This window comes from Notolepis coatsorum (assembly GCF_963971535.1).
Source record: "Notolepis coatsorum genome assembly, chromosome: 11".
NCBI lineage: Eukaryota > Metazoa > Chordata > Actinopteri > Aulopiformes > Paralepididae > Notolepis > Notolepis coatsorum.
In genome coordinates, this window is record NC_140175.1 from 42,773,967 (window position 1) to 42,918,145 (window position 144,179).

A 144,179-nucleotide genomic window follows, 5' to 3' on the forward strand; every position below is an offset into this window, starting at 1 on the left:
GATATTGATCTACCTACGAATACTCATTTGCCATAAAAGTGCATACTATTTCAAATCATAAATGTAATTAAGTGATCGTTGTACATACCTTTTGCTATGTATTAAAACTCAAACTTTCGATTTGGTACATTTGTGTTGGATCCGTTTATCAGGTGGGAGTGTTCAACATATTCATACCTAGTACTGGGTGGCCAGAGTCTAAAGTACAAGAGGTAGTGGTAGTAAGTATCATATCTAACCATACAGTCAGGGAATTGTACCCCTCAGTTACAATTGGTCCTTCGAGCCGGAGGGTAATCAGTGTAATATTAATATAGTGTTATTAATATTAAAATGGCCTATGATGAACACTCCACGAAACGATCCTCCTAACCAACAACGCCCGCGGCGCAAACGACAGCTCCCTCAGTACCTAGAGGCTTACGCTGTCAGTCAACAACCTAGTCTTCTACCAACAGTAAACGCGGTAAAACTAGAAAGTAAAATTATGTCTAACCCTAACGACCAGGCTACCCCGACCATAGAGGCCCCTATGGGTTCTAATGTAACTGACCAAGCTCACGGTGGGGACCAGGGGGAACCAGACATGACTTTACACCCCGCCAATACCGAAGAAGTAGTCCCCGACGAGTCCCGGGAGGAAGACAACACTACCGAGAGAGAACTCGGCACGGAAGAAGATGAGGAGAGCACCGTGGAGATAGAGCTCCAAGACTCCGCACGGAGTACCCCAAGGGACGGCTCCCCTATACAACCGTCTTCTCCCAGCGAGGCAGAGAGGACACTACAGCAGGCATTCCTCGTCAGCCTGAAAGCCTCTACTGAACGCGATAGACTCCAGGGTGAACGCGATCGATTGCAGATACAGCAACGGAGCGAAGAAGAGCACATACGCCTGGAAATAAGACGCATTCAGATGGAAGAGAATATGGCAAGAGACCGGGCCGACGCCCAGCGCGCCGCCACCGGTGCCCAGAGAGAATCGGATCTCACCAAGCGCGAAGCCGAGCGCGACAGAGCACAAGCGCAACTAATAGAACAGCTGATCAGAAGGACAACACCCCCTCCCTCCACCAGAGGCTCCAGGAACTCGTCTAGACATCACTCCAGGGCGGCATCCCCTAGCCGAGTAAGCAACCCTGAACTTGACCAACAGACGAGGTCTATACCCCCCGCAGACCCCCTTCCCCAACCGGTCCAAGCGAGACCCAGCCACCGGGAAGGAGCAGCATACACTGCGGAGAGGCTAAATCAGAGACTACAAGCCCTGGATGACCTAACGGAAGACAAAGAGGAAGAGGAGGAGAACCACGCCCGACGACAGCACAGTACTCTACCGGACCAGGAGGTCCAGTACAGCCCAGGCTATACCCCCGCGGAGCTGCGCTACAGACCCCCGACGCTATTCACGGGTGAGCACGACGCACAACCCGCACCGAGGAACAGCACCTGGACCAGCGGGCCATGGTACACAGCCGGTACCAGCCCACGCCAAGGAGCAGGAGGAGACTCGCCTAGGAGGCCTCTCCCCCAACGCTCGCCGATGTATCAACAATCCGCGTCATACATTGGCACACCTATGGTACCAGACTTCACCCAGGAGAACCGGGCCCAGTATACGGAGCTCCGCATGTGTCTGGAGACAATGTTGGTGGATGTCATTGATGAACGCCATAAATACGCGATACTACTGAAGCATTTAAAGGTACCCCGCGCGCACAACATAGCGCTCGCCTACGCCACTTCCACGACCCCATACACCGCAGCGCTGGTAGCGTTGGACCAGAGATATGGACGTATATGGGATTACGTGATCCAGGAGATCAGGCACATCGACCGCCTACCCCCAGCAACAGACAATCGAGCACTGGACGACCTGTCCATCAGAGTGCAGTCCCTGGTAGGGATGCTGGGAGCGCAGAGGGAAAAGGGTAGGCATGAACTATACGCCAACTCAAATGTAGAGAGGATCTTGGAGAAGCTACCGCCCGCCCGACAGGAGCGCTTTAGGCGGCAGAGAGACCACCGAGACCCTAATGGCCCCGAACCAAACCTCCTCGATCTAGCCGACTTCCTGGCGAGAGAAGTCAGCAGCTTACGGCTAGATACATTCGGACGGAGCACCCCTGGCTCCAGAGAAGGAACCAGGAGACTAAATGATGGAAGAAGATCGGTGACTGTCATGCACCAATCGGAGTCAGTGCCAAGCAGTAGGAGCCACAGTACCCCCTCAAGAAAGGAGAAGTGGAAGATAGTGTGCCCCTACTGTGAGAAAGAACACTGGCTGTCACAATGTGACTCATTCCCCAAGATGAATGCGGAGGAAGCGAGTCAATGGATAAAGTCCAACAGACGCTGTTTTCGCTGTGCGCGATCACACATGGCAGCCGAATGCCGCTTAAAGAAAAAGTGCAGTCGGTGCGATGGAGCCCATCTGGACATACTCCACGACAGTAACAGACGGCGGCCTCCACCCGCACCATCAAGCAGCAAAGCAAGCGTCATGTACATCGACCCCGCCAGCAGCAGCGGAGCCAGAGTGCTCTTAAAGGTAGTCCGTGTGACATTGAGCTACCAGAATAAAGTCATGGACACTTAGGCCGTCCTTGATGACGGGTCAGAGAAGACCCTTCTGCTCGCGTCCGCTGCGGCCCAGCTAGGGCTGCGGGGGAGCGAAAACCAAATGACAATTCGGACAATAAGAAGAGATTTGAAAACGATAAAGGGCGAGAATGTCTCATTCTCTATCGCAGCAAGCGGCCAGCCCGAGCGACGGTACAGGATTACAGACGCTTTCACCAGCCAAGAAATAGGACTGTCGCGGTACACATACCCCGTAGCCAAGCTGATGGAGAAATATGTACATCTACGCAAGCTACCGATCCCACTCATAGACGGTGCTACCCCGACACTGTTGATAGGCTCCGACCATGCAGACCTCATTGTCCCGATAGACCGGGTTCATACCGGACCCAGAGGCTGTCCTGCAGCAGTCGAGACCCGCCTAGGATGGACTCTCCAAGGCCCACTCGCCAAATCTCTCAACCGAACCACAGCCACTAGCTGTCTCCACTCCCGAGTCACAGAGGGAGACACCGCACTCCTGCAGCATGTAGAGAGGCTATGGACCTTAGAACAAATGCCCTTTAAGAACGAAAAGAAAGACATTCGCTCTAAAGACGACATCTACGCCATTAACCTCCTCGAGACGGGAACAAAGAGAGTCCCAGTCAGCGGCGTGTTGAGATACGCCACGCCACTCCTGCGGCGGGAAGGGATGCCTACCTTTCACGCAAAGAAAGACGCCACAGAGCGGTACCTACTAAACACAGAGCGGCGCTTAGCCAAGGACCCCGCCCAAGAAAGTGTATACCGCGCTGAGATTGAGAAGCTCATCACAGCGGGACACGTCACAAAGATTGACATTAAAGAGGCCGACCAGACGACTGAATCGTGGTACGTGCCCCACCACAAGGTTCATCACAACGGCAAAGACCGCATCGTGTTTAACTGCAGCTACCAGATCGGATCCCAAAATCTGAATAAAGAACTATTGCCCGGTCCTACACTCGGCCCCTCCCTACTAGGCGTACTACTCCGCTTCCGCCAGGACAAGGTGGCTATCAGCGGGGATATCAAAGGGATGTTCCTGCAGGTGAGATTAGTAGAGGAGGACAAGCCCCTGTTGCGGTCCCTATGGAGAGAGAGGCCAGGAGATGAGCACCCAGCCATCTACCAATGGGAAGTCCTCCCTTTCGGAACTACATGCAGCCCATGCTGTGCTACATTTGCACTACAGAGACATGTCGCAGAGGACCCAGCAGCGGACGAAGAGGTCCGACACAGTGTGAAGAACAGCTTCTACGTAGATAACTGTCTACAAAGCGTTTCGACCCAGGAAGAAGCCGAGGCTCTCCTACTTAAACTCCGCGCCTCTCTGATCAAAGGCGGCTTTGATCTCAGGCAGTGGGCCAGCAGCGATCCGCACGTACTGCGCAGCCTCTCCTCCGAGGACAAGGCAGCGAGCAGCGAGACCTGGATGGCCACAATCCCAGGAGAAGCCCAAGAGATGACACTAGGACTAGTGTGGCGCTTCAAAACAGATTCGCTCCACTATAGACACAAACCCCTGACCACGGAGCAGGGAAGGTCGACGGCAATACCGACCACCAGACGGAGTGTGTACAGAACACTCGCCCGACAATATGACCCGTTAGGATGTATACTACCGTACACCACCAGGGCAAAGATGATTGTACGAGCATTGTGGGACAAGGACCAGGGCTGGGACGACCCCATTCCCGCACACCTTGCATCCACCTGGAGAGAGTGGGAGATGGAACTCCACTCACTCCCAGGCGTTAATATACGCCGAAGCTACTTCCCACCCACGGTAAGGCCAGAGACATGTAAAATGGATATACACGTCTTCAGTGACGCCTCCGAGGTCGCCTACGGATCAGTAGCCTACTTGCGGGCCCAAGAAGAGGGGGGAGAGATCTACACAGCATTCATCCTCGCCCGCTCGAGAATAGCCCCACGCAAGCAACAGTCTATCCCATGTCTAGAGCTCTGCGCAGCCCTCGCAGGAGCGCATCTAGCCACGCTCATCCAACGTGAGCTCACCATTCCGGTGCATAGAACAATCCTGTGGTCAGATTCCACGACAGTACTCGCCTGGATCAAATCGGATTCATGCAAATACAAAGTCTTCATGGGAGTCAGAGTCACTGAGATTCAAGAGTTAACCGGAGAGTTAACCGGAGAAGCAAACTGGCGCTATGTTGATACAAAACACAACCCAGCTGACGTCATCACCCGGGGAATGTCCCTAGATGACTTAACCCGTCGTAACATCTACAGTGACGGACCAGCATTCCTCAAGCTCCCGGAAGGAGATTGGCCCACGCCCACCCCGAGGGAAGCAAGTGACGAGGAGGCTGAGAATAAGAAACCTATGTTCTGTGGATTGAGCACTGTTGTCTCCGCAGACCCCAACATAGACGATTGCATTACCATAGAGAGTGCGCAGCAACGGACATTCCTGCGGCACCACCCAGAGATTCAGTCCCCCGCTGATATGTCAGCAGCTGACTACGAGGAAGCAGAACTGCTTCTACTGCAACGAGCCCAGAGAGACTCGTTCCCCGATGAACTAGACTGTCTACAGGGAGGAAAGCCCGTCCCATCAGACAGCAGATTGATTCATCTGGCCCCCGAGAGTGACACAGCCCCCAATTTACCGGATGACATTAAGTACCCGATCGTATTGAACAGACGACACAAGGTCACAGAGCTGATTATAAAGAAATACGACGAGGATGTACACCACGCAGGAGCAGAGAGAGTCTTCGCGGAGATCAGATGTCGTTACTGGATACTTCAAGGAAGAGAGGCGGTGCGACGCTTCCAGCGAACCTGTCTAGACTGCCGAAAGTGGCGCGCGCAGCCCAGCATACCACGGATGGCTGACCTACCTCCATGTCGCCTCCGACTCGGCGACAAGCCATTCCACTCAACAGGCATGGACTGTTTTGGCCCGCTGCACATAAAGAAAGGAAGAGGCACCGAGAAGCGGTGGGGTATTGTATTCAAATGCATGACCACCAGAGCGATACATATCGAGCTCCTTCCGACCATGAGCACAGACTCATTCCTTATGGCCTTCCGAAGATTCACATCACGGAAAGGAAAACCGTCTACATTATTGTCCGATCACGGGACAAACTTCAAAGGCGGAGAAAGAGAGCTGAGGGAGAGCTTCCAAGCTATGGGCCCAGAACTTAAGACCCACCTCGCTCCAGCCCAGATTGACTTCCAATTCAACCCCCCAAACGCACCCCACTTTGGTAGAACTTGGGAACGAGAAGTACGTTCTATAAAGACAGCCCTGTACGCAGTACTTGGGGCCCAGACTGTGGCGGAAGAAGTCCTAATGACAGTCCTCACGGAGATTGAGGGAGTATTGAACTCAAAGCCCCTCGGTTACGTCTCCAGTGATGTAGCAGATGTCGACCCAGTCACCCCCAACACCCTCCTGATGGGGCGGCTAGATCCCGCGTTACCCCAGACAATGTACCGGCCTGAAGAAGCGAACGGCCGACGAATGTGGAGGTACAGCCAAGTATTAGCCGACAAGTTTTGGAGCAGTTTCCTACTGCACTACCTACCGTCTCTGCAGACCCGCCAGAAGTGGGTAAAAGAGAGAGACAATTTGACGGAAGGAACAGTCGTCATGATTATTGACCAGTCACTACCCAGAGCTATGTGGCCGGCTGGCCGCGTGAGCAAAGTGATCACCGGTGCCGATGGCAAGGTCCGAGCAGCTGAAGTACTCGTCCAAGGGCGCATTTACACCCGTCCTGTGGCGAGGCTCATAGAACTGCCCCGACTCCCAGACACAATCGATGATGACCATGACCCTATGACTTTGTGAGTTGACTGACCCTTACAGCGAACCCTTGAGTGGTAGACAGTGCGGTTAATCTGTCTCTGCTTAACTAATTAGGTTGGGACCAATTAGGGGGCGGCTGTTCTGAAGGATCAGATTAAACCGAATATATATATTTATTTATATATATATATTTAATTGTATTTGTATATCCCCTGATATCCCCTGATATCCCCTGTATATTCCTTGTACAATATGCATTGAATATCCCTTCTAGTCTACTGAACATCCCATAATAGTCTCCATTCTACCATTGGACGAGACCTTGGTGCCAGGTCGCCATACCCCTCAGACCAGGTTCAATCGTACCGCTCAACATGTATGGACAAGTCCTAGTTCCGCGTAGGAATATGTCTACCGCACCACTAATGGTACTATTTGTTCATAGTGCGTATATATACTGCGCTATTAAAGTAGAACTTTTTTTTAGTCCAGTTCCTTACCCTCCAACCGAGTGACAGACGCAAAAGCCTCCCCGCGAACCACGTGTGGGCAGTAAGGCCAATTCGGCCCAGTATCGGCATTGAGACATCGTGTATATTAATATTTGAATAGTCATATTTGGCACTATATCGTCGAGTTGGACGTAATTCTATTAAGCTAATAATAGTCTATTCATATATAGTGCCTCGTGCGGTAAGAGTTCTATAGTAATCAGCACCCCCATCGTTTCGGGCATCAGCTGGACGCTTATCCAGGGTGGTTGACCCCACGTGAAGCTGCACCCGAGGAGCTCCAGGCCAAAGAGCGAGTGGACCTGTATATTGGATTATTCTACCGACGACGGCTAGCCTTCCCCGGCTTGGATTATGCTTTGAGTACTTTGATTATTCTATGGATAAAGGCCAACACTGCAGTGTGTTGGAAATACCCCCCCCCGGAGAGGACGACAGGTGAGACGGCGCTCTGCACAGTGAGGTCGCCTCACGTCTCTCCGTCGTGGACCGGAGGACGCCGGCCACAGAGGGTCCAACTGCATTCATCTGTGGATCGAGGAACGTTGGGCACCGTGTCGCACAACTGTGGACTCTCCCAAGATACCCTCGGCCAGACGGGATCCAGCCAGTGACTCTCTAAACCCCCCCCCCCCCCTCCAGCTGTCCTACAAGCAGTCGGAACCTTCCCCTAGTGTATCCAGCTATATAATCATTCAAGTATCATCGCTATTGTTCCCTAAATATTCCAGGTTGTATATTTGCTTCCTGCGCAATCAGAGATTGGACATTCGATATTGATCTACCTACGAATACTCATTTGCCATAAAAGTGCATACTATTTCAAATCATAAATGTAATTAAGTGATCGTTGTACATACCTTTTGCTATGTATTAAAACTCAAACTTTCGATTTGGTACATTTGTGTTGGATCCGTTTATCAGGTGGGAGTGTTCAACATATTCATACCTAGTACTGGGTGGCCAGAGTCTAAAGTACAAGAGGTAGTGGTAGTAAGTATCATATCTAACCATACAGTCAGGGAATTGTACCCCTCAGTTACACACGTATAAGAATTTGTCATTGGATACAATCTGGCGTGTGGATATCCCGGAGTTGGACCCCGAGTTTGACTGGGATGATGTTTGGGCAAATGTGGCATTATCTTCCCGCAACCCCAATCACCAGCAAATTAATTTTAATTATATTCATAGGACCTATCTTACACCTAGGAAGCTATTTGCTATGGGACTGATAACCGACTCTCGGTGCACTTTGTGCTCTCAAAAGGCTACTGGCACTTATATGCATATGTATTGGGATTGCCCACCAGTGGCCCGCTTCTGGAGGTCAATAGCGGACAAACTTTCTGATCTGTGTGGCTTAACTATCCCATTCACAGCTGTTACGCTACTCCTGAACGATATAACAACACTACCCGCGTCCGTACAACTGAAAAGGGTTGTCCTAGTGGAGCTCCAGTAGCTCACCGCATATCTCGGCGCTATTTCTGCGTCGGGGAAAACCGTGCTGCGTCACGGATCTGGTGGACTCCGAGTTCGATTCCCGGACCCGCCGTCATTTGCCAGAATGTCTTCCCCTGATCTATATCCCGTTTCACCCTGTATCTGTCGGTCATGCTTGACCAGAAAAGCGATAAACGCTAAAAAATAAAGTTTAAAAAAAAAAGAAAAGGGTTGTCCTAGCGGGCGTCACAGCCGCGAAGAAGCTAATAGCAATGAGATGGAAGGAGCCGGAGAAGCTCACAGTGATTAACTGGTCCCTAACACTGTTGGATGTGATTTATCTTGAGATATCCACGGCGCGGGTGATTGGGGTAGGGCAGGCTGGGATTGACCTGTCCTTCGCAGCAGCTGAGAAGGTCAGGACCGCCGTGTGCGGCTGAGCAGGGTTGGGGTGCTTGTTCGGGGGAGTCCGGCAGTCTCATGGGAGGGGGAGGAGGAAATGTATTGTCTGTCTTGTCTTTTGTTATGTCCTGAATTTAACTGGGGATTTATTGGGGGGCAGCTATTTAGCTATTTCTTCATTATTTGGTAATTTATTAGATAGCCCCCCTTGAAACCTTGAAACCTTGAAGTTTTGAAACTTTGAAATTTTGAAATTTAAAATTTAAAAAAGGTTGAACTCTATTTTCTTTTCTTTTTGTCTTTATAATTTATAAATTGTTATTCTGTATTATTATTGTTTTTGTTATTTTCCTGTGAAGTTCTGTGTATTGTGATTGTGGTTAATGTGTTGTCTTGTTTCATGTGATTAATAATAAAAAATAATTGATAAAAAAAAAAAAGACACTGCCTGCCTTCAATTTCAACATAGCACGCCGAGGGACCAACCTCCTCGGCCTCGACCTCTTCAGTGGCCTCGGTTTCTCTCTGCTGGACACCACAGGCTCAGAGATCCACACCGTCACCGCTGTCTCCTGGCAGCAACAGTGGCCTGCACTGTTCAACGGCGTGGGCTGCCTCCAGGTCTTCGCTCACCAGCCCCTGCTAGACCAAAAAGTGACTCCGGTCATCCAGCCCCTTCGCCGCTCCCCCCTGGCTCTCCGTGAGGACATCGCCACCGAGTTACAGAAGATGCTGGACGACGACATCATCGAACAGGTGAACGCGTCACCCTGGATCTCCAACTTGGTGGTAGCAAAGAAGAAGTTAGGGGGGCTGCGACTCTGCGTGGACATGAGAGCGGTAAACAAGGCCATCGTCCCTGATAAATACCCCCTGCCAACCACAGAGGAGCTCACCGCCCAGTTCCACGGGTCCAAGGTGTTCTCTAAGCTGGACCTTCGTCAGGGGTACCTCCAGGTGCCACTACACCCAGAGAGCCGCAACCTCACCGCGTTCATCACCCACAGGGGGGTCTTCCGTTACAAATGCATGGCTTTTGGCTTAAGCTCCGCCCCCAGCTGCTTCCGGGATCCCCGGGGTGGCCATCTACCTCGATGACATCGTGGTGCACGGGGCCAACGCCGAGAGTCATGACGCGAGCCTCCACAGTGTCTTAAGTGCGATGGCGAAGCACCACCTCACACTCAACGGCGAGAAGTGTGTCTTTGCCACCACAACCATTGACTTTGTTGGGTTCCGCCTCTCGGCCGACGGCATGTACCCACTCCAGTCAAACACAGAGGCCATACACAGTGTCCCAGAGCCCACCTCAGCGGCCCAGGTGGCCTCTTTCCTGGGCATGACGGCGTACTACCTCCGCTTCCTGCCACACTACTCCGACACAACTGCACCGCTGCGGAAGCTGTTGAAGCAGGACGAGCCCTGGCTCTGGACGCCTGCCTGCTCGAATGCTGTGCGCCTCCTCAAGTCCCAGCTCACCTCATCACCAGTCCTGGCGTTTTTCAACCTAGACAGCACCACCCTCGTCACGTGTGATGCCTCTGCCGCAGCCGTTGGCGCGGTACTGTCACAGCTGCACGGGGGTGTGGAGAGGCCGGTCGCTTTCGCTTCACGGGCCCTTAGCCCCACAGAACAGAGGTACTCAGTGGGGGAGCGAGAGGCCCTGGCCTGCATCTGGGCATGTGAGCGCTGGCATATGTACCTCTACGGCCGCTCATTCACGCTTAGGATGGACCACCAGGCTCTCACTACCCACCTCGCCACGTCAGGCACTGGCCACAAACCGCCCGCCTCCACCGCTGGGCTGACCGCCTGCAGCAGTACAACTTCGGTTTGCAGTTCACGCCAGGCCGGGACAACGTAGTAGCTGACCTACTGTCACGCGCCATCCCCAGTCCCCCCACGGCCCGCCCTCGACTCCCGATCGGGATCAGGTTGAGCATGACCTGGTCCAGCTCCTCCACACTCCCCTCCAAGAGACAGTGTCGCTGCAGGAGCTCCAGGACGCCTCGTCTGCTGACCCTGTCCTCTCTGCGCTCTCAACCTACATCAGGCAGGGTTGGCCGGCGAGGACACCTGACGAGCTGCTTCCCTATAGCAGACTCCGGGACGAGTTGTCATGCTGGAACGACTCCTGCGTCGCTCGTGGGCTCTGTACTGTGGTCCCGAGTGTCCTTCGGGCGCACGTCCTTGCTATGGCGCACGAGGGCCACTTGGGCATAGTCAGGCTCAAACAGCGGTGTCGTGACTTGGTGTGGTGGCCAGGCATCGACAGGGAAATCGAGACCCTGGTCAAGGACTGTACTGCCTGTCTTCTGAGCGGGAAGACCAGGGCCCCAGCCCCGCCCCCACCCATGCAGCCATTGGACTGGCCGTCCCAACCCTGGGAGCACCTGCAGCTCGACATCTGTGGTGAACTGCACGGGGTACCGCATCACCAGCGCTTCCTCGTTGTGGTCTACAACCTCCACTCCAAGTGGCCTGAGGTGCCGTCCGTGGGCTCGGTCACAGCCGGGGTGCTGATTGATATTCTCGAGTCCCTGTTCACACGCTGGGGCCTGCCCAAGAGGATCACGACAGACAATGGCCCCCAAATGATCTCCCACGAACTGGCCTCCTACCTGGGGGTAAGGGGATATGTCATATCCGCACGTTGTTCTACAACCCGGTTGCGAACGGGGGGGTGGAACGGTTGAACCAATCCCTGAAGAATGGCATCAGGGCCCACCTGGCACAAGGGTGCACATTCATCAACGGTCTCCAACAGACGCTCCTGCACTACAGGGCTACTCAACACACCACCACAGGCGTCTCCCCAGCCTCCCTCATGCTAGGGCACGAGTTTCAGCTGCCCCTGGACAGGCTGCGCCCTACTCCGGCTCAGGCTCCAGCCCACCCGCTTCAAGCCACAGTCAACACACGCCAGCGCCGGATGAAGGACCATTTCGACAGGACCCGACATGCGAGACCACCTACCATCGCTGTCTCAGACTGGGTCAGGATTCGGCGACCCCACCGGGACAACAAGCTCCGGTCATTCTGGTCAGACCCGGTCCAGGTCAGACAGCAGCTTGGCCTGGCCTCATTCAGGCTGGCTGATGGCACGCGTTGGCATGCTGGCCGACTGCGCAGGGTGCAGGCTCCCGCTGCCCCGGGACAGGGTGTGCCCGTGGCTATAGCTCTGCAGGACAGACGATTCAATGATGTTGCAGCCCCAGCACCCGCGGCTATAGCTCTGCAGGACAGACAATTTGATGATGTTGCAGCCCCAGCACCCGCGGCTCAGCCTGAGGCCGTTGGCTGTTGCAGTGCCCGGGCCCCGCCCACTCCGAGCGCGCAATAGGCCTGCACACCTGAATGACTTTGAGAGTATCACTCCTAGGTTGAGTGAAGGGGGGGGGGGGAATGTTACGTCTGGTACTCTAGCGAGTGCCAGCACTTTAAACTAGTGTTCTAACTATTGCAACAGTGTCGTGTTATTCTGTTGAGTTTCACGTTACGGCATATGGCCGTACGTGACGTAGACATTGATGTTCTGACTTACGTTACAATGCATGTGTCTTGAGTTCAGTAAACACAGACATGCTGAAACTACGTGTTGTCTGATTCTTCCAACATAACAGAACAGTGCAACCGTGCACATTAAGGCTCGGTTACATAACACCCCACGTGCATGTCTCTGAGGAATTTGGAGGGGATATTGTCATGGCCAGTGGCCTTGTTAGGTTGGAGGGCGCTCCCCCCCTTGCCATACCTTGGCTTTTACTGAAATGAGCGACTGCTTGGTGCCACTACTGCGAGTGGCAATAGGGTATATCTGCAGAGCCGCAATCCCAACGTCTGGGCGGGGCTTCAGGGCTTGTACTCTGTTTGAGGCGGGGCTTCGGGGCTTGTACTCTGTTTGAGGCGGGGCTACGGGGCTTGTACTCTGTTTGACTGTGCATTCTGCGTCTATGCCTTCTACAGCGCTGTTCGGTTTCCGGGTTCCTCTGATTGGCCACTAAGCCCACGTGACCGCGCGCTAGCACGCCCCCCTTATCGCCCACTCTCGCGCTGTGAAGCAGAGGCGCCAGCGGGGCGAGGCGGTGGTTTCTCCCCGGCTCCGTGCGCCGCTGACTCGGTCCAGCTCCAGCGGCCGTCTTCCGCCTGTGGTATCCTCTCTCCGAAGTGGCTCGTTCTTATTAATCCCGCATTGTTCAGGTCGACATGGTCGCACAAACACCCGTTGGAGGAGTAGTGGGGGAGAAGAAGAGGAATATTTTTAAATAGCAAGAATTATCGACTGGCAACTCTGTGTTCGTCAGACATGTTAATGTCATGTATGTTGTGTATGTCTTAAATGTCGATATGAATTGAAAATGGGGGACCCTGATGTAAACAAGACAAACGTCTTTCTCTGGTCTGCATCCCCTTAACAATTGTGTGTATTGCGCCGTACTGTATTGTACCCATTCTGCAATCTGTTAAATAAAGTTTTCATTCATTCATTCATTTCTCCCCCACTACTCCTCCAACGGGTGTTTGTGCGACCATGTCGACCTGAACAATGGGGGATTAATAAGAACGAGCCGCCTCGGAGAGAGGATAACACAGGCGGAAGACGGCCGCTGGAGCTGGACCGAGTCAGCGGCGCACTGAGCCGGGGAGAAACCACCGCCTCGCCCCGCTGGCGCTTCACAGCGCGAGAGTGGGCGATAAGGGGGCCGTGCTAGCGCACGGTCACGTGGGCTTAGTGGCCAATCAGAGGAACCCGGAAACCGAACAGCGTTGTAGAAGGCATAGACACATGCATTCGGGCTTGTACTCTGTTTGACTGTGCAGTAGTCATTTTGTGCTGTTTATTTTTACAAGCAGTGAGGACTCGACAGCATTTGCATTTCTGTGTTCCGTGTTGCAGGTTAGGGTTAAGGTTAGGGTTAGGGTTAAGGTTAAAAATAAACAGCACAAACTGACTACTTCCGGGTTTTACAGGAAACAAGACATGGTACCAGCCATAGATATCTATATATATATCTATGGTATCAGCATCTATGGTACCAGCCCCGACGCCCCGCCCACGCACAGTCAAACAGAGTACAAGCCCCGAATGGAATGGATTTGACTCGAGAGAGATCATCAGCAGGCTATATATGATATTCAGACTCTAGATCTATTTGCAGAGCCAGATGAGATGAGGCAACCTGTGCGATTGGCTCTTGACAACTAATTTTGCACGTACTGTATAGGCTACAGACAGTATGTGTGTGTATGCGCGCACTGCGGGAGGTGGCCAGAAGCGCGCAACTAGCCAACTACTATTATTACTACTATATTAATACAGTTTTATCCATCGCAAAGCGCTCCAGCGCTTGAATACGGCCGGGGGATCCGCTCTATACAATGCAGACCCACGGCTCTCGTATTATAATGAGCCCGCGAGGCGTGTTATTATTAGAGTTAATAATATTGTATATTGTTTCCACTGCCTTTTTATTCTATTTTTACTTCTCCACTGTACTATAACTATGTCTTCTACTACCTGTACCTCCCCTCCCCCCGGCCCTCCCCATGCTGCTGAATTTATATTATTTTATGAATACAACGTTTAATGTTCGCTAACGTAGAGAAACGTCAGACGTAATTCGAGATACGTCAGACGTACTTCGAGATACTTCCGTACTTTCCGCCAATCAGCGCATTGCCCTGTCACAGGAGTAATAGTCCTGTGGCAGGGCGGACGTTCCAATCTGGACCGAGGCTCCGAGTCTGCAGCTGGACCCTATAGCTTGTTCAAGATGGGATAGGCGGACGCAGATCTGCGCAGGTTTGACTACCGCCTCGCCAAGCGCGTTGCATGACGGTTAGAATGTTGTCCGATTTGCTCTGAAAATCTGGCGAGGCGAGGCGCGGAACTCCCGCGGGAGCGAGCCACAAGCAGCCTTCAGAGCGAGGCTCCACAGTACCTCTCAGCCGGCTGCTCCCGGCTGCGTGTAGCTTTATGCCAAGCAAGCAGTGCAAAATTTTACCGTAGTGGCGTGCAGTAATGCGCCTTTCATTTTCCGCCGCCCAGCGCCCAGGTCGCGCGGAAATAGGCTGTCTATTGCCATTCTCTTTGACAAACTCTAACCTTAACCAGCTCCTTAACAGCGCCTAAACTTAACCGTTCTAACCTTAACCAACTCCGAAACAATGCCTAACCTTAACCTTAACCTTAACCATGCCTAACCTTAACCATAGAAATTATATTGCCATTCTCTTTGACAAACTCTAACCTTAACCAGCTCCTTAACAGCGCCTAAACTTAACCGTTCTAACCTTAACCAACTCCGAAACAATGCCTAACCTTAACCTTAACCTTAACCATGCCTAACCTTAACCGGCGAAAGAATACACGTTAAAAAAAAATCACGTTAAAAAATATTTTCGATGGGATTCGAACTCGCCAGCAAACGAGCCATAGGATCCACAGCCATGTGGCCTTGCCAATTGAGCTATTTTCTAGATACTGAATAAGGGGCGGTGACTTATATATATTGTCGAACCAAGGCGGGATCTCATGCGCATGCGCGGGCACCTCGCGCGAGCACGCCGGCGCACGCACGCACCTGAGCGAGCACGCCGCCGCCGGTGCACGCACGGTAGCATTTGTCTAAGCGGGGCCTGAAAAGAAGGGCGCTTTACCGCACTAGCGTGCGGTGACGAATGCGGAAGCATTTTTGCACTGCTTGCTTGGCATTAAGGAAAACGCCGCCTGTACGTTAATGCCAAGCAAGCAGTGCAAAAATGCTTCCGCATTCGTCACCGCACGCTAGTGCGGTAAAGCGCCCTTCTTTTCAGACAAATGCTACCGTGCGTGCACCGGCGGCGGCGTGCTCGCTCAGGTGCGTGCGTGCGCCGGCGTGCTCGCGCGAGGTGCCCGCGCATGCGCATGAGATCCGACACGAGCGGAGCTCAATATATATAAGTCACCGCCCCTTATTCAGTATCTAGCAATAGCTCAATTGGCAAGGACACATGGCTGTGGATCCTATGGCTTGTTTGCTGGTGAGTTCGAATCCCATCGAAAATATTTTTTAACGTGATTTTTTTTTAACGTGTATTCTTTCGGTTAAGGTTAAGGTTAAGGTTAGGCATTGTTTCGGAGTTGGTTAAGGTTAGAACGGTTAAGTTTAGGCGCTGTTAAGGAGCTGGTTAAGGTTAGAGTTTGTCAAAGAGAATGGCAATATAATTTCTATGGTTAAGGTTAGGCATGGTTAAGGTTAAGGTTAAGGTTAGGCATTGTTTCGGAGTTGGTTAAGGTTAGAACGGTTAAGTTTAGGCGTTGTTAAGGAGCTGGTTAAGGTTAGAGTTTGTCAAAGAGAATGGCAATAGACAGCCTATTTCCGCGCGACCTGGGCGCTGGGCGGCGGAAAATGAAAGGCGCATTACTGCATGCCACTACGGTAAATTTTTGCACTGCTTGCTTGGCATAAAGCTACACGCGCGCGGGACTAGGCGAGAGGCTCTCGTGAAATCGGCAGTGTCCGCCCTCTTAACTCCTCCCCCGGCTTCACTCGGCTACTCTCGTCTACTAGTCGAGGCAAACCGAAATCCATCTTGAACAATTGCCTCAAACAGAGTACAAGCCCCGAAGCCCCGCCCAGACGTTGGGCTTGCGGCTCTGCAGATATACCCTACTCGCGAGTGGGGAAGATATCGCATGGCTCCGCAACTATGCAAACCACCCTAAAACAACACAGATGAAGCCAGCCCGTGTGTCATATGTATCCTCCAGGCGGCGCATACACCTCATTCATATCTTCCGTCGGCCTTTTTGGTTCAGCTCTCCAAAGAAATACCAATATGATGACGTAGTGCCCAGGCAAACATCGAGCGGCCATTACACTGCGAGTTTTCTTTGGAAGGTCGGGGAAGAGAGGAGGGGAGGAGGCTCGTCTTGCCGAGAAAACAGGAGTGTCCCTGTCGCCCCGTGTCCTTCCTTCTGATTTGGCAGTTCATCTTTAAATAGTAGATTAAACCCCAGGCAGGTTTACTTTTTCCATTAAGACTGTCGACTAGCTGGCTGTACAGGAGCTCCGCAGCTCTCAACATCCTAAACGAGCCCCGGCTGTCGCCCCGCGTCGGATTGAGGGACGGCTGTACAGTTAGCCAACATTAACTGTCATAGCTCGCTAACTAATAAATTGGATTGACGTGACCTAAACAGCTTTTTAAAATGGATGACAAAGTCTTCACCAAGGAATTAGACCAGTGGGTCGAACAGCTTAACGAATGTAAGCAGTTGACGGAGAATCAAGTACGGACGCTTTGTGAAAAGGTGAGAATTAAACGTTTGCTAGCTAGCTTTAATGTGAGCTAGTTTTACATGACATTAGTGACTGGCTGACCATTCATTGAGCTTGTAGCTATAGCTAGCTCACGTTAGCTGCAAACAGGCTGAAAATAGACTGCCAGGCGCGTTAGTTAACCTAGCAGCCGAACGTAGCTGGTTAGTTAGCTAACGTTTTGACAAGCGTGTCGACGTGTAGCGCGTGTGAACGTTACATCATATTCTATTTTAACGTTAGCTACATTGACAGACTTTAACACAACGTCCAACTAAATGATAAGTTAATGTTGAATGGCTAACAGGCTGGTGTTGTTAACCAGAGGCTGTCGCGCTAACTTGCTAACGTTGGTAGCCTGTCCGCAGCTTTTCACCAAGACATGTCAACACAGTAGCTAACGTTAATGGTTAGAATAACGTTTTAACTGTTATCTTGCTGTGTTACTTATGCCCAACGATGGACCTGCTTGCTTTCCTACTAGCATTATCCGCTAACTCTCATGTTGTTATTTCAGTTTTGATTTCCAAAGACCAGCTACCGTTACATTACCGTAACATTCGTTTCTGGAACGTCAGTTAAGGGCGATGTGTTTGAAAGCCTGGAGGTGCTAACTTCATACCTGGGCATAAAGGTATATTCAAAACAACAGTCAGGCTGAGTTTATCACATATAAACAGTAGCCTACTTGTCCAAATTGCCATGCTCAAGTGCGATGCATTTGGCATCAGCATTGTGGTCAGACACAGTGAGGGAGGAATAACTAGGGTTCGCTGCAGATAGGTTTCCATGGTAATAATATGGCAGGCAGTCCACAGGCAATGGTTCTTGTGCAGCAGGGCATTGTTTGCATTACTAATATTTAGTTTTTTTAGCAGGATTACTCCAAGATGAATCTGAGTATCCTATGCCTCGATGAAGATAACATTGGCCACACTGCCTGTCTACTGTACTATCTAGCCTAATAACTTTTTACTGTCTGTCTGTTCAGGTGTATTTCCCGTACAACTAAAACTACAGTATCTTCAGTTGAACACCAATACAGAAGGCCTTGTCATTGGCCCTGATCATATATCCAGATATATTTGCCCACCAGTAGGCCTGCCACGATAACACATTTTGCTGGGCGATTAATTGCCCCCGAAAATATCGCGATAAGCGATATTATTGCGACCGGTTAGAGAATTATTTTTTTGGAGAAATTTATTTCCCAAAACTTTTATTTTGAAGCCCACCGCTCCGTCTTTTCCGGGTTTTAGACTTTTATTTTGAAGCCCACCGACCGGACCGGAAGTATTGTTGCGATTATCAGGTACTTTGGGTACCAGAAAAGTCACGTGAAACACTGCAGACCACTGATTGGTCAGAATAGAGACGCGTCTCTAGGATTTCATAAGCATTATGTTTGCAGCAGCCAGGCACAAGTGCAATAAACAAAGGATACAGTCACTGTGTATTCTGCCTCATTTATTGATTAAACAAAACCGACATCAACACAATTTGCCACCGAGCGGAGAGTTTAGTCTCGCAAAAAGATCGCTGACTTGTTAAGGCTTGTTGTTAGGTTAGGTGCTAATGTTGTGCTAGCGTTTTAGCATGGCTATCGTACATAGCGTGATCAATATAACTCGCTATTGATTGTTTGTATGAGTAACGTTAATGCTAGTAGAATAGACACAACGTGAGGTAATCACCATCCATTTTAAACCGGTTATTACCGGTTGTGGACAGCGACCGGTTATGCTAACGTTAGCAAATAGACGCGACTGGTAACGTTACAGCTAACGTTAACGCTTGTAGAATAGACACACTGAGAGGTAACGTTAGCGTTAGCAGAATAGACACAACGAGGGTCTCGTTAATGTTGTTATTGATTGATTGAAAACTGTGTTTACTCTGTTTGTATGAGTAACGTTAATGCTAGTAGAATAGACACGACTGACGAGGGGCACTGGGTCCGCCTCATTAAAACAAACGCGCAAATAGCAATTAATCGCGCCCGTCAAAATCATTGCATTCATTTTAATTATCGCGGCAATTAATCGATTTATTGCTTATCGCGGCAGGCCTACCCACCAGTATCATGTTTAGCTCACAAATCTAGGCATAATTTTAACTGTGGATTTTGAGCAACATGTTAACTATTTGACGGCCACAAGCTTTCCCCATCTGCACTGACTAGCACCAGCTTTTCTTGACCATTTTCATGATATTTCACGATCTTTGCAGAGCTGTATATTCTATGTTATAGCTATGGTATGGAGACAATAGTATGGCTCATTTCACAGACACTTTCTAGTCCAACATGTAAACACGAGTTTGTTTCTACACACTAGTTTATTACACGCTAAACATCATTATTTCCAAAATAATCCAGTCTTTTTCTAGTGCGTAACGGTACACAAAAACAACGGTGCGGTACGTACCTCGGTTTTGAAGTCGAGGTTCGGTATGGGTTTTCGGTACAGTGGGGGAAAGTTTGGCTTTCCATGTTCCACTCCGGGGTGATGTAGTGTGCAGTAACTAATTGTACTTGTAGGGCTGTCAACTAATATTTTATATTGAAATTAATAATCGACTTGTCAATTTTTTTAAAGATTGTGAAAAAAACAGTCCCCGGTGGGCGGTCCGTCGTTAGTGGTTAAAATACCATTGTATTCGTTCGGCACACTACACAGCCGTTCGGTACGGTACACACAGAAACGGTTCGGTACGCTAGGGCTGTCTTAAATACTTCGAAGCTTCGTTCGATGGCACAAGCTTCGAACATTTAAAAAAAATCGAAGTTTAAATTTTTTTTTTTTTTTTTTATACTTCTCTGTGTGTGTCGCCATTGGACAAATACACTGGAGGAAAGTAACCCAGCTCAGCACTGCCCAAATTATATCATCACTATTGCCTGTTTGAAGGATATCATCCTCAAACACATATACACCTACATGCCTTGTAGAATTCCACACATAAGAAGGAAAGATACTGGGATGAATAAACAAAATAGGAAATAAAATGTAGAAATGCATGCAATACATAAATAAATATGAATCTCCATATATGAAATAGAACATTTAGATAAGGTGCTACTGAGATGTTTTGGTGAGTTCTTTGTTTTTTTGTGGAAGTAGCCCTTCTTAAAAATGCATGAACATTCACTGATAATTGGTCTGTAGTGGAGTCTACAAGGTCTACATTGCTGGACCATGTAGAATCCGGACCTTGTAGACTGACATAATTCTGTGCATAGTTTAGTCTACACAGGCCATATTTCAAATAATCAAAATCTTACTTCATTCATCTTAAACATTATTTTTTTTTTTTAAACTTTGACCAGTCAGCTGGTTCTTTTTAGCGTTTATCGCTTTTTCATCGCATTCATACTTGGTCAAGTTCGACCGACAGAAGCAGGCTGAAAGGGTTCAGATGGGGGGGAAGACACTCTGGGAAAGGCACGGCTGCCGTCCGGGATTCGAACGCGCTCAGCCCCAGATCCGTGACGAGCACGGTTGTCCACGGCGCTGAAATAGCACTCGCGGTACGTGGTGAGCTACTGGAGCTCCCCCATCTTAAACATTCTTGATTTGGGGGATTAGTAGTTCCCATGAAATCTGAAGTTGTTCAAACGACAACAGCGATCCACCTTGAATTAAATCACACAGCCGAGTGAAACCTTGTTGGCTGCGTCAGTCACGAAAGGGGCTACTTAAGTCATTAATCCAATTCACTTTATTTATAGAGCACATTTAAAAACAACAAAGTTTACCAAAGTGCTGTACAAGTAAAAATAAAAATAAAAAAAGAATTATAAAAAAATAAAAAAGCTTCAAATTAAAATCGAAGCTCGGCCCTGAAGCTTCGATTGCCAAAAAAAGCTTTGAAGGTTAGCCCTAACGGATACCTGTACCTTTTACACCCCTATTTTCTATAGATTGTGAGATAAGACGTGTTATATGCTATAAGCCCAAATCGTTCTGGTTGATCCCCTGAAACCCCAAATACTCCCAAATCAAAGGTATATACCATGTACACATGTGCCTTCACAAAATCATCAAGGGGGGGGGGGGGGTAGTCTTGCCACGAAAATGCGATTGTTAGAAAACACTTGGTTTATGTCCGGTAAAAGTAAGCCACTGTGATCGTTACAGAAACATGTTTCAGGTTATGTAAAATAGAAGGTACTCCAAAAAGAATAATTCCAATGATCCCATCGGCGATCGCGATTACTTGTTTATATGTAATTATTACACGTGTTTACGGGAAACTATAGGTTTTGAGGCGAGCAGATCTCCTAGCGATTGCTCTGTAATAGCTCCTCCCCCTCAGAGTGAGTCTTGACAGTCCAGTTCAGCCATTGTCTCTACTGATCCCTTTCTGTCAGAGTTCAAAAGGTAGGCGATACTGCCACCTGTTGAGTTTTGCATTGCAATTCCAACGTAGGCAAATGAGCCAGGGATGGCTAGAGTGATCCGGATCGTTTAGAACGGGGATCAAAGGAAAAAGATCAAATGATCCAAAAACGAGTTTACTCGTTATTGGCGCTCAAGCGTTGGCGGCGAAACACGAGTTTACTCGTTATTGGCCACCAATGAGTTAACACTTTGAGAGCCACTCACGGCTAATCTCGTGTTTACGATAGTTACGTTGAAAGCCACTCACGAGATTTCTCGGAATTATTATTATTTGAATGGTGATCAGGAATTGGAATATACCAGTTGGATACCATCTGATGTCAGGTAAGGAATCTATGTTATCAGTGTTAGGATAATCAGACTCGTTTTCATGAAGATATAAGCTTTTTTCTGATATGTGCTCCAGCTGTTTCATTGTAAAATCCACGAGGAAATGAAAACGGCTATTATCAGCGTGCGCCTCGAACGTGCGTGCACGTATACTATTGATCATCTAGCGTTTATTTGAAAACGATGGATTGATTTTGGTTAGGCTACTTAGGCAGTACACGGTCGGAACACCTTTCTTTATAGGCTATATTCGCTGCCTTTTAAAGTGCATTAATTTCAGGTCCGACAAATGCATGTGATTGCCCCAAAAATGTTAGCGGTGGGTGGGGTAAATGGCTCACAGCATGATGTCACACCAATAGCCCATCCACGCACTACCCTGCGGTGAGGTGCTGGAATGTCATAGATTAGATATATAAAAAAGAAATTCGACTCTGACATGAAAATCAAATAGAATATTCGATCCCATCCCTAGTCCAAATGAAATCTTTCAAACTAATTCTTCTTTTTTTGCACTGTTACATTTGTAACTTGTGATTTGTAAATGTGACCCAAGTATTTTTACATTCAAAGAGCCTATAATTTGCCTTCTACCGGTACTGGTACATCCTTTAGAGTAAAATCTACAGTGGCATGTATTTCTACCGGTGTGTATATATATACCGGTTCAACCGCTATACCACCCACCCCTATGATGGTGTATGATTAGCGTTATGAAGCCTATGTTCATAACTTCTTGTTGGCTGGTTAAGTAAGGGATAATGTATAGCTACGAGGTCATTGTCGCAAAATAATTGACCGACACAGAGTTTAGAATACAGAGAGGCGCCTCGCCGAGGTGTTCTAAACGTCAGTGAAGGTCAATTATTTTGCGACAATGACCGAGTATAGCTATACATTATCCCGCTTATTACATGGCTAACTTACTAACAATATACCTAATTCATTTTACACCATTGACCAGACGAGATCAAATGCAGACACAGTTGTTCTGTGGCTCTGTCGGCCCAAATAAAGTGATTATTATTATCGCCGGCAGGTGTGTCTGATTGCACTGATGCAGTGTGTGTCAGTGGGCTTGATTGCTCCAGCTGCGAAAAGCAATAATCACCGGTGATTATTTACATTTACATTTACATTTAGTCATTTAGCTGACTCTTTTATCCAAAGCGACTTACAAGTTCTGTACAACAAGCCATCAGGCAGGGCACAACTCTTCAGCTGAGTAACAATGTTCATCAAAGTGTTGAGTGCTACAGTGTAGGTTCGTTTATTAGGACAAGTGCATGACAGTATGGTTAGTTAGGGTTCGATTTTTATTTTTTATTTTTTTTAATTCAGATAATGGTTGAAGAAGTGCGTCTTTAGTCGACGGCGAAAGATTGGACGTGTTTCGGCTGTCCTAACTGGGGTGCCTGTACGTTAATGCCAAGCAAGCAGTGCAAAAATGCTTCCGCATTCGTCACCGCACGCTAGTGCGGTAAAGCGCCCTTCTTTTCAGACAAATGCTACCGTGCGTGCACCGGCGGCGGCGTGCTCGCTCAGGTGCGTGCGTGCGCCGGCGTGCTCGCGCGAGGTGCCCGCGCATGCGACACGAGCGGAGCTCAATATATATAAGTCACCGCCCCTTATTCAGTATCCAACAAATAGCTCAATTGGCAAGGACACATGGCTGTGGATCCTATGGCTTGTTTGCTGGCGAGTTCGAATCCCATCGAAAATATTTTTTAACGTGATTTTTTTTTAACGTGTATTCTTTCGCCGATTAAGGTTAGGCATTGTTTCGGAGTTGGTTAAGGTTAGAACGGTTAAGTTTAGGCGCTGTTAAGGAGCTGGTTAAGGTTAGAGTTTGTCAAAGAGAATGGCAATATAATTTCTATGGTTAAGGTTAGGCATGGTTAAGGTTAAGGTTAAGGTTAGGCATTGTTTCGGAGTTGGTTAAGGTTAGAACGGTTAAGTTTAGGCGTTGTTAAGGAGCTGGTTAAGGTTAGAGTTTGTCAAAGAGAATGGCAATAGACAGCCTATTTCCGCGAAAATGAAAGGCGCATTACTGCATGCCACTACGGTAAATTTTTGCACTGCTTGCTTGGCATAAAGCTACACGCAACTGGGGTGGGTAGTTCATTCCACCATTGTGGGGCAAGGACTGAGAATAGGCGACTTCTCTTTGATGACCCTCCCGGAGCTTGGATAGGAGTAGGTCTGAGGCGGCCAGAAGATGCAGAGCGTAGGGGTCTTGAGGGTGTGTAGTTAGAGACCATTGACCGGAGGTAGGCGGGAGCGGTTCCCTTTGCCGCACGGTATGCTAGGTCGAGGGCCTTGAAGCGGATTCGTGCAGCAATGGGGAGCCAGTGCAGGTCCTGGGGTGACATGGGCCGACTTCGGTAGGTTTGAGATCAGGCGGGCCGCTGCGTTCTGAATGAGTTGAAGAGGCTTAGTGGCAGTGGCCGGGAGGCCAGCGAGCAGTGCGTTGCAGTAGTCGAGGCGGGAGATGACAGTTGATTGGACGAGGAGTTGGGTGGCTTCTTTTGTCAGGAAGGGGCGGATCCTTCTGACGTTGCTCAGGAGGAATCGGCAGGTTCTGGTTGTCGCTGCGATGTGAGCAGAGAAGTTCAACTGGTTGTTGAGGACAACACCAAGGTTATTATTGTGCGTTGCCTATGGCAGCGGTCAGTTATCGAAAAATAATTCACCGCTGTCGGGGGCTATTGACCAATCGCAATCAAGCATTTCGGCGAATGTGAAAACGCCATGTAATAAGAGGCAATAACTTATCCTAGTAGAAATGCCTCTCCCAGCATCAACATGTAGCCTAGACTAGTGTGATGTATACTAAAACTACAGGCTACCACAAGTATCACCGGTAGGCTAGCCCAGGTCCTTAAAGATAAAGAATATCAGACTGACTGTATTGCTGGCAGTAGATATTAAAAATAAAGTATATCAGACTGATCGTTTTGCTGGCAGTAGCTACATTTGCAGAAGCCATGTCCTCCGGTTGTACTATTTTCATCCAGTAAAGTGAATCTGTTTTCAGTCTGTTTCAGTCTTGTTTTCTGTAATCAATGTCCACATGCCATCACCCAAATGTTTACTTCATAGAACTCTGTGGTGTTTATGCACTGCCTTTTAGATTCATATTTATTTCTCACGTCATCCTTGTCTTTGCTCCTTGGCTTTGTAGCATCTGCATCAATAAAATGGCACAAAAAAGCAATAGAAATAGCAGCATAAACAGCTCTCATTTACAATAGAATAATCAGTGACTGTGAATGTACTGAGTGCAAAGTGGCAGCAGGGACCAATGATGATGTAAATAGCTCTAGACTATAACATAACAATCACAGCATGGTTGTAGTGAGTGAAAATCGGCTGCAGAAAAAACAATCGTAGTCTATAATTATGTAGTGTGTGTGCAGAGTAGCAGCAGAACAACGATAAAGTAGCACTGAGTAGGCTTGGGCGGTATGACGGTATTACGGTATACCAGGGTTAGGGCTGGGCGATATGGCCAAAAATGTTATCGCGATAAAATTATAAAATTATTTTCATATAACTCGATATCGATAATTATCGTCGATATAATGTCTGTCAAGTTTAATTAACTTCTTATGCCCGGCGCCGATGGACGGGCTATTAATAGACTTGTTTTGCTGCTGCGAATGTCTCGAGAGTCGAGTTGATGTCGTCATCAGTCCGCGCATGTTAGCAGTTAGCCAGAGCAAGCGGAGTATCTCATGACAATGTACTAAATATGACCCTAAAATACTCTGTTCCGCCCCAATACATTGCAACGACGTCCACCGTATACCCCACACTAGGGCTGCAACTAATGACTAATTTGGTAGTCGACTAATCTGCCGATTATTTTTTCGATTAGTCGACTAATCGAAAACCAATGTAAACAACAACAAAAAAAAAGGATTTTTTTTTTTTTTTTTTTTTTTTAATAATTACCTATCTTTGTGAAAGTGGCTTCTCAGCTCTGGTCCAGCTGAAGACAGAGCAGAGGAACTGATTGGACATTGAGCATGACCTCAGAGTTGCTTGTCTACCATCACCCCAGACTTTGAGACTCTTGTCAGGACCAAACAACAACATCATAACATGATGATCCCATAGCAAATTAAAATAATGACTCATGAAACATTTTAATTTGGATCTTTAAGCCACTTTAAATGAAAATGTATTTGAAGAACAATACAGCAATCACTCATAACAAGATAAATAAATTAAATAATACAAATTAAAGTGGAAGTGTACTTTAAATAACTTTTGTTTGCTGTGTGTGAGAGGAGTCCGTGTGTGTGTGTATGTGTGTGTGTCTTACTCTGATCGCTGTGTGAGTGAGAGGAGTGTGTGTACTGTGTAATTTGTGTGTGTGTCTTACTCTGATCGCTGTGTGAGTGAGAGGTGTGTACTGTGTAATTTGTGTATGTGTGTGTCTTACTCTGATCGCTGTGTGTGAGTGAGAGGAGTGTGAATGTGTGTGTGTCTTACTCTGATCGCTGTGTGTGAGTGAGAGGAGTGTGAATGTGTGTGTGTCTTACTCTGATCGCTGTGTGTGAGAGAGAGGAGTGTGAATGTGTGTGTGTCTTACTCTGATCGCTGTGTGTGAGTGAGAGGAGTGTGTATGTGTGTGTCTTACTCTGATCGCTGTGTGTGAGTGAGAGGAGTGTGTATGTGTGTGTCTTACTCTGATCGCTGTGTGTGAGTGAGAGGAGTGCGTGTGTACAGGGACCGAAACTAAAGCCCGCCGCCCGCCAGGGGCGGTCTGTTTTTACCTTTGGCGCATGACACTTAGAGGGCTGCCCGCCGTGTGGCGTGTAGACGTGTAGTTCATAAGCAGGCCCCTAAAAATATTTGTATGCGAACGGTAAAAATCAATTACGCGCACGCTGTGCGAATACAGATTATAGCCTCTCTCGTCTTTTTTTTCCTCCGCTGCGAGATCGTTAAAAAACTACAAGACCCACATTGCACTCAAGCCAACGGTCCAATCACAGTAGAGTGAAGTGACTGGTTTCATGGGAAATAAAGCAAATGACCAATCGGAAGCTCTCATTTTTCTTGTTTACTTCCTGAAACTCTGCGATTAGGGCTCTCGTTTTCCGAGACACCAACTTATTATAGTCTCTCTTACCAATAGCAGATAGCAATAGTAATATAACGTTAATGCAACAAAACGAATGCCTTGCTTTGTTAATCATAACGTTGATGCAGTAGCGTATGTCGGTGTGTTGGCTGTAACGGACATGACAATAACATAACGTGTACACATTAAAATTGCGATAATCGATTCTAACATTTTCAAATCGATGCAGTTGCATTTCCCCCTTAGGATCGATGCATTGTTACACCCCTACACCAAAGTCACTGGCCCACTGTGTATCTGTGTGTATAATAACTTGGCTAGCGTTATCAACAGCAGAGGTGGGCAATGGGTCCAGCTGCAGCACCGGAGTGCAAGCGATGTGATGTAATTGGCAGACTCGACTGTCAATCAATGGTCTACCTGACACACAAACTCAAACAATGTTTCTGTACTGGAGGTGTGATTGATTGATTGATTGAAAACTTTATTAACAGATTGCAGAATGGGTACAATACAGTACAGTAGGGCTGGGCGATATGACGATATTATATAAATATCGGGTACAGTTCATTAACGATACACTTTTTTAACGTATCGTGGATATCGTGATGTTTTGCCCAAGAGTATTGTGTCGCGTCAATCTGGTCCACACCCGTTCAAACTTTTGAACAACGCCGCCCCCACACACACACTACTGCATCAAAGTTACTACTTATTATTAACAAAGGCATTCGTTTTATGGCATTAACGTTATATAGTTACACGTTCAATAACATCAGCGTATTTACCCAAACATAGCAACGTCCGATGACGACATAGATAGCAAGCATTACTGTTCATATCTCAGCCCGTGCTGAGTTGTGCGTGCCCATTCTGCGGTCTGTTAATAAAGTTTTCAATCAGACAGATGGAAAGGCTTTTATTATAACATTCGTTGCAGTAAAATCATTATGCCTCGTTTAGTCATGCTGCAGTGCGCTGGTAATCACTCGTTGGCCGCAGGGAGCTGTTGTTGTTGTTGTCGTTGAGCTGAGCTCTCATCAAAATCAATGGAGGACTTTCAGGAAAGTAAAAAACGCATAGCGCTTGCCAATTGGTGCTAAGAACAGCAGTGCGGGTGCAAGCGGTGTGACGTAATTGGCAGACTCGACTGTCAATCAAAATTATTCTGTTGCCGGCTGAATGATTGAATGAATAAAAACGTTATTAACGATTGCAGAATGGGTACAATACAGTACAGCTCAATACAACAACAGTGGACTGGAGGATGAAGACCAGAAAAAGACTCGGCAAGGGTCCTCCATTTTCAATTCATCAAAACATTTAGAGACATACAAATATACAGTAGTTTCATAAAAATGCTAAAATGCTATTGATTGATTGATTGATTGATTAATTTAAAACTTTATTAACATATTGCAGAATGGGTACAGTACAGCTCAATACATACAATTGTTAAGGGGATGCAGACCAGAGAAAGACTTTCGAAAAAGGGTCCCCCATTTTCAATTAATCATATTTCATATCTAAATCATATAATATCTCATTGCTAAATATTAGAGCCATATGAAATCCGTTTATTATTATTTTCCAAATTCCATTTTATTTTTTCCCAAATTCCATTTTTTCCGTTTTAATATTTCAGAATTCTGTATTTTGCCTTTTATGCTCATTTTACCATCAGAAATAGTGTCTAATAAGTGGGAATGAATAAATGTCCACAATTGAATAAGATATAACAGTCCATTTAATGTTTTTAAGTGCTGCAACTCAGAAATACAGTTCAATTTTACACAATATTTTTCAATTAATATTGTGACAAAATAAAAATACATATTTCAAGTGTAAACAATAGATACAGCTAGCTACTACTGACATTATCACAATGACAATGTCAGTAACCTAGCTATATCTATTATATTGTGATGAAATATACTAGTAATGCATAATTTAGGCACCTTTAGTTTAGTTTATTTCGTTTATAAAGGACAGTGTATAATGGCAATTGTTTGCATTAAACAAATGGATGGGTGCACTAGATTTAGCAAGAAGCTATCATTTCCATCTATAGTCCTATGTACTGTAACGTATTTAAGTTTATTTAGATTATAAAGGGCAGTGTACAAATGGATGGGTGCAACAGATTTAGCTAGAACTTCTAGAAGCTATCATTTCCATAGATAGTCCTATAACGTTACATAGCTATTTAAGTGTATTTAGTTTATAAAGGGCAGTGTATAATGACAATCGTTTGCATTAAACAAATAGATTTAGCTAGAAGCTAAACGTCCTAACGTTATGGGTCCAGTCCACGGAACGTTGACAGAATTAGCTAAACACCTTATCACCGGAGGCATAAAAGTCATTAGGATACTGTTCTGCTCTGAATTGAGGGCTTTGATCGCTGTGTGAGTGAGAGGTGTGTACTGTGTAATTTGTGTATGTGTGTGTCTTACTCTGATCGCTGTGTGTGAGTGAGAGGAGTGTGAATGTGTGTGTGTCTTACTCTGATCGCTGTGTGTGAGTGAGAGGAGTGTGAATGTGTGTGTGTCTTACTCTGATCGCTGTGTGTGAGAGAGAGGAGTGTGAATGTGTGTGTGTCTTACTCTGATCGCTGTGTGTGAGTGAGAGGAGTGTGTATGTGTGTGTGTCTTACTCTGATCGCTGTGTGTGAGTGAGAGGAGTGTGTATGTGTATGTCTTACTCTGATCGCTGTGTGTGAGTGAGAGGAGTGCGTGTGTACAGGGACCGAAACTAAAGCCCGCCGCCCGCCAGGGGCGGTCTGTTTTTACCTTTGGCGCATGACACTTAGAGGGCTGCCCGCCGTGTGGCGTGTAGACGTGTAGTTCATAAGCAGGCCCCTAAAAATATTTGTATGCGAACGGTAAAAATCAATTACGCGCACGCTGTGCGAATACAGATTATAGCCTCTCTCGTCTTTTTTTTCCTCCGCTGCGAGATCGTTAAAAAACTACAAGACCCACATTGCACTCAAGCCAACGGTCCAATCACAGTAGAGTGAAGTGACTGGTTTCATGGGAAATAAAGCAAATGACCAATCGGAAGCTCTCATTTTTCTTGTTTACTTCCTGAAACTCTGCGATCAGGGCTCTCGTTTTCCGAGACACCAACTTATTATAGTCTCTCTTACCAATAGCAGATAGCAATAGTAATATAACGTTAATGCAACAAAACGAATGCCTTGCTTTGTTAATCATAACGTTGATGCAGTAGCGTATGTCGGTGTGTTGGCTGTAACGGACATGACAATAACATAACGTGTACACATTAAAATTGCGATAATCGATTCTAACATTTTCAAATCGATGCAGTTGCATTTCCCCCTTAGGATCGATGCATTGTTACACCCCTACACCAAAGTCACTGGCCCACTGTGTATCTGTGTGTATAATAACTTGGCTAGCGTTATCAACAGCAGAGGTGGGCAATGGGTCCAGCTGCAGCACCGGAGTGCAAGCGATGTGATGTAATTGGCAGACTCGACTGTCAATCAATGGTCTACCTGACACACAAACTCAAACAATGTTTCTGTACTGGAGGTGTGATTGATTGATTGATTGAAAACTTTATTAACAGATTGCAGAATGGGTACAATACAGTACAGTAGGGCTGGGCGATATGACGATATTATATAAATATCGGGTACAGTTCATTAACGATACACTTTTTTAACGTATCGTGGATATCGTGATGTTTTGCCCAAGAGTATTGTGTCGCGTCAATCTGGTCCACACCCGTTCAAACTTTTGAACAACGCCGCCCCCACACACACACTACTGCATCAAAGTTACTACTTATTATTAACAAAGGCATTCGTTTTATGGCATTAACGTTATATAGTTACACGTTCAATAACATCAGCGTATTTACCCAAACATAGCAACGTCCGATGACGACATAGATAGCAAGCATTACTGTTCATATCTCAGCCCGTGCTGAGTTGTGCGTGCCCATTCTGCGGTCTGTTAATAAAGTTTTCAATCAGACAGATGGAAAGGCTTTTATTATAACATTCGTTGCAGTAAAATCATTATGCCTCGTTTAGTCATGCTGCAGTGCGCTGGTAATCACTCGTTGGCCGCAGGGAGCTGTTGTTGTTGTTGTCGTTGAGCTGAGCTCTCATCAAAATCAATGGAGGACTTTCAGGAAAGTAAAAAACGCATAGCGCTTGCCAATTGGTGCTAAGAACAGCAGTGCGGGTGCAAGCGGTGTGACGTAATTGGCAGACTCGACTGTCAATCAAAATTATTCTGTTGCCGGCTGAATGATTGAATGAATAAAAACGTTATTAACGATTGCAGAATGGGTACAATACAGTACAGCTCAATACAACAACAGTGGACTGGAGGATGAAGACCAGAAAAAGACTCGGCAAGGGTCCTCCATTTTCAATTCATCAAAACATTTAGAGACATACAAATATACAGTAGTTTCATAAAAATGCTAAAATGCTATTGATTGATTGATTGATTGATTAATTTAAAACTTTATTAACATATTGCAGAATGGGTACAGTACAGCTCAATACATACAATTGTTAAGGGGATGCAGACCAGAGAAAGACTTTCGAAAAAGGGTCCCCCATTTTCAATTAATCATATTTCATATCTAAATCATATAATATCTCATTGCTAAATATTAGAGCCATATGAAATCCGTTTATTATTATTTTCCAAATTCCATTTTATTTTTTCCCAAATTCCATTTTTTCCGTTTTAATATTTCAGAATTCTGTATTTTGCCTTTTATGCTCATTTTACCATCAGAAATAGTGTCTAATAAGTGGGAATGAATAAATGTCCACAATTGAATAAGATATAACAGTCCATTTAATGTTTTTAAGTGCTGCAACTCAGAAATACAGTTCAATTTTACACAATATTTTTCAATTAATATTGTGACAAAATAAAAATACATATTTCAAGTGTAAACAATAGATACAGCTAGCTACTACTGACATTATCACAATGACAATGTCAGTAACCTAGCTATATCTATTATATTGTGATGAAATATACTAGTAATGCATAATTTAGGCACCTTTAGTTTAGTTTATTTCGTTTATAAAGGACAGTGTATAATGGCAATTGTTTGCATTAAACAAATGGATGGGTGCACTAGATTTAGCAAGAAGCTATCATTTCCATCTATAGTCCTATGTACTGTAACGTATTTAAGTTTATTTAGATTATAAAGGGCAGTGTACAAATGGATGGGTGCAACAGATTTAGCTAGAACTTCTAGAAGCTATAATTTCCATAGATAGTCCTATAACGTTACATAGCTATTTAAGTGTATTTAGTTTATAAAGGGCAGTGTATAATGACAATCGTTTGCATTAAACAAATAGATTTAGCTAGAAGCTAAACGTCCTAACGTTATGGGTCCAGTCCACGGAACGTTGACAGAATTAGCTAAACACCTTATCACCGGAGGCATAAAAGTCATTAGGATACTGTTCTGCTCTGAATTGAGGGCTTATTGTGGAATTGTTTAGCTTCTTGACAACGTTAACACTGAAGCAGCCAGACGCTTGAGCACCGCGGCTGTGTTGTGTGTAACACGCTGTAGAGTCCCCGGCTCCCCGGTCGCGTGTGCACCAAACGTTCCACCCAAAAACGACATTTCAGTCCAGATTAGGCCAAATTCTGCAATATTCCACGTTTTGCAGTTGATTCCATTTTTATTGGTTAATTCCGCGATTCCGTCCGCGATTCCGTGAACGCGGATTTCATATGGCTCTACTAAATATATGCAATATATAATCTAATAATCCAATAATCTAAATCTAATATATAATATAAAAATGCTAAATGCATGGGTATTTTATTTTGTCTTTAATGTTAGCTTGCAAACTCAAATACTGTCTTGGTAAGCCTCATAATGAATTGTTTGGGGAAAAAAAGAAAAACATCGTGATGTGTATTGTGTATCGCCAAAAGGTCAGAAAATATCGTGATATCATATTTAGGCCATATCGCCCAGCCCTACAGTACAGCTCAATACACACAATTGTTAAGGGGATGCAGACCAGAGAAAGACTTTCGTCTTGTTTACATCAGGGTCCCCCATTTCAATTAATCAGGAAAGTGTACAGTAGGAAAGTGTACAGTATTTCAATAGGCAACCCTGAAAGGATTATTTTTCTAGAAGAGCAACACAGCCAAAACAGACAGTGGAGCTGTTTGCAGATAGCAAGCATTTTGACTTATTGCGTGGTGGCGATGTCTCGCAGATAATACAACTACAAGTATGATTATATAATATATATTTTATTTAAAAAAAAATTGTATATATAAAATATATATTGGCAGGTAAGAAATATGCTTGGCGGGTAGACTCTTCCCATCTACCCGCCACTGGCCGGTGAGTCAAAAAGTTAATTTCGCTCCCTGCGTGTGTAATGTATTGTGTGTCTAGTCTGATCATCATCTCCTGCAGGGGAACAATGTTTTCAATGTCCAAAATTTGCTATGGGATCATCATGTTATGATGTTGTCTGGAACCCTGAGAAGCCACTCTCACAAAGATAGGTAGTGCACAAAAAAAAAAAAAAAAAAAATTAAATAACGTTTTTTTTTTTTTTTTTTTTTATTATTAATGACTAATCGACGCAAAAAATTCTCGTCGACGAGTTTTTATAATCGACGTCGTCGATTATGTCGACTAATCGTTGCAGCCAGGGGAGGAAACTAACTTTTTGGCTTACCAGCCAACTGGCGAGTATCTGATTTTTTTTACCAGCCAAACAGATTTTTTACCAGACAAAAAAAATCGCTAATTGTGATAATTACTTCTTTGTATGTCTTCGTCTAAATTGATTTTCAATCATAGTAAAATAATCACACGTGTCTCTACTCTTTAAAATATTTATTAGCATAAAACATTAATCTCTACTCTTCACAATATTAGCATAAAACATATTAACATGAAAGAGGTATCTATTCTGGACTGGGTTGGGCTGAACTGGGCAGTGAAAGATGCTGGGTTGGACTGGGTTGAGCAGTGAAAGAAAAAAACCGAAGTATGTTGTGAAGTGTATAGATGTAGCAGTAGTCTATCTGTATGTCATATGTTATGATGAATTGAAAATGGGCGACCCTGATGTAAACAAGACGAAAGACTTTCTCTGGGCTGCATCCCCTTAACAATTGTGTGTATTGAGCCGTACTGTATTGTACCCATTCTGCAATCTGTTAATAAAGTTTTCAATCAATCAATCAAGTTAACTTTGAACCTCGGTTGTCAAGCCTCGTCAATGTTGTGTATGCATCTGGGTAGGCACACTGTGCCTTTAAGACAGCACGGTGGTCTTACGACAGTGCTGTGAAGTACCGTCAAGTGTTGTGGTAACGTCAGTTGGGTTGGTGTGCTGTTGTTCACAGTGCACTGGTTGAGCTTAGCTAGCCCCTTTCGTGACTGCGATGTGCAAGCCAGGGGCTTTTGAGCATGAAATAAAATGTCTAACCTTACGTCGTAGTCCGGTGCTTTTTTGGAAACATTATAGTCATAACAGATACACCTAGCTGGCTGCTTTGAGCACACGGGGCTAACGTTAGCTAGCAAGCAGCTATCGCTAAAACGCTAACTAGAAGCTAACCACTGTAATGACTGTATACAGTTCCAGTAGACTAACATTACACCTCTGTGATTTAAATGTGTCCTTACTCCAGTCCTTAGTAACTTATACTCGAGGGTTGTGCTAGGGTTGGATGCAGTTCCCCGTTGGTCAGTCTGTCTGTTTTCCATCTTCTGCTGTGTTTAACGTTATCCGTTTGAGAGTGCTCCTGATGGCTAGCCTAGTAACGCAGGACTTTTATCATTATATGTCCGCGGGTTGGCCAGTACTGCGTGAACTTTTATTAAACATATGTCCGCGGGTGGTCTTGTGCAGTGCTCTCGTGGCACTGTCAACTAAAGCGAGCACTCAGAAGACGCACCGTTTGCCAGTGCAGTGATTGCAGAATGTTTTTTTTTTTGTATACTTGCCAGACTGGCGAGTGGTCTTCATGAATCACTCGCCAAACGTAAAAAATACTCGCATTTGGCGAGTAAAGTGGCCTAATTTCCTCCCCTGGTTGCAGCCCTACCCCACACTACTATAACAGTTACCCTCAGAATTCAAAACACACACCAACTCGGCAGGTAAACTGTAAAATAGCGCCGTGCAAGCTAATTATCCTAGCCAGCCTCGTTTCCAAGCGGTGTATTCCATGACAATGTACTAAATATGACTATAAAATACTTGTTCCGCCCCAATACATTGCAACGACCTCCACCGTATACCCCACACTACTATAACAGTTACCCTCAGGGAGCGAAATTAACTTTTTGACTCACCGGCCAGTGGCGGGTAGATGGGAAGAGTCTACCCGCCAAGCATATTTCTTACCTGCCAATATATATTTTATATATACAATTTTTTTTTAAATAAAATATATATTATATAATCATACTTGTAGTTGTATTATCTGCGAGACATCGCCACCACGCAATAAGTCAAAATGCTTGCTATCTGCAAACAGCTCCACTGTCTGTTTTGGCTGTGTTGCTCTTCTAGAAAAATAATCCTTTCAGGGTTGCCTATTGAAATACTGTACACTTTCCTACTGTACACTTTCCTGATTAATTGAAATGGGGGACCCTGATGTAAACAAGACGAAAGTCTTTCTCTGGTCTGCATCCCCTTAACAATTGTGTGTATTGAGCTGTACTGTATTGTACCCATTCTGCAATCTGTTAATAAAGTTTTCAATCAATCAATCACACCTCCAGTACAGAAACATTGTTTGAGTTTGCGTGTCAGGTAGACCATTGATTGACAGTCGAGTCTGCCAATTACATCACATCGCTTGCACTCCGGTGCTGCAGCTGGACCCATTGCCCACCTCTGCTGTTGATAACGCTAGCCAAGTTATTATACACACAGATACACAGTGGGCCAGTGACTTTGGTGTAGGGGTGTAACAATGCATCGATCCTAAGCAGGGCCGCCTGGGAGAAATGCGAGGCCCTGTGCGAGATTTAACGCGAGCCCCCCCCCCCCCCCCCCCCCCCAAAGGTAAAAAAAAAATATATATATATATATATATATATATATATATATATATATTTTTTTTTTTTTTTTTTTTTTTTTAATACAGTCAACATATTCTTAAATAATAGCGCTGCCCGAGGCGGGGCATGATACAGTCAACATATAGCAAAAGAGAGAGCGAGAGAGAGCTCCCGTTCTACAGTCAATATACAGTGTACAGAGAGAGAGAGAGAGAGACACATTGGAAAGAAATTTAAATGCTATTTGGCCCTAAACAGAGAGTACACAGTGGCAGAATACCTGAGCACTGTGACTGAAGATCCTTGAGCACAGCCTAGCCATCGAGAAAGGCCGCCATAGGCAGACTGTGTGTGTTAGAAAGAGAGAAGAGAGAGAGAGAGAGAACATGTGTGTTTGTCATGTGTGTGTGTTAGAGAGAGACTAGAGCATGTATGACAGATTCAAAAGGACAAAGATCAACACTTAAATCCAACAAGAAGAGGGTCTATACCAGAGAAACCAAAGCAGCAAGGAGCCAATGGCCGACATCAGCTAAATAGGCTAGCCAGGTACTGTGACCAGGCCACACACAGCTTTGGCCAACGGCCCAACGCTACCCAAGCTACACAAACGACCATTCACACACAGCACATGTCGTATCTCCAAATGTTGTGAAGTAGCATATGTTTTGCCTGGAAAAAAACATCGTTATTAACAAAACATTCGGGAGGGGAAGGAAGGAAGAGTGGGGTAATGTCATGACATTTTCATTAATCTTACCTGCACGAGGAACGCAGGGCGAAAGGCCTCTCGCTGTCGGGACAAAGCTATGGCCAGAGCCTTGTCATGGTGCAGGCCCGACTACATCTTCTGTCAAAGATGATGTCGTAGTCAGAGTGCCAGGGCCTGCTATTCTCAAGGCTAACTGATAGCATCAAACGAACGTTCCCAGCTGACGCTAAACAGCTAACTGGCTAACAGTTAGCTCAATCAGGCACCTGGCTGTATGTAGTAGCCGCATAGCTTGCTTCTGCGTTAGCTAACAGCTAACAAGCTATGCGGCTACTGTCTACATACAGCCAGGTGCTCTCACCAGGCACACACCGTTAGCTACTAGTAGTATTAGCTAGTCGACCAGTTTGGCTCCAGAGAGAGAGAAAGATAGATAGGTCCACGGCGGGTATATAATCATAGGTTGACTCACCATAACGCAGTATCAATGCGGCGGCAGCGGCGCCAATGGTAAAGTTGGAAGGAGACTTTCTTGGCCCACGGTGTAATTTCTTCTTCTTCTTCTTCGAGTACTTTCCGGCAGACTGGACACCTTTCGGCGTATTGCTGCCTAACAGATTTATCTGCTCACAAGTTCTCTTCTCCTTCTTTTGAAAAGACATCCACTCGCCTCGCTCCTCTGAATAGCGCTGAATTAGATAATCCCTGTACCTCGTGTAGCCTTTAGCTAAGCTAGCTACTAGCCGACATCATCATGGCTATATCCCGACTGAACCACACGTTAGCACTCAATATTATAACGTAGCTAAAGCTAACTAGCTGTCCCTGTCTTTAGCTGGGATGGCTAGCCTGACTGAACTGTCTAACATGCAACAACTTTCATCTTCAGTCCATCTGCCGAACAATGTCCTCTTCATCTTGGCTGGCATAACCTCCAATGCTGCACGCGCGAAATAGTCAGACTCTACCTTACCTGTAACCCCTCCCCTCATTGAAACCAATTCTGCTGCAGAGCCTCAAAGCTGCCTCCAATAGTATATCTGCAGAGCCAATAGTGTATCTGCAGAGCCGCAGAGCCAGGAACAAGTCAGACACATTCTACAAACGTGTCTAATGTGAAATATATAAGCATATAAGCAAAACTAGATTTTAGGTCTGTGATGAAAAAGGGCCTCGCGGGAAGGGGGGCCTCGCAAAAAAAATAAATAAAAAATATTTTTTTATAATTTTTTTTTGCGAGGCCCCCCTTCCCGCGAGGCCCTGTGCGACCGCACTGCTCGCACACCCCCTGAGGCGGCCCTGATCCTAAGGGGGAAATTCAACTGCATCGATTTGAAAATGTTAGAATAGATTATCGCAATTTTAATGTGTACACGTTATGTTATTGTCATGTCCGTTACAGCCAACACACCGACATACGCTACTGCATCAACGTTATGATTAACAAAGCAAGGCATTCGTTTTGTTGCATTAACGTTATATTACTATTGCTATCGATAAATCTAGGTGTTCTAAAATCTATTGCTATTGGTAAGAGAGACTATAATAAGTTGGTGTCTCGGAAAACGAGAGCCCTGATCGCGGAGTTTCAGGAAGTAAACAAGAAAAATGAGAGCTTCCGATTGGTCATTTGCTTTATTTCCCATGAAACCAGTCACTTCACTCTACTGTGATTGGACCGTTGGCTTGAGTGCAATGTGGGTCTTGTAGTTTTTTAACGATCTCGCAGCGGAGGAAAAAAAAGACGAGAGAGGCTATAATCTGTATTCGCACAGCGTGCGCGTAATTGATTTTTACCGTTCGCATACAAATATTTTTAGGGGCCTGCTTATGAACTACACGTCTACACGCCACACGGCGGGCAGCCCTCTAAGTGTCATGCGCCAAAGGTAAAAACAGACCGCCCCTGGCGGGCGGCGGGCTTTAGTTTCGGTCCCTGGTTACCCTCAGAATTCAAAACACACACCAACTCGGCAGGTAAACTGTAAAATAGCGCCGTGCAAGCTAATTATCCTAGCCAGCCTCGTTTCCAAGCGGTGTATTCCATGACAATGTACTAAATATGACCATAAAATACTCTGTTCCGCCCCAATACATTGCAACGACGTCCACCGTATACCCCACACTACTATAACAGTTACCCTCAGAATTCAAAACACACACCAACTCGGCAGGTAAACTATAAAATAGCGCCGTGCAAGCTAATTATCCTAGCCAGCCTCGTTTGCTACTTGAGCTCTACGTCTCCTTCCGCTGTCGGCCATCTCCTTCACTGATTGGTTGTTAGTGCGTGTGCTCATATCCAAGCTTGGAAAATCGATATATCGAAACTTTGCGACCACGTTTCATGTTTATTTCGAGGAAATAATTTATCGCAATAGTTATCGTTATTGTTTTATCGCCCAGCCCTAACCAGGGTATTTAGAAATCCAGACGGTATTGAAAATCAATACCGTCAAAATCACAGATGCGCTTCAGTTTCTATTACAGTCAGGGAGCGAAATTAACTTTTTGACTCACCGGCCAGTGGCGGGTAGATGGGAAGAATCTAGATCCAAGCATATTTCTTACCTGCCAACTTTTTTTTGATAAAAAAAAAATTATTATTATTTTATATAATTTTTTTTTAAATAAAATATATATATTATATAATCATACTTGTGATTGTGTTATCTGCGAGACATCGCCACCTCGCTGTCTGCAAACAGCTCCACTGTCTGTGTGTATACTCGAGTGGCCTCCAGCTCCAGCAAGGATTCTCCGGCGCTGCAGCTGGACCCTAAAGGCTACATTCAGCATGCAAAAGGATTCTCCTGAGCTACAGCTGGACCCTATTCAGCAGCCCTCACTCATGCGATGTAAGCCAGGGACTCGAATACGCATGTTGTTGTAGGACATTGATGTCAGGAGCTATCTGTAGCTACTGCTGGATGGCGTTGGGACAACGCCTCAGTGAACTATTTAGTTTACTGCGACATTTCGTAGTGACTAGTGAGCTACCTAGCCAACTGAGGTATTATGCACTGGACTATTGCTGGAGGATTTGTTGATGTCGGGAGCTATCCGTAGCTAGCCGGCTGGATAACGTTACACAATGCCTCATGTATTAAACTAAGTGAATAGTTGACTGGGTCATTTTGTAACGGTAGCTAACGTTATCTCACGAAGGTCCCACACTGACTAGACTAACATCACGGTGAGGCAATAGCCTCTGTTTACATGCAGGCATACAGGGGTAGGAGCAGCAGTGCGCGGTGCGCTGCATGTCTGTGCTGAGACAGCGAGTGAGAACTCCGCTAAAGAATTGGATCATGATTTTCGGTTTTCACATGACTATTTGATTGCCCGCCACACGGCGGTCAGACCTCTGTGGGAGGAGCCAAATGTAAAAACTGAGCGCCAATGGCGCTTGGCGCTCTCTAGTTTCGGTCCCTGATTACAGTGAAACGGAGTTTTGAGTGTAGTGCGCACACGCGCCAGCAGAGGGCGAGACCAGTCCTCACTAGTGGAGCCAGTGGATCACAACGGTGTTCACGTTTTACGGTAATGTTGCGACAGTGCTGTGAAAATACTGTAAAGCGTTGTGGTAACGAGAGTTGGTGTGTGTTGTTGTGCACTGGTGGAGCAAGCAAATAATCCGTCTCTTATTATATGTGAACTAAAGAGTACAAGGTTTACACAACAGCCCCCACCGCTTTTTTATTGTATTTGTACCTGCACTATCCGCTGTCAGCTGTTTATCTCTCTCTGTGAGCTTGATTAACTAGCGTTAGCTCACGTTAGCTAGCGTTAGCTCCGCGGCTAATCTTAGATTACCCTGAACTAAATCAATGACTAGGTTATAAAGCATTCGAGTAGTTTTCACTGCACATAGAAGTAGCCAAACAGCGGGAGCATTTCGGGAGCATATGACCAAAACCCAGGCAATTTCGAGCCCTTAAGGAATCAAATAGTCTGCCATCGCTAGGCTACATGCTAACGCTAATGTTATCGTTTTGAAATGCGCAACGGTCGGGAAAACCTGGCAGCGATAAGGGAATCGAAAGTCACGGGAGGCACGCAATTCCAGGCATCGGACAATTAGGATGGTTTTCGATTCCCATCCCTAACTACGGTGCTGCAGGCTAACTGGCTACCATTCTGAGAGCTAACGATAGTAGCACTAGATGCTGCAGGCTTCTGGCTACCATTCTGAGAGCTAACAATAGTAGCACCGTGATTTGTTTACTTGGTTGCCACCCCCCCCCCCCCCGCTGATGAAAATGAAAGTCATACCGTATACCGGGGTATTATGTCAGCAAGGTGTGAAAAAAATGATACCGCCCAAGCCTAGCACTGAGTTATCATTATCATAATAATCACAGTGCAGAGTAGCAGCAGAAACAACGATAAAGTAACACTGAGTTATCATGTGATGGGGGGAAAAACCCAGGGAGGTGTAATAAATCCCACACCGAAAACAAATGACGCTCACTCGCATCATTTTCCTGGGGAGTGAAAGTAAATACAACTTTGCCTACAAAAAAGTGCCCTCTGCTGCACAATTAATATAGCAGCACCAAACCTACTGCTAGTTCTGTAGTGTGGGTAGTTCAAATATGATGCCTGCAGTGCACCATAGAAGAAGCATGAATGAATGAAGTTTATTTTTCGATCTTCAAAATCAAACACACCCGTGTGGACTTACAAAAGTCACAAATGTACATATTCAAGGCAAGCTTGCACATGAAGCACATGCTTATTTTTGCCTATCCTTTACAAATTCTTAAAAACGAAATATATTGTAAAATAAGAAAGAAGCACGTCAAATGAGGCATGTCAATCTCTGCCTGCATACAGTCACTGGATGAGGGAGGTCATGTATCATATAAAACTGGAAAAAATCAGGTATACTGTCTGTCAGAGGATGTACGGAAAAGTTCCAAAATTTTTGGCAACCTTTCTTTCTTTTTTGAAGGCATGGAAGCTGACAGCGTGACAGTGGCGATGTAAACTAACCTATACTAAAACCTATATTGATATGCTGTTGCTACAGACCACTAGGGATGGGTACCTTTCACATTTGAACCGATACCGGTACCTGTGAATCGATACCGGTACCCAACGGTACCTTTTTTCGGTACTTTAGTCTCAAGAAATTTAATTTACCTACCTCAGTCGTAAAAATAAAAATCCAAACTTCAAATAACTACAATTTTGACAGTTTTCGGCTTGTCATTGCTCCGACTGCTTTGTTGTTGAATCAAGTCAAATCCTAGGTAAGCATATATTGTGCGTGTGAACGTTGACATGAAAAGAAAAAAGTAAAAAAAAAAGGTAAAAAAAGAAATCAATACATTTTTTTTTTTTTTTTTTTTAATTTAAATTTTTTTTCTGTTTCTCGCTTGATTCGATACTCTGTAGTACCGACGTGTTTCGGTTCGGTACCTCAAAAGTACCGAATTCGGTACCCATCCCTACAGACCACCAGGTACTAATATTGAATATTTGGATAAGATTTGTAATATGATACATAATGCCACGGATTCCGACCAGGAACTACTTTTGGCTGCAGATATGAGTAATTGTTTTTTGAAAAGAAGGCTAATCAATGCAGCTTCTGTTTGCAACCTGTCACAGATCATGAACCTCCCAACCAGAATAAATATTAATCAAGATGGTTCTAGGTCATCAACTTGTAATGACTACTTCATCACTAATGCTCCTGAAAAATGCTCTGATGTAATTTCTGTTGCTGTGGGTTTTAGTGATCACAACTTAATTGCATTAACTTGGAAAGCAAAAATACCCAAAAGTGGGCCGATGATAATTAATAAGCATATGTATAAAGCTTTCTCAGAGGAGACGTTTTTAGAAGATTTAAAAGATGTGAATTGGGAGGTTGTGCTTGAGGGTAAGGATACAGAGGTTGCATTGTCATCTTTTGTGTCATTGTTTTCTAGGATTTGCGATAAACATGCTCCAATTAAAAAGCTGACAGTCGGAACAACTAAAACACAGTGGCTTGATAAAGAATTAAAAACAAGTATGACGAAGAGGAATGCTCTTAAAGTGTTTGCAATTGCCTCTGGTCTATCTTTAGACTGGAAGGCATATCGAGCTCTTAGGAACAGAACCACTCAAATGAATAGACAGAAAAAAAAATGTATTATCATTTGAAGCTGGAAGAATGTAAAAATGACAGTATAAAACTTTGGAGGGCACTTAACACATTCCCTGCCACGCTATTTGAGCATCTTATACCATTCTCTGCCAGCACTGTAAGTCTATGGAGATGTTCACCTTCTTTGCAGGGCTATAACTTTTTTAAATGTATTGCTAAATTGACATTACTATGGCCCATTCAACATCGATTATCTATCGTTCAGGATGTAGGAACGTTTAACTTTTTCATTCAAACATTCATAGGAAAATACCGTCTCTAGACTCTAGAATATAAATATGTTTTTATCGTTTTCTGCAGTAATTCCTAGAACGTGAGATATAGGCATAAACGCATATATAGATTATCAAATGCCGTTTGTTGCCGATCCACGCTATATAAAAAATTTCAACTGTACATGATCCTAAACGTTATGACTGATCATGTGCGGATGAACGGAGGGGGGGAGGGGTCGTTTATAATTCCGTGATCGTCGTTAAATGCTTTATGTAGTATGGGTGATATATTGATCAGAGCAGTTTGCATGGATAATAATAAACAAACGGGCTGAAAGTAACGTCAGCGTCCTCTTACCGTTGGCCGGTGAGACTGGAGCAAAAAGATCCCACTTATTTGACGGCGATCGCCTAAATCCATTTCCGGTTTGTATAATCATAATACACGGCCAAATCATATCGATTATTGCGTTATGGCAGCGATCACTACACATGGACGTGTGTCTACAGTCCCGCAACAATATGCGAGTGGCCGGACGTATTTCGGAGACTCACCGAGATCGACTCGGCCATTTCCGGTTTGGCAACTCGCCGATCATCCACCAGGGGGCAGTATTGAAGCGTTGCAGAGTTGTGCCGGCTCACACTGCATCAGACCAGGCTCTGTGAGGGAAATATGAATAACATGGTGAAAAAATGAAATATGATCTCAATAACGTTGTACGCCGTGGATTGGCAGAATTAGCATGAACTTGAAACACGTCGTACAACGTGAATGGCGCAGGATGTGTTAATGAAGCTATGGGGAGGGATACATTCACCAGGATACCTTCCTTCATAGAAGTGGAGGGAAAGTTTATTACAAAACCTGTGGAAATAGCCAATTACTTTAATAACTTCTTTATTAATAAAGTGGACACAATTAGAAGTCAGATGGGATCTGTGGATGGGAAACTCTCTGAATCAATAATAAAGAATGTAATTATGAAGGAAAAGGAGTGTAGCTTTGAATTCACGAAGATAAGTGTCAAAGAGGTGGACACACTCTTGTCAAGCATGAAAAATGGCAAGCCATGCGGCTTTGCCAATATAGATGGTAGATTATTACAGCTAGCGGGTTCGTTTGTAGCCAAGCCTTTATGTCACATTTTCAATATGTTTTGAGAATGGTATTTTTCCACAGTCCTGGAAGATTGCGATGGTCACTCCGCTGTCAAAAAACAGTAGGGAGGCCTTCACAGGAGTAAATAGTAGACCTGTAAGCATATTGCCTGCCTTGAGTAAATTAATGGAAAAGATTATATACAAAAAGGTACAAGCTTATTTTGATGGGAACAGAATCAATTCAGAACACCAACACGCATACAAAGCTGGCTACTCCACAATCACAGCACTCGCATCGCTGACTGATAACCAGTGTTGTGCTAGTTACTGAAAAATAGTAACTCAGTTACTTTACTAGTTACTTCATTTCAAAGTAACTTCGTTACTGTACTAGTTACTTACACCCAAAAGTAATGAGTTACTGTGAAAAGTAACTATTTAGTTATTTAAAAAAAAAATAAAAAAAAAAATTGCTCAAGTCCCATGCCCCATATACTCAAAATCGGTTGATCAACTTGACAGTTTCCATTCACATCACCGAACTCTGCTAAGCAATGTGGTCTAGAGCGTTTCATTATATATTCCCTCCCCGCTGTATGTATATTTCTCTCCCACCCACCCACCCCCTCCTAATGTACAGTCCCCTCCCCATCATATGTATATACTCTGTCAGGATCTAGGGGTAACAGTACTGTATATTTGAATACCGCTTATGTCACAAATGTATCAGTACTAAATACCTATATGTCCCTATGCCATAAATGTCATGTATGTTGTGTATGTCATAAATGTCTATATGAATTGAAAATGGGGGACCCTGATGGAAACAAGACAAACGTCTTTCTCAGGTCTGCATCCCCTTAACAATTGTATGTATTGAGCCGTACTGTATTGTACCCATTCTGCAATCTGTTAAATAAAGTTTTCATTCATTCATTCATTCATCCATTCATTAATTCATTCATAACCATCTTGCAGCGTTGTTATCAAAGCATTGCAACGTTAGAATAGTTAGGATATCAATTGTGCATGAAAGGACTATATTTATATTGTTTGATTAGTATTATGAGATTCCCTGGCAGATTTCGTACAGTCAAAATCCGTTGATCTTGAGTTTCAGTGAACACATTGCACTCACCGTCACCAGTCTGCGGTGGTCGAGATGTAACGTTAGTCCAGTTGACTCCAGCAGCCCTTCAAACATGTTCTTTATCTCGTTTCCATGTTGTATATTAATTATCTCTCCAAGTAGTTGCTAAATGGTTTGTTAGTTCGTTATTATTACTGCGTTCTTATTATGTAGATTCATAGCGAGCGTCCTCTTGTTGTTTACTGTAGAGAGCGCCTATTTCTTTCAGAACGTCAGTGGCCAATCAGAAGTGCGAAACCAGAATGAGGCTACGGAAAGAAATAATAATAATAATAATACTTCGTTTTATATAGCGCCTTTCAGTCTACAGTAAACAAAACAAACGCAGGCGAAATAAGGACGCTCGCTATGAATCTACATAAAAAGAACGCAGTAACGAACTAACAAACCATTCAGTAACGTAAGTAGCGTTACTGAATTTCAAAAGTAATGCGTTAGAGTACTAGTTGCGGCAAAAAGTAACTTCGTTTCTGTAACGCGTTACTTTGTAACGCGTTAGTCCCAACACTGCTGATAACTGGCTTACACATATTGATAGGAAGTCAATGGTGGGTGCTGTGCTTCTGGATTTTAGCGCTGCATTCGACATTATAGATCATGATCTTCTGCTCATGAAACTTTCAGCTTATAAATTCAATGAAAGTGCTATTAAGTTGTTAAAGAATTACTTACTTAATAGTAGGGGTGCACCGATATATCGGTCGGGTATCGGTATCGGCCGATAAGTGCCTTGTTGACTGCTATCGGCCTATCGGCCGATAAGCTCAAATGTGCCGATAGCAGTCGCCGATAAATACCCATCAATTTGTGTAGCGTCAAAAGGCAAAAAAAAAAAATCACTCGCGACCTACCTGCACAACGCCCGCCGTCCCCCACACACACGCACAAGCTACTGCATCAAAGTAACTACTTATGATTAACAAGGCATTCGTTTTGTGGCATTAACGTTATATAGTTAGTGTTACACGGACAATAACATCAGCATATTATTATTACCCATAGCAGCAAGGCATTACTCCGAGTCCGTTCATTAGCTACCGGGAGATGCAAGACTAACGTTACTGGTGAAAATGTGATTTGCGTTGGAATACTCCTTTGCCAACTTGCTGTACTTTGCTTGCAGGTCTGCAGACATTATTGCTGCATTATGAATAGCCCCAACTTTAGCCAAGGTAACGTTATGGCTAAACCTTTAACAATAGTTAACGCTAGCTTTCGGTTAGCTGTTCAATGCTATTAATAACACAACTCCCCGTCAACACCCTCTCTCGGGAAGATGGCATTTAAGAAAGTATCTGCTGTTAAAATGACACAAACATTCGTTTTGTGACATTAACGTTATATAGTTAGTGTTACACGTTCAATAACAAGCATATTATTTACCCGAAGATAGCAGTAAACAAGGCATTACTCCGTTAGTCCGTTCATAGCTCGGTTCCATTCCGTTGCTCATTCCGTACCCAACTACACATTCTGCAATCTGTTAATAAAGTTTTCAACCAGACAAATGTATAGAAAGGCTTTGTTTTATTATAATATTTGTTGCAGTAAAATCATTATGTCTCATTTGGTCATGCTGTGGTGTGGAGCGCCGGTCGGCGGGCCGGGCAGCTAACGTAGCTACGTTAAGTGTGTTCTGCTCTCGCAAACAGAACAATGGCGGGATGCCGGAAAGTAGAAAAATGAATAAACGCTTGCCGATTGGTGGTAAGGACAGCAGGAGGTGGGTGCTAGCGGTGTGGCGTAATTGGCCGAATCGACTGTCAATCAAAATGGTTCCATTGCATTGGTTGAAAGCTCTGGTTGAGAGAATAGTATCCCGCTGCAGGCCGCAAGAATGGTTCCATTGCATTGGTTGAAAGCTCTGGTTGAGAAAATAGTATCCCTCTGCAGGCCGCAAGACGATACTGGGAGAGAGATAGTGATACCATAAACATATTTCTTGATGTTTCCTTTTTTTAAGTAAGTAAAGAGGCCTACAAATACAAACATACACATACAAATATACAGTAGTTTCATTAAATAAAAAAAAAAAAAAAATTACAAATACTTATATACAAATATACAAATATCGGTTTCGGTCGATAGTGTTAGTTGAACAATCGGTATCGGCGGCCAATTTTCATATCTGTGCATCCCTACTTAATAGACTACAATGCGTGATGTTTAATGGCACACTATCGGAGATGAGGGAACTCCATGCCGGAGTGCCCCAAGGGAGTTGCCTGGGTCCCTTATTGTATGCAATCTTCGTTAATGATTTACCATTAGTACTTAATAATGCATCAATGGAGATCTATGCAGATGATACTACCGTGTATGTAGCGGCGGAACAATCTGAGTCTGTTAATAGGTTATTGCAAGATGAGATGGTGCTAATTTCCAACTGGGTAAGTGAAAATAAGTTAAAGTTAAATGTTGCAAAAACCAAGAGTATAATGATAGCCTCAAAATATACATCTAGATCAAATCCTAAATTAAATCTAGTTCTGAACTGTGCTGATATCGAACAGGTCTGAGGCAAAACTGCTGGGTGTTGTAATAGATGAAACACTTTCTTGGTCGGAACACATTAGCAATATGGTGGCTAAGGGCCCTTTCTCACTCACTCATTCTGTCCGTACCGGTCGCGTACCGCCCTCATTCCGGGTCAGAGTGCGAACCCCCCCCCCCCCCCTCTCCCCCCTCTAGTTTGTGTACACACTGCAGTCTTGGTTCGCTTCGGGTTCTGTTTACGGTTTGCCTTTTGAGCGTTTACGCTTGCCGTAGGCGATGATGTCACGTTCGAAAATGTTAACAGGAATGTCTTAACACGACTGCGGACTCTGGATGCTGATATAAAATGAACAAATTGCCAATAAATATGAAGTTATATTTGAACCTCTGTTGTCAAGCCTTGTCAATATAACCCACCCCATTTTATCACGAATGGATGGTGTTGTAGAGTCCGCTTTTGAGCGTTTTAACGATAGCGCTAAGCTAACGGCTAAACGCTAGTTAGCTTAGCCTTTACTAGTAACATTGCTGCATCGATTATATGCATTATATTGCATGTCATTGATCTACTGGTCGACCACTGCCGACTGGTTGGGCACCACTGCAGGGCAGTACAGTGCGATATATATGTCGCACGTGCGACACTGACGTCAGTCTGTGCGATGAAAGGATTGACTTCAATAGCACTGGTGCGATGGCCCGCGATGGCCCGCTATCCACTTGGTACTTGTAGTCTTGTGCGATTAAATACAATGTCCCTTCTGCGTAAACTCCATATATCAAACACCAAATCCCATAATCCCTAGCGAACAATATCCCCGCGAGTTGCGAGCAGTGACTCATATCCGCTCGGCCCAGCTCACAACACAGCAGGTGACTGCAGGACTCGTCTCAGCAGCGTTTGGAATGCGGACATTGAAACGGAGCTAGTAGATAGTGTTGTCGCGACCCAAAACAAATCCCTGCTGTTTTATTCGGCAACGGGTCAAATGCATATAACATGCTTTGCAATCCTCGCGTCATAAAGTCCGAAATGAACGTTACGTTAGCATGAGCTAACAACAAGCTGTTCATAGCCATATTTATATAGAGAGAACAGCAGACGGGCAGAGTGAGGAGGAGGGTGAATGAATGAATGAAAACTTTATTTAACAGATTGCAGAATGGGTACAATACAGTACGGCTCAATACATACAATTGTTAAGGGGATGCAGACCTGAGAAAGACGTTTGTCTTGTTTCCATCAGGGTCCCCCATTTTCAATTCATATAGAATAGGGGGCAGACATTCTCCCTTCTCTGTGTATGTGTGTGCGTTTGGAAAGATCACATGAAGTCAGACGAGTATATTATATTGATAGTAAATGTACTGAGGGTGGACAGATAATGTTGATATTTAAACATAAAAAATACAATACAAAATAAATGTATTCATGATCATGCAACATAAAACGGTTGCGTGTTGCGAGTTCCAAAACATTTAACTTAAAGTTTAAAGCTCAATATATCAAAACGTGGCACTTTACAGTGAACAGGAGGTCTATGTGTATTAAAAACAATAGATTGTTTTTCCTTTAAAAGTCTGGAAGAGGTCAAAAATAAAAATGTCAAATGATATTTCCGTTGCCTTTTTTGAGTTGATCTAAATGTTACTGATTGTGTTAAATGGGCTTATGTTATGATATCGTCTCATATCGATTGCAGGCACCTGCATCGTATCATATCGTGGCATATATCAGCAAATATCGTATTGTTGTCCAAAGAATCTATATCGTATCGTATCGTGATGAAACTGGTGATTCCCACCCCTAGTAGAGTCCATACACCCAACACCAAATCCCATAATTCCTTACACGTAGCGTGTCTGGCTGTGTGACGTCAACTTGTCAGCATAAAATGACAGCCAAACATGGCACTGCAACTAAATAACACAAATACAATAGGCACATTTGTGACTGTTACAAATATAACACATTTTATACTTGTGCTACAAGATTTTGGCCTGTGCTACAAAACGATCAACCTCTGTAGCACCAGTGCTATGTGCAAAAAAAAATTAACGTACAGCCCTGCACCACTGGTCTAATAGAAATAAATGCATTCGAACAATGTATAGACATAGCAATGGCAAACAAAATTGCCAGGCCTAACCGCCCCCACTAGTGCGCACCTGAGACCACCTATTTCACCGGCCCCGGTTCAGCGCCCCCGGGGACGAATCAGTGGGGGGCGGGGACGGGGGACAGCGTTCTCACTCAGACAGACGCACCCTTTTCTGATGCGAGCCGGGTCTGATTCGACACAGAGCAGTGAGTGAGAAAGGGCCCTAAGAGAGTGATCTGTGGTACTTCAATGATCTGAAGGTGTAGAAATCTGTTGATTAATGGTACAGCAAAGCTTGTACTACAATCTTTGGTCTTATCACGCCTGGACTACAACTGTCCTATATGGTCTAACGCCTCTAGGCTTGACCTGAACAAACTCCAGTTAGCTCAGAACAGGGCGGCACGCCTCGCTCTGCGCTGCTCTGTGAGGAGTAGTGTTGGAGTGATGCATGCCGCGCTGACCTGGATGACAGTGGAACAGAGGATGGCATGTAGCCTGGTAACCTTTTTGTTTAATATCTGTAATACTGGGAAACCGGAGGGTTTGCACTCACAACTGTACCCAACTAATATGAGACATGGATATAGCACAAGGCAAGTGAAGATTCATGCTTTACTTTACCTCTACCAAAAACAAATGCTCTGAAAAAGACGGTAATATATAGAGCAGTTGCTTATTGGAATAAAATACCCAGAAATATAACTATGATAAGGAACAAATTTATGTTTTAAAAAAAAGTTTAAAATTGCGCTCATGAATATTGAGTTACATTTTGGCCATTGACTTTTGAAAATAGTATGGAAATATAAAGGTGATCGGTGACTTAAGAAAAGTTATGCTATAATATGAGTTAAAATCATATATATGATTTTTATCTGTTTTGTTCTTATGGACTGAATATGTAATTTGTATTTTATGGTTGAGAATTGTGATATCTAACTTTTATTCACTGTTTTGTTCGTTGTGATGTTTTCTTGTGAGTACTTACATGTTTGGTTTTATATTTTTATTTAACTTTTTTTGTGCGTTTGTATTTTTAATGTTTGGACCCCAGGAAGAGTAGTCTCACTTTGGTGTAGACTAATGGGGATCCACAATAAAACAATAAACCAGCCTATGTACCACTTCATTGTTTTTGTTTATTCTATTTAATAATTTGTCTGCAAAATGTAAAAAGTATATGTCTACTGATGTCTGTCGATTTGAAATGTTTATTTATGTCTGTCTGGTATTGGGGTTGGGGTGAGGAGGGAGGGCGTTATTTTATTTTCATTCTGTTGGTACTTTTGGGCCTGGCTGTAAAAAAAAAATTTCTTGAAATAAAAAAAAAACTTGATCAAAAGAAAATGAGGCATGTCAATTATCGCTTTTAGTGCGTTTGGGCCTTTCGACTCTGGAACCAGATTAGACAATTAATTTTACAGTTTGGGAAGCACTTATTTGTTACTTACTTAATTGTATGGTGCTATACAAATAAAGATGAACATCAACATACTCATTTACTCCTGTAGGCTAAGGAGATCCTGACCAAGGAGTCCAACGTGCAAGAGGTGCGATGTCCCGTCACAGTGTGTGGAGACGTGCACGGCCAGTTCCATGACCTGATGGAGCTCTTCAGAATCGGCGGGAAGTCTCCTGACACAAACTACTTGTTCATGGGAGACTACGTGGACAGAGGCTACTACTCAGTTGAAACAGTCTCACTGCTTGTATCATTAAAGGCAAGTAAAACTGAATGTTAATCGGAATTCATTTCTGTGTTTTCTGCCTTAGAGGAGAATTGGAGACTATTGGCGAGGAAGTCCGGAGGATATGAGAAGACTTGCGATTGTGTTTCTATAGGAAGTGAAATATACAGTTTAGCAGATATTTACATGTGAAAACGCATTCCTTGCCTTCTGGATATAGTTCTTGCAGACACTGTGTACACAGACCCATGACCAGGCTGCATCTTCAACCATATGTTCTGAGATGTAACATCATAACAGAAAAGAACTGATGGCAAAATGAACTAAAGACGTCTAGAAGTTGGAGTTAGAGCAACTGCTAGTACTTGTACAGTATTCATGTTTATTCTTTTTCCGTTTTTCTCCCCTCCCAATGTTGGTCGTTATGCCAATTCCCAATCCCCTTCCTGGTCGTTTCGCACTCTACCCCCTACTGTCGGTCCGGGAGGGCGGAGACTATCACATGCTTCCTCCGACACATGTGTACTAGGGATGGGAATTGATAGGATTTTATCGATACGATTCCATTATCGATTCTGCTTATCGATTCGATTCTTTATCGATTCCTGATCAATTTATAATTTAAATAATTAAATTGGAAATGCAACAGACTAAGCTTGTTAGAATAACAACATGCAACTTGACATTTCTGATTGTCATTTATTGTTGAGCCCCCATGTCAGAAAAATACAAAAAATAAAACATTAACTATAGCCTACACTTAAATAAAATAATGTTTAAGATTCTTTTAAGATTATCTTAAAATGTATTTTTTTTTTTTATTCTTAAACTAATTTAATCTATTGAATAACGACCTGTTGAATGTAACTACAGTTCAACATCTTAAACTAATTGAATCTATTGAACCGTAGTTGCATTCAACAGGTCGTTATTCCTCTGACTTCTCTGTCTCACACACACACACACACCACACACACACAGAGCTCCCTCCCCGGGCCCCTGTCCTGTAAGGTATTGGCTTGTGTTGCTACACGACACATTTGTATGTTGCACGGTACTGCCTGGCTTACCAACTAGTAAACAAACACTCCGTCTCTTATTATATGTGAACTAAAGAGTACAAGGTTTACACAACAGCCCCCACCCGCTTTTTTATTGTATTTGTACCTGTACTATCCGCGGTCAGCTGTTTATCTCTCTCTGTGAGCTTGATTAACTAGCGTTATTACATGGCGTTTTCACATTCGCCGAAATGCTTGCTTGTGATTGGTCAACAGCCCCCCGACTGCTGTCATTATTTTTCGATAATGACCGCAGATTTTTCAATAATGACCGCAGAGCGCAGCTGTTCGCAATCAAGCCCACTGACACACACTGTTTCAGTGCTGCCGGCGATGACAGGGGGCGGAGCAACGAGCGGAGCCTGAACACAGCGGAGCCAGAACAGAGGCTGCTGCTCGCGATAATAATAATCACTTTATTTGGGCTGACAGAGCCACAGAACTGCGATTTGTCAAATGAATTAGGTATATTGTTAGTAAGTTAGCCATGTAATAAGCGGGATAATGTATAGCTTTACTCGGTCATTGTCGCAAAATAATTGACCTTCACTCCGTTTAAAACACCTCGGCGCGGCACCTCGGTATTTTAAACTCTGTGTCGGTCAATTATTTTGCGACAATGACCTCCTAGCCATACATTATCCCTTACTTAGCTAGCACTAGCTCCGCGGCTAATCTTAGGTTATCCTGAACTAAATCAATGACTAGGTTCTAAAGCATTAGAGTAGTTTTCACTGCACATAGAAGCAGCCAAACAGCGGGAGCATTTCGGGAGCATATGACCAAAACCCAGGCAATTTTGAGGCTTTAAGGAATCAAATAGTCTGCCATGTCTGTAACCTAAGATTAACCGCGGTGCTAGCGTTGGCTCACGTTAGCTAGCGCTAGCTCCGCGGCTAATCTTAGGTTATCCTGAACTAAATCAATGACTAGGTTCTAAAGCATTAGAGTAGTTTTCACTGCACATAGAAGCAGCCAAACAGCGGGAGCATTTCGGGAGCATATGACCAAAACCCAAGCAATTTCGAGGCTTTAAGGAATCAAATAGTCTGCTTTATGGCTACATGCGTGGCGCTAAAGTTATGCACAACTAAAACCTGGCAGCGATAAGGTAATCGATAGTCACGGAGGCACGCGATTCCAGGAATCGGATAATTAGGAACCGGTTCCCAATTTTCGATTCCCATCCCTAATGTGTACCCAGCTTCTTTTCACCTGGCAGCGCAGACTCTCACTGGGAGAGTGTAACGTGTGGAAGGTCACACTACCTCTCCTAGATCCTTCCCTTGCTGTGCAGGCGCCCCGACCGAACTGTAGGAGTTGCTGTTTACAACGACCAGGACCCACCCTCGCCGGCTTTCCCACCCGCTAACACTGCCAATTGTGTTTAGTATGGACGGTCGGCAAACCCGGAAGCACCACAGCTGGATTCGATCCCACTGTCTCTGTGGTGGTAGACAGACGCTTAGTCTGCTGCGCTACCCGGCCACACTTTATTATGTTTAATATATATATATATATATATATATATTAGAGCTGGGCCGTTAACGGCGTTAACGTGCTGCGTTAACGCGAGACTAGTATCGTGCGATAATATAATTGACGCCGTTAATCTTTTTCTCAACGTTGGGTCTGTATTGTCCTTAAATACTTGCCGTAGTTCACAGCTGTGGTACCCGGAAGTGATTGCACAAGTATGTACCGGAGCCAGGGTTCGAAATTAACGGGGGCTTGGGGCATAATGCCCTTGAAAATGGACAAAATGCCCTCGAAAATCAGTTAAGGGGGGCAGAAAATGCCCCAGACAGTTTACTAATTATATATATTTATCCGGTAATGGAGCATCTGTGTATCGTACGGTTCAGATGACGCACAAATAAAAAAATTCATTTGGCGGCCAGGTGCTAGTCAGTTTGTGTAAAAATGGCAAGCACAATATAAATCAATCTTCATTACGACTTTAAAAACATAGCCATTAACATTACATAGGCCTACACACATCTTGCCATAGCGTTAGCAGTTTGTACAACACAACGCACGTTTTAACTATGGTAGCCCGACGCAGCTTGCAAGCTAATACTGTACAGTCAATGAAATGTCACCGTAGCTACTAGCTACTGTAGCAGAGGAGGAAATGGGAGTCTGAGAGGCGGGGTGTTTAAAGACAATTGTGCGGGAGCTTAGAGGACTGTATATAATTATCACCTTAGGGGGTGTGGTAGGATGCCTTAACTCTTAAACTAATTGTACCAAATACACAACTGAGTGAATAACTTAAAATGGAGTCACCTAAACTAGAAAGAGCGAGGAAACTGTTTGAATCATAATGCTTTTATATAAGCAAAAAAGGGGAAAAAAGATACATACAAAATATTGTCATCACGTTACACAATGCCTAATTAAATACTATTACTAAATTTAGATGGGCGCCCAAATAGTTCTATTAAAGTGTTCTGGCCAAACGTTGCCGCGGTTACCACTGTCAGAGGAACAATTCCCTCTGCAGGATGAGAGAGATGGAGAGAGTTAATAATCCTGGGGGTGAGAAAAGGACCCGGATGAGTTCTGTGATGAGGAGTAGTAGACCGCTGCGTGGTGATGAGGGCGGGAAGACGCTGCCCGGTCCAATAGGCGCCACCAGTCTGCTCCTGCAGACCAGATGCACCGCTGTGGTGGATCAGAGTGTCTCGCTCCGCTCCGTGGTGCTGCACGGCGCACGCCGACAGCTGCTGCAGACACGCTGGTCCCCTCTGTACCACAGGCTACTGCTATGGCTACTTCTTAGGACTAGTTGTGTCCTTTTACAGCGACACAGAGACACAGACCCTATCTAAATGTTCTCTGGTCTGTGTTATATATCGACTGATATGTCCAGTATAGAGCAGCTATCGAAGCATGAGCCGAAGCTACTTTAGGTATTAGCGCCGAGCTAGCTAGCTTCGGCTAACTGGTAACGATAGATGGGGAATACTATAGTCCGCTGTAATATGCTAATCCCAGACGTTTACTAAACATCAAATTAGCTGGGTACTAAAACTCACTCTCTCTTGGTGGTATAATGTCCGCTTGGTAAGCCACTTTACATACTTGGTCACCGTCACAAGAGCAACGCTGGGTGTACGTCTGCTCTCGATGGGTGTCCGGTCAAGTTCAACGTCAACAAGCATAGAGGAAGTGACGCAGATACGAGGGAACACTACCACCTCTGGCCCACTAGATGGCAGCACCGTCATATAACCTGAGATGCCATCAATAGGCAGTAGGCAGACAGTGTAACATTATGTGGTAAATAATAACTTAACTCCCACATATTAAACAGGTTGGTGAACTTAAAGGGGGATTATTTTAGGTCTAATTTTACCTAATTGCAGACCCTTCAGCACAGCCGCCCCCTGATTTGCGGCGCTAATCAGTACTGAGGTCTGCTGAATGTCTAGTAGTCACTCAGGCTGGTCAGAGTCAGAGTACGGGGGTAGTCGGATCAGTCGAGCCACTGGTCTGTGGTATGTTCTTCCTCCGACATCCACGATAGCAGAGCGGACTCTTCCGTCTTGCCCTTTTACCACACTCTTCACCCCTCCGGTGAGCCAGCGGGCTCCGGGGAGTGCCTGATCCACGATCATGACTGGGGTTCCTGGTTCTAGGTTGCCTCTTTCAGTGATCCACTTGCGGCGGCCTTGCAGCGATGGGAGATATTCGGTGGTGAACCTCTTCCAGAATTGGTCGGCTAAAGCCTGACTATACCTCCATTGTCTTCTGCCGATGATCTCGGTGGAGGCGTAGACCGCAAAGGGAAGGGCCGCGTCTCGCCGCCCCATCAAAAGGCTGTTGGGTGTTATGGGGTCGAGATCGGCCGCGTCGCTACTGACGTACCCCAGTGGCTTGGAATTCAGAATGGCTTCAATCTCCACCAGCACGGTGTTGAAGACCTCTGCCTTCGGAACCTGTCCTCTGAGCGCGGCTGCTAGAGCAGCCTTTACTGACTTGACCTCTCTCTCCCACGTTCCACCGAAGTGGGGTGCATTTGGAGGGTTGTAGGAGAAGGTGACCTGTTGGGAGGCCAGCTCGTCCCTCAACTCCTCACTCATCTGGTGGTAACTCTTGATGAGTTCAGCTTCTCCTCCCTTGAAATTCGTCCCGTGATCAGACCATAAGGTATGGGGTCGCCCTCTCCTTCCAGTAAATCGACGGAATGACTGGAGGAAGCTGTCTGTTGTCATTTCAGCCAGCACCTCGAGATGGACGGCTCTCGTGGTGAGGCACTTGAAGATGATTCCCCATCTCTTAGCAGTTGCTCTCCCGATCTCCGCCTTGATGGTGAAGGGCCCGAAGCAGTCCATGCCCGTGTTGTGGAAGGGCGCTTCTTGGAGACGGAGGCGGCAGGATGGGAGGTCAGCCATTCGTGGCATGATGGGTTGGGCTCTGAGCTTCTGGCAGTCTGTGCATGACCGTTGGTAACGCCGCACAGCCTCCCGGCCGCGAAGTATCCAGAACCTTCTCCTGAGCTCCGCGAAGAGCCGCTCCGCTCCAGGGTGATACAATTTGGTGTCATAGTGACGAATCACCAAGTTAGTCACCGGATGCTTCGAGGGGAGTAGGATGGGGTGTTTGCTGTCCTCAGTGAGGCCCTGAGCCCGTCGTAGGCGGCCTCCGACACGTATGAGGTCTTTCTCGTCCAGTTCGGGGGCCAGTAGCCTCAGCTTGCTGTCTCTTGGTAGCTCCATCTTCCGTCCCAAGCACGCCATCTCGATCTGGAAGACCTCCCGCTGCACCCTCTGCAGCAACATGATCTCAGCTGCGGCGTAGTCGTCGGCGCTGAGAGGGGTCGGGTCTCCGGGACCGGGGTTCCGGTGGTGGAAGGTACGTACTTGGAGCTCTTCTAGGGTCTGGCAATCCTCAACCTTGGGACCGTCAGTATTTGAAGGGTCTTGGAGTCCAGTGAGGCCGCAGAAGATGGACTTCTTAAGTTCCACCTCCACCTCTGCGTTCTCCAAGTTCGGAGGAGAAGGCCAGTCTTCTTCTGGCTTGCGTAGGTAGTCGGGTCCACGGTGGTAGAGGTTGGGACGTGCCAATTCCTCGAGGGTCGCACCTCTGGTGATCACGTCCGCCGGGTTGACATCTGTCGAAACGTATCGCCAGCAGCTGATCCCCACAAGTTCTTGGATCTCTGTCACCCTTGTTCCCACGAATACTTTATATCTGCACGAAGTCGACTGGATCCACTGGATGACTGTTGTGGAGTCAGACCACATCGACACCGCGTGAAGGGGGAGGTGCAGCTCTTCCTTCAGCATCTTTCCCAACTGGGCTCCACTTAGAGCTGCGCAGAGCTCCAGCCGGGGAATGGATTGCTGCTTCTTGGGTGCAACTCTTGAGCGTGCAAGAGTGAAGGAGACGTGGACTGTGTCGTCGGGCTCCACCGCGCGCAGGTACGCTACTGCACCATATGCCTTCTCAGACGCGTCACAGAATACATGAAGGGAGAGCTGGCTGCCGGTCAGACTGACGCTCGAGGGAAAGTAGCTCCTGGGAAACTCGATCTGTTGGAGGGTGGGGAGCTCTTCTTCCCACTTCTTCCACTTCGCCCCGAGTGTCTCTGGTAGGGGGTCATCCCATCCCTTCGCCTCAGTCCACAGCTCGCTGACCAGAGCCTTGGCACGAGTCGTGTAGGGGTTGATGTAACCCAACGGGTCATATTGACTCGCCAGAGTACTGTAGATCGACCTCCTGGTTACGTAATGGCGAGTTTCGATTTTCTTTTGCCGGTAACACAGGGTGTCAGACTTGAAACGCCAGAGGAGACCCAGAGTCATTTCCTGGGCGTCCTCACTTGACTGGGAGAGCCAGGTCTCGCTGCTGTCAGCCTTCGCTTCGTCTGGGAGGTCTCGGACGACCTCAGGGTCGTTGGTGGCCCACTGGCGGACCTCAAAGCCAGCGGTGGCCAGGAAGGTGCGTATGTCATGCACCAGCTTGTAGGCCTCTTCCGCGGTCTCCACGCTGTGGAGGCAGTTGTCCACATAGAACCTTGAAGGTCGGCATGGGCTCTCTTCTCAAGAGCGGTGTGGCGTATCTGAGGACACCGCGCACGCAGACACGCTTGGTCTTGGCTTGGAGAAGATCCATCGCCGCCTTATCTTCTTTGGAGCGAGTGTGTATCTTCTCATTTTTGTATGGAGCAATGTCCAGCTGCCATAACCTCTGAACATTCTCCAGCAATGCCTCGTCTTCGTGCCCCGCTCCAATGAAGAGGCAGTGGGTCTGACGGGCGTTCAGATTTCTTAGACTGATGGGGCCCTGCAGGGTCCAGCCTAGCGGAGTCTCCAGGGCGACGGGACATCCGGGTGGACCCGGGATGATGTGCTTGGGTAAAGTGAGGTTCACATTATCGGAGCCGAGCAGGAGGGTGGGCTTCACCTCCATTGCAGCGTTGATCCCCAGATTACGGAGATGTGGGTACCTCTTCATGAGGGACTCCATCGGGCTCAACCCGGCAGCTGTGAATACGCGACTCACTTTGAAGACTTCCTTCGGCCGTCCGGCCGGTGTGAGGGTGAGGGCCACACTTTCTCCTTGAATAGTGGTGCGCCCTGGTTGGATGGTGAGGAGATCCAGCTCCTCTGCGTCGCCCACGAGTCCAAGGGCGATGGCAGCCTCACGCATCAGCAGCGTGCGCTCCGAGCCATCGTCAATAACCGCGTAGGTCTCCAGAGTCTTGTCGCGGTTCCGCAGGACCACCGGCACAATCTTCAACAACACGCGGGGAGTGCTGCCTCTCACGGGGCCCACGTAGTAGTTGCGTAGCTCTCTAGAGGGCTCATCACGGACTTCCGCCACATAAGGCTTAGCCTTGTCGTCTCTATTGTTGAGGTCGTGGAGGGCCGTGAGGTGGATCTTCCCGCACCCGCTCTGTCTGCAGGGTCCCTTGAGGGTGCAGTCCTTTGCTCTGTGCTCACGGGCGCACTTCCAGCACCGCTTATTCTCTATTATCCACTGTTTCTTTTCCTCTGTAGTTTTCTCCTTGAACACGGGACAGTTGTCTAGCCAGTGGACCTCTGTGCAGCACTGGCATGGCGGCGGAGTCTTCTTCTCTCCTTTCTTCTGGGAGGAGAAGCCTCGTTGGCCTTTCGGGGGCCCTTGGTGCTCCTTTGATCTGGTTTCATGTACGGTGGTCAGCACCCTAACGGGCCGCCCCGTTCGGTCTGACTTGTCTCGTCCACTGCGTCCATTGCCTCTCGGCTCTTCCCGCTTGGGGAGGCGGATGTGCCTCATCTCCGACTTCAGGAACTCTGAGAGCTCCATCAGGGTAGACAGTGGCTGTTGGGGGTGGAGACGCTCGTGTTCCCGTCGGAACCTCTCTTCCCTTTCCTTTGGAAGCTTCCTGACGAAGCGTTCTACGTTGGAGCCTGCATAGAGCTCAGTGCGGCCGGCGGCTCCTTGAAACGTCAGGAGGCTCACCAGAGCCTGTACCTTCAAGGAGTATGCGTCCAGGGCGTGGTCGTCCTTTATGTCTGCCATTTCTCCCAGCTCGTGGATCTCCTCCAATATGTGGTCCCACGGGCGTCCCCAGCGCTCGTCCAGGGCCTGGAGAGATGAAGTATAGGGGGTGGGGGAGTATGCGTTGGCAGTGCATATGAGCTTGGCCGCAGGCAGCGTACAGTGCATAGACAGCTCGAGGAACTTCTGTTGCTCGCTGTGGTTGGCGGCGCCCAGGAGGAACTCCAGACACATCCTCATGTCATGGTACTGACTTCTAGAATTGTCTTTGAAGAATGGGATGGCGCTCCCTGGTGGGCGCTGTGGGAGCGGGTCGTACCTAGGGGCCGGTGCAGTTACGGGCCAATGTTGATGGGATCTGGAGGTTGCTCTGTGTGTGGCGGGTAGCCGCTCACATTGAGAGCGGGGTGGCACCTCTCTTGGTGCCGTATATTCCTCCTGCAGACGAGCCAGTCGCCTTTCCAGGTCTTCGGAGTCGGCCTTGTCCCTTGTTCGGGGTCGGGGATACGTAGCCGGGTGCTCCTCCCTTTCAGGCTGGCGGCGCTGGGGTGAGTTATTCCTAGTGGATGCTCTTGATGATTGCCTGGAGGCAGAGGCCGATTGCAGTTGGGCGGTAGCGAGCCGGGTGTACTCCCAAGGCCTGGGCTGCCGCTCTATCGCGCTCCCGCTCCAGTGCTTCCGCGGCTCTTCTCTCTGTCGAGCGCATCTTCGCGTTGTTGTTGCATGCATTGGAATATGAATTCTGTTTGGCTGGTAACGCTCCCTCTGCTTTGTGCTCTGCTGGGGGGCCTACTAGTTCTGCGAGTGTCTAGGAAGAACTCTCCCGGTTGGAAGTGATTGAAGTCCTGCCTGCCGCGTGGCTCCACTCTGTCTGGGGGATTGATATCCTCCAGGTTGCGAGTCGTTTTCAGCGGAGTCACTCCTCTTCTTCTTCAGGCTCATCTTCATCAGAATCATCTTGGTTGGCGGTATCCAGTGGCGAGAAGGTAGTTATGTCTTTACTACATGAGACTGCCACCTGGTGTCTCTTCTTCTCTTCAGGCCGCTGGGGGGTGTCAGTCGGGTCTGACTCTGTTCTCAGAGTCTGATCTAACTGCGGTGTGGCAGCAGCACCCTCTACTAGCTGGGGTGTGCCTGCCGTCTGATCTAACTGTGGTGTGGCAGCAGCACCCTCTACTAGCTGGGGTGTGCCTGCCGTCTGGGTTGTAAAGTCCCCTACTGTCCGGTCAGCTGATGTGTTTAGCACATGCTGATTTCTCTCCGAACTAGGGCTACTGGGTGTACCCAGGACACAGTCATCTAGTCGGGAGGGTAATCTACGCTCCCTAGGAGCACGTGTCTTCCCTTCAGGGAAGGGGGGGGGGGGGGACCCTTTGAACCTACCTCGCTCTTTCGTGACATCCTATCTGGTTTAACTCCGGCTCGAAGTGACCAAATTGTGCGGGAGCTTAGAGGACTGTATATAATTATCACCTTAGGGGGTGTGGTAGGATGCCTTAACTCTTAAACTAATTGTACCAAATACACAACTGAGTGAATAACTTAGAATGGAGTCACCTAAACTAGAAAGAGCGAGGAAACTGTTTGAATCATAATGCTTTTATATAAGCAAAAAAGGGGAAAAAAGATACATACAAAATATTGTCATCACGGACTTCCGGTTACGCTACAACATGTAGCACACGCATTTTGCAATTGCTCCGCTCCCACTAACGCTAATTTCGTTTAAAAACATTATTTGGACAGTAAAGAAAGAGAATAGACCACATCGTATGTATTGTTAAGACCCTCTACTAACCATATCAAAAGACAATATGGTTAAAGGTGGAAAGAAGGCAGAGAAAATAACTACGGCAACTTCAACGGCGCAGGACGTAAAAATACGAGATAGACGCGTCCGAACCGTCGCTGGTTCTGAGCCGACGGCGACAAGCTCCGAGGAGGAGAAGGAAGAGGACAACGTACCGGGATCATCGATTACGGTCCCCGAAAGAGAGTCAATAGAGACCAACATAAAAGAAGGTACAGATTCAAGCTCCGTGAGAGGGAGAGCAGTCAGATTTATGGATTCCAACGTCACTGCATCTATCTACCATTTGCCGTCAACTGAAGTAAGCAGAAATCCACCCGATTTCAACACATTGTCTAACCTGATGGTAGAACAGTCTAACATGATGAAAGAACAGTTAGAACAGTCTAACCAGATGAAAGAACAGATGGTAGAACAGTCTAACCTGATGAAAGAACAGATGGTAGAACAGTCTAACCTGATGAAAGAACAGATTACACACATCAAGGCGCTCGAGGCAAACGTCGAGGCTAAATTCGATCGCATCGAGGCTAAATTCGATCACATCGATGAGAAATTAGAAGAAGTCAAGAAAGCGTTCGATGCACAGTCAGAGCGAATCACGACAGTGGAGATTTCGGTGACAGAAAACACAAAAGCAGTCAAGGCGAACGAAGGTATCATGACAGTGATGGGAGAAGAGATGGAAAAAGTTAAAGATGAATACCGGAGGGAAATAAAATTGCTTAAAAACGAAGTGATGGAGAGGCAACTAGAAACCCATCGTTACCACAGGCGGAATAACATCCGCATAGTGGGGCTTGATGAATCAGTGAACTGCGATGACATCAACTTTCCAAACGAGTTATCAACGATTTTGAATAACTCCGATCCAAACAAAGTGCCAGAAGTGGAACAAGTTTACAGAATTGGTTCCCAGGGGCAAAATATCAACGGGCCGAGAGTCATCATTGTCACTCTGCGGAAAACTACAACAAGGGATGAAATCATCAAATATGCTCGCAACCAACGTGGGAAGCTGAAGTATGGTGATAAACCAATATTTATCTACGAAGATTTGAGCAGAGAGGCCATCATCCGACGTCAACCATACAAAGTTGTGATGCAAAAGCTGTACACAGCCGGCCACAAGCCAAGGCTAGCATATCCGGCGCTGTTATCATTCTTGGACAATAACGGCCGCAGGTCAGGTCCATTTACACCCTTTGATGCTGAGGATTTCCTGATTCAAAATGCAGCAAATAACCCAAAGCATGACGGAAATGCCGGAATCAGTTAAGCCTCTCTCTAAATATATACCAGTGTAGGAATGACTTTATTGTGTTCATCAATGAGGTCATTCCACCAGTGTTGGAATAACATTGCTGTGTTCATCAAAGTAGCAAACGATATGCAAGTCGTCTATAACAATGTTTACTGTGTATAATACGATTCATAATACATTATAATTTCAGTCTCTGGTCTCTGAGGGGACAAATAAATATCAATGCAAAAAGATCTATCTGGAATATTCTGGGTTTATCGCTCAAATGCCCTGGGTCTCTTAGATCATTCTGGAATGTAAAAGAGTCTAGGCACTAGTATATTCTACAACCTTCTAGAATATAAGGCACCATGACAACGAAGTAAAATAGTCTAGGCACTAGTATATTCTACAACCTTCTAGAATATAAGGCACCATGACAACGAAGCATACAACTCTAACAATAACATTCGGTGTGCATACACATAGCATATATAAATTAAATGAAGTGCAATCAGCCCTTAATAATACTTTAAAATTATCCACACATAAACGTATGGGCACAGCAAGGTTATTCTAACAATTTAAGTAATCACTCCATTAAAGGCACATTGAAGCGCTAAAAGGCGCTGCTTTTCTATCTTATCTAATCAGTTAAATCGGTTCTAGTGGCTTCTCCACGTTGATAATTATTTATCTCTTATTCATTATCTATATCTTTCCATTGATTTTTATTTTATTAAATTTTTTCTTCTCATCACCCTATATTTTTTAAATATAATTTAACTTACATTGTTCTTTTCCAATGTTCTTCACATTAAGGTGTCAATATTACTATATATTTTTTAAATATATTGTAACTTACATTATTCTTTTCCAATGTTCTTCACATTAAGTGTCAATACTGATCTACAATCTTTTCCTTTTTTTTTTTTCCCTCACACGTTGGTGGAGGGTTCAAAGGAATATGTCGATAAAGGTTTATTCTCTTTTTATTTTATTTTTTATTTTTATCTTTAGGTTATTTATCACAAAGGGCGGCTAGGTGGTGTAGTGGTCTAAGGCACTCGCCACCAGTGTGGAGACGCTAGGATTCGCGTGTTCGAATCCAGCTCTCCACATTGTTTTTCAGTTTGGCTGGTCGTCCGCAGTAATACACATTGGCCGTATTACGGGGAGGGAAAAACTGAAGGGTGGGGATCGAACGTTGTGAACAAGCGACTCCTACAAGTCGGTTGGTGCGCCTGCGCAGTAGAATCAGGAAGTGTCGGGGGCAGCGTGAGCCTCCCACGCGTTACTCCTCGACACTGAGAGGTCGAGCTGCGCAGGTGAAAAGATGCGACTGCTGTTACCTCAAGTACCGGAGGGGACTTGTGCTATGTATGACTTAGTCCACATTGCAGCCGGCTTGTGGGAGGCAAGAAACAGCGTTCGTGACAGGGGAGGGTTGAATTGGATGATACGAAATTGGGATGGGAGAAAATATAGAAAATGGGAGAAAAAGTGGATCAAAAAAAAAAAGGTTATTTATCACAATACTTCATTACAGTAAGGGAAGGTGCAAGACCAAAAGCGACATTCTATTGCAATAGAATGGAAATGTTAGATCCTATGGCAATGAGCATAGGAAAATTAGGATTACAATGCTCAGGTTGGGCAATCCGGTGGACCATGGGAGAAAGTCAATCGCGGAGGATGTGTTCTTGGAACACAGGCATGTTCGACTTTCTGGGAGAGGGGAAAATAGGGGATTTTTATTTGTATATATATATGTTTTTAAGCTCAGCTCTCAACGGGACCTCATTAATTGGATGTGCATCTATTGTAGCTTCATACTCCAGAAACATTACCAAAAACTACACGAAAACATGCATAGACTATGGCTAGTTTGAATATAATGGTATGGAACACCGGTGGGATAAACAAACAACACAAGCGCAAAAGCGTGCTTACACTGATGAAAAAAGAACATGTGGACGTGGCACTATTAAGCGAAACGCACATTTTAGAGGGAGACATAAATACGTTAGCGGATAACATATACCATAATATTGGTCACTCTTCTTTTGCTACGAGAACTAGAGGGGTAGCCATAGTCGTCAGACGCAAATTAAATATCGAATTGAAAGGGGTATGGTCGGATGCTGAGGGGCGCATAACTATAGCTAGGATTATACACAATAACAGGAAAATTGCATTGGCAGCGGTATATGCCCCGAATTTGTACGAAGTGGGTTTCTTCACTTCACTAACAGGAGAAATGTTAAACCATCCCGAGTACTCATACATAATAGGTGCGGATTTTAATGCCATTTGGAACCCAAGGATGGACAAAACGTACCTTTCCTTCTCCAGCGAACAAAAGAATTCATCTAAAGCATTAAAAGATTGGTCGAAATCAACAGGAGTAACTGATTTATGGCGTTCACTTAACCCCATGACCCGCAAGTACTCCTGTCGTTCGGCGAGACACAACACACTATCCAGAATTGATTACGTCTTTGCATCCCCGAGAATATTTGATAAATACGAAGTGGAAATGACACCCAATGCGCTATCAGATCACTGCTACTTAATCCTGAAAGCAACATTTGGTACATTATCTACCCGGGCCCCAAGATGGCGTTTTAATTCGATGCTGCTTAACAACAAGGAATTCATTACACAAATTAAAGAAGCTCTCACAGTATTCCTACAAGTTAATGCTAACTCGGTGCAAGATCCCAGAATATTATGGATGTCGGTAAAGAGTATGATCAAGGATTTCTCGGATAGATTTACCTCCATATTGCGCAAAAATCAAAACACAAAACTGTCTGAAAAAGAAACGCTTTACTCAACGCTTTTTAATTCTTTAAAATACAACAACTCTACTAGACTAGATAACCAAGTTAACATTCTAAAGACCGAGATCAAAGCAATGTACAGACAAAAATCGGAATTGCAAATACGCAGCACTAGACAACAGCAGTACTTCCAAGGTTCTAAACCTAGTCACCTTTTAGCCATGCGACTAAGAATTAATGCAAAATTTGCAGATATAACTGCCATTAGGAAACAACAAGCTCTAGTAACAGAACCCAAAATAATAAACGATACATTCAAAGAATTCTACTCCGATTTATATAACTCAGAAACGACCTTTGATCAAGACAAATTAGACACATATCTTAATCAAATTACTCTCCCTAAACTTACAGATGAAGACGCTAAACAGTTAGAAGTACCGATCACATTAGAAGAACTCAAGAAGGCCATATCCGGAATGAAAAACGGCAAAGCTCCGGGAATTGACGGTATCCCATCAGAAATGTACATTTCTTGCTGGGACATATTTGGACCCTTATTACTAAATATGATCTTATACTCAGTCAAAGAGGGAAGCTTCATCGAACACCAAAATACCGCACTCATTTCAGTTCTTCACAAAAAAGACAAAGACCCCACTGAATGCGGTAGTTACCGTCCTTTAAGCCTCCTCGGAACCGATGTCAAACTGTACTCTAAGATATTAGCCATCAGATTGCAAAAGCATATGACGTCTTTAGTTCATACGGACCAAACAGGCTTCATAAAAGGTCGCCTGATCAATGATAACATAAGGCGAATACTGCACGTACTAGATACAGACAAAGAGGACATCACACCTAAGGCGATACTATCCCTGGATGCTATGAAAGCATTTGACAGGTTGGAATGGTCGTTTCTATGGGCAGTATTGGAAAGGATGGGGTTAGGAAAAGGTTTCATTGATATGATTAAAGTACTATACAAGGACCCATCGGCCATGATTACAACAGGCACAATCATCTCCAAAATCTTTCCGGTATCACGCTCTGCCAGACAGGGTTGCCCTCTTAGTCCCGGACTATTCAATTTATCATTAGAGCCTTTAGCACAATATATAAGACAATCCCAATCCATAGAACCAATCGTAATCAAGGGCACACAACAAAAAATTAGTTTATATGCGGACGACGTAATATTGTTCATGCAAAACCCCAACACCACATTGCCTCATCTGCTCAAGTTGATTGAGAACTTTGGTGATTTATCGGGATTTAAGATAAATTGGCCGAAGTCGGCTTTCCTTCCACTTAACACCCCTGCAAAAAAAGATATAACCCTCCCAGGTGCGATACCGATGGTAAAACATTTCAGATGCTTGGGAGTGGAAATATTCCCCACCATAAGACAAACGGTGAAGCACAATTACACAAAAATACAGAACAAAATCAAGGACGACCTGGACAGGTGGGCAAAACTTAAAAACTCAGTACAGGCAAGGGTATCAATAGTTAAGATGGATGTATTACCAAGAATCAATTTCTTCAGCTCAATGCTTCCGTTACCTCCTCCAGAGGGCTACTGGAAAAGATTACAAACCTCCACATACAAATTTATTTGGAATAACAAACCACCTCGCATAAAAAGATCCACCGCACAGAGAAGTAAAGCAGACGGTGGCATGGCAGTCCCAGATTTTTTACAATATTTTAATGCCTTCACATTAAGACCATTGAAGAAGATATGGTTTGACCCCGAGGCTTTGGTATCTTGGAGAAAATTAGAAGAAAACATAGTAGCCCCACAGAGATTGAAAGACATAGCATACACTAAACTTTCAATCAAGCATTGTGAGCGAGAATTTGGCCCAATAATAACCCATGCAATCAGGACATGGCGGGAAACTCAAAGGAAATTTCCTAACAATCAAGTATGGCATAATCACACTCCCATATTCAATAACAATGCTCTCTTAATGGGAAAACGACCTATAAGATTCCCTGTATGGGAAGAAAGAGGCATACACTCATTAGGGGATATTTTTAATAACAAGGGCCTCTGTAGTTATGTCGAAATATGCATAAAGTTTAACCTCACCGAGTCCACATGGCTTTTTTACATACAGTTAAAACTTTGTATGAGATCCCACGGTGTTCCATTACACATACCAATTGAACACCACAGATACCACAAATTTTTCTATGACAGAAATACATTGGGAGGTTTTGTATCAGGTTTTTATTCACAATTACTAACGTCCTCGTACGAAACCCTTCAACTAGACAATGTCTGGAGGAGGGATATACCAGACCTGGAAAATGACTTTGATTGGCAAGGAGCCTGGGCAAATGTCCGACTTACATCAAGGAACCCGGATCATCAACAAATCAATCTGAACTATATTCACAGGACATACTTGACTCCTATAAGGCTGTGCAAAATGGGGCTTATACAAAACTCCAAATGCTCCCAATGTACAAATGGGGACGAAGGAACATTTATGCACATGTATTGGGACTGCCCACCAGTTAAGACATTCTGGGAAGATGTGTCCCAACAATTATCAATACTCGTATTTTGGAATATACCTGTACACCCCGCTGTATTGCTATTGAATGATGTTTTTGAGTTTGCAGTGAACCCACAACTAAAAAGATTGGTTTTATCGGGTATCACAGTAGCTAAAAAACTGATTGCATCACGTTGGTTTCAACCGGAAAAAATGTGCCGGAAAGTGTGGTTTCTTACATATCTTGATGTGATATATCAAGAAATATCAACAGCAAGAATTCTAGGGCTCAATGAATCCAAAATGTTAATGTGGTTAGAAGTGGTGGAGAGAATAAAAGCTAGCCTATAATGGTGATGTCTGGTTAGGAGTGAGGGATAATGGAGGTACTATCCAAGAGGGGGTCCGGGAGGGGGGGATTTGAGCTGGAGCATATGTGTGTAGGGTTTTAGAAAATAGGTATTCGGGGTATATTATATACTAACATTTATATAATTGTAACTTCGCTGGATATACACGGTATACGGTTAAAATGTTATTATTGACTATTTTTGTTTTATCCTGTTTCTGTACTTGCATATATTTTAACCACCTTTACTGAAAGTTTCATTATACATTGTGTGTTGAGTACTGACTTTTAATAAGTTTTGTTTTGCAATAATAAAAAAAAATTAAAAAAAAAAAAAAATATTGTCATCACGTTACACAATGCCTAATTAAATACTATTACTAAATTTAGATGGGCGCCCAAATAGTTCTATTAAAGTGTTCTGGCCAAACGTTGCCGCGGTTACCACTGTCAGAGGAACAATTCCCTCTGCAGGATGAGAGAGATGGAGAGAGTTAATAATCCTGGGGGTGAGAAAAGGACCCGGATGAGTTCTGTGATGAGGAGTAGTAGACCGCTGCGTGGTGATGAGGGCGGGAAGACGCTGCCCGGTCCAATAGGCGCCACCAGTCTGCTCCTGCAGACCAGATGCACCGCTGTGGTGGATCCGAGTGTCTCGCTCCGCTCCGTGGTGCTGCACGGCGCACGCCGACAGCTGCTGCAGACACGCTGGTCCCCTCTGTACCACAGGCTACTGCTATGGCTACTTCTTAGGACTAGTTGTGTCCTTTTACAGCGACACAGACCCTATCTAAATGTTCTCTGGTCTGTGTTATATATCGACTGATATGTCCAGTATAGAGCAGCTATCGAAGCATGAGCCGAAGCTACTTTAGGTATTAGCGCCGAGCTAGCTAGCTTCGGCTAACTGGTAACGATAGATGGGGAATACTATAGTCCGCTGTAATATGCTAATCCCAGATGTTTACTAAACATCAAATTAGCTGGGTACTAAAACTCACTCTCTCTTGGTGGTATAATGTCCGCTTGGTAAGCCACTTTACATACTTGGTCACCGTCACAAGAGCAACGCTGGGTGTACGTCTGCTCTCGCTGGGTGTCCGGTCAAGTTCAACGTCAACAAGCATAGAGGAAGTGACGCAGATACGAGGGAACACTACCACCTCTGGCCCACTAGATGGCAGCACCGTCATATAACCTGAGATGCCATCAATAGGCAGTAGGCAGACAGTGTAACATTATGTGGTAAATAATAACTTAACTCCCACATATTAAACAGGTTGGTGAACTTAAAGGGGGATTATTTTAGGTCTAATTTTACCTAATTGCAGACCCTTCAGCACACAATGATAGGCGTTTATTCAACATCCAAGAAGGCTAACATACAACTGTGTTTTACTAACTCCAACCGGGACTATTGCCGCTTTCGTGCTGCTTGTTGATGTTATGATCTCCTCCTAACGTTACCGGAGCTGAAGGTGCCACACGCTAAAATGTCCGTGGGGACCCGGCGCCAACCCATAGATAGTTCCAACTCACCGAATTACGTAATCCACCACAGTTGCACTCAATATTTAAATAATGTTAGTCTAAATAAATGTAGACAGATGCATAATAATTTCAAGCAGAAAACGAATCTTTCCATTAAGAACTGACAATCAGGGAATTTAAACATGGTTTTTTTGTGTTTATATTAAAGAAAGGAAAGTCTAGTGCTGGCTGAGCATATTGTTTGTTTGCACTAAGTTAATACTTTGACAAATGTAGCCTATATTTTTCAGTCAGTTTGGTCTTTGTGTGCCAAACATTATTTAAGGCTGTAAACACTGTAACACTGTAAACCTTTTTATTTATTTTTTTATAAATGAGAAGCATGTTTAGATTTTAATAAAAATTAACGTATATCAAACCGAACCGAAAACCGTGATACGAACCGAACCGTCCATTTTGTGAACCGTCCCACCCCTACCGTTTATCATAAAAATTCAGTGCCCCCGAAATACAAAAAAAGAAACCCGAAAATCAATTAAGGGGGGCAAAAAAAGCCCTTAAAATTTTTTTAATGACCGGAGCTGTAGTCAGAATAATGTGTTAAACTAAAGTAGTGGTCCGGTAATCATTGTTATACAGGTGAGGTTAAGAAGTCCTCAGGATATAACACAATTCGGCGATGAGGACGTCTGAATCTGCGCAATGCAAGAAAGAAGAAGTCTGTTGGGAGCTTTGTTTACATTATTAACGTTAGCGAGTTAGCATGTTAGCTCACGTTGCTCGGCGGCACTTGGAAACATCTACAAGAGGAGGAAATCCACTTTACACACTAAAGGAAGGATCGACTGGACTATCGTGAGTGTTTACAACAGTTATCTTGGGTTATTGGAAATATTGGACCGTTTGATGACAATGTGGATCAATATGAAATGAAAATAGGGGACCCTGATGTAAACAAGACAAACGTCTTTCTCTGGTCTGCATCCCCTTAACAATTGTGTGTATTGAGCCGTACTGTATTGTACCCATTCTGCAATCTGTTAAATAAAGTTTTCATTAATTCATTCATGGAACTGTTGAGCTTGCACTGAATTTGTTGAGAAACCTGCCTCTGCAGCAGTCTGTGTGTGAGCAACCAGTCAGCAGCATTGTGAATTCAGAGATTCACTAAAAGACAAATTGAGAGACAGGTTTGTGTGTGGATTAAGAAATAAAGGTGCACAAAAGAAACTACTGACGGAGAGTGATTTGACACTGGAGAGAGCTGTCAATATCAGTGTAACAAAATGGCATCAAAGGAGGGGCACAGAAAATTATGATAAATCTGGTTTTAAAAGAAACACTGGAAATTACAAAAAGAAGAGACATGTTCATGCTGTTGAACAAGGAGATGGAACAGCTAGTGACTCCTCAGATGAAGAGGAGAGGATAAATCTCCTCCTCTGGTCATTATTTGGGTAGAACACATATTTTGAATGCCTTCGGCAGACTTTTTTTTATTTATTTTTTAGCCATTTTAATCTAGATTAATTCCAGGATTGCAGGTAGATTAATCTAGATTAAACAATATAATCTATGCCCAGCTCTAATATATATATAATTTTTTAAGTTTAATTAATTATTTGTCAAAAATTGTCATGAAATATTCACTATATGCTTTGGCACTAGATTTAAGTGAGGGTTCCCTCTGCATGATTGTATTAAAGGGGAACTTCACCAAAAAACGATGCTGATTTATTTTGCACATAATCTCACACCCATCCAAAAACTAAAGTTTTGCACACGTACATTTAGTTTGACAGTTATTGAGAGTAAATTTGTTTAAATATTGCCACCAGTGATGTTATTTGAGACATCGAACAAATCCTTATAATAAATAATAATAATTCATTTAATTTATATAGCGCTTCTCAATGACCCGAAGTCGCTGACAGTAGTCGAGAGCAAAGTAAAAACAAAGAAACAACAAAGAAACAAACAAAAGGAACATGAGACCATGGGGGGAACAGGGGAAGACGGCATGAGATAGCATAAAAAGACAGAGCGGCAGGAGACGGACATCAATCAGGTTGGAGGGGGGGTTGAAGGCAAGGGAGAACAGGTGGGTTTTGTGTTATGTTGTGTTAATTACAGCCCAATGAAATTATGTAGATTATAGAATAGCAATACATTGTTTAATAGTGACTGCTACCATATAATTTCGCTGTAATTAACACAACACAATGATTCAATGTCCCAGATGACATCACTGGTGGCCATATTCAATTTACTCTCGATAACTGTCTTAACTAAATTAATGTGTGCAAAACTTTCGCTTTTGGATGTGTGAGATTATGTGCAAAATAAAAAAGAATTGGTGAAGTGCCTTTTTAAATGAATGATTGTATTAATTTTAGGAAGAATAATGATGTGGGATCTTGATCCATCAAGTCAACACAATTCTATGACTTTTAGACTTTGAATTTATCTAGTCAAGGACAGTGTTCAAAGGTTATGACATAGGCTATATCATAAAAAATATGAGCATGTTGTACTTCTTTACGCTGTGTGATGTTATTTCCTAGTATCTTATCTCTGAGGTCCTTGTGTGGCTGTTGAAATGTACAGTATAAGAGGCAGTGCTGTTGTTGAAGCATTGTATCAAGAGAGTGGGATGTGTAAGGAGGCCTTGTAAACTGAAGTAGGCCTTAAGTGTCTTTTGTGGACTCGATGAATTCCTGAGCCCAGTGGGTATTGCTGACAAGGCTCTCATCACGTTGACAACTTGTAAGTGGTCCAGTGTGTGACTCCTCGCTGCTTTTAACAATGCATTTACGATTGGATTCAGAGCTGTCCTTGGGTTTATGAGGTTGTTGCTATGTAAGGGGTTCTGGAAACCAGGGCATCAGATCTGCCCTGGCCAATAGCGGGGTTCCCCTGGGTCATAGAGTTTGAGAGGTGAACTCGAGACCTGGAGGAAGTTGGCGGGATTGATTTCTGTGAGTCTGGGAAGCCTCTTGGATCCAGCCAACAACTTTTGAGTCGGTAATAATGAGGTTGATTGGAACTCCACTTAAATAGATTCTTGATTCAATACATGCATAGATTTTGAGTTACTTTTCCTGTTTGACAGTTTGATGCTTGACATACACGTACATGCAGCTATACGGGTACATGCAGCTGTACGGGTACATGCAGCTATAACTTGGGTACATGCAGCTGTACGGGTACATGCAGCTGTACGTAAAGCCAAGCAGGACACATAATCACATGCAGCTACATAATCACAGCTTGAATTTACATTATTGACAACTAATTAGTCATACTATAATACTAAAGTTTAACCATAATTGAACCTTGTTTCACGTATTCCATTGCATGAAGTGATGGTTATGTTTATTTTGTCATCCCTTATTAAAAATGTCTCCCAAAGGGCGGTTGGGTAGCGCACTGGAGAATGCACTGGCCTACCGCCGCAGAGACTCTGGGATCTAATCCAGCAGAGCTGTCAGCGGTACCTCCGGCTTGGTCAGTCGTCCCTAGCGGCCGAGTGAGAAGCCGGTGGGGTATGTGTCCTGGTCGTTGTAAACTGCGCTTCCTACCGGTCGGTTGGGGCGCCTGTTCAGCAGGGAGGGGATCGGGGGAAATAGCGTTACATTCCCCCAGTGAGAGTCCTCGCTGTTGGGTGAAAAGAAGCGGCTGGCTGACTCTACATGTATCGGAGGAGGCATGTGGTAGTTCTACACCCTCCCTAGGCCGACAGTGGGGCAATGCGCGCAACGACCAGGAAGGGAATTGGCATAACGACTAAATTGGGATGGGAGCAAAAATACAGAAAGTGAGAACAAAAAAATTATTAAAAAAATTCTCCCAAAATTTAACAACGGCAGGAACGTGCCGGTAAAAGCATTGTTTTTAACCCTGCAATACAAGTGATCTCCTAATGAGTAAAACACTTTATTTTATTGTAGGCTGATACATATGGCACTGAACTGGGCAGATTGAGATTCCAGTTTGTTTTGTTTAAACCTTTGGTGCCTCCAAGTGATTTGTGATTGAGTGATTTGTCATGATCACTGAGGAGTTGTGGAACAAGGTCCTTGAAGCCTAAATGTGATTTATTCTCTCGGCCCTCAGGTCCGTTACCCAAAGCGCATTACGATCCTGCGGGGGAACCACGAGAGCAGACAGATCACACAGGTGTACGGCTTCTACGACGAGTGCCTGAGGAAATACGGCAACGCCAATGTGTGGAAATACTTCACAGACCTCTTCGACTATCTGCCCTTGACGGCCCTGGTTGACGAACAGGTACGATTACAAATATACCCACTCATAAGTTCTTTCTCCTGTTCTATATTAGGGGTGGGAGGCCGGTATAGTTCGTTTTGTTTTATTTGTCACATAAGTTACATGTACATTATAGTGAAATGCTTGGTTCTGTATGACCCTCCTGAAATTGTGCTTCATACCGTAAAAGATTAAAGACCGAACACTATACAAAATATACAATACTAAAATGTACAAAATGCAAGAATGAAATGCAGAATGAGGTAGAAGAGGTAGTGCAAATCCTTTAGAAATAAATAGATGCATATACAATGACAATATAATCGATATTTGACGGCCAGTGGTGTGATATCTTTCAAGGCCACATAATGTTTTATCAAAGGATGTAGAATCAAATTAATCTAGTAATGAATTCATGGCTCTTGTGATCTTGTCCATAAGGATAGTTGACTTTGAATATTTCAAAGCTTCAATTGCTGCCATGGTCATAATCCAAAAATGTGCCATATTTTATTCTTAATCAGCATAAGAAATAGTTTATAGAAGTGATAATCCAATATTCATTTTGAAAATCTGTTATCAGTTCTCGGAGAAGAATCGGTACCAGCTCCACTTTGCATGTGGGAAGAATGAAGCTTTGATTATTTGCTGATATCACCACCAATGATGCCTCAAAGCCCCCAACATTTTCTATTTTTCTCCCATCCCAATTTTCGTATCATCCAATTCAACCCTCCCCTGTCTCGAACGCTGTTTCTTGCCTCCCACAAGCCGGCTGCAATGTGGACTAAGTCATACATAGCACGAGTCCCCTCCGATACTCGAGGTAACGGCAGTCTCATCTTTCCACCTGCGCGGCTCGATCTTTCAGTGTCAGGGGTCTGGGCTTTGGAGGGGCCCCGCCCCCGTCGCTTCCTGATACTACTGCGCAGGCGCACCAACCGACCTGTAGGAGTCGCTGTCCACAACGCCCGTTCCCCACCCATCAGTTTCCCTCACCCTAATACTGCCAATGTGTATTAGTGCGGACAACCAGCTAAACTAAAAGCAATGTGGAGCGCTGGGCTCTAACAGGGAGGCGTACCTGTTCGAGCCCAGTCTCCAGTATTCGTGGTGAGCGCCTTGCCCACTGCACCACGTAGCCGCCCCAGCCCCCAACATTTTTTTATTTGGATTGTCCCAACTTTGTATTTCTCCAGGGGGATATCATATCACCTTTTTCAGCAGTACGTATTGAATGACAGCACCCACGCCTTAGGTTAAGATACTGCAGAATATTAAGAATTTCAATGTTATTGTATTCATGATCATGATTATATTGGAGGTCTCTGGTGATGTCCAGTGTTATTCTATATCCATCTCTGCTCTGTGTCTGTGGTGCTCTGTACAGACACTGAGCCGACAGTGCAGCAGACCTATGTGTCACACTCCCTGCCTCCGTCTCTTCTTGTGATGAAGACCGTCACACAAGAAGCACATCTGTCACTCCTCCTCCTCACTGTTTCCCTCCCTCTCCTCCCGCCTCAGATCTTCTGCCTGCACGGCGGCCTGTCCCCATCTATAGACACACTGGATCACATCCGGGCCTTGGACCGCCTGCAGGAGGTTCCACATGAGGTCAGTCCTGCCAGTCGGCGTCATCGGTTAACAAGCCTCGTCATACTCTCAACACTGTATACACAGGGATCCATCTTGTTGCAGTGGCCAGTCTTAAAGAGCAAGGCCCAAGTCGAGTTCCGCAGTGGGTCGGGCCAGAACCCATTTGTAATAAGACATGGAATGTACTGTTTTATTTTATACAATAGTGTGGCTTATTAACTCTGTTGGCAAGATGCTAAATTAATCACAGAAATGCTGTTTTGTTGAGGAATTGATTGACTTGAATAATGAGTAAGCCTTAGCTAATCCGGAAGTGGAGAAATGTATTTCAGTCGTCTGTTTTGTGTGTTCTGTTAAGGGTCCTATGTGTGACCTGCTGTGGTCAGACCCAGACGATCGCGGGGGCTGGGGCATCTCCCCCCGAGGTGCAGGCTACACCTTTGGCCAGGACATTTCTGAAACCTTCAACCATGCCAACGGTCTCACCCTGGTGTCCCGGGCCCACCAACTGGTCATGGAGGTAAGGTCGTGGCTTTCTATTCCTTCGTCATCGGTCGAATGGACCCGTTTAAAGAGGAGCTCTGTCTCTTTCTTCACTTTGTCCTACATGCAGATGCTGTCAGTATAAAAATCACCCTGTTATGCTTCCTTAACCTTCTATTAGATATGAGCTCCTTTCCCAAAGCAGGACTGCTGTCCTCGGCCAATACTAGCTGTATTTTTAAATACTGTTCAGTCTCGCCATGCCAAGTGAAATGCTGTCGCTTGCAATTTTGCTTCAGTGCATTAATGTGCATAGGACTCACGTCTGTTCCGAGTTTTGAAGCCCCGCCCGCTCTCTTTAAGCTAGCATACACCTGTCCCTTGTATTTATTTAAACTGTAATTACTTTTCACAGAGTAATACATGAGACAGGATGCAACTCAAAACATGGTCTATTCCACCCAGTATTCAAAATTATTATTTTAATTGGAAGCACTTCATCAGTGTAATTAGCAGTATGGAACAATTGATACAGGTATTAAGAGTTATTACACATGCTCGAGTCGTGAATCTCAAGGGTATCAATCAATCAGATTTATTTATAGAGCACATTTAAACATGACAACCAAAGTGCTGTACAGAGGGTAGATACACATAGACAACATATAGACAACAATAGGGTTGGGCATCGTTTGGATTTTAACGATTCCGATTCTCCATTTCGATTCCTGTTCTAAATGATTCTCAATTCCGATTCTTTGAGGTGCACGTCAAAACAGGTCACAGCTTATTTTGCAGGAGAAAACATTTATTTGAAAAAGCCTTTACACAAACCATTTTCATATTATTCACATTGTCAGTTGACTGATAGTTTAATTTGGTTGCTGTACTGTAACTAGGGTATTCAATTACGAGGGAGGATGCCTAACTAACTGTAAAACTGAAACCTACTGAAATAACATTGCAAGTTGGCAGCAGTCTAAAAAACAAAGAGCTGCAGCCCAGGTGGGTGTTGAGATATGAAACAAAATAAAAGTCATGTGACAAATTAAATCTGAGATTATATTTGATTTTTCAACCTGGTACCAAGATGGGATCAATGTATTAGCTAAATAGTCCCTTGTAGGAGGGGTGTACTTTGGGTTTATTGAATGGATCATATCCCTGCAAACACAAAAACAAACGTAAGATATCTTTAGTACATTTAACTTAGCATTTAACTTTTAAACGGAGCATAAGAGCCATGTGCAATAAATACACACAAACACTTTAGCACATGTCCATATGTTGTGATTTAATTTTATGTATCCTTTATTTATCCAGGATTGTCCCATTGAGATACAATATCTCTTCTTCCAGGGAGTCCTGACCAACACGGCACACAACAAGTTTCAACATAAAAACAGGGCATATAGAATATACAGTACATTAAACGTATTCCATAAAATGGGAGCATAGTAGGAGAATGCAGCATTACCAAGCTCTGACTGCATCAAAGGAACATTTAAAAGAATCCCATTTGCTGCTCGTCTGGTATTAAAAAAGCAAGTATTAAAAGGACAGAAGTCTGGAGATATATAAGGGTGATGTTTTTAAATGAAGCAAGCACTGTGCCAAAGACGAAATAAAGTGAAACCTGAACTGTTACTGTAACTTTAGGTCAGGGGTAGATAACTAGTAGCTACCAGCTAAGTTAGGGCTTGGGCCATAGCGGACGTTTTATGAGTTGTCAGCTCCTTCCTGTCATTAATTTCTATGCTACAGGCGTGCTCCTCTTCCCAGCGCCGCGCCTCGCGTTTATGAGCTCTCGGCGGCAGCGTTTTTGGGCGGAGCGCTCCCAGCGCATAAAGTTGAAACTAGTTAAACTTTTGGAAAGGAGCGCGCTCATCAAGGTAATCAACATCGAGGAAGGGGCGGAGCCGCGGCAGTCGCGAGACCCAGGAAAACGCTCTGAGCTTTTTTTTCCTTTTTTTCAAAGCGGTCTGCCTTGAAAAAAACGTCCGCTATGGACACAAGCCCTTAGTTAGCTTAACGTTATTCTTATATTTGCTTACCAAAATGTGGGCGATTCGACATCTTTCCCCTTGCTGCCACAGTGAATGGGGTGTCACGTCGTTTCTTTGCTGGCTGGTTAACGTAGCAGCAGCAGCAGGCTCAGACTGGCTAACGTTAGAATTAGCATCACTCTGCGAGCGTTCAACAACTATGAACAGATTTGACAGTTTTAGCAATTGGTAGTCGATAACTTTAGCTAGTTTGCTGTTTGTTAAGAATATGACAACCATAATTTTCATGTACCTGATTCCGTTTGCAACGAGGAGTTGCTGGTTGACTGTCCGAAGTGGAGGAAGCGACGGGAGCAGGAGAACGAAGCAACGAGTTAAACACAGTACACTCGTTAACACTTTCTTCGCCAGGCTTATGTACATCATTATACCCTTCTCTGCCAGCTCTATTTGTCTATGGAGAAGTTCCCCTTCTTTGCAGGGCTATAACTTTTTAAATTGTATTGCTAAATTGACATTACTATGGCCCATTCAACGTCAATTATCTATCGTTCAGGATGTGGGAACGTTATACTTTTTCATTCACATATTCATACTAAAATACGGTCTAAAGTATAAATATGTTTTTATCGTTTTCTGCAGCATTCTCCAGAACGTGATTTATAGCCCTAAATGCATTATATTGATGATCAGATACAGTTTTATAGCGATCGGCGCGAGATAAAAATTTTCAAATGGACGTGCTTCTAGAAGTTACTACTTATCATCTGATGTTGACCGGATGGGGGGGGGGGTCGTTTATAATTCCGTGGCCAACGTTAGATGATTCATCTAGTGTGGGTGATATGATCATTAGAGCAGTTTGTATCGAACACGGTAAAAAAAAACGCTGAAACTCGCCGCAGCTTCCTCGTAGCGTTGGGCGATGAGCTTGGAGCAAAAATATTCCTATTATGGGATGTTGAAATATGCGATCCATCTCCAGGTTGTATAATAGTATATACGTCCAAATCATGTTGTTTATCGAGTTATTGGTAACGGATTGCTATCCATTGTGTCTAGCTTGAGTCCCGGGACCTAGAGCGAGTGATCGGACCGAATTGGGATGAGCACCAGTTTCCGTTTCCGGTTTGGGCGATCCGCCGATCGGCCACCAGATGGCGCTCTTGAACCGTTGGGAGAGTTGAGAGGGGATCAACAGTAGATCTCAAGTCTCCGCGGGAGAAATATGATTGCGATCACAGATTTTTGAAATATTGATCTCAATGACGTGTTACGGCGTCATTGGCAGAATTAGCATGGCGGGGAATGACGAGTTTAGGCGTCCTTGGCAGAGAAAGTGTTAATTATTATACCATGCAGGCGAAGGTGTTTTGCCATGTTTGTTGTGCATCCTCCTTTGGCAGTAATAAGTTTGTCACAGGTGCCAATCTGTCCTTTATCAAAGTAAAATTAAGCCAAGCTTTCGAGCTGTGTTTTTTGCAGTCCATGTTGAGACGAGTAATGTTCTTTGTTGGTGTTTTAAGTGTTGTTTTTTTAAGTGTTGTTTTACTAGCCGAGCACGGGCGGAGTAATACAAACCCTGGAAACAAACTAGTGCTGGCATTTAGGAACCGAAAAAAACATTGGGCGCCAGCCATTAGCCTTATCTTTGTAGCTAACGTGCCTGGTTTCCATAGCCTACTTTCACTGTTTGGAGAGCTATATCTATATTATAGCTATGGAGACAATACTATGGTCATTTGACAGTGACTTTCTTCCGTCGAACATGCAAAAAAGAGAGAATTTTTTCATGTATACGTTTGCGCGTTATCCCGTGGTGAATATTGTATAGTTTAGGAGTGATCCGTGATAATTCCTGAAAAGCTGAGTTATAGGGCGCTACGGGAATTCTGCTATAAGCGTTGGCGTTTCTTGTCTGGACACGCTACTATTTCCAATCGTTTTTTGATGCTTTGATAGCCAGTAACTGCATTAGTTTTGAACACCACACACGCTTATCAGCTGGATCAATATGAAAACATTGTAGGATCAAGGTGAAATTGATGTCATATAGTCCTTACCTTTGATCGGGGTTATTCCAAAAAGAATATACCAATTGTCTGATCGCGATTTCCAGTATTGATGTCCATCTGGTCCCGGACATAATGAATCGAGTGTGCTAGATGCGTGTGCCAAATTATGTCCGGGACCAGATGGACACCAATACTGGAAATTGCGATCAGACAATTGGAATATTCATTTTTGAATACCCCGACCAAAGGTAAGGACTATCTGACATCAATTTCAGCTTGGTCGTACAATGTTTTCATACAGTTCCAGCTGATCAGCGTGTGTAGTGTTCACAACGAATGCCGTTACTGGCAATCGAAGCATCAGAACCCCCCCCTTTCATGCATTCATGATGAAACATAATACCTATTATATACATTTGATTTGGAAATAGTAGCGTGTCCAGGGATGAAACGCCAATGTTTTTAGTAGAATTCACATTGCGCCCTATAACTCAGCCTCCCAGGAATTAGCCCGGATCACTCCGAAACTATACTTAGGCCTAACAAAATTAATAGTTGGTTTCAGGTTGGTTGTCAGTTTGGCCATGGGTAGGTAGGGAATTTTTTTTTTTTTTTATTTTATTCTTTCCCACGGCGACTATGGATAGGGAATTTCTTTATTTAATTAAAATGTTCACAACAACATGGATGCATGTACTCTGCCAGCATGTTTAATATCCATAATACTAAATGTTTGACTAAGATTTCTATGAAACTTTATTCTTAAAAAAAAAAAAAAAAAAAAAAAAAATTTTAAAAAAAACTCATAAAATATATTGGGTCGCACCTAAATCGGCAGGGTCGGTCGGCAACCTGAAACCAACTATTAATTTTGTTAGGCCTTATATTCACCACGGGATAACGCACAAACGTATTCATGAAATAATTCCTTCTTTTTTGCATCTTGGACAGAAGATAGTTACTGTCAAATGACCATAGTATTGTATCCATAGCTATAATATAGATATACAGGGCTGTACACTAGGTTTTTTCATTAGGGGCACAGAATCTTTTTTTAGGGGCACTTTTTTTTTTAAATACAAATTTGACCATTATAGTGCAAAAAAATATGTTGTTCCTGCCTCATTACTGTGGTCCTTTTATTTAACATTTAAGTGCTTTTGTTTTCAGGTGTGTATCTTTTATAATGAACCAACTGAAGTATTACCACAGCTGAAAACATTTCTTCTTTCATTGATAACAGTGTATTAACAGTGTTCATTAGGGATGGGTATCGTTAGGATTTTATCGATACTACTACTCTTCTTGATACTGCTTAGCGGTTCGGTACTTTATCGATACTCTTATCGGTTCTTTTTGATTATTGTGCAAGAATTTTTTTTTTATTATTAAGAACAGAATCGACATTGCTTTATTATTCTTTTATATAACTATTACTGCACATGGCTACTTTTTGATCAATTAATACAAGCAATCTATTAACTATTTTGGGACTTTCTATTTTATTTAGAAAGTTCTTAAATCAGAATGTCCCACCCAATACTCGGCTGTTAAAAAACAGTTTAATACTCCATTTTATTAGTAGAGATACTTTTAGAACAATAGCCTGATGCTGTATTTTCCATGAGTTGAGTGGACGCTAGAGTTGTTCCGATACCGATACTGGTATCGGAAAAGCCGCCGATACTGGCTAAAATGCTGGTATCGGTATCGGCGAGTACCCTCTAATGCTGCGCTCCGATACCATATGACGTAATTTATCAACAACACTGTGGTCTGTTGAGTAAGCATTATAAAACAAACGTGTGCTTAATCGATTAAAGTGTCAATGCCATTTGTCATTTTAACAGCAGATACTTTCTTAAATGTCATCGTCCCGACAGAGCGGTGTTGACGGAGAGCTCATGGGTTCGCTTGGTGGCTGGTGTTATTAGCGTCAGCTAACCGAAAGCTAGCTTTAACATTACCTTGGCTAAAGTTGGGGCTATTCATATAATCCAGCAATAATGGCTGCAGACCTGCAAGCAAAGTACAGCAAGTTGGCAAAGGAGTATTCCAAGTTAAATCACAATGTCACCAGTAACGTTACAGTCTTCTATGGTCTTCCCATATACCGGTAGCTCATGCTAGCTAACGGTAACGTCGTCATTGCACAATTGCACGTCGCGTACACAATTAATGACATGTTGCGGACAGCCATATCGGCGACAATGTTTAGCTTTTAGTGCCAAATGATAAGAGTCTGAGGCGGAGTCTCAAAAGAGAATGTTGAATATTTATTGTGCAAAAATCACAACAGATACGACTGCTACTGAACGGAGCCTTGTAGACAGACTGAGTAGGGTATATCTGCAGAGCCAGTGGGTAGCGAGTGCAGCAACGTATAATGTCCGTGTGGATCATTGGAGTAGGGTATATCTGCAGTGCTGAAGCCCCATACTCATTGATTAATGATACTAATACAAATCTATACAATCACCTGTTGTTGAATAAATACCATTACTTTCTAGTTATGACTAAAAAACAGTATATATAAAACAGTATTTGTTAAAAAAAATATATATATATATATATTTATAAAAAAATTATATAATATCGTTTTTTTTTTTTTTTATGTATGCACTGGTATCGGATAAGTATCGGTATCGGCCGATACCCAAAGCTTAGGTATCGGAATCGGATCGGAAAGGAAAAAATGGTATCGGAACATCTCTAGTGGACGCATGACCGGAGGGGGGGTGTGTTGTGTGTGTGAGTGAGAGCACATGCTTTGCATAGTGGGCGTGTCAACAGTGTCAGCTGAACTCGCACCAAACAAGGCAGGGAAATAGTCAGACAAGACATCCCAGAATTATTTCATAATGCAAAGTTTCTGAATGGATATTTGGATTAAACCAAGTTGTATGCAGTGATGAACAGTCTTTCCCCGTGGAACACAAGTTAATTAACGTTACACAGGTCTTCGCTATCTAGTGTGAGCGTTTTAGTGTGTAACTCGGCCCCGCTCTTGATCGGGCAGATGGAGAGAGACCAAGGGAGGAGAGATATAGAAAACGGCCAACAAGATTTGTGACGTTTAAATTCCTAAAAGGAGTGAAATGCGAATGAGAGGGTTGAAATCCGTACTCACAAAGGTGCGCCCACATATTTTTCTCCACTCGCACAGGCCATATATAGGGGCAATTTGCGATAACCTCGTCGCACTGTACAGCCCTGATATAGCTCTACAAACAAGGTGACGCACTCCTATCTTTTAAAGCGTGGCCTAGCTAGAACAGGATAAGGGCCGTGTCGACCGGGGACGTTTTATGAGTTGTCAGATCCTTTCCGTCATTCATTTCTATGCTACAGGCGCGCTCCTTTTCCCAGCCTCGCGTTTCAGCGCTCTCTGCGGCTAGCGTTTTTGGGCGGAGCACTCCCAGCGCCTAAAGTTGAAATTAGTTCAACTTTTGGAGAGGAGCGGCGCTCCTTTTTTCGACCGACCAATCAATCGAGCAAGTGGCGGAGCCGCAGGACTAAAGATCAAGTTTGAATGCGTTTTCAACAAGTGATTTTCCAGAGATGTAGACATTTTCCTTTTTATTTAAACATGTTCTCACTTGTAAATATGATTCAGTTTTTACTTGTTCTTTCCTAATATTTCAAATAGGAATAATTTTTCACTTGTTTTCTATTCTAATATTTTCAAATACGGATCAGTTTTTACTTGTGTTCTTGCCTGCTGGCATGCAGTGGAACTCACAATCAGTTTAACAATAAAAAATGTATTGCCACACTGCATTTTACATTTTTTACTATGAAACACCTGTATTAACTATGCACAAAATAAATACGTTTAGATATTTTATTATCATAGATGTATTAGGTAGGGATGTGTGTAGTAGCTGGTTTGCTGCCGTTGGTAAGGAGCAGGGCACATTTTCACCACAGGCACAATTTTCAGGCTCTTGTGCAGTGTCCTGTGCCCCTGCCCCTAAGGGCAGACACTGCACAAGAGCCTGAAAATCGTGCCTGTGGTGAAAATGTACTAGACTAGAGTACACAGTAATGTTAATCAATTAAATATATTCAGTTATATCTGTTTATACCCATTTAACAGAGCCTGTGCCAGAAATGTAAATGAGTTATAAAATTACACATAAAAAAACACATTTTGGCTATATTTAATAAATATTCATGAAATTGTTTGCCTTCTGAGGAAGTGGGTGGCTCTTAAAAGAGCCTTTGGGTTATGATTGCTGGTGATGTAGCAGTACGGGGTGGTTGTAGGGCTCAGAGGATGCTGTCCTGCCAAGGCACCAGACCGTCTGGAGAGGAGAAGTAGCTGGTGAAGAGGTCTCTCACTGCAGCTGCTTCTCTGGAGGCATTGTCCCCTGGGGGTGCTCTGCACTGCACCCTGCGACTCTGCTGGCACAGTTGTAGTGCGGGAGACATCCAGGCTAACGTTAGCTACTAACTGTCAGTTAACCAACACTGTCAGTTCATATTATCTTAGGTTGATGTTAGCTTGCCGTTTACCTAGGTGTAGCAAGCTGGTAAACAAATGTTTAAAACATACCCTAGTGTATTACTACTTGACTATTCTCCATATGGTTAACTCAGGTAAACTTAAAATATTATGTTATGGATATTAATAATATTATTAAGAGGAGGCAGCAGGCCCCTCAGTTGGGGAATGCCCAGAGCCTCTCGTACTCCCCCGCAATCTTCCTCCAGCTAGTCAAGTCAAGAGTTTTATTTGTCACGGCATACAGGTATACAATGAAATGCGGGACTGAGCTGAACCAACGGCGACTAACCTGGGTCGCGCCATTTTAAGCTAGCTAACCCTGCTCAGACAGAGAACACAGCTGAGCTGGAAAGGGTGGGGGGGGGGAGCGGGGCTCGGGAGGGAGCCCGTCTCTCCCTCCCTCTACTGGTTCAATTAACGTAGCAAAACGTTGCACAAGGAGCCCTTTCTGTGTGTGTGTGTGTGTGTGTGCACGCATGCGTCCATCCCATATCTGGTCTTTGGAAAGACCAGATTATATCAGGAGTTTGATAGTATTTACTGAGGATTGCCACATAATGCGGATATTTAAACGTTAAAAAAATTATAATACAAAATAAATGTACATGATCATACAACATGAAAATAATTGTTGTAGGAACGGTTCGGGAGAGGGAGGTAGGGAGGGGTTTTTAGATTGTGTGTTGTGAAGTTTAGACTTGAGAGAGAGTAAAGTACAGAAAAAAGGTACCGTTGGGTACCGGTATCGATCAAGAGGTTTATTTGTCATACATACCAGGGCATACAGTGAAATGCGGGTGGTCATGCCCGCATTGATACACTGAGTGTTCTGGTGGCCTGGGGGAAGAAGCTGAGACTGAGTCTCCCTGTTCTTGCAGTGTATGACCGTAGGCGCTTGCCTGACCGCAGCAGCTTGAACAGGCTGTTGTTAGGGTGGTGGGGGTCTTTCATAATTCTGCAGGCTCTGGATTTGCACCTCCTGTTATAAGTCCTGCAGGGGTGGTAGTGCAATACCCGTAGTACGCTCTGCTGAGCGCACCACACTGGAGTGACTTACTGTCCTGTGCCGTGCTGTTTCCAAACCAGGCAGTGCTGTTTCCAGTCAGAATGCTCTCTACAGCCCCGGAATAGAAGGAGTGGAGTATCTTCCCTGATACTCAACTTCCTTAAGCTGTCTCAGGTGATAGAGGCGCTGTTTTGCCTTTTTCACCACAGAATCTGTGTGTAGACCATGTCAGGTCCTCTGTGATGTGGACTCCTAGGTACTTGAAAACTGCTCACCCTGTCCACAATAGCCCCATTTATCCACAGTGGCATGTGTGTCCCCTGCTGTATTCTCCTAAAATCCAGGATCAGCTCTTTGGTTTTACCAATGTTCAGGAGTAGGCTGTTATCCCGGCACCAGCGTGCCAGTTCATCAACCTCCTCCCGATATGCCTTCTCGTCATTGTTAGAGATCAGCCCCACCACCACCGTGTCGTCCGCAAACTTCACTATGGAGTTGGAGCTGAACCAGTGGCCACACAGTCATGTGTGTACAGTGAATACAGCAGGGGGCTCAGAACGCAGCCCTGGGGGGACCCGATACTCAGGGTGATTTTGCTGGAGGTATAACCCCCCACCCTGACCGCCTGGGGCCTGTCACTTAGAAAGTCCAGGATCCAGGCGCTCATGGCGGAGCTCAGACCCAGATCGATCAGCTTGTCAACCAGTCTGGTGGGGACTATGGTGTTGAAAGCTGAACTATAGTCAATGAACAGCAATCTCACATAGCCCCCTTCTGACTGTCAAGGTGAGATAGTGTGTTGTGTAGTACTTGGGAGACCGCATCGTCAGTGGACCTGTTTGTCCTATCGATTCCCAGCGAGTGCCCCGCTACAAGCCCCATTTTTTTTTTTTTTTTGGACTTTTAACATGTCTTTTTTGTATTTTTTTTTTAATAATTTTTTAAACAAACACATAAACAAACATGACAACACACGATAAGATATACAAGCATTAGTTGTCAGTGCACATCCAATGAAATCACATTTTAGTTAATTGTCTTATATAGGATATACCCTTAATACCTGTTATCTAAAAACCTACACACATATGCTCCAGCTCGTACCCCCCCCCTTCCGGACCCCCCATTGGATAATCCATCCACTTTCCCTCGCTCCTAACTAGACATTACCATTATATGGGTGCATGAGGAAGGATAATAACGATAATCTAGAGTTGATTTCAGGAAGATTCGATAATCGGGCGAAAAATGACAACGTGATAAGTGGATTTCACTAAAGGGCTATTATCGTGTCTTTTCCTGGGATTACTAAGAATCACAAACTATACTCATATTCAAAACGGAAATGTACGGATGAAAAAACAATCTGTTTTTTGCATGTTGACCAGAAGCAACTCGACGGTGTTATTGTTATTAGACCCATAGCTATAATATAAGATATATTTTTAAGCACTCGCAAGTTTCACAGGCTCCCCATTGACTACAGCAATGGCGTTCTAGCCAGAAGGTAGACGGTGACCCCTGGCGCTGAATGAGTTAAGAGGGCTTGACTCATCTCAGTATAAAATGATTTTCAAGGACTGGGTTCATAGATCTTTTCAATGGAAATGCATTGCTCGGGAACAGCTTGGGTCCAAGTTAATTATTGCATTAGCAAACACTGCAAATAGGAAGTAAACCTGGACCAATTTAGAATGTTTGTTTATAACGATGGCGTGTTTTTGTTTTGTTTTTTCCCAGGGCTACAACTGGTGTCATGACCGAAACGTTGTCACAATCTTCAGTGCGCCAAACTACTGCTATCGCTGTGGCAACCAAGCTGCCATTATGGAACTGGATGATACTCTTAAATACTCCTTGTACGTTGAATTCTTCTATCTTGCATGCAAGAAATAAGCTACGGCTCTATTGAAATACTTTAGATGCCCCCCCATTTAGATATGAATTACCTAAATGCCCCCCATTTATGAATTACTTAAATGCCCCCCCATTTAGATATGAAATACTCTAGATACCCCTGCATTTAGATATAAAATACTTTAGATGCCCCCCCATTTAGATGTTTAATAATATAACCGCAGGTAACTCAGAATACATCAAGATAGCTATTAGTGTCCCTCATATTTGAACCTATATTTAAACTATGCACAAAGTCTTGTTTCCTTTCCTTTGTTCTTTAGGAATTCCACAGAAATCCAATTTTATGTTGTGCAACCCCCCCCCCCCCTTCTCAGTTCTCAGCTCCTAAGACAAGGAAAATGTGACGTCGATGACATGATTGAAAATGTTTTATGGACGTTCCCACGCCTAAATTAACCCCCCTCCCCCACACTTCTAATTTTGCATTTGTATATAGGAATGGGAAGACGATCACTAACATTTCTTTCAACCATCTCATGCAAGTCATCACATAGAGCTCACAACACTGAATTCCTAAAACGGACACACAAAAAGTCATTGCCCATTTTAACCGGCTGTCATGTGGCAGTGAAAGGGTTAACCTTCTGTGTATTGTCGCAGTGAAAGGGTTAACCGTTTGGTAGTGTGGCAGTGAAAGGGTTAAGGAAGGTGTCTTACTTTTGCAGAAATAAATGTAGCTGAAAAACGTGAAGGGAGATGTTCCCTTGTGACTGGAGCAGCTGTTTGCCCAGCTCCCTGCTCCTCTTCATACCTGCCTCATTCTAATGTTTTCCCCCACGTCTGTCTCTCCTACAGCCTTCAGTTTGATCCTGCACCACGACGTGGAGAGCCTCACGTCACTCGCCGTACCCCAGACTACTTCTTATAAACCCCCCCCCCCCCCCCCCCCGGTGGCCTGGTGGAGGAGGGTGTCGGCAGTCAGACCCCCACGACTACAGCAAGCGACAACAAATCCCCCCCTTATACTGATGTGCATACGACCCTGTTACGACATCAACAAAGCACTAACATGGACCAAAGTGTGCCATATAAGCATTTAGTACACATACTACAGAAATTGCCCTGTGTCTCAGTGCCGCACAGTGTCCCGTGTTTTAGCCTTTAGTGCAACTGCCTGCTGTATACTATTGATGGTAATGTTTTTTGTTTTGTTCATGGACTGTACATTACGCAAAAAAAAGAAGTGACAAGTGGCTTTGCCGCCCCTCCCCCCCCCCCCCCTAAAGAAACCACTGGACAAACGATACATTTTAGGATGGCAATGCCGGGCATGTGAATTACGGTATTTTCTACAAATGCACAAGCTTCCCTCCCACTCCACCACCTCAACACCAAACACTACTATTTGGTAATGGATGCTTATAACGAGTGAGAGACCTATTCTTCACTTGGAGTGTATGATGTCATGTCTAGACCCTCCTGCTCTCTCTCCCCCCTTGTTTACTCTGTTCACGTCCTGTTCACGTCCTCTCTCTCATTCTATCTGTATATTTGTCATCAAGTGATTGCCTCTTCCTTCCTTGATGTATTTGAACTAATAAAGAAAAAATAATAAAGTAAATCATAAACCACTGTAGCATAGACTTGATATTTTTTCAATGGAGATGATGTCTCCCTTTTTATTTAGAAAATAACTTGTATACAGTCATTGTACCATAATAAAATATAACCACGCTAAGCCGACCATTAGTACTTTGACCTGAAATTGTGCCATTTAAAAAAGCTATACACCATAAAACACTTGTATGGGGTTCAGTCCCTCTCCTCTACATTAAGTACGGTGTGGGTCAGAATGCCTGCCTCCTCCATGCTCATGTCCCTGTCTGTCACAAGCTGTCTTCTGGGGTAAGAAGTGCATAGTATGTAGATGGTAGGATTATATCCAGACTTCAGCATCCATTCCTCCAGCAGCTGCAATAGAAATACAAGGTTTTTTAATATGCTGTTTTCTAAATGCTTATAAATTATGATCTCATAATCACGAAAAGTATTTAAACTGGTCTTACAGAGGAACTGTGGGATTTTAGGAACCTCCTATGGATCTTTCTTCCATTTGGACACCTCAGTGCCACTCGAACAACCTGTACAGATGATAGCCACATAAAATAACTTTCTGACTGCACTTAGCGACAAGCAAAATGAGGTGGAAATTAGACTATAATTAGACTTTAATTAAACTGGTCAAATGCCAGACTGCTTACAATAATAGCGCTGCAAAGCCCTTGGTTCAACAGCTGAATCTCAATGTGTCGACTGAAAAGACAGGAGCCCTTGGACTTTGCTTGTGCATTTCAGAGTAAGACTTAAGTCAGCAAGGGCAGAGTAGTCTGAACATCGAGATCTAGCAAACATCTTTGTAAGCACTGTTACATAATGACAAGATCATGTACTAGTTTGCATATAACCTTATCACAATCTACAGCAACAACAGCTGAGTATACAGTCCACAGGACTCGAGGGCTCAGTATCCGAATGCTGCTCTTACCCCTTTGGTTTCATCTGCTGGTTCCTCTGGAAGCACTATGACCTAGTGGAGATGGAAAAGGCATTTGAATGATTTGATCCGCAGGACTTGCCCTCTAATTTCTATGGAAACAAAGCAAGGATAGCCAGAACATGCTCTGATTGGAAGAAAAGGTTGCAGAGGGTGAACTGGCTACAAATTTAATTGGTTTCAGAGGAGACGGAAGTTGCTTGATACTTGTGTTGTTCTAAGACATTTGATTTGTGTGGTCTGAATGTAGCATCTAAAAACTTTACACAAACTGAATTTGATGTTTTTTTATTTGGTTGCCAAGATTTGCTATTGCAGACGTTTCAATGTTTCAGCAATCGCACACTTGTAGACTCATTGGTTATCTAAAAATTAAATATTAATTTCATTGTATAGGTGATCATGACATGTCATAGAAATATAGCTTGATTTCAGATTTGGCTTATTAAGTGTTGGTAATATTTCTGCTTCAAATGAACTCTGAAAACGAACCTCAAGTTTTATGGTAGAATAACATACAAGAGACAACCTACTTGTATTTGTAATTTTGTGGATAATGCTTTCGGATAGTTGTGCTTTACAATGACTAATTAGAAATTGATTAAGAATTCACTTAATTGTATATAGATTCTCATATCATGGGTTGGGGTATTTATTAACCATGCGAGATTGACATTGATTTTGTAACATAACTGTCTACACAGTATAATTTTAGGTTGTATCTTTTAAGACATTTCATTTTAGATAAGATGTTTTCTTTACAGGTGGCTGACCGGTTCCAACGATTAACTAGTTCAGCGCCAGAGGTCGCTGTGGGCGTAGGGCTGTGTGTGCCAGCGCTGTAATGAAGGGGATACATGCCGGTGTTTGCAGTGCTAAAACTATATTAAATATTATAGCTATGGATCTAATAATAGTCGATTGTCATTGAGTTTCTTCCAGTCAAGATGCAAAAAAACAGATAATTTTCTCATCCATACATTCCCGTTTTATACCGTGGTGAATATGAGTATAGGTTTAGAGTAATTCTATAATCCCAGGAAACGCCACTAAACAGTGTTTTAGTGCATTTCACTAGGAATCGTGCAATTCCTCGCTTGGATCAACAATTAATCTGAAATCAACGCTAGATTATCTGTATTATGTTTCATCATGCATGCATGAAGGGGGGGGGGTTCTATGCTTCGATCATTCATCACCAACGGAATACGTTACACAGTACATTACAGACACACGCTCCGATCGCGGGGAAGGAATTATCGGATCAACGCAAGATTTGTCTAGGATGGATTTGGATTTGGATTTGCCTTACCTTGTCTAGGATGTACTGCAAAAAGAATATTCCAATTATCTGATCGCCATTCCAAGTATTGATGTCGGTCGTGTTGCCAAGATAATCCACAAAAGCACATGAACCGGCAGTGCTCGAGTCTCTCCAATCCATGTGTTATAAACGTTACTCATGCCCGAGAAGGAAAACCCGGACCGGACTTCTTAGATCGACACACAGCCCAAGCCAGAGGGTTTCCAAGGATGTACAATACCGGCCGCAAGGCGTTAGGCGACGGTATTGGACGATTTGCGAGCTCAGACCCATTCCCAATGATAACATCAGGCTGGATGGATGGATTATGAATGGAAATATCGAATAAAAGAAATAACGATGAAAACCCGACTTTTCTCGGGTTTGGCGCCCAACGTTCGGCGAGTTAACCCGACATCTTGGGTCTGGCGTCCAATGTGTTAAAGACCACAAGATTATGTACCACTGATATTTAAAAAGTTATAAATCTTACTGGCCATCGTCTATGAAATTAAATTAAATATGAAACTACATTGTTAAACAGGCTGGGACATGGCATGACCTCTATGCATTCCAATGTGTGGGAGAGCACTTTCAGTACAACAAATGTAAACTCATAGAATTACTTAAAATATGACTGAAAGATAAACAAGCTTGTGCTCACAGGGTCCCATTTTAAAGAGAAGTTCCAGCAATTAAAGGTAATATTGTAATAACATGCTCTTCATCATCCTCTCCTCTTCAGTAGTTATTTAGAATGGTTATCAGGCGGCCTCACCCTCTTCACAGGAGGGGGTGCACGTTTAGGGTGGACTCTGGTGGCACTTTCCGGAAGCTTCCTCCTCACCACCGCCTCCTGGTTGGGGCTCAATCTCTCCTCCTGGCCAATGTCCTCCTTCAATGGCTCTCCTTGCTTAGGAACAAACACATTACATTTATTCAGAGCGGACCTAGCACATTTGACACCCTAGGCGAGCTTCACCGCCCGCCCGCCCGCCCCCCCCCCCCCCCCCCCCCCCCCCAAATCAAAACATCTTAACCGTTATACAGTAAAGTACTGCACCTTTAAAAAGAATGTGCAAATTTGCTTTCAAAGAAAATTAAGAAGAAATGTAAAGTGCACACTAAAGAATTAAAACAAACAACTTAGCTAACAATCAATAATAATAACAACAACAACAAACAATAAAATAATGTGCACATTTTCTTTAAAATAAAATTATGTATTGTAAAATATGTTACATATATAATATGCTAAATAAACAAACAAATAAAATAAAAATTACAAATTCAGTTTGTCTATTTACATTCCACTCCCTATCATCACACTTCAAGGTTAGCCTGTAGCTCCTACTGGTTTTCATTTACAGTGCAATCCTTCTGGCCTTCCTCGCTGCAAAGTCATCAATCACATCATCATATGAAATCTGACCACCAACCTCATGGTTAATACTGATTATTACATGGCGTTTTAACATTCGCCAAAATGCTTGATTGTGATTGGTCAATAGCGCTCGGTTGCCCCTGACAGCGGTCAATTATTTCTCGATAACTGACCGGTCATGGGCAACGCGCAATAATGACCGCTGTTAGGGGCAACAGAGCGCTATTGACCAATCACAATCAAGCATTTTGATCGCAGTCACGAAAGCTAAGCTCAGCATATGCACAGCTGCACTACATCAGTGCAATCAGACCACACACCTGCCGGCGATGACAGAGGAGCCACAGAACAACTGTGTCTGCATTTGATCTCGTCTCGTCGATGGTGTAAAATGAATTAGGTATATTGTTAGTAAGTTAGCCATGTAATAAGCAGGATAATGTATAGCTATACTCTGTCATTGTCGCAAAATAATTGACCTTCAATGCGTTTAGATTTAGGGGTTCTCAACCTTTCTGCTGCCAAGGCACCCGTGTTCAATAAAATATTCCAGGGCACCCCTACATACGATAAAGACTTTTCCGGTCCCGTCTTTTTTGCTACAATGATGACAAAAGTGCTTGCTTTCAAAATAATGTTTATTTAAGAAACCGGGAAACACATTTGTGTGTATATGCATATATAATGCATTATTAACAGGTGTTTCAGGTCTAAATGGCTTAGTACTGTTGACATTACACTGCTTGTAGTAGTAAATCAAATCGCATATTTCTTTAAATAAAATTACAGAGAATTATCACTAAAGTGCTATCTGTTGCAGCTGCACACTTTTCCATAAAAATAGCATATTTGGATAAGTGTGACCATTTCTCAAACTGAAAATCATGTATTTTTTTTTAATACAGAAAAGGATCACTAACGTGCTATCTGTTGCAGCTGCACTGTTCTCCATAAAAATAGCATATTTGGATAAATTTGACAATTTCTCAAAAACAGAAAATCATGTATTTTTTTTAATTACAGAAAAGGATCACCAAGTTAACATTTCTCAAAATATAAATAAATACAGAAAATAAGCACTCGTTCACTCAGTGGACATTTCTAGCTCAATGCGAGGTCTGCTGCTGCTGCTGGCTAATAATACGGTCAATACGTGGGGAAATCTTTGACAAGGCAACACGCATGTCATCCTCAAGGCTCAACTTGGCCCTATATTTTGTTTTCAGAGCTGTCATGGATGAAAAGCCAGCTTCACACAGATATGTGGTGCTGAATGGTATCAACACCTTAACTGCTGCATCATGAGATACTTGGTACTCAGCACCACACTCTGAAACTAGCTCTCCAGGTGGTATCAGATGAGATTTCAATGAGTTCTTCCAAGAGTTTGGATGGAGATGTGTCAGGAAGCTTTGTCTCAATGTTGTCTGTAAAGTTTTTTTTTATCCAGAGTAACTTGGTGATGCTTTTCTGTGTTTTATTAAATAATGATTTTCAGATTTTGAGAAATGGTCAAACTTATCCAAATATGGTATTTTCATGGAAAACAGTGCAGCTGCAACAGATTATTTTGCGACAATGACCTCGTAGCTATACATTATCCCTTACTTACAGCCAGACCACTGAGGCGTTCTTGAGCCATGGTTGACCTCAGGTATGTTTTCAAGAGTTTTAATTTGGAAAAACTCCTCTCGGCTGAAGCTACTGTTACTGGTAGCGTTGCACTGATCCGCAGAGCAATACACAAATTGGGATATATTTCTGTGAGCTGCTTTGTGTGTATGAATTTCAACAACTCAAGAGTTGTCATGCTCTTTGATGGCAAGTCAGGTACATTTTCCAACTCCTGAGCCAGCTCCTTCCCATCCAAATCAGATTGCCCTCCATTGTTTAAGGTGTGTACAAGTGCCTCTGCTTGCTTCATCAGCTCTTGGTGTGGCAGGTCTTGGAAGTTGTACAAAATTGCATACCTTTCACCTTGAATGAATGAACGTTTTATTTAACAGATTGCAGAATGGGTACAATACAGTACGACTCAATACACACAATTGTTAAGGGGTGCAGACCAGAGAAAGACGTTTGTCTTGTTTACATCAGGGTCCCCCATTTTCATTTCAGTGACATTTATGACATACACAACATACATGACATTTATGGCATAGGGACATACAGGTATATAGTACTGTTACATTTGTGACATACCGGTATACGATATGCAAATATACAGTACTGTTACCCATAGATCCTAACAGTGAATATAAACATATGATGGGGTATTGGCACGTTTCTCTTCTTTTTTTATACTGCAACCCGGATGGCTTTTGTCTCTTCATAGTTCTCTAACGTTAGTCTTTCTTTCCTCGACACTCAATTCTATAAACACTTGACCATCAATGCACAGCGCTCTAGCATGTTCCGACTGTGAACACCTAAAGCCGAGGCTCAGATCGACTGACCGTTATAGATTTTTGGCTCATTTTCCCTTATGTTCGAAAAAATATTTAATGTAAAAATAATGGTTGCAGATGGCGGCCGAGTGGCGCAGTGGGCAAGGTGCTCGCCACTAACGCAGGAGATGCTGGTATCGAGCCCAGCTCTCGCCGTTGCTACCGGCTTGGCCGGCCGTCATACTGGCAGTGTTAGAGGGTCCTACTAATCACCCCAAAGTACCATAAAATACCCTAAAGTACCCCAAAATACCCCAAAGTATACCCCAAAATACCCCCAAAATACCAGAAAATACCACAAAGTACCAGAAAATACCCCAAAGTACCCCAAAATACCCCAAAGTACCCCAAAATATCCCAAAGTACCCCAGAATACCCCAAAATACCCCAAAATACCGCAAAAGTATACCCCAAAATACCCCAAAGTACCAGAAAATACCCCAAAATACCCCGAAGTACCCTAAAATACCCCAAAGTACCAGAAAATACCCCAAAGTAGGGCTGGGCGATATGACCAAAAACGTTATCGCGATAAAATTATAAAATTATTTTCATATAATTCGATATCGATAATTATCGTCGATATAATGTGTCAAGTTTAATTAACTTCTTATGCTGCTGCGAATGTCTCAAGTCGAGTTGATGTCGTCATCAGTCCGCGCACGTTAGCAGTTAGCCGACAAGCGGAGTATCTCATGACAATAAATATGACACTAAAATACTCTCTTCCGCCACAATATATTGAAACGAACTGTATACCCCACACTACTATAAACGTGGCCTCAGAATTCAAAACACACACATACTCGGCACGTAAATATATAAAACAGTGCCGTGCAAGCTAGTTATCCTAGCCAGCCTGTTGTATCTAAGCGGTGTATTCCATGACAATGTGCTAAATATGACACTAAAATACTCTCTTCCGCCACAATATATTGAAACGACGTCCACTGTATACCCCCACTACTATAAACGTGGCCTCAGAATTCACGCCACACACATACTCGGCACGTAAATATATAAAACATCGCCGTGCAAGCTAATTAGCCTAGCAAGCCTTGTTGTTGAGTGAGTCCTACCTCCTTCCGGGTCTACTTCGCTCTCGGCCATCTCCTTCACTGATTGGTTGTTAGCTGTTGTGCGTAAGCACGTCATCACGTAACGTTGGTTGTTGTTAGTGAGTGTGCTGAGCCGAGGCTGAACGGAGCCAAGCTTGGAAAATCGATATATCGAAACTTTGCGACCACGTTTCATGTTTATTTCGAGGAAATAATTTATCGCGATAGTTATCGTTATCGTTTTATCGCCCAGCCCTACCCCAAAGTACCCTAAAATACCCCCAAAGTACCCCAAAATACCCCAAAGTATACCCCAAAGTACCAGAAAATACCCCAAAAAACCCTCAAATACCCCAAAGTATACCCCAAAGTACCAGAAAATACCCCAAAATACCCCAAAGTATACCCCAAAATACCAGAAAATACCCCAAAGTACCCCAACGTACCCAAAATACCCCAAAGTATACACCAAAATACCCCAAAGTACCCCAAAGTATACCCCACAGTACCCCAAAATACCCCAAAGTGCCTGGAAATATACCACAAAATACCTAAAATGACAAACTAAAATGTGCACATTTTGTGTAATAGTGTAATAGTGTGTAATAGTGTAATAGTGTATAATAGTGTAATAGTGTAATATTGTGTAATAGTGTGTAATAGTGTAATAGTGTAATAGTGTGCTAGTGTAATAGTGTAATAGTGTGCTAGTATGTAATCGAGTAATAGTGTAATAGTGTGTAATAGTGTAATAGTGTGCTAGTGTAATAGTGTGCTAGTGTGTAATCGTGTAATAGTGTAAGTGTGTAATAGTGTAATAGTGTGCTAGTGTAATAGTGTGCTAGTGTGCTAGTGTGTAATCGTGTAATAGTGTGCTAGTGTGTAATAGTGTGCTAGTGTGTAATAGTGTGTAATAGTGTGCTAGTGTGTAATAGTGTGTAATAGTGTAATAGTGTGTAATAGTGTACTAGTGTGTAGTGTACTAGTGTGTAATAGTGTGTAATAGTGTAATAGTGTGCTAGTGTAATAGTGTGTAATAGTGTGTAATAGTGTGCAAGTGTAATAGTGTAATAGTGTAATAGTGTGTAATAGTGTAATAGTGTGCTAGTGTAATAGTGTGTAATAGTGTGCTAGTGTGCTAGTGTGTAATAGTGTAGTGTAATAGTGTGTCATAGTGTAATAGTGTGCAATAGTGTAATAGTGTGTAATAGTGTAATAGTGTGTAATAGTGTAAGAGTGTAATTTTGTGTAATAGTGTGTAATAGTGTAATAGTGTGTAATAGTGTAATAGTGTGTAATAGTAGACACTATTACACACTATTACACTATTACACTATTACACACTAGCACAGTATTACACTATTACACACTATTACACAAAATTACACTATTACACTATTACACACTATTACACTATTACACACTATTACACTATTACACTAGCACATTACACTATTACACACTATTACACTAGCACATTACACTATTACACACTATTACACTAGCACACTATTACACACTATCACACAACATTACACTATTACACACTATTACACTAGCACACTATTACATACTATTACACTATTACACACTATTACACACTATTACACAAAATGTGCACATTTTAGTTTTTCATTTTAGGTATTTTGTGGTATATTTCCAGGCACTTTGGGGTATTTTGGGATATGTTGGGGTATACTTTGGGGTATACTTTGGGGTACTTTAGGGTATTTTGGGGTATTTTCTGGTATTTTCGGGTACTTTGGGGTATTTTGGGGTATTTTCTGGTACTTTGGGGTGATTAGTAGGACCCGTGTTAGAGGGTGGGAAAGCCGGTGGGTGGGGATTGGACATTGTGGACAGCGACTCCTACAGGTCGGTTGGGTGACGCCGGTGCGGCAGAAACAGGAAGTATCGGGGGCAGCGTGAGCCTCCCACGTGTTACTCCTCGCCACTGAGAGTTCGAGCTGCTGCGGTGAAAAGATGCGACAGGCTGCCTCCTCGTGTACCGGAGGGGACACGTGATGCAAGGCTTCTATCCTCACTACAGCCGACCAGTGGGAGGCATAGTCTAGCAACGTTCAAGACAGGGGAGGGAAGAATTGGAAATACGAAATTGGGATGGGAGAAAAATAGAAAAATGGGGAGAAAAAGTGGATACAAATAAATAAAATAATGGTTGCAGAGGGGGGCGCCAAAACTGCGGCAAGCAAAAAAAAATTTTTTGAAAATGGGGGGCGCCCTAGGCAACCGCCTATAGGAAGCTGCGCCCCTGCATTTACTGTACTGATGTGATGACAGTAGGGCTGTCCTCAACTAAGGATTTGTATAGTCGACTTGTAGTCGACAAAATTAGCCGATAGTGGACTATTAGTAGACTATGAAAAATATTTAAAAAGTATAATATAATATATATTATTAATATATATTGTTCCATTTGGGCTGTGGGGGGTGCACTGCTTAATGTCTGAAGTAGTCGACGGAAGGCTTCTTGTCCTCTGCGAAAGCATGCAATTGGTCCACTGATGGATACATCTTGATATTTGTCTAGTCTAGTGTGTTCATTAGATGGGTGAAATCCTCTTTCAGTGCCTCTGTGCCTGTTTTCTTAGGCAGTTAGCTTCTGGTATGCGTGCCATTAGCGTTAGCCACGCTTCTAGGCCTCTTTTCTTTTGGAAAGAAAATAATTAGGGATGTCCGATATTATCGGCCGATATCGGCAGTAAAATGTGATATCGGAAAATATCGGTATTGGTAAAAAAAAAAAAAAAAAAAAAAATTCTTTTTATTAACCTTTATTTACCCAGGCAAGCAAGTAAGAACCAATTCTTATTTTATTTATTGTCAAAAGTATGCATTTTGGTTTAATTCAACAACAAGAGATATGTAATGTTAATTTTTACTTTTTTAATTATCATATTTTGCACAGATAATGCTTACATTTAGAAAGCCTTTTGAATGCATCCAGTGAAATTATTAGTTACCTGAAATTATTCCGTTTTTTTGGGGGGAAACCCTGCATATATCGGTATCGGTTGATATCGGTATCGGTATCGGTATCGAAATTAAGAGTTGGACAATATCGGAATATCGGTATCGGTAAAAAAGCCAATATCGAGCATCCCTAAAAATAATGATATTTTTTCTTTTTTATAATTATAATATATATATTTTTTTGCATTCGACTAAGAGGTTGGCAGTCGACTACGGCTCCTTTCGATCGATTAGTCGACTAATAAGGGTCAGCCCTAGATGACAGCAAGGATCAGTACAATGTGTTGAATTCTTCCCCCTTGTCAATGTCATCTTGTAGGCAGAACTCTTGCTTCAGTGTCCAACAGTAAGAAGCATTTTGTATGAAAGTATTCTGTACTTCTGTATGACAACTATTAAAGAACTTGAACTTGAACTTGAAAATGCTTTGAAATCATAGAATCAGCTCTCAAAATATGAAACAAGCATATTTTCATATTTTCTAGTGTTGTCTCTAGATCTTTGGTGTTCAATACCCTCACATACCTGGTTAGACTATTATTGCACTCTTGTCTTTCCGCAGGTAATACTCTGTGGCATTGTGCCATATTGGTTGCCAAGAAGTCATGAATACTATGAATATAGGGGTTTCTCAACGATGTCTGATGAAACCAGTGTCCACATTTATGATGAAACCAGTGTCCACATTTATATCACCTATCAACTTTGTAGACTACAAAGTTATCCATGCAGGCTATCTTAAAACACTTTGGAGGCCAAACCCGAGATAGTCCGGGTTAACTCGCCATGCTCTGGGCGCCAAACCCGAGAAATCTCGGGTTTTAATCGATATTTCTATTATCATCTATATCGATTCATTTTTCATCCATCCAGCCTGACGTTATCATTGGGAATGGGTCTGAGCTCGCAAAGGGCAAATACCGCCGACTATCGTCTCCCGGATGGTATTGCACATCATTGCAATCCCTCTGGCTGGGGCTGTGCATCAATCTAAGAAGTCCGGTCCAGGTTCCTTCTCGGGCATGCAGTATCGTTATAACAGATGGACTGGGGACACTCAGAGCAGCGTGGATTATGCGTTTTGGATATATAATGTTGGATCAATAAACGCAATCAATATTTGGAATGGCGATCAGGAATTGGATTAATCTTTTTGCAGGACATCAGATGTGAGGTAAGGACTTTATGTTACGAATCTTGGGTTAATCAGCTGTTCCTTTCACCGCCATCGGAGTGTGTGTGTGTGAGAGGTTCGCGCCGACCAAAGTACGGAGAAGCGATTTTTCAGAAACCCGCTTAACTTCGTGCATGAGGACACATAATATCGATAATCTAGCGTTTATTTGAAAACGATTCATAAATCAAGCGACAAATGGCACGATTTCTAAGGAAATACATTGCTCGATTTGCTGGAGTTTATTGAGATGAGACAGAACGCTCTAGAAATATATCGATGTTCATCACGGTATAAAATGGAAATGTATGTATGAAAAAATTATAAGTTTCGTGCATGTTGACTGGAAGCAACTCATTGACGATCACTGTTATTTAGATCTATTGCTATTATATTTGATATGTCATGTTGTGTTAGGAATTGGCACCACTGGCCGTTGTTAGCGGGTCAGCACTCGCATCGCTGACTGATAACTGGCTTACACATATTGATAGGAAGTCAATGGTGGGTGCTGTGCTTCTGGATTTTAGCGCTACATTTGACATTATAGATCATGATCTTCTGCTCATGAAACTTTCAGCTTATAAATTCAATGAAAGTGCTATTAAGTTGTTAAAGAATTACTTACTTAATAGACTACAATGCGTGATGTTTAATGGCACTATCGGAGATGAGGGAACTCCATGCCGGAGTGCCCCAAGGGAGTTGCCTGGGTCCCTTATTGTATGCAATCTTCGTTAATGATTTACCATTAGTACTTAATAATGCATCAATGGAGATCTATGCAGATGATACTACCGTGTATGTAGCGGCAGAACAATCTGAGTCTGTTAATAGGTTATTGCAAGATGAGATAGTGCTCATTTCCAACTGGGTAAGTGAAAATAAGTTAAAGTTAAATGTTGCAAAAACCAAGAGTATAATGATAGCCTCAAAATATACATCTAGATCAAATCCTGAATTAAATCTAGTTCTGAACTGTGCTGATATCGAACAGGTCAGTGAGGCAAAACTGCTGGGTGTTGTAATAGATGAAACACTTTCTTGGTCGAAACACATTAGCAATATGGTGGCTAAGATGAGCTGTGGTACTTCAATGATCAGAAGGTGTAGAAATCTGTTGACTAATGGTACAGCAAAGCTTGTACTACAATCTTTGGTCTTATCACGCCTGGACTACTGTCCTACTATATGGTCTAACGCCTCTAGGCTTGATCTGAACAAACTCCAGTTAGCTCAGAACAGGGCGGCACGCCTCGCTCTGCGCTGCTCTGTGAGGAGTAGTGTTGGAGTGATGCATGCCGCGCTGACCTGGATGACAGTGGAACAGAGGATGGCATGTAGCTTGGTAACTTTTTTGTTTAATATCTGTAATACTGGGAAACCGGAGGGTTTGCACTCACAACTGTACCCAACTAATATGAAACATGGATATAGCACAAGACAAGCGTTAGATTCATGCTTTACTTTACCTCTACCAAAAACAAATGCTCTGAAAAAGACGGTAATATATAGAGCAGTTGCTTATTGGAATAAAATACCCAGAAATATAACTATGATAAGGAACAAATTTATGTTTAAAAAAAAGTTTAAAATTGCGCTCATGAATAATGAGTTACATTTTGGCCATTGACTTTTGAAATTAGTATGGAAATATAAAGGTGATCGGTGACGTGAGAAAAGTTATGCTATAATAAGAGTTCAAATAACATATATGATTTTGATCTGTTTTGTTCTTATGGACTGAATATGTAATTTGTATTTTATGGTTGAGAATTGTGATATCTAACTTTTATTCACCGTTTTGTTCGTTGTGATGTTTTCTTGTACTTCAATGTTTATGGTTTTATATTTTAATTTTACTTTTTTTTGTGTGTGTTTGTATTTTTTATGTTTGGTGTAGACTAATGGGGATCCACAATAAAACAATAAAACCCGGGGTCTAACTCAGTCCTGACCACTAAAAAGAAAGGAGTATCACTCAATAATCCCATTGTAATTTAATTTTATGGCCCCAGAGACACATCATGTCCCTTATTTTTAAGATGAAAGAGGTTGTTCAATCATAATATACTAAATGTGAAACCCATAGATAATGTTTTCTGACTATAATAGAACAATATTAGAAGATAACTTCTGAAAAAAAGTTTAGTATATTTATTATTATTTTATTTATTTATATTTAGTATTTTTATAGTATAGTTTTACCTTGCCGGGTCAAGAATGACCCTAACACCACAGTCGTACCTTTTTTTTCTGCAGATACCTTCAGAATTTTCAAAATGGTGAAACATAGTTTTGCTGTGCTTATATGTGTGTTGTGGAGGATATCATAAAGCCTTGTTCTAATAAAATCAACTACATGGTAGTTATTACATATTATAACCTTGAAACGGGTCGCTGGAGACCCTAACACCACATAAGGGTTAAGCACTCGCAAATAAGTCCTATCCTACATTGGATAAAGCACTGGTACCGAAGGGCCATCAGCAGAGGGCACTGTTGGCCCCCAATGAGTTAACAGTCAATCCAAGCTCAAGCTTAATATTTATGTAGCAGGTGAAAGTGTCTATTCTCTTCTTTTACTGACTGATGAACCAATGGACAGACCGACTTTTACTGGCGGCTGGTCGAACCTAAAAATAGAGAGCAGAGGCATTTAGAGCTTTTTTAGGTTTGGTCTTTCTCCAGGTCTTTGAGTGGCAGGTTTATCAGTGTGGTCGTTTTTCCAAAGACCACAAAACAACATGTAAGAGCAAAATACAAAGCTTCCAGAACCCATTCAGAAAGCTCAATTAGAAAAGGTACTTTTGGAACTCAGGATTTCAGATTCCTTAGGTGTAGTAGAATAGCCCTGTCTGAGGCCTAGAAATCCAACCATCTCTCTTCGCGAGGAGGGGTGTGGGTGACCTTTGGAACGACCTTTGGCTGGATGTTTGGCTCCCCATGCCTCCATGCTGGAGACCCAGATTTAAGTCCATGTGTTAGAATGGTATCATCATGACCACCCGGTGTGTGATGGGGGGAAAAGGACAACATCTAAACTAAAGTATATTTACTTCCATTAGGTAGTTAGATTCAACACGTAGGCTGCTAAAGCATTTCACTTTTAAAAGGATCACGCTAACATTTTAAAAGGAAGATGCTTACTTCTTCTCCAGAGTCACAAGAAGATAGACACCAATTTCCTCTCCGAGTTCAGTAGAAAGCTATCCGGTTGCAAGCTAGCCTAGTTTAGCACAAATTAATGGAAGCGGATATGGACCACTAGCCTAGCTTAAAACGTTTTGGCCAACAGCTAGGCTAGCTAGCCAAGTGTAATTTTTTGGAATGTTCTCTTGGAATTCCTTTCAATGCACAGTAGTGTCATCATTAAAGGGGAATGCCACCCATTTTAAGAACTCACATGTATTCTTCTTGTGCCCCAGGACAGTCCAGTCAGTATTTGTGAACATGCACCACTCTCCTAAAACTAGGAATCAGAAAGAATCTTTCAAATTGGTGATGTCACTGCGATAGAGGGTTCTCTGTGATTTCTAGCTTTATCAGAGTGATGCGTGTTCACAAATACCGACTGAACGGTCCTGGGAGGCACAGGAAGAATTGTGAATTCTTAAAAATGGGTGGCATTCGGGCGGCTACGTGGCGTAGTGGGCAAGGCGCTCGCCACGAATGCAGAGACGCTGGGATCGCCTGTTCGATCCCAGCGCTCCACATTGCTTTCAGTTTAGCTGGTCGTCCGTACTAATACACATTGGCCGTATTAGGGGGTGGGAAACTGAAGGGTGGGGATCGGGCGTTGTGGACAGCGACTCCTACAGGTCGGTTGGTGCGCCTGCGCAGTAGAATCAGGAAGTGTCGGGGGCAGCGTGAGCCTCCCACGCGTTATAGACTAGGCAGAATTTCAGAAAATGTGCTTGTATAAAGTGCTGAAGGCATTTCGTGTTTATTTTTGGTACACAACATTTCTAGGGGTATTAGGGGGTGCTGAATCCAAATTTGCTGTATACCAAGCTCAAAAATGTCAAATAAGGCCTCAAAATTGAGAAATCCAACATGGCCGCCAGCACCAGGCCCTCTCTCCACAAAAACAGGTGCTAAACCCACAGTTTTTATTCTACTGACATGAAACTTTGCACAGAACATCTGCACCTATGGAGGAAGAGAGTAGGAATATAGCTGGGGTGCAACCATGAGTAACAGGGTGTTTTTGACTGGCTAACTGTAATATTTGTATAGGTGAGGATAAAAAAATGACATTTATTCAGTGTTTGCAGGAATACGACAGCAATTTGGTAATAACTGTACAGTGTAGGACACCAACATTAGAATCCCCCAAGTCTTAGCTTTCTTCAGGCACCAAGTTTATCCAAGTAGCTCTTATAGATCTGGATATATAAGCATTTTAATGTAAGCATGCTGTTTTAGGCGAATTTTCTAAAAATAAAAGGTGGGGCTTAATGAGTTAAGTGTGACTACACAAGGTACAAACCTGAATTAAATGTGCTTTTGTAAGTTTTCTTACATACATCAACAAGGACGTAGTCACACCGGAGATTCAAGAATCCATACTTGGCGCAGAACACCTTGGACAGGCACAACTGAACATGTTTGTGGACAAACGTTTGTGTGAACCTCCAGATAGTGACCAGCACCTGAACCTGAAATCACCCATTCGAAAGAACAAAGCCAAGACATTTGCCTCTTTGTATGAAGTTGTGCAACTTTCCAAGAACAAGCAAAACACCATCAAAGGCAGATTCTACAAAGGCTCATCACAGCTTACAGAGCAGGTCGTAAGGTAGACCTTGACAATATCCTCCAGCATGAGCTCATGCCCATCACGCCATCTCTGGCCACAACTAACGGGAGTCTACATTCCACCAACAAGTCTGTGTTCGCAAATATACTGACGAAACAAGTTAAAACCCCTGCAGATCTTACTCTTCAGGGACCCAGCTGCCTGGTCATTGATGGCCAAGCTCTGGTAATGGCACTCGGAAAGCCACCTGACACTACAACATTTGGTGACTATGCCAACAAGTTCACTGACACCGTGTTGAAGATGGGAGCAAAATACCAGAGAGTAGATGTCGTCTTTGACAGATACCATGACCAATCCATCAAAACAGGCACAAGGGTGAAACGCAAACAGCGCCACAGGCCAGTACGTCGTGAAATCAAAAACAAGTCTGTTCCACTTCCTGCCGATTGGGCGAGCTTCATGGCCCTTGAAGACAACAAATCAGATATCGCTCAACTACTCTCAAACCACCTGATAGAACACAGCCCGGATGATGAACCTGTAGTTGTAGTATCAGAGAGGTTTGCTGAAGCGACAACTGTCAAGTCAACAGATCCAGATCTTGAAGTCTCCTCTCTGAGTGCTGACCATGAGGAAGCTGATACTCATCCAGGCTCCAGTGGAAACAATCGTTGTGTCAGCGCGTGACACAGATGTGCTGCTTCTACTCTTGGCTCACTATGACAGAATCCGATGTACGCATCTCTACATGAAAGCTGGATCTCTACATCTCTACATCCACCTGCAAGACTGTATACTCTAGACTGTTTGTCGTTAACAGAATTGTGAACATAATGCCTATAACAGAAAGAAAAAAAGGAATGAAGGAACAGAATAAATCACTGTAAGGACAATTGTATCATGTGTTCGAATATACTTGTATGGGAGCTGGCTATAATCTTTTAATTATCTTCTACTCTATTCTATTCAGGAAGAGTCACATGGCATGTATCGAAGCATGCAACTGTAAGAAAGTCAACACCTGCCGGAACACTGAGGAAGAGTGTGAATAAGCTGTCACTGTAAGGATTACTGTAACAAGTATTCAAACGTACAGAGGAAGATTCCGGTAAAAAGCGGGAAGGTGGAATAGCTTTCATGTTGAACAACAATTGGTGTGATCCAGGCAACGTGAAGGAGCTTTCAAACCACTGCTCCCCAAACCTGGAGTATATATCCATCAAGTGCCGGCCATTCTTTCTCCCGAGAGAATTAACGTCGGTCATTCTGATCGGAGTGTATATTCCACCACAAGCAAACACAGGCGACGCGCTCTCCAAGCTCCACAACGAAGTAAACAAGCTCCAAGCAGCTAACGTAGACGCTGCTATTGTGGTTGTGGGTGATTTCAATAGCGCTAATCTGAGAAAAGTGCTGCCAAAATTCTACCAGCATGTGACTTCTTCTACCAGAGGCGGGAATATTTTAGACCATTGCTACTCGCAATTTAAGAGCGGTTAAAAATCACATGCTGCCAGTCCTTTCGGCAAGTCAGATCACAACGCCATCTTTCTTGTACCGCAGTATAAACAAAGTCTCAAGCGCATTCCTGTAGTATCGCGAGAGGTGAAGCGCTGAACGGTGGCGTCGGAGGAGCCGCTCCAAGCTGCACTAGAATGTACAGACTGGCGGGTGTTCCGCGATAACAGATAATATTAATGACTACACGGAAACAGTGCTGGATTTTGTTTGTACTTTGGTAGAAGAAACAATCCCCTCTACCACAATTAGAGTTTACCCAAACCAAAAGCCCTGGGTAGACAAATCCGTCCGTGAAGCTCTGAAGGCGCGCACCTCAGCATAAAACGCCAGGCTTGTGACAGGCAACATGAATGACCACAAGGTGGTGAGATACAATGTTAGGAGGACAGTAATAGAAGCAAAAAGGCGCTATAGGGATTCAATTGAACTTCAATATGAACAGGCTGACTCTAGAGCTATGTGGCAGGGCCTCAGAACGATGACAGATTACAAAGGCACCTCCCTCAAACTGAACAGTGACATCCAACTGGCAAATGATCTCAATACCTTCTATGCAAGGTTTGAGGCTGGGAATAACAGCACCAGCCTACAAACCACTGCAATGGAGGAGGGGGGGGGCACTGCTGATGGAGACTCAGTGTTCAGGATAACAGAACATGAGGTGAGGAGGACGTTTAAGAAAGTGAATATCAGGAAGGCAGCAGGTCCGGACGGTATCCCCGGCCGCGTCCTAAAAGTCTGTGCCGACCAACTGGCCCCGGTATTCACTGACATATTTAACCTGTCCTTAGAACAGGCTGTCATCCCCACCTGTCTGAAGAAGTCCACCATTATCCCTGTACCCAAAAAATCCAAGCCAGCTTGCCTCAACGACTACCGCCCTGTAGCTCTCACCTCCATAGCCATGAAGTGCTTTGAGAAGCTAGTGAAGGGCTACATCTGTTCCTCCCTCCCCATCAACCTGGACCCCCTGCAATTTGCATACCGCCCCAACAGGTCCACAGAGGACGCCATAGCCCATGTGCTGCACACAGCAGCATCACACCTGGACAAGAGGCAGGGGAACTATGTGAGAATGCTATTCATCGACTACAGCTCAGCATTCAATACCATAGTCCCCTCCAAACTCATAGCCAAGCTCAGGGACCTGGGCTTGAACTATGACCTCTGCCAGTGGGTCTTGGACTTCCTGACGGGCAGACCCCAGGTGGTGAGAGCAGGCAACTGCACCTCCTCATCCAGCACTCTCAACATAGGGGCCCCCCAGGGCTGTGTCCTGAGTCCCCTCCTCCACTCCCTGTACACACGACTGTGTGGCACAGCGGAACAACAACACAATCATCAAATTTGCTCACGACACAGTAGTGGTGGGCCTGATCTCTGCAAACGATGAGAGGGCCTACCTGGAAGAGGTTAAGGTTCTAGCGGGATGGTGTCAAGAGAACAGCCTCTCCCTGAACATCAGCAAAACAAAGGAGATGATTGTGGACTTTAGGAAGTCGGGGTCAGGGACTACAGCCCCCTCAGCATCGACGGGGCACCGGTTGAGAGAGTGAACAGTTTTAAGTACCTCGGAGTCCACATATCCGAGGACTTGACATGGACCACACACATTGACAGTGTTATCAAGAAGGCACGACAACGCCTCTACTTCCTTAGGCGCTTAAGGAAGTTCAACGTGAGTCAGAAGATCCTCAAGAACTTCTACTCATGCACAATAGAGAGCATCCTGACTGGCAATATCACCTCCTGGTTTGGGAATAGCACTGCACAAGACCGCAGCAGACTACAGAGAGTGGCCCGTTCAGCCGAACGCACAATTGAAGGTGGGCTTCCCACTCTCCAAGACATTTACAACAAGCGGTGCATGGGCAAGGCTAAGAGAATAATCAAAGACTCCAGCCACTCAATCAACTGCCTCTTTGAACTGCTGCGATCAGGCAAGCGATACCGGAGTCTCCATGGCAAGCACAGAGAGACTCAGAAGGTGCTTCTATCCCCAGGCCATCAGGATGCTCAATGAATGAACAATGAACAATAAGCAAACCATCAACACACCCACAGCGCACATACACTCACTTAAATAAACAACACACTGTATCACCCACTTTACCACTTTAGACACAATTTACACTTTATATTTATATTTATATTATTGGTAAGGAAATTGCACATCATTCTCATTCCTTATTGCACCTCACCACTACAAGGTGGCACCACAAGCTAAGCTATACCTCACCATTTTTGTACCAGCTGTACATACTCTATATATAGAAACACTGAACAATTTTGTTGTTACACTTGTTTACGTACTTGACTTCTTGACTTTCTATTTTATACTTATTATACTTATTTTATACTATCTTGTTATTATCTAGCACACTCTCAGGAGCAACACAGAAAGAAACATTTCATGCAAAGTATTCTGTATTCTGTATGATAACTAATAAAGAAACTTGAACCTTCACTTATATTGATATGGTAAAATAATATTTTTATTTTATTATATTATAATCTATTCTATTCTATTCTGGAAAAGTGGCATTGGATGAATCATGCAACTGCAAGACACCTGCGACACCTGCCTGAATACGATTGATGACTGACAATAAATTACTGTACCTAAGCTACTGTACGCATATTAAGGACTATCTAATTTGCATAAATGACATGTTGATTAAAAAAAATCACGAGAAAATAGTTTGATGAATAAATCCATGGCCTGGGATCATCCTGCTTTTCTTTCTTATTTGGTTGATGAGTTATGCATCAATAACGACCACCGTTTCTGCTATAAATATGAGTTTCAAGCAACATTTTCACAACTGATCTAAAATCAGGATATGATTTTAAATTCCTCATGTATGCAAACATATAAAAACACATTTCATTCATGTTTCTACCTTGTTTAGTCAAAAAGATATGCACTTAAATAGATTTCAGCCTGGCGCTGGCGGCCATGTTGGATTTCTCAATTTTGAGGCCTTATTTGACATTTTTGAGCTTGGTATACAGCAGATTTGGATTCAGCACCCCTTAATACCCCTAGAAATGTTGTGTACCAAAAATAAACACGAAATGCCTTCAGGGTTATGATTTTCTGAAAATTGACCCTGTCTATTACTCCTCGCCACTGAGAGATCGAACTGCGCAGGTGAAAAGATGCGACTGCTGTTACCTCAAGTACCGGAGGGGACTTGTGCTATGTATGACTTAGTCCACATTGCAGCCGGCTTGTGGGAGGCAAGAAACAGCGTTCGTGACAGGGGAGGGTTGAATTGGATGATACGAAATTGGGATGGGAGAAAATATAGAAAATGGGAGAAAAAGTGGATAAAAAAAAATGGGTGGCATTCCCCTTTAATATTCTTGTCATGGGGCTATCCCGCGTCTCTACTTTCCATAGCTCCATTTCTGCAGACCCCTCTCTGATTGGTTGAGCCCATTTCTGCAGACCCCTCTGACTCTGATTGGTTGAACGAAGCCCCTCTGATTGGTTTAGCTCGTCACGCGGTAAAAGGCAGATGTAATGTTATCATATCAAGAAGATAAAAAGAAATGTACTACCAGATTCGCGTATAACGTTATTTCGCGTGACTTCGCGGTTTATTCATAACGTTATGCACATTTCACAACACAGCCAGCTGTTAGAAACTGTACATTGTAACGTTATATAAACATAACGTTATGTTATTTCGCGGTTTATTCACATAACGTTATTTCACGTGACAGGTTCAACACAGCCCAGCTGTCAGAAACTGTACATTGAGGGGGTTTGAATCACTGTTTAGTGTTTACACTCCCCACTTACTGTAACTGTACCATGACGCACTCCCCACTTACTGTAACTGTACCATGTTCTACATATAACCTCATCTCATCATGCACCTTGTTGTGTATCCTGTTTCTTTTTCCTCATTATTATATTCAGAGTTAATTATATTGTTTACACTGTCTTTCTTCTATTATAACCCTGCCCATTTGATGTTCCCAAATCATATTCAGAAAGTATCACAGAGACTTCTATTGACCAAGGAATTAGTTATTATTAGTAAGACACAACATTTCCGTAGCAATCCGAAGTGACATTGACCACCAGACTCTCTCTTAAGGCATTAACTGGGTTAATTAATATAAATGTTATATTGTAACTGTCTAAGTTACACATTGGTTCCGAAACATGTATGTTCTAGGCTGCAATTAAAACTTTGAATCTGAGAGAGCTCTGGTCAGCGAAGCCGGCGATGCAAGCGATTATTATTGGTTTTTAATGACAAACCAATTACATAATCCAACATATGTGTAAGGCACACACACAACATATTCCAGTTAACGGTATATTTTTTTAATGATTCGTTATGGAGTAATCAATACTTCCAGACAGGGAACAAAATTTACTTTTTGACTTACCAGCCATTTGGCTGGTAGATTTTAAAAACTACCAGCCAGGCAGATTTTTTACCAGCCAAAAATTTAAAATTGCTTTTTAGTATATCGCCATGTGTTATTATTACTATATAATACTCTCATATGCTATTTTCAATTAATATCATAAACAACATAAGGAATATTAGCATAATTTTGAGTGGACTGAAGGAATGAGTCAGCGTTAATAGTTTTAAATGCAAATAATTTATTGAAACATAGAAGTGGGGTCGGGGACACACACACTGTTTCAACTCACCACCCCCGCATCATATTGTAGTCTAGTCTGTCTTCAAACTTCCACTCCTCTCGAAACCTTTTTATATTTGAATATCAACATTATCTGTGCATCCTCAGTAATCTTCAGTTTACTACAATATACTCCTCTCCTGAGTCCTGACTAGTGACTTCATTGTCTTTCCAACGCACGCACACACACAGAGAAAGGGAGAGTGCCCCCCCCCCCATTTCCCTTTCCCCAGTCCACACTGTCTGCTGTTCTCTATGGCTCTGCCGCTGATCAGGATTAGCTTGTTAGCTTACGCTAACATAACGTTCATTTCGGGCGATGTGGGCATAAAGGAATGGCGACGATGCAATGCATGTTAGATGCATTTGACCCGTTGTGAGAAGAAAAAACCACAGACTTATTTCGGCTCGCAAAATAGGCGCACTGCTGTGTAGCTCTGCTCTCAGGGAACAAACTTAACTTTTTGACTTACCAGCCATTTGGCTGGTAGATTTTAAAAACTACCAGCCAGGCAGATTTTTTACCAGCCATTGGCGGTTGGCTGGTACTTATTTTGTTCCCTGCTTCCAGACAAGCTGGATGTAGCCAATTACTTAAACATCTTCTTCACAAACATAGCCACAACACTGGTAAACAAACTACCCTCCCACTCAGGGCATTATGGGGTAGAACACATAGTAGCATACTACAAAAACCTAGGGGTCCACAAAGACGACTTCAAACTTGAAATGGTAACAACCGATGAGGTACTCAAAAAATTGAGCGCCCTCCAACCTAACAAGGCCACTGGCCATGACAACATCCCCTCCAAATTCCTCAGAGACTCAGCAGCCGCCATCACCCCAGTCATCAGTCACACACATAATAAACCTCTATAAAACAGGGACACGTCCCCAAGGACTTCAAAATTGCGAGAGTGACCCCTCTGCACAAAAAGGGCAGCAAATTAGACCCAGGCAACTACCGCCCTGTTTCTATTCTTACCTCCATCTCGAAAGTCATGGAGAAAATAGTCTACGAACAGGTCGAAAAGTACCTGGCGGAAATAAATCTAATCTACGAATTCCAATCTGGCTTCAGAACGTCCCACTCCACTGACACATGCCTCCTCTATTTGAACGACCACATCAAACAAGAGGTGGACGCGGGCAAATACTGCGGCATGGTCATGCTGGACCTACAAAAGGCCTTCGACACTGTCAATCACTCCATTCTGATTGACAAGCTAAAAGCAATTGGTTTTGATAGTTTATCAGTGAGCTGGATACAATCCTACCTGGAGGGGAGAGAACAGATGGTAGAGGTAAACGGTACTCTATCCCCCCCCTCACAGTGAGCTGTGGTGTTCCACAAGGAAGCATACTAGGACCGCTACTCTTCCTAATTTATGCAAATGACATGTCGTCAGCCTGTGACTGCAACTTGTTCCTGTTTGCGGACGACTCAGCCCTGCTGGTCTCTGACAAGAACAAGTTGCAGGTTGAAAAAACCCTCAGCTCGGAACTAGGCAAAATCTGCATATGGCTCGCTGATAACAAACTATCATTACACATGGGCAAAACAGAGTCCATTCTCTTCGGTTCAAATAACAAACTCAGCAAAACCGACGGCTTCTCAGTTACAGTGGGTGACAATATTGTCACAAGGAAAGACGAAATTACCTACCTGGGTTCCATCCTAGAGGCTAATCTTTCCTGTGACAAAATGGCATCAAATGTAATAAAAAAAGTCAACCAACGAACTAGATTCTTGTACCGGATCTCCTCTCTGGTAACAAGAATACCCTGAAGACTCTGGCAGGAGCACTCATTCAAGGGTACTACGACTATGCATGCACCTCATGGTACCAAAGCACCTCAAAGGCGCTTAAAACAAGATTACAAACATCACAAAACAAACTGGACAGACTACTACTTGACCTTACCCCCAGAACCCACCTCACCCCTACCCACTTTGACAACCTAGGATGGCTTAGAGTAGACGACAGAGTACAGCAACTTGCAATGGGCCTGGTCTACAACATACACTATACAACTAAGGTACCCATGTACATGTCAAAATACTTCCCAAAGGTCAGTGAATACCACAACCACTACACCAGAGGAAGCTCAACAAATCATGTTAAACCCAGATTCGGCTCAAACAAGGGACTAAACACGTTTCGCAATTATGCTGTAAAGGAATGTGAATCCCTACACACATTCAAAACCGCTCTTAAAGAGCACCTACGGGAGGCTGCAATTCAAAACTGGCCACCTTAAATGCCCAAAACCCCCACCACCTCCTAATAGACAGTCTCCTCCCCACCGCATGTATATATTCCTCTCCCACCCACCCACCCCCTCCTAATGTACAGTCCCCTCCCCATCATATGTATATACTCTGTCAGGATCTAGGGGTAACAGTACTGTATATTTGAATACCGTTTATGTCACAAATGTATCAGTACTAAATACCTATATGTCCCTATGCCATAAATGTCATGTATGTTGTGTATGTCATAAATGTCTATATGAATTGAAAATGGGGGACCCTGATGGAAACAAGACAAACGTCTTTCTCAGGTCTGCATCCCCTTAACAATTGTGTGTATTGAGCCGTACTGTATTGTACCCATTCTGCAATCTGTTAAATAAAGTTTTCATTCATTCATAAATTGCGTTCGCGACCTCCATGTTTTGGGGGTATTCATCAAAAAACTCGGATCCGGGATTCGGCTCCCATCCGTCGGGCAAGAACTGTGGGTTTTCAGCCTCTCTCTCTGGAGCTTAACGGAGTTTCGATTCCTGGCTAGAGGAGCTTGTCGCGGCTCATGCGCATGCGCGTGCTCGGCCAATCAGAGAGGGGTCTGCAGAAATGGGCTCAACCAATCAGAGAGGGGTCTGCAGAAATGGAGCTACGGAAAGTAGAGACGCGGCTATCCCATGCCCTATAAGTAGGACGCACATTGGCCATACATACACCACTCTTTCTCCATTTATAATAACATCTTGCCGGCATAGAATTGTGGATAGTTGTGTCTGGTTAATGGGTTATCTGAATTGTAATTATTACCCCTAACAGTCTACTTGATTTAGCCCTGGTCCAAAACCTTTTCTGGAGGAGAGATTCGGAAGGTATCAAGTGTGGTAGAGTACAGAGGGAAAATACCAGACAAAGACTCCTGAAAAATGCATTGGAACAACATAACATTAAGGACATGGATTTCAAGTCAATATTCGCAAGAAACACAGGAAATGAAGTTAACAAGCTGATCTTCAAGTTTCTTAAAAACACTGGTCTGAGGACAAGGATCTAAAATGAAGATTGAATAAATGAACAGTAGGTTTTGCAATTATGCCACATCAATGTGGAACCCCTACAGTAGGGTAGGGCGTTCCACATTGTTGTGGCATAATTGCGAAACGCGTTTAGTCCCTTGTTTGAGCTGAATCTGGGTTTAACATGATTTGTGGAGCTCCCTCTGGTGTTGTGGTATTCACTGACCTTTATGAAGTATTTTAACATGTACATGGGTACCTTAGTAAGTGGTAGGTCGTGTTGGAGTGATGTATCCATGTTGTACAGGATTGTTTTTTTTTAATCCACTTTTTCTCCTATTTTTTCTGTATTTTTCCTCCCATCCCAATTTAGTCGTTATGCCAATTCCCCCCTCCCCTTCCTGGTCGTTGCGCGCATGTGCCCCCCACTGGCCGGTCTAGGGAGCCCTGAAGTCTATCACATGCTTCCTCCGACACATAGGAGACAGCCAGCAGCCTCTTTTCACCTGCCAGCGCGGACTCTCATTGGTGAAGTGTAACGCGTGGGAGGCTCACACTACCTTCACCATTTCCCTCCCTCGCTGTGCAGGCGCCCTGACCGACCTGTAGGAGTCGCTGTTTACAATGACCAGAATACCACCCACCGGCTTCCCTCCCGCTGACACCGCCAATTGTGCCAGTATGACGGCCGGCCAAGCCGGAGGCACCGCTGACAGCCAGATTCGATACCAGTGTCTCTTGCGGTGGTGGGCAGATGCTTAGTCCGCTGCGCCACCCAGCCGTCCCTTGTACAGGATTGTTTAAGGTGTGAAATAATGTCTGTAGTGCTTAATTGATTGTTGATTTAAGTTTGTCTCTGTAGGAGGAGCTTCCAGGATAAAGCCTGGGATAGATGCTCCTCTCAGGGAGAAGGAGAAGCTGGTTGGGAAGAGAGAAGCGTGATATTTTGTTTGTTTGAAAAGTTGAATGGTTTTGTATTTTTTTGCTCTTGTTTTCCAATGACATTTCTTTGGAAATGGAAAATGTATATACCGGTAGTTGTGCTGCAGAACTTTTTCCCCCCACTGGTGAACAAGAGAAAATAAAAACAAAACACCGGGTGATGACAAGCTGCCTCAGACTCCCTTTTGCCACCGCTTGGCCACATCCTAACAATTCTCAAAAATCCTATCTCACATTTGTACAAGTGAAAGGGAGCGGTGTCCTCACCCCAGACTGGTGGCCCTCAGTCAGTCTCCAGCTCTTGCCGGTCATACGATAAAAATCCTCCATTTTCTTCCTCTGAGAGGCTTCTTGCCGTGGCTTCACCACAGACTCGTGGTAAGAAAGGCTCTGTGTGGAGGGAAAAGGAACCATGATACACAGAGGGATGGGTGGCAGTCTTACTTTGAGTGGGTGATTTTTTTTGGTTTGCTCAGTTTTAGCTGTGCATAGCAGCCCCTTTCGTGACTGCGATGCAAGCCTCGCTTGAATACGCAGTCACTGGCTCCCACGTTAATGTGCGCCTCAATATCAGATACATTTCAAATGTACCCACCATTGAATTAGGGTTTCACACACACACACGCGGCGGGGTTTGAAAGCTCGGCGTTGCTAATAAACATTTTAAATCATTTTTATAAACTGGTCAACACTGCTCAAAACGGCTGTATTTCCGGTGTTGGGGTGCATGATGCGCATGCGCTGTGATGGCGCACCAGGCAGCCAAATACGGAAATACAGCTGTTTTGAGCAGTGTTGACCAGTTTATAAAAATTCTTTAAAATGTTTATTAGCAACACCGAGCTTTCAAACCCTGCCGTGTGTGTGTGTGTGTGTGTGTGTGTGTGTGTGTGTGTGTGTGTGTGTGTGTGTGAAACCCTAATGCAACGGTGGGTACCTTTGAAATTTATATCCGATATATTTTGGACCCACCGCTCGCTTTTAAGCAGTGCTTGAGGCGCACATTAACATGGCTAGTAACGTGGGAGCCAGTGACTGCGTATTCAAGCGAGGCTTGCATAATGTAACGGATATGTGCCGCGATAGTGTGACTACGGCACATAGAAGTGTGTAAAACTCACTCCCCAGAGGCATATAAACCGAGCGCTTAGGGGGGAATTCCCTTCTTGGCGCAACGGTTTGTTATGTCGGCCCCGGTGCAGACGCCCGGGGTTCGACTCCCACTCGAGGCACGGTCGAATTTCGTGGCAGGTGCTAGGTGGCACCTGCTACAATCGCAGTCACGAAAGGGGCTAAGCTGTGCAGGGCCTAAATACCTTCTTGCTGTGTTCTTCCTGTAGCTCCTTTCTTGCCAGCAGCTGTCTCTGCCTGGCCTCTTCCTCCTCCTCCTCAGGGTCTAGATAACACAAAATGGCTGGATGACTAAAGTGAGAGCACAGAGTTAATCTAAAAACGGCTTTTTAAGTGTGTATTGGAACAAAGGCATGTCCTGTGATATTTTAAGATAACGTGTCTATACTTTCAAAGTAGAGACCATTTTAAGATGGAAGTAAATATACACGTGGGTGCATTAGACAAAAGGATCAATGATGTTGGTGAGCATTAGACAAAAGGATCAATGATGTTAGTGAATCACTAACAGACTAATGAATCTGGAGTCCTGGGGAAGAAGTAAGATTTGAGGCGTGGGTAGAGGTAGGATGCCATCCAGGTGTATACAGCTAAGAACAGTAGGATTTGGACAGGGAGTAGACGTGTCACTCCTGCATGGAACAAAAAAACACAATAATGGAACAACATGAAACCACGTCATCACCCCCATGGCTAATCTATGGTAATAATTTCGGTCCACGACACCAACAAGAATTGAAAATCTCTATTAAAAAATCTAAGCAATATGTAGAACAGTGTGTTGTTCTGTCTCGGGAAAAGCATCTGGTGATGGCGACATTGCTGCCACTCGAATACCACACATAACTAAGGTAAAATATAAAAATCAATGAATCAGGTCAACTAACGCTACAGTGCCAGTAATGTTACTGCTTCGTTCAAAGTGCACATATGAACACTGATAAATCAATCACCATAAAAACCTTACCATAGATAGGATATCTCGACGACAGGACAAAAACGAATAATACCAACGAGATTACCAAAATGCCGCTTGTTTTTTTCGAGGCAAGCATTGTGCAAAATGTAAGAAATGTGGCGTTATATCTATGCATACTCAGCCATCAGATCAGGCCATAATTTCTGTTTATCCAGGAAATAGCCTGTGCTTCCTGTAAGTGACGTCATATTCTAGAAGGCGGACCCCTGCTGGCCACACAGCCGACAACACGAGAAGCAACCAACTGCAGAGCGGCGCACTAGGGTCCGGCGGCGTGTTGCTTTTTAACAGCGGAGCAGTGCAAGAATGTGACAATGTGACCATGTGACCGCGGCAACGCGGGAGAGCGGCAGTGCGGAAATAGGCTGTCTATTGCCATTCTCTAAGACAAACGCTGATTGATTGATTGATTGATTGAAAAGTTTATTAACAGATTGCAGAATGGGTACAGTATAGTAGTACAGCTCAATACTAACCTTAACCAGCTCCTTAACAGCGCCTAAACTTAACCGTTCTAACCTTAACCAACTCCGAAACAATGCCTAACCTTAACCTTAACCATAACCATGCCTAACCTTAACCTTAACCATAGAAAGAATATTGCCATTCTCTAAGACAAACTCTAACCTTAACCAGCTCCTTAACAGCGCCTAAACTTAACCGTTCTAACCTTAACCAACTCCGAAACAATGCCTAACCTTAACCTTAACCTTAACCATGCCTAACCTTAACCTTAACCATAGAACCACCTTAACCATAGCTGGGGGGGGGGTAGCTTAGGATGATTCCAAGGGCCCAGCAGCACTGGGGGGGGGGCCCAATTTTTTTTTTTTTTTTTTTTTTTTTTATACTAGACATCACTCAGGTGTATTATTGATGCTCTCATTGATACTATGTTTGTTTCTGAAGTGTGTGTGTGTGTGTGTGTGTGTGTGTGTGTGTGTGTGTGTGTGTGTGTGTGTGTGTGTGTGTGTGTGTGTGTGTGTGTGTGTGTGAGATATATAGAGAGAGAGGGGGGGCTTTGGTAGACTATTGCATTGGTCCATTCATTGAAGATGAACGCAATGCGACATCCTTTACTAGGCTCACCCACCAACAGTGCAGGTGCTGAACTGCTGATCCGAATGTATAGGTAAAAACCATATTATGCGTTTTCATCAATAAAAAAATTGCCAAAAAAAATTCCGCTCGCATTCACTGGGGGCCTACAAATATATTCTTTCATGGGGCCCAGAATCTGGAGCTACACCCCTGACTGGACAGCACAGTAGTCATCAGCAAACCTACAAATAAAAAGCCAGAGGTTTTCAATAATTCAATTTGGAATGTGTTTTTGGAGCAGATCAATCGCTTTATTCTAATGCTACTATATAGTAACAACTGGCCTGAGGGAGAAGACCTGAGAGCTGCTGTAACGTCATCTAGAGACGTGCAAGAGAAATGCATGGAGCTGTGTGAGCACTATACTTTTATTTTTTTTTCTCTCTCTCTCTCTCTCTCCATAAACATTCTTTCTTGACATTTTCAAGTGCAAAACAACTGGCTAATGGCGTTTGGTATTCACAGAATCAACTGCCTACTATACACAGTCAGTAGTCATTCAACAGCTCAGAGGGGCATCTTGATTCCCCCTGCAGGAATTACACTGTGTTGGGTGACAGGAATCTACTCAACTGTCGGGATTGATTGATTGATTGATTGATTGTGTAGGAGCCAAAGCTATATATTTAGGTTATTGTATTATATGAATGTTTATATGTTTATTTTTATAACCTTATATTGAACCGGCATTAGGAATATTGATTGGATTTAGATAAAGTCATTGGACCGTCTTATTTGTCATAATAGAACATTCTAGAACATTTGTGATGTCTAGATGGAAACTACATTGGGGGGAGTTTTTTTTTTTGCACATTTACCGGGGCCAGTTTCGAATTGCGGCCTCCCGTAGGTGCTCTTTTAGAGCGGTTTTGAAGGTGGGTAGTGATTCACATTATTTTACGGCTGTGGGTAGGGCGTTCCACATTGATGTGGCATAATTGCTAAACGTGTTTAGTCCCTTGTTTGAGCTGAATCTGGGTTGAACATGATTTGTGGAACACACACACGTGAGTGAGCCCTCATCAGTGCGATTCATTCTTCTCTTTTATTTTCATTTCAGGTAGTTGTACCTTAAGAGAATTGTAGGCTGGCATCTGTAAATGCAGATATAAGTACTTTATTCTTATTTTATTATCATTATTATTATCATTATTTTCTTTCCAATGAAATGAAAATCAGAAAATAAGTGGTATATGATGGAAAATATGAAAGTCAATGCTTGAAAGAAAATGGACATTGGAAATCAGTTTTTATTCTATTTATTTACTGTTCTGTAAAAGTCTTGTTGAATGTAATGTTTTGTGTGGACCGCAGGAAGACTAGTTGTTGTCATGCAACAGCTAATGGGGATCCTAATAAATTCAATAAACTCAATTGTGGTCATGGTATTCACTGACCTTTGGGAAGTATTTCGACATGTACATGGGTACCTTAGTGGTGTAGTGTGTCTTGTAGACCAGGCCCATTGCAAGTTGCTGTACTCTGTCGTCTACTCTAAGCCATCCTAGGTAGTCAAAGTGGGCAGGGGTGAGGTGGGTTCTAGGATAAGGTCAAGCAGTAGTCTGACCAGTTTGTTTTGTGATGTTTGTTATCTTGTTTTTAGCGGCCTGGCAATGAACCCTATACATTTACTAGTAATCCAGTAGTAACGTGTTTTCCTGCAGAGTTGAAACAGTACACCAGGTGTCACTGCAGTACACTATTACTCTACTCACTAATGTTACTCTTTTAAAGTGGAATGCCAACCATTTAAATAATTGATTGATTGATTGATTGATTGATTGATTGATTGATTGATTGATTGATTGAAAAGTTTATTAACAGATTGCAGAAAGGGTACAGTACAGCTCAATACATACAATTGTTAAGGGGATGCAGACCAGAGAAAGACTTTCGTCTTGTTTACATCAGGGTCCCCCATTTTCAATTCATCATAACATAATATGACACACGACATACAGATAGACAGTACTGCTACATCTATACATTTATGACATACCAGATTTGCAAATACAGTACTGTTTGTGATACAAAAAGTGTCCAGAAAAGAGTGTATATACATTTGACGTAGAAACTACATTGGAGGAGGTTGGGTAGGTGGGGTGGGGTTGGGTGGGTGGGGGGGGGGGGGGGGGGGGGACTGTACATTGGAGGTGGGGGGGTGGGGGACACACACTGTACATTGGAATACTGACAAAGCCATACTTGGTAATTTACTGTACAACTGGTTTAGGACATTTGTAGGGGCCAGTTTCGAATTGCAGTCTCCCGTAGGTGTTCTTTGAGAGTGTTTTTGAAAGTGGGTAGTGATTCACATTCCTTTACAGCTTTGGGTAGGGCATTCCACATTGATGTGGCATAATTGTGAAACGTGTTTAGTCCCTTGTTTTAGCCAAATCTGGGTTTAACATGATTTGTGGAGCTCCCTCTGGTGTTGTGATCGTGGTATTCACTGACCTTTGGGAAGTATTTTGACATGTACATGGGTACCTTGGTCGTGTAGTGTATCTTGTAGACCAGGCCCATTGCAAGTTGCTGTACTCTGTCGTCTACTCTAAGCCATCCTAGGTTTGTCAAAGTGTGCAGGGGTGAGGTGGGTTCTAGGAGTCAGGTCAAGCAGTAGTCTGACTAGTTTGTTTTGAGATGTTTGTAATTTGGTTTTTAGTGCCTTTGAGGTGCTTTGGTACCATAAGGTGCAAGCATAGTCGTAGTACCCTTGAATGAGTGCTCCTGCCAGAGTATTCAGGGTATTCTTGTTTACCAGAGAGGAGATCCGGTACAAGAATCGTGTTCGTTGGTTGACTTTTTTTATTACATTGAATGCCATTTTGTCACAGGAAAGATTAGCCTCTAGGATGGAACCCAGGTAGGTAATTTCATCATATTGTCACCCACTGTAACTGAGAAGCCGTCAGTCTTGCTGAGTTTGTTATTTGAACCGAAGAGAATGGACTCTGTTTTGCACATGTGTAATGATAGTTTGTTATCGGCGAGCCATATGCAGATTTTGCCTAGTTCCGAGCTGAGGGGTTTTTCAACCTGTAACTTGTTCTTGTCAGAGACCAGCAGGGCTGAGTTGTCCGCAAACAGGAACAAGTTGCAGTCACAAGCTGACGACATGTCATTTGCATAAATTAGGAACAGTAGCGGTCCTAGTATGCTTCCTTGTGGAACACCACAGCTCACTGGGAGGGGGGGGGGATAGAGTACCGTTTACCTCCACCATCTGTTCTCTCCCCTCCACATCAGTTCATCCCGTGCCCCAGGACATGGGCCAGCAGGAATCCTGCAGGGATCCAGGGGGAACCCCAACAAATTGGAGACCAGTTCAGTGCCATTATTTAATTCACTAGAAGTTATCTCAGTGAGAGAATATATCAGCACAACAGTGCACATGACTGAATGCACACCATGTAGCACAACCTGAAGTGTGTTATAGCTTTTGTAACAAAATGTTTATAAAATTAATCATTTGAATTTTAAAGCTTTTATTTTGGTCCTCTGCCAGGAGGGGGGGGGCCTTGCAAGCACGGGGAGAACTCTACACAGAAAGGCCTGGGAGATACCCCAACTGGGTACTTGGCAACGCGGAAACCTGGTCCCCAAGCGGGAATCGAACCCTGGACCTTCTTGCTGTGAGGTGACAGTGTTAACGACTACACCACCGTGCCGCTCTACACCACCGTGCCGCTATAGGACACAATGGTGATAAATCTAATGGCTGAATGATAAACAGAGTCTAAGGGCTTAAGAGTGGAAGCTGCTGCATGTCTATAAATCACATCTCCGTAATCCAAAACAGATAGGAACACTGCTTCAACATGTGTTGAACATGTGTTCATACTACTGTACCCCCTGGGTCCTGCAGCTTCATGTGTTCATACTACTGTACCCCCTGGTTCCTGGGCTTCATGTGTTCATACTACTGTACCCCCTGGGTCCTGGGCTTCATGTGTTCATACTACTGTACCCCCTGGGTCCTGGGCTTCATGTGTTCATACTACTGTACCCCCTGGGTCCTGGGCTTCATGTGTTCATACTACTGTACCACCTGGGTCCTGGGCTTCATGTGTTCATACTACTGTACCACCTGGGTCCTGGGCTTCATGTGTTCATACTACTGTACCCCCTGGGTCCTGAGCTTCATGTGTTCATACTACTGTACCACCTGGGTCCTGGGCTTCATGTGTTCATACTACTGTACCACCTGGGTCCTGGGCTTCATGTGTTCATACTACTGTACCCCCTGGGTCCTGGGCTTCATGTGTTCATACTACTGTACCCCCTGGGTCCTGGGCTTCATGTGTTCATACTACTGTACCCCCTGGGTCCTGGGCTTCATGTGTTCATACTACTGTACCCCCTGGGTCCTGGGCTTCTTGTGTTCATACTACTGTGTACCACTTGGGTCCAATTTAGTCCCCACCGCTTTTTTAAAGTATAATTTGTAAAAAATGTTCAGGAAAAATAGCATGCACAAAGACATTTTGTAAATAAGAATGCTTTGAAAAGGGTTTATTTGCACAATAAGAGAATATATTGTACAATGCAATGTATAGAAACAAATCTGTGTGTCCTTCACATATCTCAAGCAGTTAGTCCGTTCACACATGCCGGGTGTATTTCTGGGGACCCAAGGACCAGTGGGAATAGGAGTTTACCAAGTAAGACAGAAGAGACATTAAAATGAGCTCAACAAACATGGATCAAAAACGGTCGAGCAGCTAAAGAAAAAACAAAAGGATAGAAGGATGCGCTACTTCTGAAAAACATAGCAGAGTAACTTGTATCAATCTTTTTCAAAAGTCGGCACCCTACTAATGTTACTAGCAAAGAGCCAGGCGAGGAGGACGATGCTAACATGGCCCCAACTCAACTCAACCTGATTGGACCTGAGAACCTGCAACCAGGTATGGATTATATATGCAAGAAGACTGGTTCAACAATGTTACAGATCCAGCTTTATGGAGAGACACAACCAGCTATACTGTATGGTGAAATCTTTTCTCATTGCATAAGGTAGGCTCACGTTAGTTCTTGTGTCCAAGATGTTGTGTTGTATACAAGTACATTGGTTGTTTTTTGGAAAACATTAGGCTATTGTATTATTGCGGCTCTCAGGATGTGTGATATGGTGGAAGTCCTATATGATAGGAAATACAGGTTGATATATTATTATTTGCTATAGGTTTATCTGTTCATACTACTGTACCAGATGGGTCCTGCACTTGGGGGCAAATAACAGCTCATTTAAGACACAGCCAACGCACGCAGAGGCAAAGCAATGACAGTTTTTTTTTATCTACTTTTTCTCCCATTTTCTATTTTTCTCCCATCCCAATTTCGTATTGTCCAATTCTACCCTCCCCTGTCTCGAACGCTGTTAGGCCATGCCTCCCACAGGCCGGCTGCAATGTGGACGTAGCCTTGCATCACGTGTCCCCTCCGATACACGAGGAGGCAGCCGTCGCATCTTTTCACCTGTACAGCGCGATCTCTCAGCGGCGAGGGTCTGCGTGGGAGGGTCACGCCGCCCCCGTTGCTTCCTGATTCTGCTGCGCAGGCGCACCAACCGACCTGTAGGAGTCGCTGTCCACAATGTCCGATCCCCACCCACCAGCTTCCCACCCCTAACACTGCCAATTGCGTTAGTATGAACGACCAGCCAAGCTGGTAGCAATGCCGAGAGCTGGGCTCGAACCCAGCATCTCCTGCATTAGTGGCGAGCACCTTGCCCACTGCGCCACTTAGCCGCCCTATTTGCAGTGCCACTTGAACAAGATAACCGCCCACTGACGGTAATAACTTCAGTTCAAGTTTCTTTATTGGTCATATGTAGGTTAACACAAGGTCAACAGTACAATGAAACGTGTTGGATGAGAGAAACAGGTCAGCTCAGCAGTAAGACGTATTAGAGCGCTAGTCATATAAAGATAAAATAAAATGAGATAAAAAAGTTAATAAAAATGGAATAACAGTAAAAAAATATATATATATATATTTTTTTTACTGTATATAAAGATAAAATAAAATGAGATAAAAAAGTTAATAAAAATGGAATAACAGTAAAAAGAAATATATATATATATATATATATATATATATATATATATATATATATATATATATATATATATATATATATATATATATATATATATATATATATATATATATATATATATATATATATATATATATATATATATATATATATATATATATATATATATATATATATATGTATATATAGCACTATATATATGAAAACAGAGAGGATATTTGGTAAAATAATAATATAGGGCTCTATCATTCAGACTGGTATCTAGGTCACCGGTTCTGTGTCACTCATGTGACATGTTTTGTAAGTGTTGCAGTGAAAGTAACACAGGTATCGTCCTTAGTTTTTAGACAAGAAAAAGTCATAAGAAAGGTATGGGGAACAAACTCTTTCACCCGTGACAGATATCCTCTGGTGGGTAACACTCAAAGGGATGCTGGAATTCTACCACTCGTCCTGCAACCTTCCCTATTTGGCAGAACATCCGGCAGAGGCCAAGGCTGCATAACTGGATTTTAACAGACAGAATTTAGCCACTATTGTTTTGAGTGAGAGGAAGAGAGGAGGAGAAAGAGTGAGAAACAATGTGCACTTTCTCCTGAAAAAATTTGCAACATCCATGAGTCATTAATTTTTTTATTTACAGAAAGAATCCCAAACTTTTCTCTGTTAAGAGAGGAGGAACAAATCCAAGTCCTCCTTGGAGTGGGAGCTGCTGCTGGACTAGCTGCCCCAGTATGCGTCACTATGCCATAGCCCCGAGGGACAGTGTTGTCAGTGTTGTCAGACTTAATGTCAAATCTTGTTTTATTTATGTAAAGGGAACCGCTCCCGCCTACCTCCGGTCAATGGTCTCTAACTACACACCCTCAAGACCCCTACGCTCTGCATCTTCTGGCCGCCTCAGACCTACTCCTATCCAAGCTCCGGGAGGGTCATCAAAGAGAAGTCGCCTATTCTCAGTCCTTGCCCCACAATGGTGGAATGAACTACCCACCCCAGTTAGAACAGCCGAAACACGTCCAATCTTTCGCCGTCGACTAAAGACGCACTTATTCAACCATTATCTGAAAAGAAAAAAAAAAAAAAAAATCGAACCCTAACTAACCATACTGTCATGCACTTGTCCTAATAAACTAACCTACACTGTAACACTCAACACTTTGATGAACATTGTTACTCAGCTGATAGAGTTGTGCCCTTCCTGATGGCTTGTTGTACAGAACTTGTAAGTCGCTTTGGATAAAAGCGTCAGCTAAATGACTAAATGTAAATGTAAATGTATATTTTGAGCCAAATAACGTACTGTATTATACTGCGAATTTGCATTTGGAGTCAACTTATTTTTATTATAATTATAATTAGTTTTCTTGTTTTATTTTAAGAAAACATACAACCTATGTTTTGTTTTGACATGGACATTTTTACATTGTAATATGTTGTAAACTGCTTTGGCCATATTATTAATTGCTGGACAGTCCTCTCTCCCTTCCTCTTCACGGTCTACTCTACACCAAACGACTTCCACTATCGGTCAGAGTCCTGCCACCTTCAGAAATCTTCTGATGACTCTGCGATAGTGGGATGTATTAAGGACGGTGATGAGGAGGATACTGGACACTGGTGGTGGACTTCGTCACATGGGAACTGGTTGTGGATCTGGGGAGGAGGAGGAGTGCATCTGTGACCCCCATTTCCATCAGGGGGGTCGATGTGGACATGGTTGAGGATTACAAATACCTCGATGTACACATCGACAATAAACTGAACGGGTCAAAATACACAGAGGCACTCTATAAGAAGGGCCAGAGCCGACTCTACTTCCTCAGAAGGCTGAGATCTTTCAACGTCTGTACAAGGATGTTGAGGATGTTCTATGAGTCGGTGGTGGCGGATGCCTTCTTGTACACTGTGACCTGCTGGGGCAGCGGACTGAGAGCGGGGGACGCAAACAGGCTGGATAAGCTCGTCAGGAAGGCCAGTAACGTGGTAGGGGTGGAGCTGGACTTAGATAGATATAGATATATATAACTATATGGTCCAAGGCGGAGTCTCCAGCATAGTTCACTGGCGGCCATCTTGTCACAGGCAGCACTCATAACATGAATGTCTATGGTGCATTTACTATTGAAATAACCATAGCTTGTAAAACTTTCAACCGATTTACAAACGGTTTGGTTTATTACAAATGTTATTAACGTGGCTATGATTCAGGATGCTTGGATATGTTGAAATTATTTTCATATGAAAGTCCATTATAAGTATGCAGTATGATAACTACATATCTGACGTTTATAACAAACCAAACCGTTTGAAAATCTGTTGAAAATTGAGCAAGCTATGGTTATTTCAATAGTTGAAAATGGGGGACCCTGATGTAAAGTCTTTCTCTGGTCTGCATCCCCTTAACAATTGTATGTATTGAGCTGTACTGTACTGTGCCCATTCTGCAATCTGTTAATAAAGTTTTCAATCAATCAATCATGCACCATAGACATTCATGTTAGGAGTGGGCGTGCTGCCTGTGGCAAGATGGCCACCATGTGCCAACCTCGGTCTCCATTGGCCAGCAGCGCGGGGAGTCATCTAGCCTTTATATATATTATGTCTATGATCAGGGACAACCCCTCCCACCCACAGACTTGGCTGACAGAAGGAGCACGTTCCAATAGGGGGTATCTGCAGAGCCGCAGAGCCAGGCGTGGACGGGTTTGAGGCGGGGCTTCGTGGCGTAGACAAGTATTAGTGGCCTGGACAAGTATTTGCACTACTGCGCGGATGAGGGGGGGGGGGGGGGGCTCTCTCGCTCGCTCCCTCTCTCGTTTACGACACATACACAACTTAACTTTCGTCTCGTTTACATCAGGGTCCCCCATTTTCAACTTCACTTTCGTCTCGTTTACATAGATCCCCCATTTTCAACTTAACTTTCGTCTCGTTTACATAGGTACATAGACAGTAATGTTACATCTAGACATTTATGACATACCAGATCTAGTAATAATAGAGTATATACATTTGAGGGGGAATACATTTACATTTAGTCATTTAGCTGACGCTTTTATCCAAAGCGACTTATATGGTACATAGACAGTAATGTTACATCTAGATGTAGCATCCTGAAAATATGGCTATTATTCAGAAGTGCTGACTTGCCTTTTTATCTCCCCTGATGCACCAAGACATTCTAATTAGTTTCCATTAATATTCCCTCGAACAATGACGCAGGCTCCTCCTTGTTCTACTCGCTGGAATATGGATTATGAACAGGATTACTCGATCATACTCTACCATTCTTTTCCCTGTGTGACTAGTTGGCGGTACCAGCAGGGGGCGGTGGCAGGCAGAGAGTGTCCGAGAGAGATGGGAAGGAGGCAAGGATGGAGACGGAAGGGGAAAGAACGAGCCTCTTCGAGTTGGGACTTTGTTGTGAACAGACGTGTCTCGGAGAGCCCCGTTGTGAAGCACGGGCGGACGAACTGAACTTGAGTATGTGACGGGTTATCCTATAAAAGTAATCGTAGTGGAGCCTTGCATGTTTTCCCCCACTGAATAACCCTAGTGATATACAACGAGTTATCCTAGAAGAAAGGCGGTATAGCCAACTGTGGCTTAAGTTAAAGATATCCCCTCTAGTGCGGTGCCCCGCCAGCGTGGCGTGAAGAGGACCGTGTTTAGAGACACCCTGCGTTATTATATAGCACGGCTAGCAGGAGGGCTGTTGGGACCCAGAGTGTAGCTGCAGTGTCAGTGAGGGCAAGGTATGGATGCGCGTCGACTCCGCACCAGCAGTCTACAACCAGTCTACACCGGCGTCAACGTCGGCGCTGCACCGGCTGTCTTCAACAGAGGTCGCCATCACCCAGCACACGTTCTCAGCCAGCTTCTGCCCCTCTGCTCCAGCCCCGCTTGCTAGCACCCGTGCCGAGAGCGTTCGACGCCGTCTTGCTATCCGGATGGTGGTGGCGTGGCGAGGCCGCCATCTTGGTTGAGTACATTAGGGCTTCGGTGCCCAGGATCTTATTGCACAGTGTGATGCGGCCTGCGGGCGAAGTTAACGTTGCTAACTACAGTTCATAGGGGTACCCCATCAACAATATATGCCGGCATTAGTATAGGACTCTTGTTTGGTATTGTGGGCCCACATTTTTTATTTCCTTTGAGTGTGATAACGTGTTGTGTCTTTAATAATAATTTCCCATCTAATTCCCCCTTCCCCAGTGGGGAGGTTACAGACTAGAGGTCTTATACATGGTACTGACCCAGACGTGGGCGATGAGTCAAATGCATTAAAGTATATTATTCCTGGCACTAACGCAGAGGTGTGTCGTGTGTGTATAATATACGTGGACATAAGGTATTGAGTTACAAATTGGGTAATAGTAAGATTTCATTCTATTCGACCCAGTGCTTTTAACTCTTTGTAACTGACCAGTATAATTAGCATTAAAGAATTAGATGGGAGTTCTGTGTGCGTGTCCATTCATGAGCCGTTTAACAACTCTTTTGGTGTGGGTAACGTTAATACAATTAACCCCTTCCTATTCCACCTTTCCCTTTTTATTGTAAGGTTTCTAGTGTCACTGAGGGAGGGTACTGTTTGCGGGGGGAACCAAGTTATTTATTTACAATTCAGTCACTAGGTGTGGGAGGGTTACAGGAGTAATTGGGGGAAGTGGGAGCGTGTTGGGGAGTACTGCTGACCGCCCTGCTGCAGGGGAGGAAGACCAGAGTACCAGACCAGGTTGGTAAATCCCAGGCCCCATCCACTCACACTGCCAGCCTCCAGTTGAAGCTCCAGACTCAAAGACGGAGGTGCAGTCAGACAGAGCTCTACTGTGTCTCGCTACCCAGTGATTGTGCCCACCCGTTCCCACGAAGCAGGGATAATCCACCCTGCTACATGGACATTTATGACATACCAGATCTAGTAATAATAGAGTATATACATTTGAGGGGGAATACATTTACATTTAGTCATTTAGCTGATGCTTTTATCCAAAGCGACGTATAGGTACATAGACAGTAATGTTACATCTAGACATTTATGACATACCAGATCTAGTAATAATAGAGTATATACATTTGAGGGGGAATACATTTACATTTAGTCATTTAGCTGACGCTTTTATCCAAAGCGACTTACAAGTTCTGTACGACAAGCCATCAGGAAGGGCACAACTCTATCAGCTGAGTAACAATGTTCATAAAGTGTTGACATACCAGATCTAGTAATAATAGAGTATATACATTTGAGGGGAAATACATTTACATTTAGTCATTTAGCTGACGCTTTTATCCAAAGCGACTTACAAGTTCTGTACGACAAGCCATCAGGAAGGGCACAACTCTATCAGCTGAGTAACAATGTTCATAAAGTGTTTAGTGCTACAGTGTAGGTTAGTTTATTAGGACAAGTGCATGACAGTAAGGTTAGTTAGGGTTAGATTTTTTATTTTTTTATTCAGAATGGTTGAAGAAGTGCGTCTTTAGTCGACGGCGAACGATTGGACCTCCTATATGAATTGAAAATGGGGGACCCTGATGGAAACAAGACAAACGTCTTTCTCAGGTCTGCATCCCCTTAACAATTGTATGTATTGAGCCGTACTGTATTGTACCCATTCTGCAATCTGTTAAATAAAGTTTTCATTCATTCATTCATTCATTCATTCATTCATTCATTCATTCATTCATTCGGCTGTCCTAACTGGGGTGGGTAGTTCATTCCACCATTGTGGGGCAAGGACTGAGAATAGGCGACTTCTCTTTGATAACCCTCCCGGAGCTTGGATAGGAGTAGAAATAAACTGTACATATACAGCACTGTTTGAACCTGGCACACAACATACTTCACATGTAATTTTTCTTTTTGTGGAGACGAAGATGATGAGTACCAGTCTTCTCCTCAGAAAATCTGTTTTTCAATACAAGTACGACTCAAGACACAGAACATTAGTATGCAAAATAAAAAATGAACACAGATTTTGAGTGTTCACGAGACGAAAGTGAAGTTGAAAATGGGGGACCCTGATGTAAACGAGACGAAAGTTAAGTTGTGTATGTGTCGTAAACGAGAGAGGGAGCGAGCGAGAGAGCCCCCCCCCCACCCCTCATCCGCGCAGTAGTGCAAATACTTGTCCAGGCCACTAATACTTGTCTACGCCACGAAGCCCCGCCTCAAACCCGTCCACGCCTGGCTCTGCGGCTCTGCAGATACCCCCTACTCGCACGTTCAGTGTTAGACTAAGATGTAACACTGAACGGCACAGCAAGTCCTTCATTCCGACAGCCATCAGACTTTATAATGCATCACTGTTATCACTGAGTACAGGGTGACAGTACTATCTTCCTGGACTTTTAAACTGACCGTGTACAATTTTACACTTTTACTGTACACTTACTGTATATTTGTACTATATATTTTATATTAGAATGTATATCCATAACATAGAAAATGTATATCCCGGACCATATTTTATTCTTAGTCTTATTTTTATTTGTATTTGTATTCTTATTCGTGACTTTTGTTTTTGTCTACCTAAATGTTTACTGTTTACTGTGAGCGATCTGTAGTGCCAAATTACCCTCGGGATGAATAAAGTATTTCTATTCTATTCTTCTATTCTATTGACATTCATGCCAATAAAGCACCTTTGAAATTGAATGTAATATGCATGTGTGTGTATTTCTACACTCCTGTAGAAATGCGTGAGTAAATGTGTGTGTACCTGTGTGGTTGTGTGCCTGCCTGGGCGGTGGGTGTATACCGTCCCACCGGCATGACCTGTCCGATGGTGAATGCCTTTGGGAGTAGCAGAGACCGCAAAGACCCTTTGTCTCTCTGGGGAGACAGAGCCGGTTCTCAGCCTCAGGGAAGCTGAATGCTCATAATCTCTCCCTCGTTCAGAAAAGAAACCAGAGAGTTCTATTGTATAACGGTAGTAACAGATCCGGGGGAGGGGGGTGTACTGTCACGGAGGGTAACCCACCTGAACTCATTTTACACACCTGTATTGTTCAGCCACCTTCCTGAGCTGATATAAATATTTCACGATTGAAATTCATAGTATAGATTATAGTGAGCTGTATCAGATTGATGCAAGTTACATGAAATATGAATGGGAAAAAAAAAATATTCTGAGGGTTGCTATTGTTGGCCACACCTCAGGCTCTGCCAAGAGATGTCTGGAGAAATTCACACAATAATAAGTTATTAAGCTCCAACCTAAACAACACACGTCAGACCAAAACAAAAAAGTAAACAAAGCACCATACTGTTAGATCCTGATCAATTTGGCCAGTATCACGTCTTCGTCTGCTTGGCTCTCCATCCAATTCCTCTGCGTTGTGTCATTTTAATGGTCCTGACGTCTCCTATACTGGCAGATAAGATCTTTATCTCACCCCGTTAGTACAATCCGCAAACCATAATAATTCTCCACCTCCGTAAGAATTCGACACTTCGACACCGTGAAATACCATATGAGGAAAAGCGTTGTTTTATTGCTATAAACAGAAACCTCAGCTCAGATGTTAACAGATTGTATTGTCCTTGAAGAGTCTATTCTAATGACCTTTCGGTGTGTTCAGTCTATCTAATGATCTTTCAGTCCAGTCTATTGTCCCTCTGTCTCTCAGTCCAACAGTGGTCAGGCCTGTTCGTTAGCCAAGACCATCCTCGTGGTAGCCGAAGCTAATGATGATGTGGCATTCTCCCTTCCCCCCCCCCTCCGTGGTGGAGGAGAGAGAGTCTCTCCTGGTTCCTTCCCTCTTAGTCTCAGTCAGATTTTAGTCTGCCCTACACCCGGAAACACCGTTCGACTTATAGATCTTCGTCGTAGAAACGATAGCCCCGCCCCTCTTCTGGTTGTCAGGGCGACGCGCTGTCATGACAACCGCGTTTAACCTTTACACACACTTCAAAACGTTTCTCTACTGTTTCATTAAAGATGTCACCGCTCTCCCTCGCTCTGGGAGACACTCGCTATCAGTTTGTTCTTACAAGGAATGCAAAACATTCGGCTGGCTGCTAAACATTCTGCTGGCTACTGCCTCTGAACCGCTTCTTCTATCACCGTCTTCCATGCACATTTCGATCTCACCGTTTTAGCTGTGATCATCTCCCCCCAATCTATACATCACATACATTGAAAAAGCACCCCAAATCCTTCAATACCAAGTGGGGCTCTTTTGCCTAGAGGTTGCTGTTTGACAGCATTACAGATTCTACCTGTAACATCCTTTTACACCATTTAAAATTGGGTGGTTGTATTTGTAAACAAATATTGCTATTCAAACTACAGTTTGTAAATTGGAATAAATTGTTCCTTTGAGCACATAGGTGGTAAAACTGAAAATAAGCAAATTATATTGCTGAGTTGGAGCATGGATTATGTGTGATTGCAATTGTCCGCAGGTAATCAAAAATCTGTGATGGATTACATTTTGATAGTAACTGCATAGTTGACTGCATGAAAAAGATTATTCTGAATGAATCACTTACTACCTCAACAAGCAAGTCATACAGTACCAGTAGTTCAAAGGTCAACCAAATGTGTGAGTCACAGTTTTGTCTCTCTTTTTTTTGGTGTACTTGCAGTTGTCAATCCACATAATTTTAAATGGAAATGTTTCACTGTACAGCAAGCATTTTGTAAAAACGGTAGGGGTGGGGGAGAAAATCGATACACCAATATATTGTGATATTTTGCGTGCCGATATTATAGATGCAGTGAAGTATCAATATTAAAAAAAAAAAATTAAATAATAATATATATTCCAAATGATTGGAATGAGGTGCACAGTCTGAAAACATTATCTTATTAGATCAAAAAAATTATGTATATATATTTTTATTGCCGATGTTAAACTTTTCTGTTGCGGACATAATTTGCAGGTGAAAAAAGGTAATAAATCGCCATATATTGCAATATCGTGATATTATAATATCATGACAATATCTAGTATTGTGATAATATTGTATCGTGGGGCCTCTGGCAATTCCCACCCCTACTCTATGGCCATCAAGTGTGAACATATACACTTGTTGAACCTATAGTCCTAAGAAAATAAGATCTGTTATTATAAGTTGTGTTTGTTTTTCCTATTTTGATGAAATATCCTACTCACAATTATCAGTTAACATAAGGGCTGTCATTATTGTGAGTTGAGTGAATTTACACAAAGCTTATTTTTATTGATGCAACAATACACACCCTCTACTGAAATCCCAAGTATTCACAGAGCTGTTAAATGCAGATTATTACTGATTGTTCCAAAAATTCTGCAGCTGCTTCTCCCACCCCAAGTCAAGTCAAGTCAAGTCAAGAGTTTTAATTCCGAATGCTGAATCAAGAACCTCATCCTTTACACTGTCATCTTTCTCTTCCATTACAGACACCGAAGCCCTGACACTGTTAACGTCGAAGCATCCCACTACATGCCAGCTGGACCCAATCCCCTCCCCACAGCCCTCATAGCAGTCACAGAGGCTGTCCACTTAGCAAAAGTGAAGGGCCTCTCCTCTGTCCTGATTCTTCTGGACCTGTCGGCAGCCTTCGACACGGTCAACCATCAGATCCTCCTTGCATCCCTCGCAGGAATGGGAGTGGCTGGCTCTGTGCTGGCATGACTGACATCCTACCTCGACGGCCGCTCCTACCAAGTATCATTGAGAGGGTCCCTGTCAGAAGGGTGTCCCCCAGGGCTCGGTCCTTGGACCCCTCCTCATCTCCCTTTACACCAAATCTCTGGGTAACATTATCACGTCCCATGCCTTCTCGTGTCATTGCTATGCCGATGATACTCAACTCTTCCTCTCCTTTCCTCCCTCAGATATCCATATCTCTGAGCGGATCTCCGCCTGGATGGCGACCAACCACCTCAAACTGAACCTAAGCAAAACGGAACTGCTCCACCTGCCGGCCAAATCCTTCCCGCTGACCGACCTTTCCATCACAGTGGAAAATGTAGCCGTAGCCTCGTCCCGCCAAGGGAACGGCTCCCGCCTACCTCCGGTCAATGGTCTCTAACTACACACCCTCAAGACCCCTCCGCTCTACATCCTCTGGCCGCCTCAGACCCACTCATATCCGAGCTCCGGGAGGGTAATCAAAGAGAAGCCACCTATTCTCGGTTCTCACTCCACAATGGTGGAACAAACTTCCCACCACAGTTAGGACAAAAACACACTTCTTCAATCAATGTGTAAAATAAAAAGAATTTAAAAATGTAAAAATTAATAACTAACATTCTTACTTCTACAGTCTTATACTATCATGCACACTGTCTTATACTATCATGCACTCTTCCTACTATACTAATTTGTCTTTACTACTATAAGATAAGATAAGATAAGATATTCCTTTATTGATCCCCTTGGGGAAATTCAGGCATCATAGCAGCATGGGGGGGAGGGGGGGGGTACAGGTAGTAAAACAACACAGTATACAGGTAGTAAAAAACAACACAGGCAGTGTAAACAATTTGATCAATATGGTCAATATAATTTACTATCTGACTAGCTGAGGAATATTCACATTATTCACAGTGTCACATAAGGTGCAGTATGCATGAGGTAGTGTTATAATTTACTATCTACTATGCACTCATCATTGCAGCACCCAAGTTTCAGCGCACTGTTTGATGAACATTGTTACTCAGTTGTAAGAGTCGTACCCTTCCTGCTGACTTGTCGTACAGAACCTGTAAGTCGCTTTGGATAAAAGCATCAGCTAAATGACTAAATGTAAATGTAAATGTAATTGAGCAGCTTCCAATCACAGTCCCAGTTGGCACCATGGTCAGACTGCATGTCAGGTGAGAGTGGTCAATTGGTATTACCACCATTACAATTTATAATAAAGATTATATGTATGCCCTAATGATAAGGATAAGCACTCAAAACATAAACAAATCAACAAATATGCAAAGGGGTGACTGTCTGAAATAGTTCCTTAATGACAGGGTTGGTGACTTGACACACCCAAGAGAGCCCCCAGGGCAGGCACTGGAGTTTGAGGAATGACGTTACTGTATAAGCACCTAAAGGATAACAGGTTACTCTTACTTCCTGATGGGTAACCCTGCCATGAGGACACTGGTGTTGCGGTTTCCACTACGGAAACGTGTTCTCAAGGCACGGCGTCTGCAGGATGTTGGAAGTGTAACAACAGGCTCACAGCGGCCTGGCAGAGGAGACAAGACTCAGGAGAAGACGTGTTGCACAACAGGCAGAGTTGCTGGAGCCAGCGGGTTTCACTTCAGCTCTTCTGTCCTCTTGAGTGGAAAGTCTGCTTAGACTCTGTCTAACTGTGTCTGTTGCAGTGTTTTAGTCGAGTCACTAAATCCAGAGTCGAGTCTTGAGTCCCCAGTGTTCCAGTCCGAGTCCAAGTCCGAGTCACCAAAGAAGAGCCTGAGTCGAGTCCCCATTACCCTAGTCCGAGTCCACCCACCCCCTACCCAACCCCCCCCCCCCCCCCCCCCCAACCACCTCCAATGTACAGTTTGAACATGTCATTATTGTTTATGTTTATGTCATTATTGTTTGTTAGGGGTTCCCAACCTTTTTCCCCAAGTGACCTGCAGAAATTTTAAAGAACGATTATGACAATAATGTTGCCTAGTGAAGCCAGAAGGAAGCTCGCTGCTATCCTGGAGAATCCCTCCCACCCCCTCTACGACGAGCTAGTCAAGATGAGAAGCACGTTCAGTCACAGACTCATACCCCCCGACACTCGACTAACCGCCTCGGCCAGTCCTTCATACTTCATCCTTCATAGCGGCACAGTGGTGTAGTGGTTAACACTGTCGCCTCACAGCAAGAAGGTCCAGGGTTAGATTCTCGCTTGGGGACCAGGTTTCCATGATGCCAGGTACTCAGGTGGGGTATCTCCCAGGCCTTTCTGTGTGGAGTTTGCATGTTCTCCCCGTGCTCGCAAGGGTTTCCCCCCCGATAAGATAAACCTAATGGAAAAACATGCACAACAGATCGCTAACGACGGACAGGAGCACTTGGATTGGTCCCCGGGGCGCGGCTCACGTTGACGCCCTATCTGCTTCCGGCTGCCCATGGGGGGAAGGACAACGGGATGGGAAAAGTGCAGAGAGACATTTCATCGGCGACTCAGTGCATGTGTGTGTGTGTTCCTGTGGGTCGCCCATCTCGCGTGTTTGTGTTAAACTGCATGACAAATAAAGACTTCTAACTTTATTTAACAGATTGCAAAATGGGTACAGCTCAATACATACAATTGTTAAGGGGATGCAGACCAGAGAAAGACTTTCGTCTTGTTTACATCAGGGTCCCCCATTTTCAATTCATCATAACATATATGACACACATGACATACAGATAGACAGTACTGCTACATCTATACATTTATGACATACCAGATTTGCAAATACAGTACTGTTTGTGATACAAAAAGAGTAGAACAGAGAGTATATACATTTGACGTAGAAACTGTACATTGTGACTGACAGGCAGACATGCTGCCGGCCAACGTTATTATTACTCGTTACATAACAACCAACCACTAACCACTAGCTAGCTGGCATGCTAAGGTCGGTTAGCATGCCGGGTATGGAACTTCTAACTTAACTTGACGTTATGTGAGACAAATTCCTTCAGTGGATGCTAGTCAGTTAGCATCACTCGCTATCAACTGCTCGCTAACGTGGCTAATAAGGACAATGTAGACGGTAGCTGGTAAGCTAGATATAACCTGGCTAGCAACATTTAGTTGGTCAACACTGTACATCGGGTCGTGTATGTATGCAGGTCAGCTATAAGAAAAAGCTTGTTGCAAACGTGACTTAGCAAGTTGGCTATAACAAGCTGCCAAATCGACGCGGCATACGCCGCCACATTCCATCACTGAGCTAGAGTAGAGTAGCTATACGATCTATAACTGGTCTTGGTCTCATGAACACAGTTTAAAAGTGTTGGTCTTGTTGACTTTTTCTGGTCTTGCATTGGACTCAACGCTGACTACAGCCCCAGCGTGGTACAATATGGTATTGTTGCCTAGTTTGACTCCAGACAATGAAACAGGATCCGGGACACATGCTTTTGTAGATACAGATAAGGTTTCATTCTCGTGGTAACCCGCCCATGAAACCTCAGCTGAATTTCTAATGCAATCTAATTGGCACACAAATCCAGTGAAAGTTCATCATGAGCCCATGATTTACATGATGCTAGTTAAACATTGAGCCTCATTCACGAAGCGATATAAGAACAGATTTCCTCTTATTTTGTTCTTAATTAACTAGCATTTTTTCTTATTTTGTTTTTACCTGGGATTCAGCTATGTTTTCTTATTTTTGCTTTTCTCTTAGGCAAGACCACATTTTAAGAGTGGTCGAGAGCACTCTTACCCAGATAAGAAACTCTTACCTAGATGAGAAAAAGAAAAAAAAAGCCTACCATTGCCCCCCAATACGAATAAAAAAAAAACAGAACTTATTGCGTGCGTTCTGCTTCTTAAATGGATTATATATTGCTGTTAGAACAGTTAGATGCTCTGGCAGGCCGTACGCATAGAACACATATTTAGAGATCTTCTAGATCTATTTGCAGAGCCAGATGAGTGGCTGCTTAGCCATTTCAGATTGCCAAGAGCGGTCCTTTTAGATGCATGAAATACTCTGGAGCCTCAACTCAGACACAACACACGCCGGTAAAATCCTGTGCCTCCACACCAACAAGTTCTCAGTGCACTCTGGGTTTTAGCCACAGGGACCTTTCAGAGAGAGATACAGTAGGTGACAAGCAGGGGTGTAAAAAGTACCCAGAAATTATACTTAAGTGAAAGTATGGGTACTGTCTCAAAATCTTACTCAAGTAAAAGTCAGAGTATCTGGCTAAAAACACACTTGAGTAAAAGTTAAAAAAAAAGTTTCTACTTTTAAATGTACTTAAGTACTAAAAAGTTAAAGTAAAAACCTTTTTTCTGACTGTCTATTCTTCTGATAGCAGGTGTTTAATCAAAGATCCCCACTTTCTAGTCTTGCACAAGGACCAATCAACATGGGTATGGGCGGGTTCATTTCCCATTGATGGGGATTTGATTGGCTGTTTTTAAATAAAGCGCGGCCGCAGGATTAATAATGTTAATGTTAGTTCAGGCAGAGAAACAAATATATGAATTAAAATGGTTGGACCTGCAAGATTTGTGTAGGTCTGCATTTTAAATGTATAGTAAAAAGTATGTTTTTTTCCCTCTGAAATGTAATTGAGACACAAACCTTTTTCTGCCTGCACCTCCCTTCCCTCTCCAAGAAAAAGGTGTGTGTGTGTGATTGATTGATTGAATTGATTGATTGAATTGTTTTGATTGAAAAGTTTATTAACAGATTGCAGAATGGGTACAGTACAGTACAGCTCAATACATACAATTGTTAAGAGGATGCAGACCTGAGAAAGACTTTCGTCTTGTTTCCATCAGGGTCCTCCATTTTCAATTCATCATATGACACACACGACATACAGATAGACAGTACTGCTACATCTATACATTTATGACATACCAGATTTTCAAATACAGTACTGTTTGTATCCAGAAAAAGAGTGTATATACATTTGACATAGAAACTGTGCATTGGGGGAGGTTGGGTAGGTGGGGTGGGGCTGTACATTGGAGGGGGACGACGACGACACTGTACATTGGAATACTGACCTACATTTGACATAGAAACTGTGTGTGTGTGTGTGTGTGTGTGTGTGTGTGTGTGTGTGTGTGTGTGTGTGTGTGTGTGTGTGTGTGTGTGTGTGTGTGTCTGTCTGTACATATTATCTACCCTTTTTTGTTGCTCATATCCTCGTGCTTGACTTGACACATATCTGAGTGACACTGACAGGCTACTGTTTATAGCACAAGTTTGACAACATTCCCAGATACATCCATTTAGCGAGGGTTTGTGGAAATTGTATGCGATGATAGCCTAATTTATTTATCTGTATCATTGTTTATTTGATACACTGTGTTATGGGCAATGTTGTTTAATTGTTCTCTTGTTTTGACAAAATATCTGGCCCCCCAGTTGTGCAGAATGCAGAAAATTTTCTTTAACCTGTACCTGCATTCATGTCTTTTATCAAACTTTTGTATTTATTTTGTAATGTTTTTATTTATTTATTATAATTATATATATATATATTTTTTTGTATTCGCTTGCTCACTATACCATTACAATATACGTCTTTAATAAAAAAAAATCATAATTGAATTTTGCCAAAAGAGGCTCCACCAATCAGATGATTTCGGTCATTGTTGAGTAAATAATCCTCCAGACCCCGCTCCGGTCCCGCCCTCTGCTCCCGGTGGGAGGGGACACACCTGTTGGAATGATATAAATACAGGAGCAAGGAACTAGCTACTGCGCATTACGTTGGTATCAGCCGTTGGCAAGAACCAGAAGGACCACGCGTCATCATCATCATCATCACCGACCGTCACTACAGGTTTGTGGAGCTCCGTGTTTTTCTTTCGCCACTGATTTGTCCATTGGGAATACACCGCACTAGAGAACACGGAAGTCCACGTGGAAGATGTTACAATAAATGGGATTTGATATGTATTTATTTTTTCTTTATAAACGGCACGCGTTTTTAAATGTTTTAGAAGTACGATATATGAAGAGGTTTACAGTACACATCAGAATATACGAAGGTTAATTATGTCTCACCTGTGGTGGGTGTTGGCCAAGGACTAATTGACGAACAGCTGTGGTTCTGTTTACTGGCGACTGGTGCCTTGGCTATAACTTTGATGCGTTATAGTGAAACACAATTTTTTTTTGTGTCGTTAAAACTGTCTAGATGCCTTATGTAAACATCCAGGAGGGCATGTGTCGACTAAACCGATGACTGCACTCCTTGGAGCAAGCCTGATCTGTGACTGTTATAGCCCCTTTCGTGACTGTGATGCACAGTGAATCCACAGTCTCTTATTCCTCTATTGCAAAATCCCATAATTAACTCTGAAGAACTGGTCCTCCGCGAAACGCTCGTTCTACAAGTATCTCAGAGAAATGTCAAAGGTACTCGCAGTTCCACGGGGGTTTCGGACAGAGAAACGCAATGGTTTGAAAGCTAGGTGTTGCTAATCATTTTAAATAACTTTTCTAAACTAGTCAACACTGCTCAAAACGGCTTTAGCTGCCTTATGCGCCTGCGCTCATCAGGCTGCACACAATGCCGAAAATAAAGATGTTATTGATAACTAACTGACTATAAGACAACAGTGCAACCTAAAATCTAAATGTCTCTTTCCATTTAGGAATTGCCAACACATTGATCAATGGCTTTTGACTCGTTTAAATGCAGAGCAACCCTGCTCTATGATGAGTTGATGAAAGAAGCTGGTGAGTCCACAGTCTTGACCTGCACATTTATATATATATATATATTGTGAAATTTCTATGCTGATAATTTGAGACTAGTCCCTAACATTTGCGGAATGTCTGCTCTTCCAGACCCCAGGTCAGCAGACTGGTTATTCATGGATTCGCCGTTCCCACAGGCAATCATTGTCGTTGCCTACATCTGTTTTGTCACAAAACTTGGGCCACGACTAATGAAGGACCGTGAACCATTTGACCTGAAGAACATCATGCTGGTGTATAACGTCAGCGTAGTGGCCTTCTCGCTGTACATGATTTATGAGGTGAGCGCTCTTCACTACAGATTACTTCCATCTGTACTTCGGTAGTCGTCCTTTCTTTAGGTACAACAGGTGCTGGTGCTTTCATTTATTTTCTGCCCTCTTCTGGTTGTAAAAGGCACTGGCACATTAGAGAGGGGTTGCTTTTCAAACAATGTCCTTGCATGTCTATTTTGCCTTGCAGTTTTTGATGTCCGGCTGGGCCACTGGTTACTCCTACCGCTGTGACCTTGTCGACTACAACTCTCCTCAGGGACTCCGGGTAAGCAAGCATTATCACTTTACATTTGAGTCATCTCACAATGAACCCATTTATTTGATCTGTGCGTGCCTTAAAAACGCCACGTTGCACCAGGGGATGGAATCCAATGCCTTTAGAAAAGGTATGGACATTGGTTTAATGCGGAAGTTCACAACCAACAGTCGGTAGTTGTTAACTGTATGAGATGATAAAGTAGCCCCAACGTCTCATTCCTTCTGACATTTTAGCCCAACATCACACTCCAGTCTTACTGACTATTTTAGCCCAACATCACACTCCTTCAGCAACATTTTCACCAAGTTGCAGTTTTGAATCATTGAACAAATTTGAATGTAGTCCTGTTTTGATTCCCCCTTGTGTACCACAGTGTTTATATGAAATGGGTAAACTGGGCGGCTACGTGGCGTAGTGGGCAAGGCGCTCGGGCTCGCCTGTTCGAGCCCAGCGCTCCACATTGCTTTCAGTTTAGCTGGTCGTTCATACTAATACACATTGGCCGTATTAGGGGGTGGGAAACTGATGGGTGGGTATCGGGCATTGTGGACAGCGACTCCTACAGGTCGGTTGGTGCGCCTGCGCAGTAGAATCAGGAAGTGTCGGGGGCAGCGTGAGCCTCCCACGCGTTACTCCTCGACACTGAGATCGAGCTGCGCAGGTGAAAAGATGCGACTGCTGTTACCTCAAGTACCGGAGGGGACTTGTGCTATGTATGACTTAGTCCACATTACAGCTGGCTTGTGGGAGGCAAGAAACGGCGTTCGTGACAGGGGAGGGTTGAATTGGATGATACGAAATTGGGATGGGAGAAAATATAGAAATGGGAGAAAAAGTGGATAAAAAAATGAAATGGGTAAACTGATCTGTTTTTTTGTTTCATCTCAGATGTTATGGACCTGCTGGCTTTATTACATCTCCAAGTTCATTGAAATGCTCGACACAGTAAGTATCTATTTTCTCTACTTTCAAAATAATGCCATCTGGAATAATTTTGGCAAATTACATATGCGATTGCTGGTGAATGATTTTTGATCCAAACTAACTGTTAACTACTTTATTTTCTTCAGGTCTTCTTCATTCTCCGTAAAAAGAGCGGCCAGGTGTCCTTCCTCCATGTTTACCATCACTCCATCATGCCCTTCACCTGGTGGTTTGGAGTAAAGTTTTCTGGTGGTGGCATGGGAACGTTCCACGCCCTGCTGAACTGCTGTGTCCATGTCATCATGTATTCCTACTACGCGCTCTCTGCTCTGGGACCTGCCTACCAGAAGTACCTGTGGTGGAAGAAGTACATGACCAGCATCCAGCTGGTAGGTCAAACAAGTTTTCTACTTAACTTGGCTTTTCAGCAGTTTTGCATATTTGGCATACTAGCATATAGGTCAAACAAGTTTTCTACTTAACTTGGCTTTTCAGAAGTTTTGCATATTTAGCATACTGGTATATAGGTCAAACAAGTTTTCTACTTAAACTTGGCTTTTCAGAAGTTTTGCATATTTAGCATACTGGTATATAGGTCAAACAAGTTTTCTACTTAACTTGGCTTTAGCAGTTTTGCACATTTAGCATACTGGCATGTGGCTGGGTAGGTGGAATTCTGTAAACCAGACACACACGTGACAGTGGCTCAGGAGGTAGAGTGGTTGTCTGGTAATCATAAGGTTTGACTCTGCTTCCTTCCAGCAGCGTAGCTAGGAAAAGCAGCACCCACCGATGCTACATTTCAATAGTGTATAGTACATCGGCCACAAGTCGCATGGCCTGCATGCGAACACGTCATGGAGATTGTGAAGATGAGAGAACTTATGACTTC

The 144,179-nt window shown here is 43.7% G+C and overlaps 3 protein-coding genes across 3 annotated transcripts in view; 2 read left to right on the forward strand and 1 right to left on the reverse strand.

Annotated features, from left to right (window-relative positions):
• Positions 1-16,446: 16,446 nt before the first annotated feature.
• On the forward strand, positions 16,447-89,634 carry ppp2cb (protein phosphatase 2, catalytic subunit, beta isozyme). Its single transcript, XM_084324491.1, has 7 exons — positions 16,447-17,050; positions 51,420-51,629; positions 74,457-74,630; positions 76,137-76,226; positions 76,567-76,728; positions 87,969-88,087; positions 88,944-89,634. Exons 1-7 carry the CDS (start codon positions 16,949-16,951, stop codon positions 89,014-89,016), a joined length of 930 nt encoding a protein of 309 aa, XP_084180617.1. The 5' UTR covers positions 16,447-16,948; the 3' UTR covers positions 89,017-89,634.
• A 115-nt stretch (positions 89,635-89,749) lies between these two features.
• Positions 89,750-118,434, reverse strand: ubxn8 (UBX domain protein 8). The gene is made up of 8 exons (XM_084324492.1): positions 118,264-118,434; positions 117,806-117,928; positions 117,482-117,561; positions 116,433-116,555; positions 92,724-92,858; positions 90,634-90,675; positions 90,155-90,229; positions 89,750-90,059 (listed from the first exon to the last, which is right to left on the reverse strand). Exons 1-8 carry the CDS (start codon positions 118,388-118,390, stop codon positions 89,901-89,903), a joined length of 864 nt encoding a protein of 287 aa, XP_084180618.1. The 5' UTR covers positions 118,391-118,434; the 3' UTR covers positions 89,750-89,900.
• Positions 118,435-140,842: 22,408 nt separating this feature from the next.
• Positions 140,843-144,179, forward strand: part of LOC311236365 (very long chain fatty acid elongase 7-like) — a 5,006-nt gene continuing 1,669 nt past the window's right edge. The window contains exons 1-6 of the mRNA XM_084324020.1: positions 140,843-140,906; positions 141,724-141,808; positions 141,920-142,110; positions 142,292-142,369; positions 143,252-143,308; positions 143,434-143,676. Coding sequence (XP_084180146.1) covers positions 141,745-141,808; positions 141,920-142,110; positions 142,292-142,369; positions 143,252-143,308; positions 143,434-143,676 — 633 coding nt within the window. The 5' untranslated portion in view covers positions 140,843-140,906; positions 141,724-141,744. The remainder of the gene's footprint in view (positions 140,907-141,723; positions 141,809-141,919; positions 142,111-142,291; positions 142,370-143,251; positions 143,309-143,433; positions 143,677-144,179) is intronic.

Bases quoted from the DNA above. Each gene is read 5' to 3' on its own strand.
- ubxn8 (XM_084324492.1), bottom strand. From the start codon at position 118,390: ATGCATAGATATAACGCCACATTTCTTACATTTTGCACAATGCTTGCC. The intron at 117,929-118,263 runs GTAAGGTTTTTA...TGTTCCATGCAG, and splicing joins GTCGAGATATCCTATCTATG to GAGTGACACGTCTACTCCCT. The intron at 116,556-117,481 runs GTATTTAGGCCC...CCCTCCACACAG, and splicing joins AGGAAGAACACAGCAAGAAG to AGCCTTTCTTACCACGAGTC.
- ppp2cb (XM_084324491.1), top strand. From the start codon at position 16,949: ATGGATGACAAAGTCTTCACCAAGGAATTAGACCAGTGGGTCGAACAG. The intron at 51,630-74,456 runs GCAAGTAAAACT...CTCGGCCCTCAG, and splicing joins CACTGCTTGTATCATTAAAG to GTCCGTTACCCAAAGCGCAT. The intron at 74,631-76,136 runs GTACGATTACAA...CTCCCGCCTCAG, and splicing joins CGGCCCTGGTTGACGAACAG to ATCTTCTGCCTGCACGGCGG.